The sequence below is a fragment of the Limanda limanda genome, chromosome 4 (assembly GCF_963576545.1).
Source record: "Limanda limanda chromosome 4, fLimLim1.1, whole genome shotgun sequence".
Lineage (NCBI taxonomy): Eukaryota > Metazoa > Chordata > Actinopteri > Pleuronectiformes > Pleuronectidae > Limanda > Limanda limanda.
In genome coordinates this window covers 15,197,210-15,332,888 of record NC_083639.1, presented here as the reverse complement: position 1 = coordinate 15,332,888, position 135,679 = coordinate 15,197,210, and the positions used below count along the sequence as shown (strand labels likewise).

The window sequence follows — 135,679 nt, the reverse complement described above, 5'->3', positions numbered from 1 at the left end:
GCCAAAAGGCACACGGGTGTAACTAACACCCCAATGTGGGACACAAGACCTGAAAGGTTGCTGCTGCAGGGATGCAGTGGCACCTGCAGGTAGCCCTGGTGAAGGTCGAGTTTGGAGAACCTGGAGGAACAATAGAACTTCATGGTCGTAGTCAGTTCCTCCACTGTTGCTAGTGGATACTTGTACGGGATCACAGCCTTGTTCACTGACCTGAGGTCAATGCAAGAGAGCAGGCCTCCTGACTTTGTTATCGCCTCCACCAAGTTGGAAATCCAGGGCGACGCGTCCACCCACTTGATTATACCCGCCTACAGCAGCTTTTGTAGTTCAGCAGTCACGTCGTTGCGCAGGGCAAAGGGCATGCGTCGCAGGGTCTGAATGACAGGACGCAACTCAGGGTTGAGAAAGGGCTTAGTCAAACAGACCCCTTATGTACCGAACAGCCTAGATCTATTTTATACTTAGTATCACTGCATGAATAAAGGTTGGTAAACGTGCAATGGGTTTGTCCACATGGTCACTGGTTGAACTTCTCTATATAGTAGAGGTTGGTACTGGTAGAGCGTTTCATTTGCACCTGCTACACTATAACATGCTGGAGTTCCAAGTTGATCATAGGTAAAGTATTTAGGGGCTCGTCTTTCTCTCCTCTGTAAGTAATGTTCTTGTTCCCTGTCATCCTCGCCTGAATCCGAATACTGAGGATTCTGGATCTCGTCCTGTGCTTCTCCAACTGGTAGGGAATTTTCACTCTGATTATCCTCTTCCAGTAGCTCATCCTCTTGCTGTGTCTCAGACTCATTTGTGTCCGTTGTAGACCTTTCTTCAACCACTTGCTCGTCAGAGTTTAACAATGGTGTCCCTCGATCCTCGTCCTCCTGTGCGTCAGCATACTCAATGTATCCACATTCGTCTTCGTCATCTTCCTCTTCTTGATTTGCATTTTCTGCAGCTGCTTCCGGCATCCTTTTCTTTTGCTTAGATGTTGTTTTTGGCTGCAATTCTAAAGGTAAGTGATCACACGGTAGCAACAGGTTGCGATGTAAGGTTCTTGATCTTCCTCTTCCCTGCTCAGGCTTGACTTCATAGACTGGAATGTCTTCTCCAACCTGGCGGATCACAACATGGATGTTCTCTTCCCAATGATTACGAAGCTTTCCAGTGCCTCCTCTAGGTGTCATATTTCTCACAAGGACACGATCACCAGCATGCAGAACTGAGCTTCTCACTTTTCCATCATAATGTCTCTTACTTCTCTCTGTTGACTTGTTTGCATTCTCTTGCACTATGCCATATGCCTCCTGCATTTCTCGTTTCCATTTCTCCATGTATGTTCGATGGTCTGCTTTTCCTGTCTCAGATGTGATGCCAAACAGGAGATCAATGGGTAACCTTGGTGACCTTCCGAATAAAAGGTAAAAAGGGGAGAAACCTGTTACTTCGCATCGTGTGCAGTTATATGCATAGAGCAGCTTGTTCAAAGATTCTTTCCAGTTTGTCTTCTGTTTAGTGGTCAGTGTCTTTAGCATTTGTAGCAATGTTCGGTTGAAGCGCTCAACCTGTCCATTTCCTTGTGGGTGATAAGGTGTTGTTCGTGATCCCAATACACCACAGTTCTTTTTCAGCTGGGCGAAGAGCTGGTTCTCAAATTCGCCGCCTTGATCGTGGTGTATCCGTGTCGGCAGTCCAAACTTCAGGGCGTAATCATTGAAAATGCGATCAGCAACTGTTTTGGCAGACTTTGAGGTGGTGGCGTAAGCCTGAGCAAAACGAGTGAAGTGGTCAACGATTACCAATATATACTCATATCCACCTTTACACTTGTCCAAGTGAAGAAAATCTATCGACACAAGTTCAAAGGGTTGTGTTGTGACAATACTGGTAAGAGGTGCCCGCGTTTCTTTACATGGTGTCTTTTGTTTCAGGCAAGTACAAGTCCTTGCCACATAATGCTCAATTTCTTTTTGCATGTAAGGCCAAAAGAATCTGTCTCTGATCAGCGATGTTGTTCGATCAATGCCTTGATGGCCCATCTCATCATGCAACTCTTTGAGTACAGTGGTCTTATACCTCTCAGGTAATACAAGCTGGGTTTTGTTTGTCGTCTTCCTGCGGAGAATGCCATCTTCATCAATATGAAGTCTTTCCCATCCACGCAGTAGACACTTGCTTTGTACACTGAAGCTGTTAAGTCCATGTCCGGTTGGTTTTTGGTTCCTCATCTTGCACTGCATTACTGGACCAATGTTCTTGTCGTCTTGCTGTGCTTGTCGAATCTCAGCCCCTGACAATGGTTTGTGCGTCTCTTCACTCACTGCTGTACATTGGAGAGAGGTAAATACTGGACAGACCCATGGTGAACTGGAGTCTTGAGTCTCAACAGCTTGGGTTGTTGCTGCCACACAATCTGATGCCAACTCTTCTGTACACTGTCCCATTATCATCTCGATATCTAAAGGCATTCTTGACAGACTGTCAGCATCCACATTTTCTTTCCCTGGCCGATATCGAATGGTAAAATGGAAATCTGCAAGCTCTGCTACCCATCTGCATCCAGTTGCGTTTAACTTGGCACTTGACAGGACATAAGTGAGCGGATTATTATCGCTAAACACAGTGAAAGTCGGTGCATAATATAGGTAATCTCTGAATTTTTCTGTGACTGCCCACTTTAAAGCGAGGAATTCAAGTTTTCCTGAGTGGAGATGGTAATTCCGTTCAGATGCTGTCAGTGTTCGGGAACCGTAGGCTATCACGCGAAGTTTATCATCCTGTTGTTGATATAAAACTGCCCCGAGCCCTTGGTTTGAGGCATCGGTATGGAGAATAAATGGCAATGAAAAGTCTGGAAACCCGAGGACTGGTGGTACGACCAGACAGTCTAAAAGTCGTTCCAATATGTGTTGATGCTCTTCAGTCCACACAATTGGTTTGTTTGATGGCACGCCTTTACTCTTCACTGTAACTCGTCTAGTGTTTATCCTATTCTGTGGCACATTGTTATCTTCTGTTGCCCCTTTCAGCAGGTTGTACAATGGCACCGCGATACGGGAGAAGTCCTGTATGTATTGTCTGTAATAGCTTAACAAGCCCATAATAGCTCTTAGTTCTCCTACGTTGCTAGGTCTCTTTTCTTTCAAAGCTCTCACAGCTATGGTGTCGGCTGGATCGATTTTGCTGCCTTCAGCTGACACAACTCTTCCCAGATAGCGGACCTCATGTTTGAATAATGAACACTTGCTGGGTTTTAGTTTAATTCCGTATTTCCTCAACAGCTGAAGCACTTTTCTGACATGGTTAACATGATTTTCAAATGACTGACTATACACTAGTGTGTCATCCAGGTAGGGGATACAGATGTTGTCTCGCACGTCTTCCAAACACTCCTCCATACAGCGTTGAAAGGCTGCAGGTGCGTTCATTAATCCAAATGGAATCCTTATCCATTCATACAAGCCCCATGGAGTCACAAATGCAGTCAAAGGTCGGCTGTCTTCATCCATAAAGCCCTGATGATAGGCCTTTCCTTGGTCTAGTAACGAAAACCACGAGTTGCCACCAAGACTGTCAAGGATGTCCTGCACTCGAGGAATCGGTTGTCTATCAGGATGAGTCTTTTTGTTTAGGAGTCTGTAATCTATGCAAAGGCGTAGGCTGCCATCTTTTTTCCTAACACACACAACCGGTGAAGCATAAGGTGAATACGATTTCGTCACCCATCCTTGCGCAATAAGATTGTGCAGATAATCTTTCATCTCCTTATATAACGGTTTCGGCACCGACAGGTAAGTGCGCGCTACAGGATCCATATCCTTCAACGATACGCTTAACTTCAGCTTTTTGATACATCCGATATCATCATCTGATTTAGAAAAAGAGGAGCATTCTTCACGAAGCATTTTCTGCACTACTACTCTCTCAAGTTCATTTAGATGGCTCAGGTCAATTGGTGGATTCCATGGAGTTTCAGTAACTTGCTCACTCTCTGCATTAACTTGACTCACTGACACGGGAGGGCTATGACTGGGTTTCTCAAACATGTTAGCTGGGTACACAGCCTGAACTTGCTGTAACGTACCCACAACAGTTCTTCCTGACAACTCAATATCATGATCAGTGGGATTTTGCACATCCAGCACAATGTAAGGTGAAACACCACTGCTGAGCTTCACCAACGTCTCACAAAACTCAAGGCCTTCAGCCCACTGTGGGTTTATGTCCGGCTCAAAGAGAAGGGTAATGTCTTTCTTCAGTGGCAGTGTCTGCGCTTTACAATCAATCTGAACAGAGGTGTGTTTAGGTACAATTACCTTCTCTTTTATCGTTTTCACAACATAGCCACATGACTGCTCGACAGTTACCAGATCAATGAAGCCGGTAACATCTTTTTTCTCAAGGCTAGGGAAAGCTACTCTTAATGTCTCATGCAACTGCTCTCTTCCTGTAGCACTGTTTTTTAATATTTGCTCAATAACATTAAAGCCTAGGATTGGCTGTGAGAGACTTCCACCTCTCATCACTAGCATGGGAACAACAAGTTCTTTAGGGTCGGCTCCCTCTGCAGCTAATCCAAAAGTGACCTCAATGAAACCCTTATAAGGCATGCTCTGTCCGTTAGCTGCTGTGATTTTCAAATCGTCGGTGGCATCAAGTAACTCAGAGACATCTCTTAATTTTTCACATGGCAAATGTCTCCTTTTCCACTTTTCATCCACAATACAGACTTGAGAGCCTGTGTCCCATAATGCTTGAGTCCTACGGCCTTGTATATAGCACTCAACCATACATCGTTTCCCTACCAGAGCAACAAGGCTGGAATGACTGTCCTTCTTGGTGTGGCTGGCATTTGTTCTTGGGTGGGAGAGCTGGTTTATTTGTGGGTGAGGGTGCTGGTTGCATCGTTTTCTATGTTTTGGCCAATGTTCAGCCTGACAGCTTTTAGAACAATAAGTGTCTTTTTTACAGGATGCACATGCTCTTAGTCTTTGGTCTTTTCCATGGACACCACAGTGGGAGCAATGCTGTTGGGACATTCCACTGTTGACGGTTACTCCATGTCCCGTGGGGGTAACCCTCTTCCGTTTAACGGAACATCATTTTCTTGTCTGGTTCCTCTCACTCTGCAACCTGCGAGAAAGTGTTCGCTGCTACCACATCTGTAGCAATGAGTGCAATATTCACTTCCACTTTGCTGACAGCCATTACATCTTCTCAGGCGTGCACGATACGGAGCAGGATACTGGTGCTGTGGTAAGAAGCTTTGTTGATATTGGGCTGCATCTCCTCTTCGTCCTGGTCCTGGGGGAGGCCAGTATCTTTGTGGTGCATTCTGGAACTGGGGAGGGGGAATGCATTCATCGATCACAGGTGAGGCAAGATACTGTGGCTGTGAGGGGTTCGGCTGTCGAATTGACTCTCTGATTTGTGCAACCTCAACGCTTAAATTTTTCAATAATGCCATATCAGAACGCATTTCTTTTAATTTATTTAGTACATCAGCCTGGATTTTGCTGGTGTGTTCTGAATTAGGGTTTTTTCCTTTTTTATCTTCAGGTTCTTCATTAGACTGAGCTGAGTGCACAGTGGTTGGCCGCTGTTGAATAAAAAGCTTCTTTTTATTTTGTCTCTCTGCTTCGTTTGCGAAAGCAATGTTGAGTTTCTCTAGGAGCAGCTCATCACTTGTTGTTGTCTGTTGCAGGTACGGTTGGAGGTCGCTTCTAATGCTATCATTTTGCAGGCCTGTTAGAACAGAATGGAGAAACATACTCTGTACGAGGACGGGATCATATCTTAGACCAGATTCTGTTTCCTGTGAAGCAAACAAGATTTTTTGTCTCAAATCTAACGCACGGATCAGAAAGTTTTGTGGGGTTTCCTTACTATTTTGGACCTCTGAGGTGAGCTGTTTATACAGATCTGTTGCACCCTTTTCTTGGTAATGGGATCTGAGAATCCTCCTCAAGATAGGTAAGGTAAGGTTGTTTTTTCCCTCCAGGTAGCTGCGTAACTGCAAGCCTGGTGCTATTGCCCGAATCACTGCATCAACTATTTCTATTTCAGGAAATCCCTTGTTGATGCCTTGCTCGATTTGGTGTGCTAAACTAGAGAAGGTAAGTTTGTCCTTTTGCCCTGGGTCACCAACCTGACCTGATATTTTGAATTCTCTACTCCACTGTAAGGAGACACGAGGTTGTGGGGTCTGTTGAGCTGAGTCATGTTCTTGTTTAGCATTATTACCTTCCCCACTCACTGACGTTTTGACTCCACCGGTTTGAGTTGGTCTCTCCTGTTGTGATAATGCTAATGCTAATTGTAATTTCTCGATCTCTTTTCGCAACCGCTCTCCTTCAGAAGGCTGAATGACTTGCTCTTGCGCCCTATCTATCTGCTTTGCCTCTGAGGCTGCCTTTTCTAGTGCAGCATTTTGTGCAGCCTGTTGCAACTCGATAATTTTATCTCTCAAAATCAGTAGCTGTGCCATACCCTCATCCTCAAGTTCATCCAACTCTTCTCTATCTAAGTGGCTTGTGACATGTAAAATGAGAGAGGAGCGATTTTTGCCTGATACCTCTTCAAATTCTGGACCAGCAATAGTTAGAAAATCACAAACTTCAATCAATGCATCTCTTGTCAATGTGTACAGAGCACCACCAACTTCTATCTTCAAGTTCTCTCGCTGTGATGAATCCATTTCAGTCTCTGATCTGTGGACAATGTCTATGTGATGTGGAACCTTCTCCTTGCAGAGTAGACAACGCAGTTCTCCTGGCACCAGTGGTTGACCTCAGATCGCATGCAAGTCTCTCTACGCAGTTGTTGAACCACCACACGTTACTGTCCACCCTGGCTGTAGATGTGATGGGTTGAATGATGATCGGGGACGTCTATCCGGGACAGCTGGTCCTCGTCATATTCTTCCCAGCGGTGCCTCCAAATGTTGTGCCCTGAAAAGAGGAGATGTTAATAACGTCACTCAGACACGGTGCTTCTGCTTCAGTAGCTGCATCAAGAATCGTTTATAATTCACAAAATCAATTTACAACATTACAACAAATGAACAGGTAACAATATATATATATATGGCCTATTAATCTTTGAACAGTAACTTAAATTATTGATAATTAACAAAATACCTTATCTCTTATTATTTACAAACATAACATACTGAACATTAATCATACACATAGACATCAGCAATATAATACTTTCTTTTAGCTGTCTTGCTAAATTAAACATGTGAACAATGCACACAACATGTGGTGCACTCATGCTCACCACGTGGTGCTACCTGCCTACACTACACAGAGCAGAGCTACATAAAAAGTGTGAACTAACTGCACAAACAGGACACAATCACAAATTCAACCATACAAACATTATAATCTTGTTGCTAAACAGGTCAATAATGTATTCACAGCACATAAACATTAATTTCCTACCTGAAAAGGGGAGATGTTAATAACGTCACTCAGACACGGTGCTTCTGCTTCAGTAGCTGCATCAAGAATGACACCCGTGCTCAGAGCTCCCCTAATCCGGCCTCTGCAGGTAAAACTAATCGATCAGCAGATCATTCAACCAGGCTATACTAATAGAGTGCAGATGGAAATCATTCATTCATTTTAACTTTATTCATACATTTTAACTATCTATCACACATACACACACACACACACACACACACACACACACACACACACACACACACACAATTTGTTAAATTGAAGGCAAATTCAAGGGACACCACGGCTCCTTTACGCACACGCTGCGCTGTGAGGTTTTGGGAGCTTCTTTACGCAGACAGATTATTCTAAACCGCAGCAGTTTATAACACGTCATTGAGCTAATATCTACATTTTACAGTCTGGGCTGTTTTACATTATTATTTACACCTGATATGTGTGGATGAATTTTAATGATTTAAATTCCCTCATCCTCTGGTGGTGACATTTACGCACCGAGCCACGGACTGTACATGACGATGTGCTAGTTATTTTGGTTCATCTTAGAAGTCTGCATTTGTTATTATTTTATGAAATTGTGATGCTGTTGTTAAGAAAGCTTTATATATAATTTATTCGATTATCTTGTTATTGCGTGGCCACAAATTAGTAATTCATCCACCGATGTCAACAGGGGCTCCGTAATTTTCTAGTGATTACATTATATTGTTATATTTTATTTTAATCATTTCTTAAAAAACTTTTTTTAATGTTCATATTTTTTTCGATACGAGAGGTACCGGATCTGCTCAAATAAGTCCCAGAACGCAGGCAAGCCAACACGCCGGCACAAAGTAAGCACAAACATGTATAGAAAAATGTGAGGCTACAGGAGGAATTTGATCATAGATTTGCAGACTTCAAGACGCACAGAGCGACTTTTACAAAAATTTTGCGGATCCCTTCTCCTTTGATGTGCAAGATGCCCCTCCTGTGCTTCAAATGGAGCTCATTGGCCTGCAGTGCAACTCTGACCTCAAAGCCAAGTTCAGGGAGGTGAGTGGAAAGGAAGACAAGCTGGGGCAATTTTTGTGAGAATTGAACCCCAGCTTCCTTGAGCTTTCCCGAATGTTCAAGCGGACCATGTGCCTTTTTTGGAGCACATATTTGTGTGAAAAGCTCTTCTCCACCTTGAACTTCAATAAGTCCAGGTACAGGTCCAGGCTTACTGATGATCATCTTCAAGCCATACTGAGGGTCTCAACTGCTTCCTCCCTCAAGCCAAATGTGGTTCAGCTATGTGAGAGGAAGCGCTGCCAGGTCTCTGGCAGCAAGAAGTAGGCAAGAGAAGCCATGTTTACAAGAACTGTTCGTGTTCTTCAATATTCTATTCATGTTCAGAAGAACCCATTGAAGTTAAATAACTGTTAGTAATGACATTAGAGAAGTTTGGATTTTTTTAGCAAAGTTTTTTTTTTTTGTGGAATACCTGATGCGGCCCAGCCTCACCCAGATACTGCCTCCAGCGGCCCCCAGGTAATTTGAGTGAATTGAGACCCCTGCTCTAAGAACACCAACAAAGCCTGTCCAGCAGCCTGTCGTTAATCTGTCCCACCCTGGCAAGGTGGTGACAGAACATGTTGTGAACATGCCCAGACAGGGCCGGCCCTAGCACATTTGGCGCTCTAGGCAAGCTTCACTCCTGGCGAACCCCCCCCCCCCCCCCCCCCAAAAAAAATAAAAAAAAGATTTTTCATGAAAACGGAATTGCAACTCTCAGATGGTATTTTGCTCTGTAAGACTGCATTTATTTCAAATAAACGCAACAACGATCGCAACAATGAACAATTTTTAATTAAAGAACAAAATTACCGAGATAATGTTGAACAATATAGAATCCAAACAAACAATAATAATAACAAACAATACAATAATATATGTAAATGTAAGAGTGTTAAATAATCAAAATATAATATTAGAAATAAACAAATAAATTGTATAATATAAAAAGTGCAAATGAACGTTGTCTAAAGAACTATATAAATTTCAGTCCCTTCACTTCAAGTGTTACAGTGCAGTCCTTCTGGCTTTCCTTGCTGCGAAGTCATCAATTACATCATTGTATTGAATCTGACCACCAACTTCATGGTTAATGCTGATGACAGCCAGACCACTGAGGCGTTCTTGACACGTTTCTCTTCTTCTTCCTTTTTAGTATGATCTTGGAGGTTGGAGATATAAAAGGGGGCGCCAAAACTGCGCCCAGCAAAAAAAAACAAAGAAAAAAACATTTTTCTTTTTTTTGCTGAGCTGAGTTTTTTGAGTTTTTTGAGTTTTTTTCTGAGGGGCGCCCTAGGCAACCGCCTATGTCGCCTGTAGGAAAGACCGGCCCTGTGCCCAGACAATGCAATGCCAGCGAAGATGGTGGCCATGATTTTCTGAAAGAAGCTTGGGATGGAGCTTAGGCCAAAAGGCACACGGGTGTAACTAACACCCCAATGTGGGACACAAGACCTGAAAGGTTGCTGCTGCAGGGATGCAGTGGCACCTGCAGGTAGCCCTGGTGAAGGTCGAGTTTGGAGAACCTGGAGGAACAATAGAACTTCATGGTCGTAGTCAGTTCCTCCACTGTTGCTAGTGGATACTTGTACGGGATCACAGCCTTGTTCACTGACCTGAGGTCAATGCAAGAGAGCAGGCCTCCTGACTTTGTTATCGCCTCCACCAAGTTGGAAATCCAGGGCGACGCGTCCACCCACTTGATTATACCCGCCTACAGCAGCTTTTGTAGTTCAGCAGTCACGTCGTTGCGCAGGGCAAAGGGCATGCGTCGCAGGGTCTGAATGACAGGACGCAACTCAGGGTTGAGAAAGGGCTGGTGGTCAAAAGCAGTGAGGCAGCCCAGACTGTTGAACAGTGAAGGCCAGCACTGCACCCATGGCAAGCTAACAGTCAGGATGGCTGACCCAGAAACTCAGGTCAGAAAACAGCTCTATGCTGATGAGGTTGGCCCCGTGGCGAGACACTTGGAAGGTGAATGACTGGAGAGCCTTGGGACCATAACGCACAGAGAAATTGATTGTGGCTACCATTCCAATTTGATCTGAGCAACCTGAGCAACAGCAGTGGTACCCATATCAAGCAGTAGTAGCAGGCACACCCCATCTAGTTCCACTGTGCACCACTAAAATGACCTGGAGGTGGAGCTCACTGAATCAATGGTCGTTGGTGATGGCGGGCCAGGTGGATGTGGCGTTGAGCTTGCAGCATCGGGGGCAGAGCAACAGACCCTGGCAAAATGGTTCTGTTTGCCGCAACGTTGATACCTCTGCCCCTTGGCAGGGCAGGTCGGGGCCCACCATCTGTGTCAGTAGCATGGGCTGAGAGAGAGAGAGGTTGGAGGGGGCCAGCTGTGACTCTGAACCAGCTGCAGTTTCAAGCTGGAATGCTATTTCCACAGCCTTTGTCAGGGTTATATCAGCAGTTTCTTCCTTAGTTCGGCTAACTGGTCCCTTATTAGTTTATCCTCCAGTGCCCCAAATTTACAGAGGCTGGCCAAGCCCCTCAGATCGGCTAAGTAATGGTGGACCGACTCACCTGCCAGACCATGTTCAGTGGAGCAGCGAAATGTACAGACAGCCGTATGACACATTCTGCGTATGGAGTCCGAGAGTCCGAAAAAACGACGGTCAATCGCTGCCGAGGTTATGGATCAGGATGGCTCTAGTCACTAGGATCCGTTAATTGATTCCACAAACATACATTCATCCTCCTCATCACTTCAGGCCCATGGTCAGCAGCAGCCATGACACATTTTTTTCTTTTTAAACTGGATCTATGGTTGAGTGTAGTAAAACGTCACTCAATACTTCGACCATTGTTAAAGTAGACAACTGGATCTTTACATAATTAATAGAGACTTTGATACTGCCACATAGACATCACACACACACACACACACACATGCTCCACACACACACACACACACACTCACACTCCACCACGTTTGCATCTCATTTGTGCCTCCCTGGTCAATGACGTGAAGATCCACGAAAAGTTGTGCTATTTGTTGGACATCTCTCCACACTCTCATGTGATGAATGGAAAAGTGAGTGAGAATTTATTGAAAATCCACGTTGTGATGTGATAGTTCAGAATGTTCCTCTTAAGCATGTGTCAGGGGTGCACAAGTGCATAGCTGTTAACATCTTCCAGTCGTGATTAAACCCTTCAAAATAAGAGCAAATCAGAAAAATCAAGAATAATGGTCTGTTTTTTTGTGTGCATAAAGAAGCGATCACACAAACTTGTAATCGCATGTAAACAACTTGTGTGTACAAAAAAAAAAAGATATCACTGTTTGGGACTTGCAAGGCTCCATATTAGGAGTGTTCGACCCTCATGAAGTTTTGTGAGCTTGGTTTCTTGATAACATTAGCAGCTCCTTTTTAGAATAGATCTTTGGGCTTAATTCACCAACCATTGCAAAGAAGAAACTTCTTCTTAAAACCCATTTATGCAGTTTTTACAAAGATTCTGACATTCACGAATGTTTTCCTATCTGGGATTTGTACTATTGTAAGAACAAAATCTAAGCACACTGAAGATCATACTTACGCCTATTTGACAAGTGAAATGCTTGTCTAAAATAGTCAGTTATTGTGTAATTCTACAGTTGTGTATTAAGAATTAAATTACCATAATATTATTATATATGCATCACATATATATTATCATGTCGATTTTTAAATCCACAATTTGTTTAATGCATGGAAATGTTGAAAAAAACTCCAAAAGTGTTTTGTAGACTCACCCACTCCTCCTGACTTACCTGAAGTTATTATATATCTCTCAGGGATAAAGATGTTTTTTAAGCAGCTTTTAAAAAATACAAAAAAGTCTGAAAGTTGCATATGAGAGGCATATTCTCATATTATCTCATAACAATTTAGATGAGAATATATAGAAATGCAGTGAGACATGCTTAACACAAGCTGCCCAAAGGCTTATATGCTCATTTCAAGATGTTTTTATATATTTATTGTGCACTGCGGGTATCATGTATCTGTTAAGTCATCCTGCAAGCTAGTGAGTGATACCATGATAAGGTTACATATCAAACTCCCAAGTAATTGAACAATAAAGATTGTCTGCTTCTATTGTTAGAGACAGAAACCAACACCCTGTAACTCACAGCGTATGGTGTTGTTCTGTTTGTTATCAGCGAAGAGCCTGGAGTTGAGAGCCTCCTCTCAGTTGGCCATGTCAAAGTTGTTGCCATGGAAATACAGAAGAACATTTTATTACCAGAAACTCAAAATATCAAGAAGCAGCACTTCATTCGCACATTAATATAATGGTGGAGTTTGATGGAGAAAATAAAGTGATCTTCAAGTACTGCCGCAGAATCAAAGTGATTACAGACGAATATACTGATAACTGTATAACTCTATACAGGTCAGAGCGCCCCCTCTGGTTGCAAACTATACTTCTGTGGGGTCTGGCTTGTATGGGCATGAGATCCCTAATGATCATCATGTGAATGTGATTTTAATAATGGCCTTGTTCAGACGCATGTGCACAGCCATGGCAAACACTCAGAGCCGATTCCACCAAATGACTCAGACTGAACCAACAGTGAGCAGTGTTGGCTCTGGATTATGTGAATCCTGAAAGTAAACCAGTACAATTATGTACATTCTCTGTGCCTATTGTCTGTTAACTGGGTATATGGGTCATATTTCATCCTGCCCTCTGTAGGGTTCAGCCAGCAGACTGTGCTGTGATCGGACTGCTGCGCTGTTACACTGTGCAACATGTCCAGTGCTGCTGGCAGGCCTGAGAAACCTCACGCAGGCTCAGTCATCACAGGGAGAAGCAGACACAAACTAATCAAAACCAGCACCTTCAAACACAAGCACAAAACAAGGTGGTGACAGAACATGTTGTGTAGTGTAGTGAGAAGGCAAACAAAACCATGGACCTGTCAGTTCTTACCACATCCACATAGGAAAACTGAAATTGTTCTCCGTGGCATGAGTGGCTTTGTTTGCTTGACCTTATTGTGTTGTTCCTTTTGTTTTCACAAGATTAAACATAATCTGAAAGCAATAACTCAATCAAGTGAAAATTGGAAGTGTTTAACCATTGGAAATCAATGAGGAAATGTGAATTTAATGATCCTCTGAATGTCTGCATAGCTCAGAACCAACATTACATGCATTCAAGCTTTATACGGTAGCTGTCTGAACTACATTTTGTCAATCTCACATTTACATTATTGTATGAGGTGATATATATATATATATATAAGCCAGTTTGTATGGGATAACACATCAGTTGGGACTGGTGTATGCTGCTTTAGAAAATGTATTTAGAAAATTCTATTTTAGAGTAACCAGGTGCCGCCACGATCAGCTCAGCCATTAGCCTCCCCGAAACGTGTATGTGGTATTTGGTACAGCAGCTGTGGTGATGAGTTGAGAACAAACTGTCTGTGAATAATTGCTCCTTGCAACTCTTCAATTGTGATTGTGATACAAAAACCATATTAGTCTTCTGTGAGCACTTTCAGTCCACATACAACTATATTCACAGTAAGTTGCACTTTAATTCCATGGGTCAAATGACATTAATAAAACTTGGATTGAACATTAATCTGAGCTATAAACTAGTTAATTATTTTTTTCCCATGAACAGATGGGATCATATCACTGCAAGTGATACCACTTTCTTTAGCATTTAAAACATTTCAATCTAGCCAAACAGATTTAAACCAGATTGTCAGTGTGTTTGGGAGACACATTTTAAATATGCCTTTCTTTTTCATTTCTGCTTTATTGAACAGCTGACAATAAAAGAGGACAGAGGAGATGTCGACACTGAAGTGACCATGTCTGAGTGAGCTCAATCCAGGGATAAATTACAATTACATAATGGCCAACTTTGAGTCAAGGGGAAATCCTGGAGGAGGTGCCCTTTAAGGATGCTTTTTCATTTCCTCCTCTTAGTCTTTGCAACACACTGGGACCCCTACTGGTCAAGACCCAGAGTTCAGTGTGTTCCTGAATACCACAAAGTCATTGATACTTCTCACTGGGCAATTAATGTGTTGTTTGTGTAAAATAAAATAAGTGCAAATCTGCATGAAACTGAAAAAGTGTAGTCATGAATTAATCACTTCCACTTTTGAAGCAGTCACATGAAGATATGAAAAAAAGAAAATAAGTAACACAAGCATAGTGGGCCCAAAGAAAAACATAGCAACAACACAGGACTGATCACACACCATTTCCATTGTACACATACATTGTTCTTTCTGTCCCAATTATTGCTCCCGAGCACAACAGGTACAGTTAGAAACCACAGAAACCAAAGACAAAGCAAAAAGCAAGAACACCCTCCCCCATTAAACCTTGAAAATTAAAAGTGATACGCAACTTCAGTGAGGACTAGTTACTTTTAGTTAATTTCAGGAATGTAACCAAAAGGTTTAATTTCCCCAATTTGGTGATACAAAAAACAACAACTCACTTTTGGTTCATCCGTTATGTCAGGATGTACTGAGCCCAACTACAGACGAGGATTTCACTTTAAACTGAGTGAAGGCTGTTACCTATGGAATGTTGAGCTTACAAATGATTTTCTCGGTCCCGAGCGCTCAAAGAGATGTCAAAGCACTCATGGTTACATTGTACACTTCATCACAGAGTAAGTGGTGATTAGTTGGATCAAAGATATCATCTTGGATAATTGTATTGGGAGCCTTTCCCATGCCTAACCATTTACAATTCAGATGTTTACAGACAGAATAGAACACCGTTCAGATAGTGAAAATACAGTTTGAAAAAAAGGAAAGAAAAAGATTGACTTCTACAGTAGTCCTTGTCTCTGGAGATGTGGATGTTTGTCTGCCTGCAGCTCAGTATGTTATAGTCCACTGCTTCATGCTGGCATCATGGGAGGAGGTCACCAGAGTGTGCTCATCGATCCAAGCCAGGGCGCTGACGTGGTGCAACCGATGAGTGTCTGCAGACATCACAGCAAATAACCCGTTACAAACATGTAATAAGATAAAGAAAACTCTTTGTGGACTTTACTGTGTAAAGGTCAAGGTCACTTCAGCAATACATAATATAATATCCCAAAATACACACTAACATATAGTCTGGTTATATCTAGAATCAAAATCCAGGCTTTTATGACTAAAAAACAATGCCATATCAGTTACTCAGTCATTATTTAATCATAGTAGTTGATCATTGTGGCGTTTACTTGAGAAAAAAATCTATGTAGCTCTCACAAAGCAACATCCAAGTATACCTGTGTATGTCTGCACAGATGATTACCAGGCACGAGTTACCTACCTGAGATTTTGATTCTCTTGTCTGCATCAGCAACTGTCCAGACATACACCAACATGTCCATCCCACTGGTTGCAAAGTGCTCATTATCAGGTGACCAGGCCAGGGTCACTGGTCTGGCATGGTGTCCGTGAAACTCGTTTTTGACCTGTAGGGGGAAAAAAGCTAAGAGGTGAGAAATAACAAAAGGAGGCGATGACACCATTTTAAACTACGCTTCTGGATTCTGGATCCTAAACGACGGATAGTGTACGTGTGTTTACCGTGTAGCCGTCTGCCACAGAAAAGACTGTGGAAACTTTCTTATCATCAATGACAGCCAGATAGGCTCCGTCATTAGAGTAGGCCATGTCTGTGACCGTCCCTAAAACCTTGAGGGTTTTGCCATCATCCTTCAGAGTGTTGCCCTGAATAGAGTACAGGTGGATTATTCCTTCCTATGGAGAGGAAGAAATGCAAGAATAAATCCCACATATAATGTCAACAGGAGGATGTTCTGATGGTATTAATCCCTGAGATAATCTAAATTGTGTTCCGCTTACTGTTCCTCCCACTGCAGCAGTGGTGCCACCAGGATGGATATCTCCCACCTCGGGTTCATAGTCGAGCTTGTCTAATGTGAAGACTTTCTTCTTGTCCTTCAGCAAGACAACCTAGGAAAAGAAAGAAGTCAGATCATTACATATCATTTGATGCTGTGAACCCTTTAAAAAGTTTAACACTGAACTCAACACCAGGCTGAGGGATGATGACATTACCTGCTCAATGCACACAGCCAGGGACAGCCCTCCTGAAGCCACTGACACACTTTTGGGCTGGAAATCCATCTTCACCACATCAGAGGAGCTGAAAACCACCAGTTCCAGTTAATTACATTATAATTAGCAAAGACAAGTGAAATCTGTTTTTATGAAGGCCAATATCTGGTATCAGGTAAGGGAAATTCAAAATATTCCAATGATACCATTAACTTGAAGTGACACTTAAGACTTCAGAGGCCACAATGTAATAATGAGGTCATATCAGTGCTTATTCTTACCACATCATTGGGACTTTTGTGAATTAATCTTAAAACTTTATTTTATCATTGCAATTCAACATCAATGCAACCACACTTGCAATCACTATGATGCAGGTCAAGGAGGAGATTTTTTTTCATCTGCATTTTCATTAAAAAAAACTTGACTCCATGAATTTAGAGGTGGGGTGGGGCATGACAAATGAGAAAAAATTCTGACATGTTTAGGGGACTGATATTTATGAATAAATACATAACTGCATCCAGACGAAACAAAGCTCTAACTCGTAAGTCCTCTCTACCGGACAACTGCTTTATCCAGATTGACGTCCGATCCATTGTTACCAGACAAGGCACACACCTGTACTCCTTCTTGTTGATGTTGGTGTAGCGCAGCGTGTCGTCCATGCTGCACGTCACCAGCTCGCCGGCATCGTTGGTCACCATCTTGCTCACCTGGTTGCTGTGGCCCTTCCCTGACATGCAGTCGTTCTCTCCAGTGTCTGCATCCCAGTAATGTGAGGTCGGTGTTAAGGACAACAGTCATTCTAGACGTGGATATTTGATGTTCCAGGGACATTTCTACTGAAAAGCATTGTTACTGACTGTACCACAGAGGGAACAACACATACTACTCATCTGAGTGATAAACATTTTTTTGGTTATACTCTGCAAAAAAAAGATAGCATTAATAGAAAATCACTTCAAACATCAGGAGTTGCTTAGTGCAAAAATATTGTTGGTTCATTATGATACAGTAGCTGGTTGTGTGCGGATGAAGCTGAAGGGGGAAGTGATACTAATGAAATACTTTGATTTGAGTCATTTGTGCAGCTTGTAAGAATCCTGTGATTTAGATGCAACAGTCAAAGAGGGTAATGAGCTGAAGTATGCTGCAGATTAATCAGTGCTCATGTGTCCTCTATGGCACATCTCTGCACCCAGACAATAATATATGAGGAATTATATAGATCTACACTTGTGGGCTCCTTTACTGAGAAAAACTTACCTTTACACATTGTTTGTGTCGGACGGGTATGACTGTTAAAAACACCTGACTATACACTTTTAGCTATAGCATTCTAACAAAAATGACTGGCAGCACTTAATCACTGGAAGGATATTAATGTGTCCATCATGACTCCCCGAGTAGATGTGCGATTTCCCGTCACTTTTGTGAACGGTCAGACACTGGATGGATTTGCTGTGTCCCTGTTGGATGAACAAGTTCATGTTAGGATTTTATGTATGAGGGTAAATAAGAACAGTGTCTATTTGAACATGCTGATTTACATTTCCCAAATCATTTCCACATTGTTTCAACAATTTAAAAGTTGAGCAGCTCTTTTTCTTCCCACAGCAACTCTTGGATTTAAAGATTTAGCTGAGTCTGAGCTCTTCTGATAATATCCATAACAAGCAACCTTGAGAATGTGAGAATCTGACCTTGACGGTGCGTATAGGCCGGTTTGGGCTGTTCTTGTCCAGATAGTTGATGTATCCTGCCAGAGAGATGCTGAGGAGGTGGTCATTCTGCCACAGGCAGCCCAGCTGCTGGTCTGTCACATCAGTGCCCATGTTGAAGGTGGTGACAGCCGTTTTTGCACCAACGTCCCAGAGCTTCACGGTCTTGTCCCCTGAGGCAGAGATCAGTTGGGAACTGTCAGGACTCCAGCTGACCTGAAGCAGGTCATTTAAAAAGGGATTCAAAAGTTAACATCATGATATTAATATGCAAGTGACAAAATATAAGTTGCTAATTTAATGTCAAAGTGCACTATAAGTGTTCACTTCACAACAGAAGCACCAATTGCCTTGAGGAATTTAATGGAAAAAAATAAGGAAGTTAAGGAGAAAAGGAGACGGATTTCAGAGAATTCATTTATCAGAGTGGTCATTGGGAAAACAGGGCGGAATCCTGCTGCATCAGTTGGCAAGCAAACTGCTAAAAGTATTTATGATCTATTATCGACAGAACTCAACATAACACCATCACTTTCTATGTACCTGTCGTTCAGGGTATAATTACATTTTGTGTGCATGTGACAGGACTGGGTCCAAATCAAAATAATAAATACTCACAGACCCAAGTCTGTCACCCCACCCCCCAAAATCCTGCCACCGCATAATAGAACATGCTATAATTTAATTCTGTAGGAAACACTACAGGTTGGATTTATTTAAGTTTAGATTAAACATATGAGACATAAGACAAAATACTGTATGCTGAATGTACATGTTGTCCATAAGAGACCCCACTTACAGCATAGATTCCTCCGTTGTGAGCCTTCTCTCCACCCAGTGAGCCAAGAGCCTCACCAGTCTTTCCATCAAACATGAAAATCTGAAATACAGAAAACAAACATTATTTTTTGAGAACTGTAGTTTTTATATTTTCTATAGCCTGATATTTGGGATGAGACTTCCTTATTTGTATTACTTTAGTAAATATCACAGTGATAGTTACTTTATTTAGTCAATCTTACTTCTGCCTTTTCATTGGCTCACACACTCAACAAACTAACACTCACCAGGCCGTCAGCACCAGCTGTGACAAAACGTTCTCCATCCGGAGAGAAGCGGACACAGTTGACAAACTGGCTGTGGTCCTTTAGCAATAACAAGGGGGAGGGGGAGGAAAATAATTAATAAGGAAACATTGTTGCTTCAGATATACTTTCAGTCGGTTATACAAAGACATGACATGTAGGTCCAACTGGCAAAGGGAATGAAATGCATCTTTTTCATCCTCATGAATATAATGTACTCTGCGGAACTGTGTAGGACCAGCAAGTTAATGTGCAACAACACACAGGTCATGTCTTTAAAAAGGAGCAAGTGTGCTGGTTTGCTTCTAAAGCTGCAAAACTAACTGATGACACGAAATAAAATGGAAGCTGTGATTTAATCAAAACATAAATCCAACGCACATAATTTAGCCTTTTCCGCTACAGCGGCATTCCTACTGTTTGACATGCAACCCACACAACCAACATCAGTGTTACAGAAAGCACTTTTCTCTCCTACACTTAAGATAATAATAACAGATTGAATTCTAAAACCTGACTTACTGGATCTCTAGATAAAGGGGAAAATGTAAAAGTTTGGTTCTCAAAAATGTAGAAAACGCTTCTTGAGATAAATAGCCCTGGTTTTAGGAAAATGACTCAAACATTCTCCAAGAATTTACGGGGGAAGTCGGTTATGTAATGTGGAGACGGCCAAACAAGGCAACAGTTGTCAAAAACCATCCCAGTGTGATGTTCAAATTTACAAGGAGAAAACTCTCAGTCTGATGCCATTGGCTACATTTAACTAAAGACAATATTTTGTTACTGACATTAAGACCACAAATAGAAGTTGACATTTAGCCTTTGGTTGGTGTTTTGAGTTTGACTTCACTGGTTAGAAGCAGATCCAACAAAAACAACTTGGCTTTAACTTTGATTAAGCTGGAAAAATACTTTCAAAAAGCTGCTCCAATGCCTTGAGGTAAAGAGGAAAAACTAAACTTACACGTAATGTGAACTTGAACTTGAATGGAGGCCCCTCAGAGAAGGACGCACAGGTGTCATCACTGCCAGCGACGAGGCGGTAAGGACGTTTCTGCCTGATGTCAACACTGTTGATTAATTTGCAGTGGCCGGAAATTTCCCCCACTGAGGAGCCAGAGTCCCAGAGGAACACCGACCCAAACCTGCAGGAAGAGATGAACTCATTCAGTCGCTCCAGGTTTGTGCGTCAGGTCTGAAAGACGCATCAAACCATTCAGAAGAGTTTCAAAGTAAAAACAAGTCTCCCTGGATGAAATACAAACAAATATGAACGCAACATTTTGCGTCGTACCTACAAAAACTCTCGAATTGAATTCTAGATTAATTCCCAATTAAATGATAATACAATTGCAATACAAAAAGCTACTTTGGGAGGGTACTATATTTAAAGCAAACACTGGCTTTGTGTCTAGTGCACATTATTCAGTGTGTGTGCGGAGGAACTTGAGACTGAGTCATTGTGGTCAGCGTATAATGAAGTGCTTTCATATCTTGATGATGAGTAGACATCTTTTCTTGGCCCTGATACTCACTTCTCTCGTCCATCCCCGACCACGGCCATCCTCTTGCTGTCCTCTGTCCATGCGATGTCCTTGACCATGCCTGAAAGGGGGGTGTACTCATACTTGAGCAGGTGCTCCTTCTGAGTGGTGTCCCAGATACGGACCTTTCCGGATGCATCTGAAGGATTTATATACAGTTATTTTGTGTCCACATTACTGTGGTCAGTGCAGATACATGTTTGTTGAAACAAGTTCACATCGGGGTTGCTTACCTCCAGAAGCAATGTAGTATCCACTGGGGGCATACTTGGCAACAGTCACTTGGTGGGCATGTTCAGTGTAAATGTCTGCAATAGCCGGGTTCTGTGAAACACAGGGGAAGAGACAGATCAGCACGTCTACCTGACAAATGGTTGAGACATGGGTCTGTGCTTTATTTTCAGAATTCTAACCTTGTTCCTATTATTTATGTACATGTTTTATTTGTTTGCTTAATAAAAAGGAAATTAAATGGACATGAGCATGAGCATCGAAGTTCAACACAAAACCCTTATGTGTAGTATCAGGTGGAGGCTTGGTTCCATTTTGCAAACCATTGTGCTGATTTTTTTGTTGAAGAAAAGTGTCAGTCTCCCCCACAAGCCCAACACAGCTCAGTTCAATCCAATTCAAACAACGAAAAACAGATGCAACGAAAAATAAGATGTTCCAGCACATCACCCTGAACCTCATTCACCTCCACTGGCTCCCGATAAAGCTCTGAATTAATTACAAACTCCTCCTTCTCACCTACAAATCCCTCCGTGCCCTATCCCCACTATATTTAACTGACCTCCTCCACCCCTACACTCCAGTCAGAAGGCTGCAGTCCTCGAATTCAGGTTTGCTCTCTATCCCAAACACCAAACTGTGAACCTTTGCAGACAAAGCGTTCTGTGTCGCAGCCTCCACCCTCTGGAACTCTCTCTCTCTGCCGAAACATGCAACGCTGGATCTGACGACGGCTTCAAAAAACTCCTCAAGCACCACCAGTTCAATTCGGCCTTTGACCTTAGCCAACACTCCACCCTGCTATAAGTGCTGTTGATTTCTATCCTGTTTTGAACCAATTGCTCAAGGGGGCTCTTGAAAGGCGCAAGATAAATGCAAGCTAATATTATTATTAGTAGTAACTGCAGATCTCCATAAACCAATACCTCAGGAAAGTAAACAGAAAGTGAAGCATCCGTGAAGCTCCAATAACAACAGCGTTCCTAGATACAATATGTTCAGGGCACTCACGGTACCGTCGATGGTCAAGTCGGTCAGCCAGTCGGGCATAAGATGGCCGGCAGCTCAAGGGAAGCTCCACAGGAAATAAACAATTACCCCAAATGATTTCCTCCTGATTCGGACTCTAGAGAGGAGGCGTCTTCTCCAGAGCTGCGACAACATGCAAACTCTAAAATGCACTTTTGTAAACGATCCTCTCTGACCTCAACTCATTGGTCTGAAAATACTAGTGACTTCTGTATTGGTTCAGATTAGGCAGGTTGTGGTCCCAGGGTTGTGTTAGGATTGGAGTGTGATTGGACACCCACGCAACAGGCTGTACCTGCAGGGAGACGCGTTGCGGTTCTGTCTTTTTGTATCGCGAACTGAAACCGTGGACGTCTGGACCGCGGTTTCGGTTTTGGTTTGAAAATCGTTACAGCCCTAGCAAATAAAATAAATTATAATATAAAAACCAACAGCAGCAGGAATAACTCTTCTCGCAGAAGATTATTTCTACACTTATAATAAAAGGTTAAATTTGGAGATGTGTTAAATTCTACCCACGCTTAATCATTCTTTGTCTGCAACCATTTCAGTTATCATTGAAGTCAGATTTGAACACAGTATAATCCTGAAACAGCTGATAAGAGACAGAGACAAAAGAATAAGTGCCATTTGCCATTTTCAAATTTAAACGTTGTTATTACCCCTCTTGCTTTGTTAAGATGTTGTCACACATATCCTGTTCAAGGCATTAGTTCAGGTCATCTTAAGTAGCATGTGCCATTGTGTGTGCCAAATTAAACCCAGTGCAATCTAGCAGTGTTAACCAGAGGTGACCCATAGTTTGGACGGCATCCAGAGCACACCTTACACAGCTGCTGGGTGTGGACCAGGAGCTCAGTGAAGTTTCACATTTTGGTTTAGGTCAGTGGGAACAACATTTATACAGTTCTGCTTTCAAAAAATGATGATTACCTCAATGTTCCTGATGACGACACACTTCCCGTTGGTATACAGGAAGTTCTTGCCTTTGGGATCGCCGCCAATCACTTTTGCCACTCCCCTCTCCATCTGTGGGAGACTGGCGAATACATGTTCTGAAAGAGGAGACATGACATTAGAGATGACAGATAATGTGCTCAAAAGGAGCAAACACTGAGGAACCCTAAAGTTTAAACCTGAACGGATTTTTTTGCAGACAGGAACGACCACACAGTATCTAATAAGACGATTTATCCTTGAAATCTGCCACTTGCTCTGCATAGAATAACATATTCTTTCAGATATAAGAGTATGCAGAGGTACACAGTGCTGCTTAATTCATCATTAGTCAATCTGATGACACTGACCTTTCCAAATATTTTGGGCAAGTCTGATCTTATTGGTTAAAGGTGTGAGGCATCATAGCAGTGCCCATGAGATGTTTATTTCTGTCTAAAAAGAAATGGTTCACAGATGGTTCTGCCTCTGCATCATAACAACCTGAATATCAATAAGATATTTGCAGATCGTTGAAACCATTGTTGAGGAGGCACTTCTTCCAGGCTTTCATTTTGAGCTTGTTTTCATCTGGTACAGTGAAATATTTGAATCCACATTATTTAGGGCCTGAGCACTGACAGGCACTGACAGGCACTGACAGGTGAGGCCCTATTGAAATTGCAAGGATTATTATTATTTTTTTTTTTTTCAGGCAAATGAATTGGCTTTTTGAGGGCTTTAAAATGCTCAAAATTTGAAAGTGGTGAAAATGTACATATTCTGGAGGAATTTTCAATGGGCGTGGCAAAATGGCTCAACGGTGCCCCCCGAGACCCCTGGAACGTGTTACATTGACCTATCTTCACAAAAATCGATACAAACGTGTATCATGACCAGACAAACAGTCAAAGTTTGATTACACGCCATTAAAACACAATGTTCTGTAACAAGCGGACATACATGGACCATGAATCCTTTGATGCTGAGCCGTAAACAAACAACTTCACTCCTTCACCACTATCAGTGGTCAAATATCAATGGAATCTTTATGTCTTGTTTTCTATACAAAATTTGAACTTTGGTTTTAAGCATATTTATACTCTTATTTTTTTTAAATTTGAACTTTGAATTTAAGCATATAATTATATTCTTATATTTTTTGTGTCAAGCCTGTTCGGGCCTTTGGTCAATAGAGTTTCATTTATTTTTTTAAACATGCTACATAAATAAACTTTTACTTTACAGCTTATTCTTATGTGCTTGTAATCCTGTAAAACAAATTAAATAACTGTATAAATGTATTGGTCTTTATTTCGGATTTGAAATTCCTTCTTGGGCAACATGGTTGTGCTTAGTGGTTGTGTTAAACTGTCGTTTTTATTACTGACCATTTGAGGGTTTATTAGTATCAGCTTATTCGATAAAAAAAAAATATTTAACGATCTTATTTATGTTTGAATACATTTTGCTTTATTTTTTTCTTGTATATTTTTTTCTTGAGCATTAGGAAAGATTGAATCATAAAGCCAAATGTAATATAAGGATTTTTGGTTTACAAATTGATATCAGTTTTATTCCTGAGAAATCAGCTCTTTGAAAGTGCTCCAGCTCTGTCAGCTCCTCGCCTCGCGGCGCTTCCTCTCTGTCTGGACATGTCACAACAATGTGATTCCAGAACAACTATTTCCTCAGTGACGTTAGCTCGGCGGGCTAATGCTAACTGACAGGAACAGTCGGTGGCAGCGCTGTAAAGACGAGTCGCTGTATCTTCACCACCGACCGTGTGAACATCGATAAATCGGCTTTACTCGCTGGTGTTGTGAGGTCGTGCGTCTTCCTTTCGGGAAATGAAGTGTCAAAAGTCGTGCAGCTCTGTCTGGGCGAGGCTAGCTAACCAGCTAACTGGCTAGCTGCGGAGCTACCTGGCGGAGTGGGTCGGTGAGCCGAGCGGCGTCGCCCCGAATGAGAGCTGCCTCTCGGCGTTAGAGAAGAAAAAGAGGGACTTACTCGCTTCAGACGGCATGTTTGATTTCTGCTGGGCTCTGGCGCTACGTGACACTTCCTAATGAATGAACGAGTGGAGACAGTGAGGCTCCCCCGGCTGTGCACTCCCCGATCACACAAACACGGAAGCGGCTGCAGCGCTCACTCAGCTTGGCTTTGCCCATATATAGTCAACTCAGATAGTACGCTGCCATGGGCCGAGGCTGCTGAGAGCTGTGCCTCCCTCGGTGCTGTCTGTCAGGCTCCCAGATTAACCGCTTCACAGGGACAGTTCACCTTAAAATGGAAATAATTACCCAATACCTACTCACCAGAAAAAACAAACATGGTCGAAATGACGACGTTTCGAGCATCCCATAAAAACTTTCCAAATCCAAATTCCTTTTCAATGATTTTCAGTGCACCTATTTTTGAAATTAACCTTGTTGTCTTGTATATATGTATATATTGTTTATGGTCCACCATGACAACACATTGAACACTCACACAACCCATGTTTCCATGTCAGTTTGTCTTCTAACATGATGGATGTTTAGCTGTGTGGCTTGAATGTATTTATAATGTATGAGAGAAACCACAAAGGAACAAAGCCAGGTTTATGTGCACTGGAGGGTTGCCTGAGAAGCCATACTGAGGGCAGAATTGTCACAATATATGAGATGCACTACTTTGGCCACCAGAGAAAACTATGCACGTATGCATGAATAACCAAATGAAATGGCCAACAAGGACTATTTCGCACATGTGAGAGTTTAACCCACAGACCCACAGTGTCATAATGGTGACTTTAAATCCTGATGTCATCCTGTGAGTCAGTTCAGAGCATACTTGCCTGGAATAGGATTGGGAATCCCCTGACCTATTTAGGATGGTCCCATTCCAGAGGGTTTCCATGGCAACAGCAAATATAATGTTACAGCAATACACTTAGTAAAGAAAATCTAATAGTATAAGCTACAAGCTGTTCTCTGATTGGCACAGGGGAACCGCTTGACATTTTGGTCCCCCCCCTAACCTCAACACAATATACAACCATAATCCTATGCATGTTCCAGTGGCCCCTTTCTCGCTCTGGCCAAAAATGATGTGACCATTCCCCACTTTAACTGTTATCAGGCCATTAAATAGGCAGGTGCAAATAAACAAACAAATCTGAATGTAGAGTTAACTTTGCTTCAGTGGATATCAAATGAACTGGACTCACTTTTATTGTATCAGTAGCCGTAAGACAATAAAGACCTACTAATTCAGACTTTGAGCTGACACAATGATCAAGTGTCATTATATTCGAATGACACAAAAGTAAAATAGTTACTCACAGATACAATGACTACCAAATATCACAATAAGTTAATATCAAAATAAACGTTTTATTGTTGGATATCATCAGTTTAACATTTGTGTGCCACGAGTAAAATCAATGTGAAGCTGGAAAACAGATTTACTGATAAATATACAAGATCAGAGGATCAACTTAAAGTTTCACGACAAGACGAATACACCGATGAAGAGGTCACCAGGTAGAAAAGCAGTGCATTGTGGGAAACTGTCACTTTCTCTTCTGGAGCTCTCTGGCCAAAGCATCCAACTGTGGAGAGAGATATTTAAGTTGAGACACACAACAGGTAAGGCAGACACATGCAGGTGTATTTTAAAAACGAGCCTTTTTTGATTGTGGCTCGTAAAGTGTGAGGAATCATGTCATGACTCAGCACTTTCAAGAAAATCGATTAACCTTAGCAAAGTTGAAGAAAAATAATGAACTAATGAATCTAAACTCCTTTTAACAGGCATAATGTTGAGAGAAACTCTTTCAAATTCATAGACAATGTTTCATGAGAACATTTCTCTGTTGCCTATAAAGTGAGATCAAAAAACCCTATGAGAGGTTACTGAGTATCAGAGGGATACGCCCTGTGCTTTGCATATGTGTAGGAAACGCAACATTATATCTTCAGTTTTTTCAGACTGACACACGCTGCCTGTGTGTTGTTTTTCTGGAGATAGACAGAAGAAACTAAAATCAGGGAACACATTTTCATTAAGTTCTACAGCTGAGCTCTTACACCTCACAACAATTCAAGGTAACAATGACAATGCAAAAAAAGTTACTTACTGCACAGAGATCAATAGAGAACAAGTCATGCATTCTTTCCGCTCATTTCATATCATATTCTTACAATTACTTTTTGAACATTTGAGTCTCAGAAGGATAATCTGAGTCTCAGTGTTCATAGTGGATTTTTATTTGCTGGATGAGACATTAAAGGTTCAGTGTATATCATTTAGTGACATCTAGTGGTGAGGTTGCATGTTGCAGCTGAAAACTCCTCACCCCACCCTTCCCTTCCAAACATGACAGAGAACCTGTGTCAGCCTTCAATTTTCATAACATCTCAAAGGGTGTTTAGTTTATCCAATTTGGACTTCTGAAAAAACATGTCGGCTTCTGTTGAGAGGACTTGCTCCTGATGTAAATAAGGTAATATTAAAGCATTAAAATATAAAGGGCCGATTCTAGGATAAAGAAAATAACAATTTGTATAATTCAGATAAACAACACATTTTTAAAACATTACTAGGATTATTTTATATTCAATTTCTGCAAATAGATCCTTTTTCCCTTAATCTGACACACTGTTGATCAGATGATCTTCTCTCTACTGGTTACCTTTATGAAGTTCCTGTAATTACAGCGGGACATTAGGCTTAGTGGTTACTTCACTTACAAGAATGTTCCTGAGAATGTTCCTCCTCTGGGGTCTCAAGTAGCTGCATTCCCCGGCCTCACACAGCTTTATCTCCTCTGAAATCTGGGGGGGGGGGGGAACAAACAAGGTGAAGAGTTATCCATCCTCACTAGAAAATACTCAACCAAAGAGAGAAGGCTGCACACACACACACACACACACACACACACACACACACACACACACACACACACACACACACACACACACACACACACACACACACACACACATACACACACACACACACACACAGAGAGAGAGAGAAACGGACGGTGCTCCTGACCTCTGATGTGCCAAAAGAGTCCAGCTCCCTCTTGCCTCCCGGGTACCAACCATGGGACCAGTGCTGGCCGCTGGACAGCTGAGCCCCCAAACAGAGAAGCAGCCCAAGCAACAGAACCAACCGAGATGCACACATGATAGTTCTACCTGTGGGTAAACACAAACGTTCAGAGGCCTGACCTTCTAGAGTCTGGTTTTAACATGGAAAGTTTAAGTCTTAATATAGCCCATAATGTTTAAATACCCACTACAGTGCGATAAATGCTCAACACAATCGACTTTAGTGGAGGTGGTTGTTACCAGGGAGCTGTTATGTATTTTATGATGATATCAAGACAAGTAATACGTTTAAACACTGTTTTGTAAAAGTTGTGATATTTCACTGCAGTTTTGCAAACTTTTCTAAACTTAATTTAATCGTGTAATCGTGTAATGATCAAACCTGAAGTCAGTTTGTTGTACTTCCTGGTAAAAATAATGACACAATTAATGGGTCTCCACTTATTTTCACTGTGACAATAATTCTAATATTTCTTTGACAGAACAGTAGAGTTACAGAGAGGTGAGAGTAAAGTGTCCTTACCTCAGTGCCAACTCTCTCAACTTTATCACCACAGTCGTCCCTTGACGTCCCTCCAGAGGCTCCCTCTGCTCGTCCTGCAGTCAGTCAACGGCCGGAGATGTCTCACAGGTTCACAGGTGTAATTCTGTAAGGGATCTCTTGGCTCCTCACTATATGTACCAGTCTAGAAGCCCCACCACCCAACACACATTTCTGCTGTCACTCCATACGTGTCCCGCCCATCACTGGCACCTGTGACCCCTCTGTTCACGGTGATGAAATGAGCCACACGCTGGGGACAGGACACACAGAAGACCTGGACCAATTCCAATTAGCCCCTGCAAACACCGCTGACGCCCCTGGGATGCTCACCTGCTCACGTGCATCACTGATGTGCACCTTCAAACACTGTCACTCTGGCTGAATAACAGATTTGGGTCAGTAGATGAACCAACAGGGAAGGTCGCAGAAAGTGACCCCGCTGACCCCTCAGTCAGGGCCAACAGCGTGGCTTCATGACGAGTCTCCCAATTAGAGGAGGCATGTTTGCAGAGTTTTAGATGCAGGAAGTGACTGACAGTGTGACACGTGGCTGTTGATTCAGTTTATCTGCCAGCTCAGGCGTTGGATTGGTCCGAAGGAAGACGAGTGAAGGATGTGTCTCCAAGGAGACGTGATCCCTGCTCTCAGACGTACCTGTCAGTGTTGTCAGGGCAGCTGGACACGTGTGGCTATATTGCTTTGTTCCAGTTGGAGCAGCTGATTTGGTTTGATTTACTTAAAGGGATTTTTAGAATCCCTTTATTTTAGCGTTATTATAGCTACAATATTATAGCTACAGCTCTGGTTTAAGATGACAGCAGGCGGTGAAGGAAGAAGTATATATTTTATATACAGTTAATTTTTGTGTGTAAAATCCTAATCTGCAAAATAACTTTTACCAAACCTGTCAGATCAATGTAGTACAGCAAAAACTACAATATTTCCCAAACAATGCATTAATGTTGGTGATTTAATGAAATTGGAAATACTTATTGCAAGTGTTTCTCTGTTGTTATCCTTATGCCACTGCACTTTACATAAGTTCATTCATCTACAAATATTTCCATCTGTTGTGAGATGTGTATAATTATGTACATAATCTGCTTTTCATTTAATTTTTTATTTATTCTATTTATACTTTCATGTCTTTTTTTATCTCATTCGGACTATATCTGCTGTAACGAGTGACTTTCCCCAGCGTGGGATCAGTAAGGTTGATCTAATCTTAAGGAGAATTTGAAGTTGACAAGGATGTTCTTGTACTCGCATGTTGTAGATACTCTAAAGCCTTGACATCATTTATTTAACTTGAGTGTTTGTAAGTTGTAAAATTACAAAAACATTTCTGTTGGAGACCTGGCCAATTCCAATTAGCACCTGCAAATCTCTTGCTGGTGATTGGCAGCATTAAACCCCTTCGTGATAAGCTCAACGCGGACCTGCACACATTGTGTTATAGTAAACGTACAGTACATAGTCCGAGTAGAATTCCTTGCATTTCTTATAATTGTACCAATATCTTAGAGCGACCATAGAAACTGTAACAACACTGAGAAGCACCAGATCCAGTCAGTAGTGACACAGTGAAATAAATATAAACATAATGTGCCCGGACATGTTTTCCGAGTATCGATGTTCACTGGTTCTTACACTTTATTCTCCAACAATTCACCAGATTAGTCATTGATTGGTGCAAAAAGCACATTAGTATTTGACTAGGGGTGAAGGGTTAATGCTGATTGAAGACCCTTCAGGAGCAACACTCAATAGGACAGGCTACTGATCTATAAGCTACATGAACGATCTGCAATTATTTTGCACCATTGCACCATTAGTCATCATTGAGACGTAATGAGCATCGACACAACCCATGATTACGTTAGAGTCGACTGACACATGACACAACTGCACCTTTTTGTTTAAAAGACGATTAATGCAGAGGAAAACTAAAATCTCAAGCACTTTATTAGGTTTGAACAGTATCTTGCTTAGAAAGGCCATTCGGCATTATATAATTATATATAATTTTATATAATTATATATACATATATTCAAATGTTGAATAACAAAACACTAGAAACAAACAGGCAAAAAAAAAAGAAAAAGGATTTGCTTAAGACAATTATACCAAATTAAAAGTGGCCAAAACGAAACATCTCTAATACATTTCAAAATGGTCCCAATACAGTTCACTATACATCTTAAAAAAGAAAAGAAGAAGGGGGAGAAGAAAAGAAAAGAAGCAAGGCAGCAGACAGGAATGAAATATAAATAACCTTACTTTATATACAAAAGGGAGTGGGCCGTGACCACTGGGGGAAAATGGTCCAGGGACAAAGTGAAAGAGGGAAATATAGCGATGAGACGAGAGCGGTGAGTAAAGACAAGGGGCATATAAAGGTGTAGAGAAGAAGAGAGACGCTGGAGCCTCTTCTTCTTCAGGACTCCCTGTCGAGGGAATTCAACAAGCTCCACTGGGCCAAAGCTCCAGGAATAAAGGGAAGTGAAATGCATCAAAACTCCTACTTTAATTAGTTTTTTGGGGGAAATCAGACGACTTTTTGTTCAACATTTGGTTATCCACAATTGATTACTTATCGTGGATCCCATGTTCGAGTGATATGGAATGAGATGAAGCCATTAAATCAAGAAGTTTGATATTCAAAAAAGTGACCTCAATTTTCGTTTCATCTGCACAATCAAGGAATCTAGGGAATGTCAAAGAAAAGGATGACTGACCCAGTTTTGGTTTTGACTCTTATCTATTAATCAAACATAAAGGTTTGTCATTGATCTACAGGTGAGAATAGTACAGCCCAATGGTTCCACTACATAACGTAGATGGCGTTGGAATATAATTACAGTGAGGCACTTTTTTAAAGTTCTCTATAATAGCAAAATAGTGGATCTCGAGGGTTGGCAAATTGTCTCGTTGTTGAACTACAGAAAGACGGTGACCACCTGATCCAAATACACACAATAAACCCATATAATTTAAGCACAGAGAGAGAGAGAGAGAACAGCCAAACAATCCCCTCCTCTTAAAGACGCAGTAAGTGACAAACAAAATACACGATGAACAATGGCACCTAATTAATAGTGCGGGCACTTGTGATGCTTTGGAATGAAACAAGACCTGAAATGATGGTGATGATGGACAAACAGTCAACAATTTCAGTGACTGGTCAATTAGAAAGATCTGCTACTAAATGTCCCTGCAGGGGCCCTCACAGGAGGCTCGACCCGGGGCGCGGGGACCTGAAAGAGCTTCAAGAGTTCAAACAGATTTCCCATGTTTCAATATCAAGGCTAAATGTTCTGTCTGACCTCATTTGGTTCTGTACATTTAAGGGCTTTGCTTTTGGTGCAAAATAGTGCATGAGTGTTCAGACAATCAATTCAGCATGTACATTTCATGACGTCCACTCTCAATAAATTAAATCTGATTGTGCTCCTTTTAGTATGAGTAACAGGGAGCGTTAGTGTAATTTAGACCGTGTGAGTGTGAGGTAAAGTTTCTCCAAGAATGGGGCTATTTTCAGTTAAAATCTAGGTTAGAAAGATTGAAATATCTTGAAAACTCCTAAAAAGAAATAGAATTGTTTAAAATCACAGCATTAAAATCTGAGAGAGCGTGATATCTGGAGACTTCTGCGGCGAGGGATCAAACCGTTTGAACGCCGGTTCGCCTCGGAGATAAGCTCGGGCTCAATTTGTTCAGTTTGTAGATTTAAAAAAACAATCCTGGTGTCAGTCATTTCCTGAGCTGACAGAGTGGAAATTAGGACTGACCTGAAGCCCTGCGTTGGACTGACATCATTCATCTTTCATTATACAATCATAAAGGGCATGGCCTCAATTTAGAAGAAAAAAAAAAAACGCCGTAGTTCGAGCCTAGGCATTTAAAAAAAGGAATCATTGCAAACGTCACATGTCACACCTCCACTATTAAAAGTAACAACGCATCCATCTTTGAGGAAAACCTTAGAAACAGCATTTTGAATAAAAGGAAACATTCGCCGGCATCAGTGTTCATGGTGGGAAATACAAGAAAATCGGTACAGCGTAGTGATGTGAAGCCGACATATAAAACAAAAAAAGAGAGTTAATTCAGGCAGACCTAAAGGAAGCCCATAAAGAAAAGAAATGCATCAATACGATCTACAAGAAATACTGACGTGTGTCTGTAAACAAGGAAAAGAAATATGCTGGGTATATAAGATTTGATGATTTCCGTGATGCAATAGTGGATTTAGCTGTGACTGCTGTTTGGCTTGTCAACATGAACAACATCGCTGCTGATACTGTAACAGACCTTAAAGTCAAATAAAACTTGTTTAAAAGGTTTGACCGATTCTTCTCACTCATATTTCTTAACTGAACGGGGCAAAATCAAACAGAACCATTATTTCCTACTTTCCTGTTACAGTCCAGGAATGTGTTGGTTGCACTTATAATGTTTGGTTAAGTCTCTCAAGACTCCAGAGCTGCAAAACCAAGGGAGTGAGAGACTTTGGCACTCAGTGGGGAGAAGACAGTGATGTGAAAACACACAGTGTCCTCGCTGCCAGCTTATGCTTCCGCTCCAACAAACGCACACATACACACACACACGCATGCTAATGCTCCAAAAATATGAATGCTCTTGGTATCAAGTGTGTGTGTGTGTGTGTCGACCTGAGACTTTGCACAATGCCACAAAGATTCTGATCTCATCTTGTAAGTCGACTGAAAAATGCTTTTGTTGAGAAGATGCATCGAATTGTGTGTGAAGAAAAATGGCTCCAACTGTGTGTGTGTGTGTGTGCGTGATTGTGTGGGAGTGATAACAATCCACAGTTTGTCTACCGCACACGTCGCTACAGCGCGGCTCAGGCAACGCCAAAAAACGTCTCAAGTCTCAGTCCCTATAAAGAAACAATCCAAACATCATTACCTTGACTCTGGATTTTTTTACATTAGCCTCAAAAGCATCCAATTTATATTCATATATATTTATATATATTTATATATATACCAATAAAATACATTACAGGTGCCACCCAAAAATGCAGCCAAACTCAAAACTGTGTCTGAAACCAAAGTAATAAGATGCAACACAGTAAGGATATATACATATGGGGTGGGATGTGGTGGAGAGTGGGCGGTAAGGAAATAGGGGTGAAGGGCTGTATTGACAAGACCAATATTACAAAATATTCAAGAAGGCATCTCAGTTAATTTCTCTGTCCGACTGCACCGCCCGGTCCTCCGGGCCGAGATGTCTGTTCCCTTTTCCTCCGGGCAGTTCATCCCATCATCAGATCAAGTTGTGATCAGTCTGCTTTTTTCCCGTTGTTTTGAATCCATCAGATGGGAATATGGAGTTCTCTGCTTGGTAATGTATCTGGTTGTCGGTTCTGGTGCCGGTTCTGATCCATTCCTCTATGCCTCCATGGAACGTCCCTACTTGAAGTTGGCGTAGTCAGAGAAGGCATCGATATACTCCTGGACCACTTTGTAGCAGAATTCGTACTGCTCCTGAGGAGCGAGGGATGAGAGAAACCTCAATGTCAGCTGGAGCAAATCACTACAAACCCACAGGTGTAGCTCGAGCACCGATGGGCAAGGACAGTGTCTAACACTTCAAGAGAAACACATTAGAATATACAGTAAAACGTAAACAGATCATTGTTTTTGGAAACATTAACAAACATTCTGACACCACAGGGAGGATCCAAACCTCTACTCTAAATCCAACCTGTACTCAGACTACATTTCGGTCCTAAATACAATTAAACTCTTAATTTATTCCTTTTAAATTCATTTTACACATTAAAAAAAGTAATGAGTAGAAATTCAGAGTCCGTACCAGTGTCTGCACCATGTGGGGTCTCTGCAGTCTGAGGCTCTTGACTGTCTGGAAGACGTCCAGGATGCCCTCTGCCTTCACCCTCTCCAGAACTGTACTCAATGCACAGAAAGTCCCTGTCCGGCCAGCACCAGCACTGTAAACACACAAGCCGCCAAAATGTAAACACAAAGGGCTTTGTTGTAAGCGTAAATGTTAGAGAAGCGTCATAGCAACAGGTCAACAGGGGGCAGTTAAAATGTCACAAGGAAAACGAGAACAATTCTTTTGACGTGTTTTTTCCTGTGATTTAAAAGCTGCGACAATTTCCCAGACACACACACACAACTGAACGTCAGAAGCATTTTCATGTGGAAAAACAAATACTTTTTTATTTTATTTTATTTATTTTCTTACATTGGTTCTCACAGTTTAAAACAGTGTCTTGCTCAGTGAAGATGTGTGTGTGTGTTACCTGCAGTGTACAGTGATGGGGTGGTTGCCAGACTGCTGCTGTTGCTTCTGCACCGCAGCAATTATATTGATCATGCCTTTTCCGTCAGTGGGGATGCCCACTTCTGGCCAGCCATGGAAATGGAACTGACGCACCGCTCGAGCCTTGTTCTCCTGGAAATATGGAGTTTTAAAGTTAGACCTTCCAAGTTTATTGTTGATATATTATCTGTATTGGCTCATTTACACTTTAAAAACAGAATTACTGATGGAACCTGTATTATGAGTCTGCTCGTTTCTTACCCTGTTGTTGGTGACCAGGAGGTCACGCACTGTGTAGCTCTCGCTCTCCTCCTCCCTTTTCAGCTCGATGGAAATGTCCCCATAGACCACTACTCCATCACTGGGCCAATACTGAGCGCACTTCTCCTGTGGGAAACAAGATGGAGATGGTCAAATAATGACAACTGAACATTTCAGGGAAATCTTGAGACGTATACTATGTGTATGCAAGATGTTTAGTTTGCCAGATTTCTAGAATTACTATTAAAAAGAGAAATTTATTAAATCATAAATGAAATGACCAAAGAAAATCAAATTGGTTGCAACTTATACACATTTCCTGCCAAGGTTAGTGGATTTACACAGATATCCCCACTTTATAGCGCTATTGACTCCTTTCCAATTGTTAGTAGTTTGTTTGATATTACAGTCCGGGACCAGTAGAGGGCTCCATCACATATTTGCATAGTGGGGATTAGATCGACTACATGGTACCAAGTATATGACCATAGCCATGAGAGGCTGTACCCTCATGTTGGTCCTGTTGACCATTTGCACGGTGGTTTCTGCAACAAAACCAGTTCCATAGAAGTTGAAGTCTCTACATCTGATAATTGATATCTGAAGAATTCACAACAAGTTTGTCTTTCTGTGTTTTCTCCTCAGTGACTCATGTTCGATGTCACAAACGCACTGAAGACAGAGAAGCTCCCTCTCCCTGTCTTGCCACTGTTGCGTTTTGTACGATATGAAGAAAAAGAGTTTGCTGTTGCCCGCGTAGAACAAGAACAAAAGCGTTCATGGATATTTAGCGAACGCCCAAAAGTTACTTTAGTGCGCAATATAATGTTGCACTGAGAAAGTTGCAGCGTCAACATTTAGAAAACAAAAATAATGAAGATCATTTTGTTGAGATTATTCTCATGTTGTAATGACTAGTGGTATGAATGAGCTACATTTTGGGGACTTGCTTTTGTCCCCATAAAGAAGACAAGTCCTCATTATTTGACTGTGTAAACTGATATACACAGATTTCCCCACAAAACGAGTAGAACCTGTACCCAGACACATACCTGCCCTCTCTCCTCCAGCTCAGTGAGCATGACTATGGAGCAACTTCTCCACTCCCAGATCATCCTCCAGAAGTCCTCCATGGTGTGCTGCAGGGGGCCCTGGCTTGCCATGTACGAGTCCTTCTGACGGTAGCCCTGTGCCAAGATGAGGGAGGTTGTATGTTACAAAATAAACAGTGAGCGGAAGACTAACAACATTGCATTAATGAATAGAACCACTCTAATCCAGGTGCTGTTACACTCACATCAATGAAAGAGGAATTGACGTAGTCTGTGCTCTCCTCGCCTCGTTTGACTGGAATGATCACTCTGTTGAACTCATCTGTCGGGAGCAAAGAGATACACTGTCCTTGACTGAAGGAAGCTTGAGGACACAGGGACTATAAGTCTTTAATTTCATTACGTGCATCACGGCATACGTGACTGTCTGCGGACACAGCACTGTATAAACCCATGACAAACATCCACATCTGCATCACTCACATGGAATGATCTGCAGGACTCTGTTCTTCTTCATGTTGGCGGGCAAGTTGCCGGTCCTCATCTTGTCGTTCTGGATCTTGATGGATGTCAGTTTCTAGAAATAGTGTGGTTAAAATATTTATCTAATTTTCAAAAACAGTGACACATCCTACCAGAGTGAAAAGGTTTGATGCAAGGGGATGATGACTGAGGAGCCGAAAAGAATAACAATACAAACAAAACACACCTTGAATTCAGCCTCCAGACCACTGCAGCCAGCTCCAGGTGAGGGGGTGTAAAGTTTGGCCAAGTGGGACTCCAGAGACGTAACCTCCAGCTCTGTGTCTCCATACAGGTAGTGCTCTAACATGGCCTGGAAGATGAACACATACTGCATCTGTGGGAGAGAGGGAGAAGTCAAAACATCATTGCAGTGAAAACCTTGTTTCATTGCAATATATTTTCAGCAGTGAGTCCCAGGTGGAGTGTGTGGACATTGGACTTACATCAGTCTGGACCATCTGACAGCGCTGGGCTCTGATCCTGGTGACGAAACCAAACACGTCCACCTTCTTCTCAGCGATCATCATGTCCAACATGGCATCGATCACAATAAAGGTACCTGTCCTCCCCACACCCGCACTGACAGGACAGGAAAATAGTTCTTGTAAGTAATGTGTGGCATTCGGCAAAACCGCAAGATTAACTGGTAAAAATATATGATCCACTCACCTACAATGGACCACAATGGGCCCGGAGTACTGGGGGTTGCAGTTCTTCACTTTCTTGAGGAACTTGAGCATGCCAATGGGGGTGAAGGGCACTCCAAAGTCAGGCCAGCTGGTGAAATGGAACTGGGTGACGAGCCTCTGGGGCTTCTTCCCAGACACATCTCCCACCTACAACACAAACAAGCCAGGTCATAGACCAGGCCACAAGGGTTGTCATTTATGTCACTAGCACTAAAATTTTGGAAATCCAGGTGCTAGATTAACACTACAAGCTACACAGGAATTTCGTCAGCGGTGTTGCATCATGGGAAGAATCCTATCACTACAACAAAAGGTAGAGTTGGAAATGATTACCCCTGTTAGACATTTGGTATTAATCTAATGCTTAAAAATACATCCATAACAATGTTAGCATGCTAGCTGTATCAACAAGAGGTGTATCCTACCTGTTGGATGCAGAACTTGCGGATAGTGTAGTCCACCAAAACCATAGAGTCTTCTACGGATACACGGATATTCCCATAGGTCCAACAGCCCTGGTCCGGCCAGTACTGGGCACACTTACACTGAAAAACAAAGATTAACAACAACAGTGAGTACAGTCAAAACAAGTTGTGCTTTCCCTCGGCCTCCCGGACTGATTTACATGGGTGTTGAAAAAAAGTGCACTCTTTAACTAACTCAGCTGTTTGTGTTTAATCTACACCTAAAGAACACATGTCCTTTAGTGGTGTAACGGACCCTGTTCAATCCATGAGCCACATGGATCAATCCCCACTCTTCAGCATGCATGTAAACTGCAGATTAAATGCAGGTTAACATATTGGTGTAAAATACAGACTTCTATTCCTGATATTTTTTAAAGTTATTGTTGCATAAATAACAATCCAGAGATGCAGTTAAATCAAAGTAGTGAGGTTTTTACATGAGACAAGCAGTAGTGTGTTTACGTGAAAAGCACATGTGGATGCTGGTGAGTAGCCACATGTGCTGTTGATGCAACCAATGTTTTAAGTGAAGCCCCGTTTCTCCATGAACATAGATGTTTGTTCAGCAAGTTATTGTGGAGATCCGTCCTGTGTGTGGCTGATTAGAGAGGAGCAGAATCACTTGTTAACCAGGACCTGGGGGGTGTTGTTCTATCTTTACCTGAATCAGAAATCTCCTAGTTTTCCTACATGCTACTTTTTCTGTTTTATAATGTTGATAGTCTTTTCTTTTTATTTATTACTTCAAATTGGGTATCGAGAATCGTGGAAATTTCATGGTATCGATATTGACGACAATATCTTTGGTATCGTGACATCCCTAATAGCCTCACATTTAACGCAACCTCCCCCTAACTTATCTGTGGGGAGACCAGCACATAGGTCTAGTGATTTTGCACAAATTCGATTCACTCTGGGGCAGTTCAGGGGAGCACCTTAAAATGCATTTAGTTCCTTCTCAAACACAACAGGGCATTGTGGACGGTAAAAACTTAATTGATGATAGTGGGAGCTTGTGAGAGAGACAGAGCAACTGAGCGAGCACGAGGCAAACAGCTCTGCAGAGGAATCAATAGAGCTCTCTTATGTTATAATGAAAAGTGTAAAACTGTGGTGGGATAAATTAGAGTATGGTGGGCTGCTACAGACAGATAATTAATGGGAAACACTGAGGACACAACAACAAAGACTGTTTTTAATTTACTATTGTTCAAATTCAACAACTAAATACATTTATTTTTACTTTATCAAAACATTTAAGCTTGTTGTTATACTTGTTGTTTAAGTTCACTAATAAATAAAAAGATCCGAACCAATCAATCAACCGAATCATGAGTTTTGTGCTCTGCTGCACCCCTGATGTCCTTAAAAGCTCTTGTATGATGTTGTTAACAACAGCATAGAAAGAAAAAGCAACATCAACATTAGCCCTCCTCTTACCTCCTTTCTCTCCTTCAGGTTGGTCACCATGACAATGGTCGCTGTGTTCTGCTCCCAGATCATTCGCCAGTAGTCATTTACCGTCTCCTCCTTTGGCCCTTTGGAGTTCCCAAGACAAATCAACAAATCAAGATGAAAAGTGTTTAGAAAATAACCAAGTGGTTTGTATATTAAATGATCCACGTAGCACCTTATTCTCTGCTCCACTGCTGACATACACACACACTTACCTTGAGCTGCAATAAACTTATTCTTCTCATGGTAACCCTGCAAACAACAAGAGGGCAAAGAGACATGAAGTCAGGATGATGTGAAATAAGAGTCCACCGTGTTAAGAGCAGTATTGTTTCTTTTGAAGGAAATGTGCTGCACTTGTACTAACATTTATAAAGGAGGCGTTGATGAAGTCAGAGTCGGGGACTCCCTCCAGAGATGAGAGATGCACCCTCGAGTGATCATCTGAGAGAGAGAGAGAGAGAGAGAGAGAGGGGCAGAGAGATAATGTAAATGTGGAGGTGGAGCAGCACTTTAAGAAAAGTAATTTTCATAACACATGGTATATTATAAACCTCACTACTGTCGTTGTCTGTCTACTATCTAATGTTTACTGTGTATTACTTTAAAAGCTTGAATTAGCAGCATATATATATATATATCAGAAATACATAATGTCTGTTAATGTCAATGTGTCACGATGGTGTTGTTGCTCACATGGCAGGATGTTGACGTATCTGTTCTTTTCTTTATTCTCTTCCTTGGAAGCAGCGTCACACGAGGCCTGAATGGGGCAGACTGGCAGCGCCTAAACACAGAAAGAAAGAATTTAAGATACCAGGGAGGAGAGCAGACATGTGCATATCAGCCTCATATCTCTCAGTGACCTTTCACAACCGTCTCTGTTGGCTTCATCTTTTGATCTGCTGTTTATTTGGATGGGTGGCTGTGGCTCAGAAAGTAGACTGGGTCCTCCACTATCCAAGAGTCTGTAGTTTGATCCCTGGCTTTTCCAATGTATGACTTGTGACTTTTACTGCAATCATTCACTGGGTCACTATCAATCACTGGCCTAATTCTCCATGATGTCAACTGGTTATTTCAACTATTCATTCATCTATTTATATATATTTCAACTTTATAATCGTGACTTTATAGGTATTTAAATTAGTTATCCTTTACATTTTGCTAATTATTTCAAAGTTTTACTTAAAACCTTCTAGACTATCTCAATTACTTATAAATTCAATTTAGCTTATTATTTAAACTTTTTACATATTACTTTTTAGCAAACTATATATTATTTATTTATTCGTTCACTTAAATACCTAATAATTTCAATGGTTTATTACTTTTAGCCAACTATTTTAACTTTTTGTGCATTACTTTTAACTATTATACCTGTTTATACATCTGTACATTAGCTCATTATCTAAAATCTTTTTATTATTTTACTCTGTTAACTAGCCATAAAAAAAGAACTTCTCTAGGGTGCAAGTGAATCTTGGGCTACAGTAGAGTATCATAGGGTGTGTGCTTGAGTGTGCCGTACATTAAACTCCTCCCTGAAGAGTTTGTTGTCATCAGCCATGCGACGGTTCATTTCTTCCTCCAGCTTGTCAACAATAAGCGGTGGGTACTTCCTGTTGGTGCTGGGCGAACGAGCCAATAGTGGAACAGTCTGGAGCTCTGAGCAGGCGAGCAGGAAGGAAGGAGGAGGAGTGAGGAGTGCGGAGAGGATGGAAGGAACGGGAGGAGATAAAGACACAGGAGATGGGGTAAGAACATGGGAACTGGAACCATCTCTCATTCGAGAACAGACTTCATCTTTCTCTGTCTTTCTTAAAGATGCCCACCAGAGGGCGATGTGGGTTAACGTTGTAACATGAGGAAGCACACTGCTGCCTTGTTGGTTAGGTAATCACAGTGAACAAAAGCTTCCTCCCAACAGTCAACCAGTGGTATGTTATCATTAGGAAAACAAGATCGATCAAGTCTTATCAGAAAATAAAAGAGAGAAACAAGTTAGCTCAGGCTGGAGGTTTATATCAGCTGATCCAACGTATTACAAATAAATGACTGTTCTGTGAGGATGCAGCACATCTGCTGACAAATACAAAGCATAGAACACACACACAAACAAAAAAAAAATGCACATTTAACTCGTTTACCTGTATCATCCGATCTACCATTGGTCAGTCTGAAGGAATTTGAATGGCTTCCTGCCTGCTTGTACTTCTTAAACCTGCCAATCAAGATCAAAGTGCATATTAATACAGATATTCACACACCGTCTCTTTCTTACATACATACATACATACATACACACACACACACACATACATACACACACACCCACACACCAACACACACACACACACACACAGAGCTTCAGCCCCACAGCAGAATGCCAATCAGTCTTTGCCATGGTAACGGCAGCACCTTAGGCCCCTCCCCACAGGTCTCTGGCAGATCTTGTATAATGACCATCGACAGTGCATCACACACCTGAGCATGTAGAGGATGATGATGATGAAGATGATGACCAGCAGGGAGGACAGGGCCACCATCACAGCGATGATCGGCATGTCATCTGACTGGTTGTTGTCTAGACCAGAGACGGAAAGATAAAATATTTAATATGATTTGTATAATTCACCAAAACAATAGCAAGAAAGTAAAGACAACAATTGAACATGTGGCTCCATACTTCTGGAGCTGAAGCCAAATTCCAGTGCCATTATCAAATTAGTCTCATGTTACAGTTCTCCACATAAACTGGGGGTGTTTTATGTAAAATGTGGATGTTTTGTCAAGACAATTTTAAGATTAGCCACAGTAGATTAGTTATAAGGCTACAAATAAACAGTTCATGTCATAACCGCATATTCATGCATTCATTATTTGTTCAAAGAAATGTCTGAAAATTGTGAGAAACGCAAATCATTACCTCCCAAAACCAAAGATGATTTGATACATTTGACCAGAATTCCCATAACCGCCTAGTTTCACAATTATAGAAGGCTAAGAAATCTACAAAGTATACAACTGTGGTGAGAACTTTTCAAAAATGTATTCCTAACCATTATGGAAAATACGTTCACTTTCTGGTAGAGGCTGAGGTAAGAAGACTGATACCAACTTTATCTGTGTCTGAACGAAAACTGAGTTGTCAAGCCAAGAAATGTTTAAACACATTTAATTAAAGACATTAGATTAAATGTTTGAATTTGTAACTATTGGAATTAATCAGATGATTCCTGTTACTCTTTTTGTCATTTTAGCGCCATCCAAATGTTTATTTATATCTATTGTAAGATACAAATTAATTATATGAAGACTGGAGACGTTTAGTGGTGGGTTTCATTAACACAAGACAGATTTGCATCTAGTTAAATGATCAAATGTTGGTAGGAAAATAAAAGGTGACCTCTGCCTCTTTCAACACCAGCCTGTATGTTTCTTTTCGATAATGGTTGTCCACGTTAATATTTCAGTGGCTTTCAGAGGGGAAAACGCACACAAACACAAATGGAGAGTGCAACAGGCTGTCCTTTGGAGCGAGCAGATAAATCACAGTTTAACCGAGAGGGTTGACCTTCGAGCTTCTGCATCTGTGTATGCCCGAGATGACAGCAGCCAGAGAAGGATCGAATAAAGCACTTAAACATTTCAGACGTTTTGCTGTAAATTCTCCACAACTTAATCAGAGAGTACTTGTGAAAACACTTTCCTGATCCTGAGAGATTGTGGCTCTTATGTGATGCTTGTAACGGATTGTGTTCACACAGGCTTAACTGTAGAAATTAGACATTAAACAGGCAGAGTTATCTATTCTTATGCTACATGCTGTAGATTACAATGGCTGACCCATTTGTATATGTTTCCACCACGTGCATGAGCCGCTGGTTTAAGGCAGTCCTATAGTCTTCCTGGTGACATTTCACCGCTGCCACTCGCACAAAAGACACGAGATTTGAGCAACAACGGGAGGTTGGTGTCGCACAAAAAAAAACCTGGATGCCGTTTGTGTGATGATGAGCGGACTGTAAGACACGTTAGGTCACAACAAAAGGAGAGGTGTTTCTAGAAACCTGCATGGTGCCAGGGACAAAGCAATGACCAAATCAGCTGTTCCATGGGTCGACTCAAAATTCAAGAGAGCCCTAAACACTGCAGACAAAAATATGCTGCAAAGAATGCATCATTTGACTTCATGCTCCATATGCGATTTCAGGAGTGTGTGTGTGTGTGTGTGTGTGGGGGGGGGGGGGGTTGGTTTGGAACGCTGCCCAGATGTGTTGCATTTTCATGCCCAGTTCCCAGGACTTTTCCGTGTTCTCCCTGGGACAAGGTGTACATTGAGCAGAGCGGAACAACAACGGGCTGTGGGCATCATGTGGAGGTGACACAGGCCTGACTGATGTGATGCCATCTCGTACTGCTCACAGCTCTCCACACACAAGGCCCACAGACATTCAGTGATTACGATGTATAATAGAAATACCATATAGTGCAGCTCAGCAACATCTGTTGCATTTATGTTGACCAGAAGTGTGTATGCTTATCAAAAACTCCCTGATTCTCTCTCTCTGTGGTTCTATACCAGAACCAGTGACCCTCTCCAAGATCATTCAGAACATACCTAACATAACATAATTAAAAAAACATCTTCAAAATCAATGAGTGACATTTGATAGTGATTTGTGTGTCTCTCTATAATCATGTCATGTGAATAATTAATGTAAAAGAAAATGGAGGGGGAGTCATGTTTCACCTACAGGAATATAACTAGGATCTTCTGCACAAAGAGTCAAAGCTGATAAAAGTTTAGGATTCAAATCAAATGAGTACTTCCTTGAATACATCAAAGGGTGCATTTCATGAAATGAATATACACAGGACTCTTTGCTTTTACATTAAAATCACAGACACTTCTGACAGTGCCTTGGTCCTCCAGTTTGGATGGTATTCTGGTTCATGTGGATGACTGGTTTGAGACAGGTAAGTCACGTAAGGATATTTCCCAAACAGCTGCATCGGAGTCTAAAAGCAGAAAAATGTTCAACTATCTAACGTTCAAATATTAAAGGTCGGCTCTTGAACAGAGAGCTCACTTGCTTTTTCCGAGCTGTTGCTACTGCGTTTCTGGCCTACATGAATAACACGAATACACGGAACCCAAAAATAAAAGCATATACCATGAATATGTTATGTGAGTTATTCTTATGCAGCTTAAAAATGTGTCATGTGATCTGATGACAAGTAGGAAGGCTGACTGCAGCCAACATCCATTTAGATCAGCAGGAGGAACACTTAAGAGGGACCTCTATTATGAGGCCAGAGCAGCAAAAGCCTCAGACAGTCATATAAGACATGTTGGATACGTTTTTAAGACGATGGAACTGAAGCAACTTACTAGACTGCCATGACACAAAAGTCACAAGGTTTCTGGGATTACTTGTGTAATGTATCAAATCAAAAGTGAATAACAAAGAAGAAGAATCTCATCATGTCACAATCCGCAAATATCTGGGTTCTGGGTCTGACCAGTGCATTAATGATTTCCCTCACTTCTCTGACCCTACTGCTGGAAGCTGCTGCATCATGATTATAGAATCTCTTGACCCGTAGGTTTGAGGATTGCCGATATAATATTTTACGGACTTAACAATACAGAAATTGTTTTGCATTTGTGTTTACATTTTACACCAAAAATAATGCTATTGTCTTAATTCAAACTTTATATATTTTGTTTTATTTGAGTTTTCTTGTTGATCAGAGCTATTTATGATAAAGTTTATGGTTAAACTGTAAAATATCTTGCCACAATAAATTTTCTTTGGCATGAGGATTTGATACCACTTCTCAGGAATAATTGCCATTTATTAAAATATATATCGGCTGATATATCTCCACCAAAATCAATAAATTATATCGATCGAACTTTAGTCTTCATCACTACCTTTACCACCTGGCTCTCATTTTGGTACTTAAAATACTTTTTGTACTTTTGGAAGTATATTCTCCATCTTGTCATATGTTCTCAAATTGGAGGGTGTTTAGTTTTGTAAGGCATAGAGGTAATGATGTCTTATCTTCAACATGGCTTTCATAGTACTGTCTTAGCCACTAAGATTTACCTTTAGCCTCAGCGTACTCTCAAGTTGGGCCTGTATCATTGATTAGAAGGTCAAAACATGCCGAGGTGCACCACTGAGGTTATGTCCCTAACATCTAACAACAACTTCAAACGTACAATGAATATTCAACATCTTGTCCTATATTCGAAAACATCTTGCCACCATTTCTTTTAGTTATAATAATAAAACACTAGGGAATAAGGCGACATAACTACTACAAACTAAGGTAAAAAAAAGACGAGTAGAAGGATGATCATATTGGTTGTAAACAAACCAACACTGTATTCAACTTGCAGGTAAAACCCAAACTGAGGGCTCCTGACATGTCAGTGTTAATAATCCCTCTTGCAGATTGTGAGCACCCACTAAACTCGTGGTTAAACTAGGAATTTGTTCTGTAAGGTTAAGATTTCTCTTTGGAGATGAGAACAATGTCATAACTACTGAGAGGAATTATGTGGAAGTATTTTCACACTTAAGAGAAAAGAAAATATTCATAAGCTTAGGATAAAAAAGTGTCCGGTACTCACCCTGTGGGCTTGGTTCTGTGGTAAAGTCATAATCAGGTTCTGTGGTGGTCTCTGTCTCCACAGTGATTATATCCTCATCTGTGTAAGTGTCAGTAGTTGGGGTGTCTGGGGTCTCGGTTGTGGTGTCGTTGTCTCCCCCCACATCGGGGGGAGGAGGGGGAGGCTCGGTGGTCGGTGGTGCCTGAGGGGCATCAGTTGGTGGTGGGGGCGGAGGAATCGGTAACACCCTTGCAGTGGCATTGGGACCCACTGGTTCTATGTCCTCTCCATCAGCTGGGCTTGCGGTTGTGATGGTCGTCGCTACTGTCGTCTCCGGGACGTCGGCAGGGGCGAGTGTTGTGGCTGGGCCTGGGGGGGCGGGAGTGGGTGCGGCTGTAAAGTCGAGGGAGCGTGCGGTGGGGGGCTCTGTGGGTTTGGCAGTGATATTAGGAGGACCTGGAAAAAAAAACATAAAAATATGTCAAGGAGTGTTTCCTGCACATGTTTTGTCTGTGAACTTAAGAAGGAGAGTGAATGAAACCATTTGTAATGATGGACATGGTTCTTACTTGTGACAGGGACATGATCCTGGGCCCAGGCCCCGAGGGCTACACCCAGCAGCAGGAGCAGGGGACACACACCCATTCTGCCCTACATGGACAACAACATAAGGAACCAAAACACAAGAGTTAAAAAAATGGAAAATCAGTAACAAAAGATCGTGAACCCAGAAATGTTTCATTAAGACCATGAGATTAAGGTTTTATGTGTTATATAACCAGCTATATTTCTTCTTCAAACATAATCCCACATGCTCATTTTTGGAAGGTAATACACATCAGTGAAAATGAAATACTTGTATTATGTTAGCCTGCGTGTTACATGTTGTTTACCTGAAGAAGCGGAGTTGCCATCAATCACTCATTCGCACAGCGTTGTCCTAGAAAGGAAAATGGAAGACATTTAGTATGGAGGAGTTTTTCCACATGATGCATCATTTATTTCGAAGTAAAACTAGCTGTAAGCGACATTTAAGTTTGTATCCAGACAAATTCTCTCACTGTGTCTTTGCTGTCGGCCCCCGAGTCAAGAGACAACTTGTCTGAGGACATCATGACTCAGTGTCGTCTTTTAAGTCCCTTCTTAAAACACATCTACAGGAAAGCATGTCCTGATCTGATCCGATTTTTTTATTTTATTGTTTATTATACAAAAAGAGATATTTAAATAAATGTCACTATTATTTTGTTATGCAAAATACCTGCATTTACCATATGATATCTGGACGATGGTATTAGTTAACGGTGTTTTATTACAAGTTGATATAAATGGTAAAACGACAGGAAACATTGATGGAACATTGTAATTCTTAAGGTTACATTTTTCCAGTATCAGAGTTGACCTCTTCTTTCTTCATGTCATTATTCTACAATGAACATCTTTGGGTTTTAGAGGGAAACCAGGCATATAAGGACACCACCTTGGGCTCCAGAAAACTGGAACATTTTGTATATGTTTTTTAACGCCTTGAAACCGTTTCATCAGAGAAATTAGTTACGCTCAACTCACTGTTATCTGAGACAAAGCAGTCATCGCCCGGAGCATGACCAAAACAGAATTAGTGTCACATTAAAATTCCGGCAGTGACAGTGAATCAGCACTTAGGAAATCTTCTGCAGCTGATATGGGGATGAGCAAGTGGAGGACAGAGGATAAACAGACTTGGAGAAAGCACGATGGTGGCCGGGGGGGGTCTGTCCGGCTGACTGTAAATCTTTTGTACAATTCCAGGGTCCGAGGAAGGCTGTTGTCTCCCTGACTGAGCTGTGATAATCTCTGGACCTAATCCCATGGTCCTGACCCTGGAATAATCCAGCCCGTCTGCCTCTGCCTACAGAGATGCTCCAGCGCTGCACCCGGCCAAACGCTGCAGCGCTCCCGCACAGAAACTGATGCTTTACATCACGGATTATTGCATCAGTGAGCAGAGGATAAATTGGGCGCTAAAAGCTCTAATAGTGCCAGTTGCCAATCGTCTGATGTTTTGAACTGAGCTCATTCATTGCAGTGCTTACGCTCTGGTTTGAGCACAGCTCTATCTGGCTCTGACTGAAGCCTGAAATAGGGCGTAATGAGCAAGTTATGTGGTCAATGAGGCTTTTAACCTACAAATCCAATTGTTGCTCTCCCTCTCGCGTACATTCACCCTGCATCCACTTAGACAGCAATTGTCTGTTTCCAAATAACGATTCGTTCACCCAGAAACAAATTCTAAATATTCTCATATTTGCCATCCAAGATGAATGCATGAAAAAACTGGTTACAAAAGTTATGGAATGATAAAAAGACCAAAACAGTTTGCATGATTATTAAAATGATTGTGAACTGGTTTGATTATTTTCTTAGTTAAGATACTGATCACTCAGCCTATAAAATGCTAAAACGTGATGTCTTAACAATGTTTGTTTTAACTGAACAACAGTTGAGAACTTCAACAAGATTTGATTTACTACCATATATCAAATCTATCACCACAACCAGCAGCAAATCTCCACATTTGAGAAAGTGGATCTAGTCAATGTTTTTTGTAATTTTCCTTAAAAAATGTGTGAACTGCTAAAATGACAAATCAAAAGAGCTTCATAACCGTGGTACTTGTTTTGCAGTTCTCTAATATGGGCAACCACACCCAATTATGGTATTTTCAAATGATACATACAATGCAATGAATTTTTTTAAATGCGTTTCCATAATCAAAAGCATTGACATCACCCTGGATGGCCCGTCACTGTACCTACAGATCCTCCACATATCAGATTAAGTCATAAATCGCGGTGTTCCCTTTATTCCCGGTCACATGAACACACATTACAACCTCAAGCACCTACCTCTGTCACCCTCTCCTCCAGTTCTCATTAAAAACAGTGACTCAGCCATAATGGCCCAGATCTGGAATTGGTTCTTTTTTGTGTGAGTTGGTGCTATATAGCATCTAGTAAGTGTTTTAGGCTAAATTTGATGCGATAGACAGAGGTTACTAATGGGTATGTCCACATCAACCAACTGTTTTATTTACCTTTTCTTAAGAAGCATGACTCATCGTTTTCTGCGTGCCATCCAGGGAGGATGTGTGACGTGTTACTGCGTTGGTGTAAGTAATATGAGGCGCTCCTGTTGCTAACCGTCACTTCACAGATGCTGCAGGAGCCAGAGAGGGACTGTGTACACCCAAGAGAACAACTCCCCTAAGGTGCATCTTAATGTGTTTCAGCACCGTGTGCTTTTTTTAATGCATGGGATTCTTATTCTTTTCTGAGACTTGTGTTTTGGTTGGTGAAGGACATCATTAATTTAAGAGTGACTGGCCAAGTGCTTCTATTTGTGCCACTTTCAGGTTTTGTGCTGTCAGTACTTTCTCTTAAAAAAGACACTTGGGCTGATGGCTTCATATAAATCACATTTAGGCTACAATGGCTCTCCGTAGAGTGCATACCTCCACCAAGGCACATCAGTCCCCTTAAATTCAATCAAACTGCACCAAATTACACACACTTAAGCCATTCTCAGACATGAACTATGGGATATGTCCAGACAATGGGATCTGGACTTTGGACAGACTTTGCCTTTCACATATGTAGAAAGCAGCATGAAACTCTGAGATCAGATGCGTTGGCAACAAAATAAAAAATGTGCTGGAGGCAGGACGTGACATTTAAATTGTGTCCGGCACAGAACATCAAATCCCCAAAACCTATTGAATCCCGTTGTCTTTCCAAGTTGACATCTCTGTTGGTGTCTTACACCTGTATGGCACCTCTTTTTCACCTGTCTATATTTGTATTCCTTGGGGTTTTTGATTTCCTGTTGTATTCTCATATAGGATCATTCGGGCATTATCTGGAGTTTAGGGGACTGGCAGAAGAAACTCCGGAGAATGTCTGCAACAACTGACTCGGACATTTGCATGGTCGGCCCCTCCTGATAATTAAAAGGGATCATCCGGGGTTCAGTGCATGTCTGAAAGCAGCTTTGGTGGAGGGATGAGGACAGGGGCAGAACCCATTCAATTTTAATCCAGATGTGAATCAAGGAACGTTATTCTCCCTTTATTTATGTTTAATGACAAATAAACAATTGAAGTTATCAGTCCAATTCCTATTTTTTTTAATATTTTTCTACACTAAGAACTAGACAAATCTATGTAGGATAGCTGAGCACATACCTCTACCAAGGCTGAAAAGAGTGTCATTCTCTTTACATTACTTAACAGGACAATAAAGCATTTAACATATATCCACGGATTAGTGTTGGGACCAGGTTTAAATAATGCTCCTCATATGGATAATAAACATTGTGTAGCTCAACATTTCCCTTGTGCAACACCTTTGTTGACCGCACAAGACGTCCTTCCTCTCAGAGACAAACAAAGACACAGCTGGCAACTTATTCCTGATGATTTGATCTCATGCGTAACAAACAGATTTAATTGATGAAGCACTTTTTGACAAACCAGCCTCCTTCTCTATGATGGGTCGCAGCCAAATATTAGAAGTTTCTGCTCTTTCCTCACGCGATTCCCTGAAGAAGAAGTATGTACATGCCCATCTATTAGTAACTGAATGGAGTCAAAAGGTAGTCATGCAGCATCCCATGCTGCTGTCCTGACTTTGGGCTTGTGTTGTGCAACCATGTGAATATTTTGAAGACAAGGCAGAGCACTTAGAGCAAGCCCTTTCACAGCAGCCACAACTGGGGATGAGCTGGCCTGTGGCAAAGTGCAAAACTGCCACCGTGACAAGCAACAAGCTACAAAAATCAGTGGTTTACCCGGAGGGAATAAGTAACAGCATAAAAATGTGACAGGATGTTTGTACACCTTCTGAGGAAAATCGAAAAAATGACTAACGCTCTTTAGCTCCCCTCAGTAATATTAAAGCTAGCAGTGTAATAACCTACTGGACTGGCTTCAATGACACAAGAACAACAATAGGGCTAGGTGTGGTTTGACAAATCCTAATACCTGTTGAGTAACAACACACATCTTTCCATAGCATAGGGCACCAAGAGATGTCAAATATTTATTATGGAAAAGTTTCAAGCTTGTTCCAGATTTTGACCTGCTCTTTTTTTGCCCCTGCTGTTTGTTGCTTTGTTTGTCAGAAGGATTATGCAAAAGCTACTGAATGGATTTCCACCTTGGGTAAGGATGCGACAAGGGCCAAGAAGGAACCCATACAATTTTGCCATGGATCCGGTTTGGGGGCCGATCGAGCTTCTTTTTCCCTTTAAATTTAAATTAAGTGCAAAACAGCTAAATACACTGCCAGCTGATGTGCTTAGCATGGCGTCACACAAGCAGTCAAACATGGTTTGCTTTCAAATGTGTCCTGTGTGTCACTAGTTCCTTCGTGTTCCTCCATTTACAAATAATTGTTTTCAAACATCCATGTCAGAATCACCACACTTTGGACTGAGTCAAGTTTGAGGTAGCTACCATTTAACTTTGGGCTAAAGTAACCAGTTACCAGAGCAACAGTGTTCCTGTCAGATTAAATGTAATGTTAACTTGGCACATGGATAACATTTTTCAGTAAATAGTTTTGGAATGAAATGAGGTATCAAAATCTGCATTGTGATTTGGTCCAGTAGGAACCAGCTGTGTTAGAACCGGTGCCTGGTTGAATTGAAGGAGACGGCTGGGCCATGGTGGAGGTATCCACTCGACTGAGGGCCTAGTTCCTTTAGTTTAAACATGTTGGATTTGGCTGCATCTGAACAAGCACGCTTGAAAGACCTGAAAAGAAAACCTGATCATCTTGCCAAGTGTTTCTTAGTAACACACAAAAAAGCAATACAAAGAAAAGGGAGAGATATGTTTCAGAAACAGGTTCATGACATACATTTGCAACAATGTACACAGCTATTTCACTACATCCATTAATTTAAGACAACAAAGTGATTGTTAACATCTGCTTCATGTTGTGTCCAAGTCTGCAGCACTGTGCAGAACTGGCTCCCAGCACATGCAGGCTGCAAGCCTGCCCAAGTAATGAGGACAGTTGTCTCTCTGCCTGTGGCCAACTGCAGACCTCATAGGGTTGAAATCGCACAGTTGTGAATGGGCCGAGCTGTTCCCATGCCATTTCATTCACACAGTGAAAGGAACACTTATAGGTGGAACATAAAGGAAGTCCAATTACATCTCCATGACAACCAAAGGCCAAGACCTGCGATCAATGCAAGGTAGTCATTTAATATGGAGAGTTGCCGCTCAAGTCTGTGGATTTCACTGATGCTTTTGCGACCTTAGATGAAGAAAGGAGTATCTTTTTTGACTTTAATGAAAAGCTCAAGATGGAGATGGATTTTTTAAGGTTATCTAAACGGAATCTCAATTTGGTTTGTGTTGTTTAAACTAGATTTGAATGAAACCCAAAGACAAGAATTACAGTAATCCTCTGTTGTGATATTGTTCTAAATATCAACAACTCTTCTTGATATTTACAGGAGACACAATAATGCGGAAGCTGGACACCCAACAGGCCTGGCTGACATGACATCCATAGTGGGGATCGAGCAGGCTTCATGCAGGCCCATATTTCCCGCTGGCCGTCTACAGAGTATCCCACTTCACTACACGCTGCAGCGCTAGATAATGCTTTTCTGTCTGTCTCCATTCATGGCATATTAATACTGTTCCTGTGTCTTGAGAGGGAGGGAGGGGTCCGGGGCAGCAGGAATACTGTGAATGCTTCTCTTCACAGGAGACTGAAGTAGGCCTGACTCAGGGCCGCTAGGACTCTTGCTCTAAAGCAGACCACAGATTATATGTCCCCAGTGCCACATACAACAGCCACAATCCTCTGGACTTCCCTTTCTGAGGGATACTACTCCCTACTGGTGTGGTTTATGTTCCTGTTGGCTTCATTCATGAGCTGGTGAGTTGATGAAAAGATGAAGGGATGCATGGGATTACTATTCTAGCTAATCATACAGGCAAGAGTGACCACCGTGTCTGTTATTAAGCCTGTAATGATGATTCGGTTCCATCAGGCTGGACGGATCAAGAGAGCTCAGTGTGCGAGTCAGTGAAGCGCTGCTCCGTGTCTGCCTCATTGTGGGGTTTCTCACAGGGCATGCCAGGGGCCTCTCAAGCTTTCCCACATTGGACAGAGAGGATGTGGAGGCGCAAAGCATGGCCTCCCCACAGAAGCCACTGCGACCTTGAAGCATGGTGTGGGGCCAAAGGGGAAGCTCAAGAGCCACAACAAAACCTGACTCACTATCAATGAGACTGAATTCTGCATCCAGATTGCAGCTGAGACCGGGCAACAAACTTCAATGCTTTTCTCTGTCCGACTGAACTGTTTTTAACACTGCTGTGGGTCACTTTTTTTATTGTGTTCTTTGTTTTACACTTTAAAAAGACGGTTCCCTGATTTGTCTAACAATTGATTATTTTGCAATAAAATAGATATCTTTTAATGCAATAAATAAGTGTAAGAATCAGATGCATCGAATTTGAATCGGTTTTATATCTGTTAGGCAATGATGAGTATTCTCCAGGTTCTTGTCTTGTATGAATTTCTAATTCATAAAGAACCAGTACCTGATGACAAATAATGTGGTAGAGGAGAAGGTGCATTTACTTTTGAAATGTGTATTAGAAGAATTAAGAGGCATCAAATGTAAATATTCATGGAATGCGCGTCAATTGTCGATGTGCAATACTTGAATATGTGTTCTCTGTTACATAAATCGACTAATGTTAGCATTGAAAGGCTATCTAGATTTACATTTGACAGGAAATCACAACGCCGGAGCAGCGTAATGTCCAAACTGCACTTATATTCTTTACTTTACAACAGGTTCCCATATCTAAAGTGACCATCCTTCTGCCCTGGAACCCTCCTCTTCCTCTGACAGATAAGAAGAAATCCTCTAAGGGTGAACTTCACAGCAGTGCCAGCACAGTGCTTCTCCAGTCTATTTTCATGTGGTGCGTTGAAACAATGCTCGGGCATGTTGACACGTTCTTTTGACATTTTTGAACAGCCAGGGCAAGAAAGGTTTCATCGTGTTGGAGGCCGATGCCAAGGGCAAATATAAATATTTACAACAAAGGCTCTCAACTGGTTTTGGATTCAAACTAAGTTTGACCTCAACTGTGGTGGCATTGTTTGAAGAAAATAGCACATCAAAGTGTTTCTGCAGGTTGGAGAAACGGACTAAAATACAACATAAGATGATTGAATGTGAGAAAATCTGCATTTCAAGTCCACACACAGTGAATTTGTGGCCACATTAATGTTTCTGAGACGATCTGTATAACAAGCACGGAATTTATGCACCTCTAGATGTGGTGCAGAGAGAGGTGAAGCCTAATCCTGTTAATAAACATACTTCTGCCAAACCCACCGGCCCTCCGTCTATCAGTCCAACATTTAGCACCCCCACCCCACCTTACAGCAGCAGGGGAAAAGGTGCCCTTATAAAATGAATGCTGAGGAAGGACTTTGAAAGATTTCAGTTTACCTGGAGCAAACATGAATATCACGAGATTAAAGAAAACTCTTATACATCTAAAATGCTTCTTAAATACTGAATCCGGTTGAGTCTCTTAAATCCACTGAAGGGACATAAACTTTGATCCATATCCAACAAAGTCATTATAAACCAGGAGCATCAATCGTGCCACATCAGGAGGATGAGAGACAAAGATTTACTCAGTAATTTGAAGAGATTGCATCACGACTCCTCCACATCCACACAAAGACAGAACATAACTGGATGATTCCTGGGGAAGTCTTCTCCGCCAGGCGAGGTTTTTCATTTATGAATTCTTAGTCATCACATAGGTTCATTTCCTGCGCTGCAAAATAAATGTCATTACAGTCCAATGACATATCACACGGAGCTGCAATCAAGCTCCATAATGCTTCATAATCCCCTAAACGTCACCGTGTTTATCCCGTCAGGAGGCTGAATTACAGTGCTCGTCCGCAGTGGAATGGTGGAACAGGTGGAAACAAAAACACACCTCCCACCCCACCCTACTCATAATATTGTGTCAGTTCCCTGAAAATGGGGAGATTTCACAGCACAAAGTTAATCTAAAAGACCCACCCGTCAAAAACATCACGCAAAAGTTCCAACAGAGGCGATTTCAAGCTGTACTTTATTCTTATTTTTGGAAACTAGGCCGAACATGAAAAGTGTGGTGTGAGCATCACTTGAGCACCTCTGCTAAAACCCCTTTCAGGATCCCAAGACAGAAATAACAGCTTTCTCTAAAAATAGGCAGGAGAAGATATGGACAGAGCGAGCATGATGATAACAGGTCTGCCTTTCTCTGCCATGTTGCCAAACCACTCCTCCCACGGTGTCATGAGATGGGGCGGCCTGACAACCAGTTTGTTGGACAGTGGTTTAGGACAGAGGGGGAACGTGTGCAGGCCTGACAGGCAGAGGTCAAGATAGGCCTGTCGAAAATGCCTTTGATAATGCAGAAAACACCAGGCTGGGTATCGACGAGTGAGCAAATCTTTGTGCCAATTCCCATACCACGTTTTTAATGAATTCTTTCGCACAGATAAAACTACAATTTGTTTCCCCACTCCAAACCAGCAGCAGCACTGTACTGCCACTGGCAAGTGCTGAGATTTCTGATAGCATTAGCCAGAGCTAGCTAAAATGTAAGCAGATTGGTAATATTTAATGCTGGAATGTCCCACAAGTAAAACAGGGACGTGTACCGTATTCAAGAGTTACACAGCTATTATAAAAGGAAGTAATTGGTGTGTATTCCAAGTTTTATTTATTTGAGTTGTTTTTCTGTCACAACTGTCAAAATAGATCGTTACCAAAGGTTTATGGCATTTATTCTCTGTATGCATTTGCTTTTGAAAGGGTTTAGTCTGAGCCAGGCCATACAACAGCATCACGCCCCTACAGGGTAAGTAGGATGCTAATAGTTTATTTGTATTTTTAAATGCACTGGTATCTGATCGGTAATCTGTATCGGCCGACATGCAAAGTCCAGGTATTGGACACAGGAATGAAAAAGTGGTATTGGAACATCTCTACCTCCTGGTACAAGGTGAGGCGACCACAACGGTTGGAGCCTTAGTTTTCTCGAATGAACCTAACATGACACAAGGGCACATGTGAGGAGGAAGGCCTGTGGTGCAAAGACACTGAAACAGAAGTATGGAGGATATGTTCTGCAGCTCAATGAATCCAGATGGGACGAGTCAAGCTCCATGCAGACAGCAGACAGCATGCAGGTTTTGGGGGGTTGAGATATGACAAGCCAGGCTCTGCCAGGCCTCCTCAGCGTGTGTGATGGATCGCTCTCCGGCCTTTAACATGACTTTTCCTAGAGCAGAAATATTTTTGTTGTTCCACCGAAGCAGCGGCAGCAGCATCCATTCATAAATATGTTAGTTTCCGAGTCCCCCTCCACTATCCCTCTTGGCACATGTCAAAAAAAGGAATAATCCATGTTCTTACGAGAGGGGAAATCAAGATGAAGGCAAAGTCATGAAAACAAAATCTCAACACCCACAAGATTGAAATGGTATGCTCGGTTACACCCAAGACACACACACACACACACACACACACACACACACACACACACACACACACAGGAAGAGGGGAGAATATTAATCATTAAGAAGAGAAAAAAAAACTTTGGGAGAGGTTGTGTGGAGGGGGGGAATACACACTGCTGAGACTCCGAGGAGCAACAACACAAAGCAGCTGCTGTGATTTGACAGACCATACGTGTTCAGAGTTAGGGGGGGGGCGACCTAATTCCTGTTGTGCCCCCCCCCCCCCCCCCCCCCCCCTCTACCCATCCAGCGAGCTCCCCACCCTCCTCTGCGTGAACGTGTAATAACAAAAGCGTTGATCAATAAAGTGTACTTTCCAGAGAGGCAGGGGCGACCTGGACCCCCCACCCCTCACAGCCTTTTGTCCCACTGCCAGGGACACACACACCCGAATCAAAGCCCCCGACTTCTCCAAATGACCCTTTTTCCTACAGAGCCCCCCCCCCCTAAAAAAAAAAGGGAGAATCCCTCCCTGCCTCCGAGCGACTTGTGAAATGTTCCAACTCCCGAGCTCCTTGCACAACAGTGACGGTGGAGATGTGAGGTGGGGGGGCGACCTGTGTGTGTGTGTGTGTGTGTCTGTGGGTGACACCGTGTTAAACATGCCGCCGCCACAGCGACGTGCTAACAAGTGGGATCCGGTGGCTCTGCGCAACACAAACAAGGGGAAAAACTCACCACAACTCCCGAAGCTTCCGAGAGGAGCTTCAGAGACAAAGTGACGCCCGGCTGGGGTCTGTCCTCCCGGGTCTGTCCTCCCGGGTCTGTCCTCTCGGTGTCTCCCAAGCCTTTTCAGCCCCGGCCCCCGTCTCCACACCCCAGGAACCGAGAGTGAGCCAGCGGGGTGGGTGGTGGGGGGGACCTGGGTGAGCCGAGGAGGGAAGAGCGAGAGCTGGGACACACAAGTCACACACACTCCGCGGTGTGCTCGTCCGCCACGTCCAGGCAGGGAAGGCTCCCCCCGGTCCGAAGAGTCCTCCGCTCGCCCTCACGCAGCGTCCCCTCAGCTGGGTTCCTTTCTCCGGCCTTCCTGGGTAATGAATCCCACGGTTCTCTCTCCGCTGTATCCGGGCGCGTCGGCCGACTGCTCTAGTCCGCCATGTTGTGTGTGTGTCTGCGGAGGAAGAATGGGAAGCAGCGGATTCCCAGGCCCCGTCTCTTCCCAGCGCACGTTTCTGCGCGGCCCACAGCGACACCCACCGGGCCAGATGAGTATTACAGCAGGCCCAGACTGTGCAGCTTCCCCTCACACTGGGTCATCTGAGGGGTCCATGATGATGGTGGGGCCCCCACATACCCCATCACTTTAACATTTTATAACTATTGAATGTTTAATATTGTATTGCATTAAAGTACACCACGTGTACCCCCCATACAAAGACACACACACACACACACACATATATATTTAAAGCATTAACCACCTCACTAGGCTGCCAGACTGTCACCACTGCTGCCTATGTTCATCCTCCTTAGGGCCCGAGCACTGACAGGCACTGACAGACAGTGACTATTGAAATTGTAAGGATTATTATATTGTTTGTCAGACAAATTAATTGGCTTTTTGAGGGCTTTAACATGCTCAAATTCTTACCAAAATTTGTAGAAAGTCAGAAAGTGGTGAAAATTTACGTATTCTGGAGTTCTGGAGATTCTTATTTTCAATGGGCGTCTAAAAATGGCTCAACGGTGCCCCCCGAGAACCCTGGAACGCATTCACATTGACCGTTCTTCACAAAAATCGATACATAGGTGTATCATGAGCAGAAAAACAAACAAGTCTTGAGGTGCAATTTGAAAAACGCAACTGCTATTTTGCATTTAGTGGCTATTTTGGCCATATTCCACATTTAACTTTAATTTTAAAAAAAAATGTATTTGCACATCCTGCGCAGAATTCATTTAATTTAATTTTATCAATTTTTTATTTTACATGGTGTAAGATATTGTGCAACGAAGAGGTGATTGAGGTTCTGCCGAATTTAGGGATCAGTGTCTTGCCAAGGAAACTTTGGCATTCAGATGGGGAAGAGTGGGGATTGGACCGCCAACCTTCTTGTTGGAGAACAACTGCTCTACCCCCTAGGCCACACCGCCTGCTCATTCCCTTGAAACTAAGCACAACAAGAAGATGAACACATTTTTGTGTGTGTCTGTGTCATTCTATGCTGCTTTTGATACACATTTCAGAGAAAACCACTGTATTTTCTACTTTACTACATATCATTGACAGCCTTACATAAAAGTTACTTATATATTTTGGGATTTTAGATACTGGATGTTCATCTTTGTTTGATTTTATATGTTCTATATCCCTACTTCTATATTGTGAATTGTCTTCTTGCACTGTTTTTCACTTAAAAAAGCACTTACTGTATACAATGAGTTGCCGAACCATCAATTTACAGGCTATGTTAGTCTAATGTACTTTGTATAGCTTTAGTTGTTTATCTTTAAATCTGTATTTATATTTGGCTTCAATACTTTATCTCCATTAGCACATACTTACATACTAGACATTCATATCACTGCAGTGAACTTATTTGTGACCTATTTTGACCTTATGCTCTTGGATTAGAATGTATTTTTATCTATGTTGTGTTGAATTTTATCTGGATCCTGAGTCTGAATAATAAATGTCATCATAGTGAGGAAATCTTTTATCTTCACCACAATGTGTTTTTTCAATGTAAAGCCAGAATAAGATTTTACACACAAAATATTCTGTGTAAATTTTTACACGTTACTATGATTAAAGCACTGAACAGTATTTAAATTCAGCTAAAATTAGATCCACATCAGCAAACTGCCACATTATTTCACCACTTAAAACACATTTAACCATTTATCCATATTGGCAATAATTAATGGGTTAACAGTGTCAGTGGGCATCCACCACTGCATAATGGATACATTTACTGTTCAGAGTGAATTTTACTGAAGTATATTATCTGTATATATTCTTTGGATGAAAAGTGTGAGAGACTGCATCTTTTTGAAGGAGGTTTAAAGTTCATAGTTTATTTGTTTTATCATGGTACATGTGTGGTGCCATGGTGCAAAAAGTATCAGTCCTACGTCAGCTGGACAGACTCATATTCACACTTTCCATCAAGCCTTCAGTCCACCTGACTGGTCTCATCGAGGGTCTTGGCTCGGATGTGAGCTCTTCACACTGCGAGGTGGTGATGCGTGCTGACTGAACCACCAGCAGCCCGGATAAACATTAATAACTCTAAATACTGCATCTGTCTTCTAGTAACATTCATGCAAGGATTTTACACACAAGATGTCATATCTCTCTCTCTTTATTATTCATATCTCATATCAAATGAAGCAATAAAGCTAAAACTGTAAAGTAATAAATAATTTGAAAGTATAAATACACAATGTGTATGAACCGCGATTAATGTCCAGACATAAAACCCTTAAGAATAAGTAACAGGCCCTTGTCAGAGAACAGTGTGACTGTTTGATGTTAAACCAGTTTAACATAATGGAAAACCTTGTGTGCTGATTCTAAGACTTTGGATCTTAAACCCACAATAGTTTCCTGCTTTAGATATTATATTTAAAGGAAATGCTCAACTGAAAAACAGTATTTGTGGATATAATATCTCTATCTAGTATTATTAAGAGGACAATGCCTGTGAGCTGTCGCTGAAATATATTGTACAATGCCTGTGTACAATCAGTCATGAGATCTGTTTAACAGGGAAATTAAAAAGGGTGTATGTGCGTCTCAGCAGCTGACAGATATTCAAACACAATGCTTAGACTACCATGTTAGCAATGACAGCCCGGGTGAACTCGTCGCTTGATGCGTAGCCCCCCAGGTCTCCAGTGCGCACCTGTTGCAAACATAAGGACAGTGTGTTACTATGTGCACAGCTGCAGCGACACAAGTCCACATACAGTATCACAGGCAGCGTGCTAGAGAGCCTTTAAAAACTGCACTCAAGAGGAATCAGTAAAGAACTCTTTGGTTCAGAGACGAGAAAACAATGCAGCTGTAAAACATTGCATCTAAAACCACAGTTGCTGACATAAAAACAAAAGACATGTCATTTATTTAGTACCACATCATACTTGTGACCAGCTTCAATGTGCAAGACTGAAATTTACAGTAAAGATCTGTGGTCGAAGAGGAAATAAAAAGGATAAACATAAAAAGACATGAAACTGTTTACACTGTGGGTGCTGAACAATCTCCGTAATTAACTACACAAGAGTATAATTACTAACATGTATCTTTATTTTTTAGTATTAGTGGTCAACAACGGATTACTTATGATTTGCAGCTCACTAATACGAAAGGCAGTTACAGACATCATGATGATAGAGCAATTTGCTAATGTCTTACAGCATCTGTGGGAATGAGCCGCACCGTATTAGGACAAAACCTGTTTATATTTGTTTTCAGACTATACCAGTTCATAACTTAGTCTGTGTAGTTTCATGGAGGCTTTGACCAAATGTGTCCCCTAATACAATTTACTGTGGCTATGCAACTGTAGAATTTTTATAACACTTCTTATTAACTGGAGCAAAACCTGAAAGCTCTGTATATGTTGAGTTTAAATACTTCTAGTTTTCTAAATTTTGGCTTGTTTTTTTTCATGTTAAAATGTTCACATACTTCCTGTTTTATTAGTGTCAGAGCAAGAAACAAACACTTAGCCAAATCTATAGGTCAATAATGGTATAGCGTTAGTAGGTCAAGACATATCAGGGTCAAACTATTTTATTACAGTAATATTCTGACTTTAGATCGTTCATCTCATAGTAAAGAGGTTAAAATGTTAAGTCAGTTGTCGGTGAATTGTGAGGAAGGACTAGATCATCGATATAATGTATAGACTGTTGACAAAGATGGTGTGTTTTTCAACAGTTCATGTTTAATGTGAGACAGCAGAGAGGTAGTCTATCTGGCCAATATGGCTCCAAAAGCACAAATGGGCCTCAGTTAAGAAAATATTTAAAAAGCAAAAAGTTGCAACATGATGGTCACTAACTATGTATGAGAAATGAGGGGTGTTCATGGCAAGGGACAGTGGATTAGGCTGTTTGACAAAAATCCTTGAGACGAAGTTTAATAAAGTACAACAAAAGGTCATGTGATTACACTGGATCTATCAGCAAACCCAATACAAACATACACATAAGGATCAAACTGATGGTGTCTGACAGGACAGTTATTGGGCAGTGAGAGGGAGGGTGAGTCTCAACATGATTTCAGTTCATGTTGAGACAATGTCCAGATTTAAGGACAAGTCAGCGTGGAACGAAACATCTTAGTAAACTGGTCGGTGACGCAGGTTTGCCACAACAGCACGCACTATGTCGCTACAGGTAGAATACCCGCCAAGGTCTCGTGTCCGTACCTGGGATGTGCACACGTAAAACACAAACACACAGACACACACGCAGACAGACAGAGGGAAATAGGGTACAAGGAGAGGAGGGGGTTAAAGGAGAGGAACAAGGGAGAGGATGGCACTTAACACAACATGCAGGCAAATTCTGCTTTCATTTAGCATGCATCCCTTAATAATAAAAAAAAAATGATCACATTCTCACAGTAGCGTCAAGTATAACACTATCCCCACTGAACCTCCTCTAAATGAGGAGCAGGGAAAAAATAATCTGTCCAAAGGCTGCCAGTGCTGAAAGGCAATTTCTAGAGGTAAATTCACAACGTCTTTAGGCAAAGGGACGAGGATTGACCTACTTCATGTTAGTGTCAGTGTGTGTTAGTGTCAACAGGGTTCAGGTGATAAAAGCAGCTAGAAGGGAAAAATGCCCTGGTAACAAATGGATTCGAGGTTCAATTGAGACATGAAGAGAAACACAAGAGAAGAGCTAAGACACATGAGTGTACAACTTTAAAGCATGATTAAAGGCTCTCTATCACACTAAAATGACGCGTGCAGGTTGTTAGTTGTAGTCATGTGTGGGTAAAGAACTGCTAGTATCACTCTTAAGCAATGGTCAGACATGAATTTAGAAAATGTCCGGCAATTTGGGCCCAGATATTTAACAGAAGATCCTTTCGCATGTGGAATGTGCGACTCAGACAGGTTCACAACTACAGGAACATGTCTGCAGCATTCAGGCCAGGGTACCGTCTCTGGGAAGATCAGCAAGAGGCAGGGTGCGACTTATAAATTCTGCTTCAAATGTTGCAGAAAGCATGTCTTTTTGTTTACAGCACATGAGCACCCGCTTCGGCCCTTATTGTTAAAAGCTGTCGATTCTCGTCGTCGTTCCAGAGATTATTTGTTTATTATTACTTTTGAGCGCTTGTCTGAAAGCAGCTTCAATGAACTACTGTCATCGGTGCTGGTTGGCCAATGTGCATGACAGAGCCTTTCGCACACTGAATGTCATTATTACTTAGTGTACGCTAAATTTTCGGAAACATAATGACAGTTGATACACGTGAGATGGCAGTTACTGACCCACAACACCGTTGAGCGACCGGTTAATTCAGAAACACAAGATGACAGCATTGGTGTAAACAAGTCCTGGTGGCTTCACATATCCTCATTCTGCAGGTTCACTAGTTGTTATGCTGTTAAACTGGTATTACCAAACCTAGAAATGTTCTGTTAAAGTGTTAGTGCTCTCTGATATGATTATGTTCACACTCGCTTACCTTGCCCTGTTTGATGACCTTCTTGACAGCATCTGACACCATATTGGAGTGATATTCCAGGCTGCAACACAATACAGTAACGATTAATAGGTGAGCAGAACTGTCTGCTGGGCATGTCTCCACACAAACAGCCACCTAAAGCTGTTTCTAAAGCTGGAGATGTGTGGTAGACTGGGACAGGGGAGAAAAAGGGTGTGGTGTAAAACATAGTGTACTTGTTACTACAAGGCCAAACAAGTTGACTCACTTGAGGTGCCTGAGCATGTTAGCAGAACTGAGCAGCATGGCTGTGGGGTTGGCGATATTCCTTCCAACAGCTTGTGCAAAGGGGTGGCGTGCACCCTGGAAGAGAAAAGGTAAAGGTCGTAAAGAATGACAGGATGATGGTTTAATGAGACGAGTAAAAGACACAAAACATGGCTCCAGATCCGCCTACCACAGGAGGACCTCAATCAAAAGGGGCAGGTAGTCGTCAAAATAAAATAGTTTGAAAAGGTAATTGATATATGCAAGGGTAAAACATTAAGAGACTAACATGACGCAATGCCAGCATTCCTAGCTTGCAGAATTGAACTGCACAACAGCTGTTAGCAAAGGCAACAGGGTAAGCAATGCTTATAATTGATTATCCATTTTGTGTTCTACACGGATAGCTGAGGTTAATGACGGTTGTTGTCCTCAGGAAGGTGGTCATGTGATACCCATCTGACGAGTCAGCGAACCCCTATCCTTAACCCCAAAACCGTTTAGCTCTGGGGAGATGGGAATCAGACTTCCACGACACTGCAATTTCTAAAAATGTATTTTCTTAAATGGGCACTGATGACCAGTGAGCAGATTTGCAGGGAAGGTAATTCCTGTAAGTTTTGTCATGATGTCACTGAAGTCGTGCCAGAGTGTTTTAAGCTTTGAACATGTAACAAGCCCTCCTTTATAACACATCTAAAACATATATTTTATATCTCTGGTTTATATTTATGTAATCTATGTGATGTAATATAGAGTTGGTGAAGAAATTATTAACAGTGGAAGAAAAACTGCGATTTAGCGACATAAATCTGACAACAACTCTGCAGCCATTGTAGATGAGTTTCTGCAGTATTTTTTTGTCTTATCAAATTTTAATAAAAAATCTCTCTACATGGTGAAAAAGGAGGAAAACTGGAGAATGATGGGCAGCCTAAACTCTGAAGTCGATCAAAGAAAAGTGAACACTCACAGTCTCAAACACAGCATACTCTGCACTGTAGCTCTCCCCAGGAACGACTCCTGCTCCTCCAACCAGCCCTGCCGCCAGGTTATCGATAATGTTACCGTACAGGTTTGGCATCACCAACACATCAAACTGGTATGGGTTCTGGACCAACTGCGCAATGTAACACAGATAGGGACAAATTTAAATATGAAATCTGCTTGAGTTTAGTCACACAGTAAACAAAACATTTGAAATTATTAGAATTATGCATTTCATGTTTTTTATCAAATACAATACATATTAATAATTATATTGTATTTAGCCATATCATAATTAAAAGTATATAACACCATATCGTTATGTCTTTATTTATCAAGTGAGGAGAGTAAACCGTACGAGTCTGTAAGTACCTGCATGCAAGCGTTATCAATGATTATGGTCTCATATTTGATTTTGGGGTACAGTTCTGCCACCTCCGCACAGCACTGCAGAAACAGGCCATCCGCTAATTTCCTGTAATAAGACAGGGGAGGAGAACAAGTATTGCCATGGCTGTAATGCAAATCAGGACCCAAATTACAAACAAATAATAAGAATAAAAATAAACAACAAGTCGGATTTCAAAAACCCAGAAAAGAAGGGCGGGTTCTTTTCCCTTACATGATGTTGGCTTTGTGAACAGCAGTGACCTTGCTCCGCCCCTTCTTGGTGGCGTAATCAAAGGCGAACTTGGCGATGCGGCGGGACTTCACTCTGGTGATGATCTTCAAGCATTCGATCACACCCGGCACACTCTGCAGGGCAAGAAAAAAGTCCATTCTTTTTAATACAAACACTTTTAATGGAGGATGAGAGAAGAGTGAAGAGAATGTAAACAAATAATTAACTCTAAAAACAGCAGATGCATTTTTCAGTTGTCCTATATCGTGTCTGAAAAAACATAGTATACTCTTTTAAATTTTAATGAATGTGTCACAAGTTCCAGTATTTCACCCATACTTAATGAGTTATATTATACAGTCTTATTTTAAGAATCACATTGCCATCCAGCATAAATTGAGTCTACAGGACAGCTAGATCATGAGAGTAGCAACAAATGCAAATATGTACAAATAAATAAAAACTTCAATAAAAGCTGCACACCAGAGATTCCCCTAAGACCAGAGCTCTGTTTACTGGGGGACAAGTCTCAATTACCCAACAACAGCTTGCCGAGTTATCTTAAGACATTGGAAGGCGCCAGAAATTCCACAGGTGAAAGAATGGGTATGTGCAATGACTGAAACTGCATCCTATGAATGTATGCTTAGTAGATTGAGTGATGACAGGGAGGAGGGGGTGACCCCTTGGGACAGGTTTTGGAATTACATAAAGGTAAATAATGATCCCCACTAGGTCTCTAGTTTTATTGTTTTGCTGTGTTTCTCCCAAGTGGGATCCTGTAATACTGTATGTCTCAGCAACATGTCTATATGATGTATGCTATTGTGTGCAGGTATGCAATGAAGGTATGAGTGGATATCATTATGTACTCACTTTGTTTTGTAATAGCTGCCTATTTTTGAGACAAATATGTGCAAAGTCTGTTATTAGAGTCAATTCTCAACCATATACTACTTGTTCCTGTATAAAGAAACATGTCTAATTTGCCATGAACCATGCCTAAGAAAAGTTTAATAAAAACTTAAGTTAAAAAAAAATAAAAGCTGCACACAAAAACTAATTTACCATATCAGTACATCTCTGATGGTTGGTCATCTTTGTTTTGTTACTTAATTTAATGTTGACTAAATGGCAGTCTTCATTGGAAATCTCTCTCTTCAAAAGAAGAATAATGTTTCGTTATCATACTAGCTTAAAACAACTATTGGTTGTGTGCCTGCAGTGAGGAGGAGGAGGAGGAGGACCAGGAGTGTTTTTTACCTCATGCTCCAGTGAGCTGTACTCCCCCTCGGTCTGTTCACGGATGATGACCAGGTCCAGATTGTTGTGGCGAGTGCTGTAGCCCGGCAGGCTGTTCACATGAACCACGTTAGCAAACAAGTCCAGTTTACGCCTGTGGAATGGACAGTCAGGAGTCATTTAAAAGAATAGAAGAAAAGAAAACACAAAAATATACAACAGACTTCATTGTTTTACCTCAGTCTCATCTCATATGAAGCCAGTTCCCCTTTGAACTCCATTGGTGTGTGAATCTTTCCTGAATAACCACAAACACATATCACAAGATTAATTTGCTTCTCTTAAAAATGTTGAGCTATGTGCTTTATTTCAGTTACTTTAAAGCATCATTTTAACTGCCTTACATTTTCTCTGGGTATGAAACCAAGATGAACAATGACAGGGAGACTAAAAAAGGAATAAGCAAAGCTACTGTACCTTTCATGGCCACTTTGTTGGTCTTCATAGAAGTCAACACTTGGTCCAGTTTGTCCTCACTGGCCATGTTCTGCACCTCGCTCAGGTGGAACTCCTCGAACTCTACAGGGATATCTCCTGCCTGGAGACAGCGCAGAAACAAGGGAAAAAACACTATAAGAGTGAGAATTTTATATAATGTGTATAATATTTTTGTTTTAATCAATGTTATGCTTAAATGCAGGAGTTTTCCATTTTTAGAAGATGTTGCCTATGTTGTTTCAGTGACAAATCAGACAGGACACATGGGAAGTGAGATCCAATGGGTATGACATGCAACAGAGGTCCACAGCTGGCTGACGTTAAACGACACAGACGCTGTAAACATTTCCCACCAGCTCAAATTGATATGTACATTTTTTTTATCTCTTGTTTGTTTGGGAAGGTTGCTACGATTTAATGTTCTTAAAAACATTTAAAAATCTGCAACATTAAGAGTGGAAGATGGTATAACATGCAGCTATCTGCTCTTGTTAAGTAGGCTACATAGTATTTCTAATTTCTTTACCTGTAATTATTCACTATTAAGGAAAAGCATATGCATTAAAGCATTTAATAAAACACACTCTCTGGTGCGTTTCTTGATATAGAATTTAAATAAAATTATTCAATAACCTAAAAAAAAAGAAGGGAAAATTCATATACCCTGAAGACATCCTTGACAGCAGTCATCAGCTCGGGTCCCACTCCGTCCCCTGGTACCATAGTAACCTTGAAGGTAGCATCTGCACGGGCAGGCGGGGCTTCTGGACCACAGAGACCAGCTGATAGACTCAGAGGTCGAGAGGCCAGCTGTTGCCACTGAGGGCCACTCAGGCTCTGGAGGAGGGGGGGGAAAAGAAAGTCACAACAAATAATGGGACGTGTAATGTAACACAAATATGTAAAACCATAGCAACATCTGCAACATGACTACAGCCACGACCTTACCTGTGACCCCTGTGAAACAAAGCGTGTGTGCTCATGACGCATTTTGGATATGAGGTGTGGGCAGTTTCAAAGTTTTACTCTTCTTTCTTTTATTCAGTTTTTAAGGATTGAAGAGGTAGAGGAAGAGGTAACCAACCTCCTCACAGATGTTGGCCTCTGCCAACAGCAAGTTACAATTTATAACCAAAAACGTCAGACTAATATACTTTATGCAGTGAATACTTTGATAATCTATTTTGATAAAAGCCATTAAGTGTATTTTCAGAACATTTTGAGGGACAGATGGAAACCCTGAAATTATGATGACTTTTGCCACAGAGCAAAGGTAAACAAAAGCCAGATGTCAACATGACTGAGCTGTTTCATATTATTTCATAGACAAAACTAATTTATTCAGTGCCGGCAGATTTCATGATAATGAAAATAACTTAAGCATGCAACCAAACTGTGTGGCAGGAATTCCTTTCCTCTGTTTTTACTTCTATAAATGCCTGCACTGTTATAAATTAATGACCAATATTATATGAGATGTTTTTAAAGCAATACTTAATTTAAATATTAATTTGCATCAATATAAATTATTGAAGTGACTGGGATAGCCTAAACAAAACTGGACAAAATTTGAATAATTGATTAAGATCTTATTCATCGATTGGCCAGAATATGTTTCAAATTAAATATGTGATAATTTGATGGGAGAGTTTATCTGTATTGTTCACATCTTGTCAAAAATTATAGATAATACTGACCTAGAGAGATCTGTGTGGTTCCTGAATGATCATGAATCCAAATCAAATTAACAATTCCACAGGCCATAATGACCTAAAGTTTTAAGGTGAACAAGTTAATATATGCAATATGTTTCACACGTGTTGGTTCCTACTGACATTTAAGGTGACGGAGACAATTGTAAACTTATTAATTATCAAATCAGATGCACATTATCTGCAGGAGCAGGTCCTTAGAAGGTCTGACGGTCCGCTGGTTTAGCTGTGGTGCTATAAGAAGTGTGCTGTTGTCAGGCAGCCACTTTAGCTACCATGAAGACACAGCTTCCATGGAGGACAATGACTCTGATCATTACAAACCACAGCCAGCCAGGCCTTGGTTCCTCCTAAAGCAGCTGACAATAGTAAAGGCAGCCACAGAGCACTTTGTCATTTTTAATCCGGAGACGAGAGAAGAAGATGTCTCAATGAAGGTGGCTCATGATTAGCAATGAGACATAAGCTAACTCTCTTCCCATGATAGTGTTTAAAAGCCAGGGGCCCCACCTTTACCTCCATACAACTTCAAGTACATCGGTTCATTCGCCACCTTCATGTTAACGAAATAAGCTTGAAAACATCCTGTGAGTGTGAAGACTCACCTTGACCAATGTTACCAGACTTCCCCTCAATGCAGCCGCCATGGTTTCACGTTGAGCAACGGAACTGCTTCTTCTGCGGCGCTGCGGGCGTTCAGCAGCGCTGAGTAGACGACAACACTGCCTCCAGCTGGACGGAGGAGATATGGACAAACATATCACATTACCAGTTTGAAACAGTCTATGGTTTATCCCCAGAAAACCTGAATCTACATGTTAGAGAATGATGTCACAGAACGTGAACTTTTTCTAATTGCATTATATAATCCAATATATTTGTTTGAATTAAAGAAAAGATTTGAAGCAACATGGTGCAAATGAAGGGCAATACTCTTCCTCAGGCTGTGTGATGTTTGTATGAGGAAGAGGATAAGCTTAAAACACAATATCATTGCTTGTCATCGTTCTAGTGATGGAAGATATTACTTGACAATAGCATAACTAAAAATAGTTGACTTTCTCATTCATTGTAACAGTAAGTTTACATTTCAGAGGGGAATACTTGTTATAAAGCATATACTGTGATGCAATACATAGCATCTTGATTTAAATAGGTTCTAAGAAGACATAATATTAGACATATTAGATTTTATATGTGAGCATATTAGAAATGCTTTGGTTTTAACGGGGGGAGACCCCAGTTCAACAGAAATGTATCTATACATCTATTAATTGATGGAATGTTTGTTAACCACTCTTCAAAGTAAACTATATCATGCCTTTACCTTTTCTTCACATCTGGAAAGATGAAACTTTTCCTGCAGGAATATTTGAATTAAAAAATATTTGGAATACACCAGGGCACAGGTTGATATGATGTCATCAAAGCAAACGAGACAACAACCTTCGTTTTTAAGATGAGGGAGAATCAAAAGTGTGTGTGTGTGGGGGGGGGGGGCGTGCACCAACATCCTGCACGTAAACATAAAAGCCACAGAACAAGAAGTGACGTCACTGCGCACGTCGTGAACTACCAGAGAAAAAGATGGACGACAGAAATGTCTGTCCTCTGCGGCTGGCGAATTCAGAAGCTCTAAATAACACTACTAGTTTCCCTAACCCGGCTTCTGTGATAGATCCTGACAAAGTAATAAACAATAAACTAGATAGTTCCAAGGTTGAAGGTGAGTTTTGTTGAATGCGAACATTCAATTCAACCGTGTGGCGTAACCGCCGAGCCAACATTAGCTTCTTTAGCTAATCGGCTAGCCAGCTCCGAGTTTGCTAGCCTTTTAGCTAAACCCGCTAGTGTTAGCTGCTAGACGCTAAGTGAAACGCTGGGAGTTTCTCATCGTGTTGTAGCCGGACCCTGTTGATCCTCAGTGCCACCACACAGAGTCAAGGGCTGCTCGTCTCCACAGGGCTCTAAGTGGCTGTCGGTCCCTCAACACAGAAAGCCTTTCAGACCATTTAAACCACTGCCTCTTACTGGTAGTTGAGCCTCTCTGGTTGGGGAACTAACAGGTTGTCAGAGCCGAGGCCATCAAATACATACTTGTCAGTGGGTGACATTGACCTATCATCCCTCTGCCAATACATGATAGCTTAGTGCTAGTTAAGTGCTATGACTAGTTCCTGTTTAAACATATTTGGTTCTGGTAGGCAGGTAGTTTGGAGGCTCTCACACCCTCATCAGTTGTCATTCATCAGAATCAGCCACACGAAGTGGCCTGACCCAGCAGTGGGACAACGTTACTTTCAAGATGAGGGTGTGATTTGGAAACATTTGCCCCTATGTAAAGGTTTGAGACATGATTTGAGATACAGCAGCTACACTCTCTGTTCTCTTGTTAACTTCTACAGTGATTATCATTTGGTAAGTACGATATTTGACACGTATCAGCAGACATGACTATTTCAGGCAGAATCCATCAGCCTGTACACACAGGTATAATTTTGGCTGTCTCAATGTTATGGAGCTTTGAATATAATTAAAGACACAGAGAAATGCCTTTTATAGGAACTCTTGAAAAGATTATAAAGAGTTCCTTAGTCCTTAACTCCAGTGTCAGTTTCACACCTGACAGAGCTGCGGTGGTCATTTTCAGCACTGAAAAATACAGCAGCTATTAATGATTTATTCACTTGCAGCTGATCATCTTAAACATAAATCTTAATTTGTAAGAATTGCACAAATAGAAGAAAAGCAATTGCATTTGAAGCACTGACAAACATTTAAATAATAAATCAATATGGTATACCAATAATAAAAGCATTGATCAGTTATATCCTATGATTACAGCATACCATATCATGCACCAAACCATGTAATGGGGAAATTAAGAAGAATTGTGAAGTTAAAGGTCAGGCTCTTTTTTTATCTATTTATTTTCAAAGCTCTCAAAATGAATCATCACATTTCACAGATTGCTTCTTCCAAACAATTGAGCTGTCATGAGTAGTTCTCTCACACAGTGTTGTTGCAGGAAGTCAGAAACTTTTTGAGTTTTGAGTGCAGCCCGGCCAAAGTGCTTGACCTCTTCATGCACTCAAAGGTTCAGTACAGTGAACAATAAACATGCATCTGGTATTGAACACGCAGAATGAGGCATTATATATGCTGCAAGTGTTTGAGAGGTTAATGTCAAACAAGAATATTTTTACTTTTAATTTTTACAGCAGTTTGGGTGTTTGGTGTAATTTAATGAGGACAGGAGCTTGTAGTTCACGTCTTTTCCGAAGAACTCTCATCGTAAATATAACATGCTCTTTACGGTGGATAACGTCTTTCTTTAAATGCGTCCTAAGGATGCATCTTGAATCAATGTGAAATCTTAATCTTAAATTCTAACAGCATTTTCCATTGAACAGGAAGTTGTTGTTAAAGCATGTTTTGCAGGAAATGCTTTTTTTTCTCGCCATTGTATTGTGTTGTTTCTTAATCATGAATGTCGTATGCAATCTTAAATCACTCTTACAACAAAAAATTAAGAAATTAGCATTTAATTTTTTATTCAGAAATACAATTGAATCCGTGATTGATCCAAATCATCGAACATGAAGCAAAAGTCAGATTGTTTTTAATCTACAACTATTTGCTAAATACAGGTTTGCATTATCTAGAAGTCTGTGAAATTGAAGTTTGAACCCTTTTTTGTTGAAATTATTTAATAGACCATTTTCTTTTTTATAATAATCTCCCTCTTTGTTGTCTGGGGTTTATTCGTAACAGTGACAGTTTTCTCTCCCCTCCAGGAGACGAGGAAGAAGAGGAGCTACTAAAGGGCCTCCTCAATGCCGACTACTGCCATGTGTGTGAGGCTGTGCTGCTATTTGAATCTCAGCGACTGTCCCACTACGAGGTGTGTGCAGCTTCCCATTCACCCTTTGTCCATTTTCACTTCATTTTCACCTCAGGAGCCCAGACCATTTTATATATATCCTCTCCTGTATCCCCCAACTGCAGGGCAAGAAACATGCTCAGAAACTCAAGGTGTACCTGCAGTCCAAGAGAGCTGCGAGGTTAAACAAAGAGCCGACAGTTCCCCAGGTCAGTGCTAACTTTAATTCATACACATTTTATATATAGGAAGGAATGCAGAGCCTGTAGAGAAGAATGGCAGAAAATCAAACCTTTTTAAAATCCAGGTTTGTCATACAAAACTGAAGAAGACTGACGTAGAACTCTGAATAATTTCAGTTTTACCTCTTTTTTTAGTAAAATAGTTTCTAATAAAATAATGTTATCATAAGGACACAACATAACAAAATCCCAAACCACAATGTCTTGTTTGCAAACTGTATAAATTGTTAAACTGATCCTAGATGTCTTGATATCTTGTTTATTACTTTAAACATGTTGTTCCAGGAAGCATATTCAGCCTGTTCTTGTGCCTGCTCTTTTGCAGCGGACCATGCCTACGGATAAGGACCGTTTTTGTAAGCTGTGTAACATGGTGTTTAGTTCCCACTTGTCGGCAACATCGCACTATGAAGGAAAAATCCATGCAAAAAATCTCCGAAAACAAGGTCTCCAGCCCCCAGGAAATTGTAGGTTGTGTGGTGGAAACTCATTGTAGACTATTTGAATTTTAATATTGACAGATAAACTGTAAATATTGTTTGTGGTATGATTCAACTGAAGTTTTGACAAATTTCAAAACACAACACACATTGATTTAAATGGGTAATTTCTCATTCTAGTCTTGCACAAGTACACAGACGTGTGTACTTTACCACGGCTGACTGACAATGCTGAAAATGCTGATCACAAGTCCCCCCCAGAGGGGGCTGTGGAGCATCATGAGGCCCCGGCAGCCACGACAACTACCCCCAGAACAGTGGTTGATCTGAAGGACCCGAACAGGTACTGCCCTCTGTGTGATGCTTCCCTCAACAACCCTCAAATGGCTCTGCAGCACTACAATGGACGCAAACACCAGAGAAATCAGGCCAAACAGGAGCTGATCAAAGAGCTGGGAGACGATGTCCAACAAGGTAAAGCAGGACAATTGAGTCTAGCCACACGTGATTTTACATGTATTTTAAGAGGCAATATTGAATTAAAAGAATGCATTTAATATTTTTAGACACACTATATGCACAGTGTCCTTGTATAGAATAAATAACATAAGTAGAAGCTGGCAACAGCTCAGCAGCCCAAACAAGCATATAAATTAAGATAAAAGGAAAAATAAACAATTAAAATGGCACTTAGTACAGTAAATATCTCCGCCAAGGCCCAACAGTCCCCTGAAATTCAATCAAGGTGTTCCACATTTCACACACTTATAGATATCAGTTCACCAAACAGGGCAGATTTTTTTATTAAGATCCAATAATTATTGCCCAGGGAAGTAGCGTAAATGTAAAAATAAAATACCTGTTTCACAATGTTAAAGAAAGTGGAAAAAATATTCCTGTGTCTTCCCCCGATCAAGATTCGTACCAAACATCCTTTCACCACATTTAATGGTAATCCATTAAGTTGTTTTTGTGTTATCTTGCTTACAAATTAACCAACAGACAGGGGTGAAAACATGACCTCATCAATAGGGGGGAGCTGCACAGACAGTGAAGAGAAACCCAATGAATTTTCCAAGCTTTCTAAAAATAACGCTGATATTTACAATGTCCCAGTCTGCCATGAAGGTGTGATTCCATCGGAGGAGACTGTTAGGTGTTAGTTCTATGACAATAAACCGGTGTTGACATGATTTACTTCGTCATATCGTGTCTCTCAATAACACAATGTTGTCTCTCTGTCCGCAGCCAACTCCCTGAGGTGTCAGACGTGTAATCTGCAGTTTAACTCTTTGGAGCTGTATCAGGCACACGTTCATGGAAACAAGCACCAGTTTAGGTAAGGGCATGAATGTTCAGACAAAAGACCATGGTCATTTTTTTAACTGTGTCTTCTTTTTATAATAAATTTAGCCTCTCCTACACCACACTTCAACTTGCCTTTGGAGAACTTTGTTGACATTAAAGTCTAGTTTTATTAGGCTAGACTTCTGCTCTAGCTTACATAGGCTCCAAACATCTGAGACCACTTTATATTGGGGCAATGGTCTCAGACTTTTCAACCCCACTGTATGTGCTGGTTTTTAACCAGCTTTGTGGCTGAGTCCCATGGCTGTTTTGATACATCAACAGAAAAATGTCCCAAATATTTGGTCCAGAATTTGTCCGTTTGCCTATTCACATATGAAGAAAGTAGAAGGAGATTCTACGGTCAGACGCGTTCAATTGAGGGCTGACGCAGGCGGCAGGACATAACATAACATAAATTATTGTGAATTATGAACAAATTATTTGTTAACAATAACACTTGTTACTACTCACAATTTGGTTGAGAAAAGCAGCCTGAGATGGGGCATAACATCGTCTTAACCCTGAATATAGCAAACTCTATGTGATAATTACCACCAGTCTGATGAAGAAGGTCTCCGGATTCAGTATGCACACTATCTCTGCTTTTATCATACATACAACCTCATAGGATGGCCTTAATGCACAGTCTGCTGGTTGTGTAGTAAGGAATTATTCGACATGTCAATTTAACCTGAAGAAGTTGATAAGTTGTTGTATAAGTTACATTTTCTGTAGGTTTGTTTTTCTGGTGTCTATGGGTTAACAACCACAATCTATCACCAGACTGACCAGCATCTTAAATACTGTTCACATTCTCTTCAACAGGGGGAAGAAGGTCACCGACCTGTGCAAATCCCAACAGAAAGTCCACGGCACGTTTGCAGATGAGCTGGCGGATTACATTCAGGCTCAGAGAGCTCGTGGAATTACTCCCAAGTCAGGTCAAGTCCAACCTCAGGGTGACACACAAATGGAGGATGAGGAAGAAGAAGAGGGAGTAAAAGTTGTGATTGATAAGAGACATATCATAGAACTAAATAAACCTACGCCCAGCCTTACTACCACCTCTGACCCTCGTCATTACCGCCCTTGTAGTTACTACCCAGCTGAAGGGTGGCATCCTCCAAATCAGGGCCCTCCCTGGCCTCCTCACAGCTGGGACTACAACTTCCCTCCTCCAGTCCTCCCAGGCTCTCCACAGTTAAACAGGCCCATGAAAAGAAGGAGACGAGGAAAGCAGTCCAGCTCCTCCTCGTCATCTTCCTCTTCCTCCTATTCCTCTTCTGATAGCAGCAGCATGAGTGACAGTGATGACAGCAAATACAAGCGGAGAGAAAAACGGAGGATTAGAAGATCCAAGAAGGAGAGAGGGCGGAGAGCAAGAGATGAGGAGTTTGACAAAGAGGAGAGGCACGGAAAATCGCAGAGGAAGGAACGAGAGGATGATAAATTTATAAGAAAACAGGAGGAATCTGGAGAGTTGGAGCAAGAGAGGAGGGGAAAAAAGCTAAAGAAACATGGCAAGAGGAGACGAAAAGACAAAAAAAACCTGGATGTGAACTGCGAGGGGGAGGGAGGAGATGGGGCGGTGGACAATGTAAAGCCAGAAGAGATGGACAATACAAAATACACAAGAATGCATATTCAGGGTGAAATTAATGTTGAAGAGGAGGAGGGGGAGCAGGATGAATCCGCCACACCCAAATACAGGAAAGAGAAGAAGAAAACAAAAGAGAGAGCAGACACTAGGACGGAAGAGGAGAAGCTGTGGGATGTCTCCATCTTGGGCTGACAGAGCAGGATTTTTAACATGTATAAATGCATTTATTAAACTCATGTTGACAAAGCAAATGTCACCATCGGCAGGGAAAGTGTTCTCCATAGCTTTGTTAACTCATACACAAAACATAATTGTTATGTCATTGTGTTTGGAGGGTTTCCATAACACATAGCTCAGCTGTGATAACTTTATTTTTTCACTATGACACTTATTAATATATTTCAGTAAATTAATGTGCACAGTCAACCTCAGATAATGGCTGTCATGTTTATGAACTCTTATTTTCTTGCCAATTTTTTAGAATCATCAATCAGTCATCTTGACCTATTGATTAGCATTTCATTAGTTTATGCTATGTACTGTATGTGTATCCGCTCCTTGCAAGGCTGCGTTTGCTTGTGTTCCCTCTAACAGTCTGCGGTTGGCGCTGTTGAGCTTCAACGCAGCAGTAAAGCAAATAGAAGCCCACAGATGTTGGAAGTTCAAGTCATTTCATTTCTTGTGCGGTAATGTCTGCTTGCACTTCAGAAAGACACAAACAAGGCTAACTGAATATAATGTTAACGATTTGATACAACAGGCCTTGAGCACTTTGTACGTTCACTGCAACACCACAACACTGTAAACAAACAGGAGGGTGTGGAGGCATTGCCCCAGTCTACAGTGCATTCTGTGTGCATGTGTGACACCCCCATTGCACATGTAAATAGCACATAAAGTGTTTGGGGTCAGACAGGTGCAATAGTTCAAATGAGGACAGCTCTTTACAAACTTCAGAATTCATGTTCAGGTGCAATATCTGATGAACTGAAACAGTTTACAATAGTTAAAGGTGCCTGAAAAGAGACACGATTATTTACGTTTATCCACATTTTTTGCTAAAGACTTTTCAAGGAACAATTCTGAAGGCATTATGGACTTTAACAAGACTTCACACTGAACTGGTGTCACACTACTCTAAATGCAGGTGCCATGAGAAGCTGTCGGTACATGCTCTTAACAGGCCATGAGATTAACAGGTCAGTTTCAGTATAAGGGCTATTTTGCATTGTGTCAGGAGCGTTGGAACAGATAGGTGCACAGTATTTACTTTTTGGAAAAACTGATTAGTGTTTCACAGGATTCAAAGTGAAAAATCTGCTTTAAAGTATATTTAAAAGTGAAATAATTGTTATAAAAACTTGATTTAAAGTTTGATCATTGCTCAATACACGAGTTGAAAGCAAATGAAAATGACGAAATTTGATAAAGATGATGAAACGCTGCTGTGCAAAGACTTGATGATTACTGCTGAACTAAACTTTTTCAGAATTGGCTGATGACAGCAGGAGAGAAGTGAAATGAGAACAAGATTTGCCTTTGAATTGAAGCGTCGGCGCACAGAGTGCAACAAAGGCTTTGTAGCGGAGCGATGTGTAAAGAGCAGCTCCGTCTGAGGCCCCCTGAGATCTCCTGTTTTCAAAGAATCCTGTGGTCTTGTTCCCTGTGTCGCTCGAGGCCTCGACCCCCGTAGAGCGATACGGTGCCCACATCCTCTCATTTTAAGACCCCCGCCAGACCGTTATACGCCCTTACCTTGACACATACACACGTTTAGCTTCATCAGTCTGAGTTCTGTGGATGATAGGACTTGTGAACAGGCAAAAGCATTTTAAGTGTGTCTTTTAAGTCAGATATTAATTACAATGAAATATCCTGTGGTTCCTTGGGTCTTCATAATGTCGAAACCGCTCATGAACGCAGAATCTCTCTGAGTCTGTCATGTAATTTGGGGTTGTTACATCACTAGACGAGCAAAAGTCCTCTGTCGTTCATTGTTTCCAATGTTTGAAACGTATAGATTTTCTGTTTTCTGTCACAAGTGAGGTTACCTTCGGCTGATATTTGGCAAAGTAAAGTCTATTTAAAGAAAATCCCTGAGGCTTTTGAGGATTGCGATGGGAAATCTTACACTTTTTTGACATTTTAAAGACTGAGCCATTAAACAATTGATACACAAATCAATCGATGCTGTAAATAATTGGAAGCTGAGACCCTTACTGACTCATTAGTTACATAACCAACTGAACCTGTCATACTGTATGTGTGAGTGCTAGATGACATCTAACTTGAACACCAACCAGCCCCTGCGTTTTCACTTTTTCATAGTTTTCGTCTGGTCGTCAACGGATCTACTTTATAAATACAAAAAGTGGGTATTTGCATTTAACTATTTTGAACTATGTCAGATTGATCCAAACTGATAATGATTGAACATTCACGTGACAAAGAAAGAAAAGGATCAAGAAGAAATTCAGAGGGCCGCTTCTTTAGAATATATACTAAGTTAAAAAATTCCCACTTAAAATCAACTTCTGCTCATTAAAATAATGGGAAAAACATATTCAATCTGTTGAAATAATTAAGAATGAATGATTCCACTGTTAAACTTTATTTATCCACTGATACCGACACCATTACAGTTTATCCCGATGCAGCTGAATAAAAATGAACCTTTTCACAGAGGATGAAGCATTTCAGCGGTTTATTTTTGCCAGATACCGTGCACATGTAAGAAATGTGTCTTCATTCCGGCAGTTTAAGAGAAATAACTGAAGTTGCTATACACACCCACCAACATACCACACATCATTTATACTATTGACCCCTTGTTTCCAGCTCCTACCTAAAGTTTTAGCTCCGTACATTGGTATTCCCTATCCGTGCTCTGCAGCGCGGCGTGAAGCTGCAATATGTGGGACTCCGCTGAGCTCTAGGTCATGCACCTGGGCAGAGACCACAGTGCTGCAAACTGCTGCAAGTGAACACACTACTTTTATATTGCTTGATATGTGGTCTCATGTCAGCTGTGATGAAACAACTCAATGTTTTCATCTCGTTGTCATCATCCATGAGACACTACATAATTATTATGTAGAGCTGAAAGTTTCTCCATTAACAACCTGCCTCTCTGAGGTGAAAACAACCGTTCAGTCGGATCAGACCATCAGCATCTGGTTAATGCTGGAATCATGTTCCCCTGCTGTCTGTTGTGTTTTTACACACGCTTCAGTGTAAGTGGTCTTTTCAGCAGTGCCACTGTGCGACCCACTCTGATAGGCCCTGAGTGCGTCACACTGAGGTTTCACCTTGACGACTCACAGGGCCCTGTCTGCTCAGGTCCTCCCATCTTCTCTGACAGATAGATAAGCAGGAACAGAAAGTATCAGCAGTTTCCCTCGGCTACCACTCAACACATAAACACGCTTACACACACACACCCTTACGACAAGCCAAGATGACCACGCTTCTGCTGGCATGGACACTGTTGACTGTTTCTCTGTGGACAGCAGGTAGGACCATGGTATTTCTAAATATGTGCGTTTACTTGTAAGGCTCCATCGTTGTCAACATCATCACTCGGTCAGGGGCCTGTAGTGAGGGAGGTTCTGATGTCTCCTTCCTTGGGAAAGTATCTTGCGTGTAACCTAAATTATGTCTAGAACATTTCTAGTCCTAATAGTTTGGGTTGAGAGATGAAATATGTTTTGAAGAATCCATCTCTTGCATGGTTCAGTTTGAATCGGCCGACCCAGCAGCCTTTGATTTAATTGTTAAAACTGTAATCGCCAAACTGCCGTGCAGGTTACCTCATATTTTTCTATCTTGGGATTTATACTATTTGTCCTACTATTTATACGATACATGACTGATGCATTTAATACGTAAATTAATTGATTAGTGTAAAGATGCAAAATGCACAGTGAGGATTAAAGTTACAGTCATGACCCTGCCGGTGCTCTGCGGCAGGTTCATTTTATATCATTCATTTATACTCTTATATATTGTCGCTCTATCAAAACATTTAAACGAGGTGTTTTGTGAAGTCAGACTCATTATATAAATATAACATCTGTTTGGTGAATTCATGAACGCCACGCAGTCCGTAAATTTCATATATGTTGACAAGAACAAGAGGATCAGTTCAGTGAGTCTTAACCTTTCCCCACACACAGGCAGCCTCTCTTACCTTTAGACATTTCATAAGACGAGTCATTGCAACAGGCGTAAACCTACACACCTGACTTGAAACAGCTCTTCCAATGAAGCCATCCCTTAAACATTGCATAAATGCTAAAGCAGTCTTCTCATGAAGCTATTTTTAAAATGTCACTTACACAAGTTTAAAATATAGACAAGAGATTTCTTCGCTCTCCGGCTTCATTGTCTTGTGACACACGCGATAGCTGTAGTGTTCCTATGTTGCGTTTTTTTTCTGCATTGCTTGAAGTACAATCACTTGTTTGTGCTTTTACTTTACGATTACTCGTAACTTTGTTTAGAGAGACTGCACATGCACGTTGTTGACAAAAGTCTCTGAACCCCAAAGATGACTGAGTAAACATTTTAAGACAAAACATGATTTTAGAGTTTGGCCTCGACTACGCTACAGCGTTCGAAAGCCTAAACTGTTGATAATAAAAGGGCATAAACTCTCATTTCAGGCTGTAGGAGTTGACTAAAGGTGTCTCAAACTGTCTTCTTTTTCTGTTGCTTAGGTTTGAGCCAGATCCTCCTTCAAGAACCCCTCAAAGTTCTGTATCCTAAGATTTCCAGGCAGGAGAATATCGAGTGCAACTGCATCAACTCCTGTGAATCAGTCTACTGGTTCCGCAGGACTCCCCTTCACAGCGACCTACAGTTCCTGGGCACAAGCAACAAAGCTCAGCGTGTTAAATACGGGGCTGGCGTAGAAGAGGCACGGTTTACACTCAGTAAGAGAGGGAATACCGCCTTTGTGCTGCGCATCGACGGCGTGACGGAGGACGACGAAGGGACTTATTCCTGCGTCTTAAGGGACAACGGCGGTCAAGATACATGGAGGTCTGGGACTGTTCTTCGGCCGGGAGGTTTGTACAATGACATTTCAAGAGCGTCATTTACAGCAGCCAATATCAAGATTTTGAATGAAAATCATAAACAAATATCTGCCTTTTGTATCCAAAGGACATCAAACACAATATTTGAACACTTATTGTCAATTAAAAGTTTGACTTTATGTAGCACCAGGTACGATGCGGCGTTCACAGATGCAGTTTGCCACGTCCCTCTCTTAGTATCTTTCCTAACTCTCCACTTTCCACTGTCCTTTAAAAAAGTTAAACTTACAAATCAAAAAAATGATATTATTGGAAACTGGTTATTAATCCTTTTCCTTTAATTATTAGTTCTGACCCAATGTTTTCAAGGTAACCTCACTGATCTGAGTGCGGCGGCAAAACTCTTTGAGTAATTGGACGCTCCAAATGTATGTACATCAAACGTTTTGAAGAGATAAAACTGACATCTTTCTAAAATGTACACGTACAGTTCATTTTGAATGTCTTTGAGTGAAGAAAAACTGCCCACTGGCCCAACAGGTACATGCAAGTCATACGCAAGCAATATACATGATGTGTTTGTAGAAAGAACATGTGTCTCAGACTGTGGTCGAAAGAATGTATGATTGAAAATAGGGACAGGTTGAATATGTCTAGATCTCTTTAGGTCCATAAAAGATTCCTTACCGTCTTGCTTCAGTTTGTTTACTTGTCATCTGTCTATATGGTTCTTATCTGACAGGGACCACTCCGACGGCCCCCCCTAAGCCAAAACCCAAACCTCCAGTCAAGTCCGTCTGCCGCTGCCCTAAGAAGAAACCTACACATGGTGAGTTATCTAGAATTTGCTTTGAAGGAAAATGAGAGCTTGCGTAGATGGCAGTTCAGAATCTGTATGTTGTGTGTCATCGCTCGGGTTCATAGGCCTTATGATGTGAAAGCACATTGTGAGGTTACATGTTTAAATCGTCTGTGCTGCTCCAAAAGAAGTCATGTCTTATATCTCTGATGGCTACAGTGCAATAAGCTACTTCGTTTAAAGGAAACCTTGCTGTGTATATTGTGTGTGTCTGCTCTAGATGGCTGTGACTACCTGGTTCTGTGGCCGTTGGTTGGAGCCACTGGGGTCCTGGCTCTGGCTCTCGTCTGCACACTGTACTACTTCAGCCGTGAGTATAGGGCTAAATGGTTTATAGAGTTACAATATATCGACATATATTTGTATATCTATGGGTTTCATTTTATTTTAACACTTTCTTGTTTACAGGGCTTCCAAAGAAATGCCGCCACCACTTTGAGAGGTAAGATTATTTTTCCTGTATGATGAAAAATAAATATCGATTAGAAACTGCAAATCTAGATTATATTATATCATAATCTAGATTTACCTCATTGACTATACTTAAGCATTTCTTTGTTTTGTTTTGCTCCATTAAGGATGAGACATAAGCCCTGAAGCAATGCATCGACGGCTGAGGATCACGGTATGTTCATTATGCTAGTCTCTTTCTCTTTATATAAATGACATACTGTATGTGTAATCAAATGTTTTCAGGTAAATCCTAGGGTCGTTAATTTCGTCTGATTATTTGAGATCTTTCACATAAACCAACACTTTCTTCTGTTTCTACAGAGGCTGAAGAGCTTCCTTTTAGCTGATGTCCAGTGGAGATTGACGGCCGGGATTCAGATCTGCTCTGCAGCCGACAACCCGTCGTGTGCAGTCAGATTTAATATTCGCCCGGACTTTAACTTCAGCAGCAGATATATGTGATATATGTAAATTGGGATTTTTCAACGAATTTCTGCTGCGTGTTTTACAAGACAGAGCTCCAGCAAGTTTGAATTTAACCCAAGTGTTGTAATTTTCATCTGTAAAAATCAATATGCAGATTCCAGGTTTGTGATTTTATAATTTTATGAATAAAAGTTGGGACACTTCAAAGCTGTACTTTTCTGTAATACAAATGTGTTATGTAGATTACCCAGAATATTTTAATTGAAACATAGAAAACAGGTAGATCATAAGACAGCTACAATAGGAATTGCTTGTTGCTTTCTTTGCTATTTATTTTTGTTGTTTTGTTTTTTTACATTGTTTTAAGTGTAAGTGTTCAAACAACAATCTTGAAGGAAACAACTCGCTCAAGTTTTCGTTTCTGTGAAGATTCATCTATAAAATCAATAAAATTGTATATTTCCAATCATTTAAATGTGTCTCTCTTTATACTTATTAAATAGATATTGGGCTATTTTGTTTGTCTATTTAACATTTGGTTTTATAACAATCCACTGTCTCCTATATACAGATAGTCAACCACACTTTTTGTGAGCTTTGGTGCTTTGCTCAAGGGCACTTCAGCAACAGCAGTAACAATAACACAGGTACAGCTCAGAGATCAAATGCTGTTTGTGTCTCCATGACAACAATGACTTGGGCATTATTGTCAAATGTAACTAAGAAGTCCGACACTTTAATTGTTTGTTGTGTTGTGTCGTACAAGTGAAAGAGTTCTGTGCCTGAAAAGGAGAGAAAGAGAAGTTTGGGAGTGGGTGTCGTACTTTTGTTCTTCCATCGTCGATATTGTGTTTGGCGGAAGTTGAGTAGGTGAGTGACAGGGTTCAGTTTCTTCCTCTACTTTTGATGTGTAAACTTGCATCACATTCAGTTTCTGTTGATCTGCCTCCAATGGAAACAATTAACTGCAATGTTACAGTCTTAAATCCCAAAGTAATTTCACTGCAAACTGTGTGTCTCTCTCTCTCTCTCTCTCTCTCTCTCTCTCTCTCTCTCTCTCTCTCTCTCTCTCTCTCTCTCTCTCTCTCTCTCTCTCTCTCTCTCTCTCTCTCTCTCTCTCTCTAACACACACACACCTGTGCGATGGAGGAGTGTAAAGAAACGACCTCGCTGATGGTTTTTCAGGTCTCGGGGAGCATGTGCACGACCCTTTCCTGTGTGCTGGAGTGAGACAGAGCCGTCTTCACTGAGATGCCATCGCTTCGCTCAGCTTTGAGCTCCTCATCCCCCCTAAAACAAAAAGACCACAAAAATACCACAGACCCAACCACAGGCACTGACAGAGAACGGCACAGAGCCTGACACGTTTGACATGAGAAAACTGTATAAAAAAAAAAAACTTGAAGACAACTTCTTTTTGTAGTGTGCTTTATTGGATGTAATACATGATCATCATCTTCATCATAACTTCAAATGGGTGTCTGCTTCTTTATTAATGGATGTGAGTTTCTTATATTAAATTAAAGGAGAGTGAAGGAACATGCCTGATGGATTACTGTATCTACCGTTGTTATTTTAAAATTAAATCAAACATCTTAATTAAGTCTTTAATAGTGCTGTGTGTGTCCTGCCCTACATGTACATTTAAAGGAAAGCAGACCAAGATTAGATCCAGTTACTAATTTTACAGTTTGACTCATTGAGTGATTAAAGTAATTCAAACACCTCTCAGTGTAACGCAAAAGTTCATCAGCACCACGGGAACCAGCCGTCAAAGTCTTTGAAGAAAACTAATGTCAAGGCTTTATGGCCGGATGGTTTAATTTAACCTGATAAACTGGTTACTGCATTATCATCATTCTTAGTAGATGTTTCAGGAGAAAAATGTTTTCACATTTCTCAGTTCTAAGGGTCATGAATGAATCCAGGAGGCATCATCGAGTGCAGAGAACTCATTTTTGATTACATAGGTGTGTAAATAATTGTGAAAATAAAAACACAACACAAATGAAATACAGACCATGGATATTTGATAAAAACCATATGTCTGAGTTGAATACTGCACTTTCTTTGAGTAATTACATATAAAAAACTGCTCCTCGACTGTGTGTTGATTATAATCGTAGTAAAATTGTATTACCTTTATAAAGATTTAGAGAGATACATTAATGTGTAGTAATCTTAGTGTTGAAATGTTTGAAAATGTAATCAACATACACTAACCTGACTATAGTTTAAATAAGATAGAAATAGTTCAGTTTTTAAAAAAAATATCATTAATTTCTTTCTCAAGTTTAACTTAAGACAGTAAAAAGAAAGAACAGCCTGTAAATCAGATGCTGAACTAAGGTACAATTTAATGCAGACCCACTGTTTTACCCTTTCTATTCTAATGTTGAAAATACTTTCTCAGCATTCGATGATATATATAGAAAGTATAATACGTATGAGAGACTTATGTCATACATCACAGATCAGGAAAATTCAGTTGTGTTTAAATCAAGAATACGCACAAAATACGAGGACACAACTAAAAGATAGAATTTCTGATTTCAAAGATGAAAATCTAAAGTGCCGAAGTCTGCAACACAACAAATACGCAGGCTCATGCTTTAAAGGATTGTTTAACTTCATGTTTATTCACAGGATAGTCTTAACAATCAAAGTCAAAAGAGACCGAATGAATATACAATTTAGCACAGTCTGCTTATGATATAAATTCTATATAATCACTTTTTTATATACCCTTTATATGTATACATTTACATTTACATTTGGTTAACTGAATAGAAATATACAAGATTTGATTGCGCCCTTTTTCACAAGAGACAAAAATTTAATTATAATTTAAACATGAAAATTACTTTGCAAACCTACATATGTAGTGTCAACAGGAAGTCCTGGTGACAAATGATGAACGAACACTTGCAGGCGCTCAGGCACCTGCAAGTGTTCAATTCCTCCATTTCAGAGCTCTCCATCTCAACTCACCCTGGTTGTTACTTCCCCCTTGCAACTCCATTTCCCACAATGCCTGAAACTGCTGGTCCAGCGACAGAACAGTGACAAGTGGAGAAGAAGCCTTAATGTTATAGAGGCTGTTGTCCGAATGTAAGGACGTCCTTTCTCCCCGCTTTTGAATTTCAAGCTGTGCGACACAAGGGTTCTCTCGCACCGACGTTCCCTGATCACCACTACATGCCACACACACACACACAGGTTTGAGTTTCAGGTTGGATACCCTCTGTGTGACTAAGACAGGGAAGCCCATGCAGGTGTTGGAGTGACTCAGACCTGAAGCAGAGGATGGAAAGGTGAGGTGGGCTCACTGAGGACGTTCTGACTGGGTCTCCCTTCTGACACACAGCATCAACAGAATCCCCTGCTCACCGAAAATCAGGCAGAAACCTGAAACCACCATGGTTTCCATCATGGTTTCATTTGTAATAGCTGTCGAAGTAACTTTTGAAAAACACAAATCAAACTTAAGTTGAGAAGATAACGAAGATTGAAGAAATTGTGTGAGAGGGGGAAGAGGAAGTTTGTACAGCCGGTTAATGTTGTTTCCTCCTCTCTGTTATTCAACTCTCTTTCTCTGTTTCTCCACCCACCAGTGGAACAGATAAATCGCCCACTGGAGCCAAAATGTCAGCTATTGTTGCCCATCATCAAATTGTTGCATTTTACTTTCCATAACTGTAAAGGAAATAGGACAGGCCCGGGGTTGCGCCACAGTTGCTGTAGCTCGCAATCTCTCCTCATCTGATCGCATTAGTTTCACTTCCCCACAACTGTTAGAGCAGGTTTCACACGGAGCGAGTGAGTTTAAATCAAGTCACACCGGCTTATTTTAGAATTTTCCTTTGAATTCCTTGAGCAAAGCTTGTGACAGCAGCATTGACATCTGTGTGAATATGAACATAACAAACTGATATTCAGCAATGTCACTGGACTGATTGGTGGTGAGTTTTGTTTCTGGTGTCATCATCTTTCCTTAAAAGTTTTTGTGAAAAATGACTTTAATACAAACTGAACCCATGACAATCACTCAGACATGTTGCACTTTTCACCACAACCCAACCACTGATGTAGGAGTCATTTTCCATTCGCTCTGTTTTGCTTTTAAAATGTCAAAACGTCAGCGTTTGATGGTCCTGCAGTGACATATTTTTTCACATTAAAGGTTCAGAGTATAGAATTTAGTGCCATCTAGTGCAGAGTTGTTGCAGCTGAACACCCCTCAACTCACCCTCCCCTTCCGAACATGAAAGAAAACCTGTGGAAGCCTTCAGTTGTCATAAAAACTCAAAAGGTGCTTAGTTTGTCCAGTCTGGGCCAATGTAAAAAACATGGCAGGCTCTGTAGAGAGGACCCGCACCCTATGCAAATATAAAGTATTCAAATATAAAGGGCCCATTCTAGGGTAAAGAGAAGGTTCATGGCTCCTTAAAGGGACTCTTACCTTTGTTGTTGTTGTATTTTCTTGATTCTTGTTGTTCTGGGTTTGTACCCTCATGGTGAATGCTCTTATTGTAATTCGCTTTGGATAAAAGCGTCAGCTAAATGAATTGTAATGTAGTGTAATGTAAAGAAAACAACCATTTGTACAATTTAGATGAAAAACACTGTTTAGGATTATTTTATATTCAATTTCTGCCAAAAGATCCCTTTCCCCTAAATCTTACACAATGAACCTTTAACACAGTTTTACGCTGGAATAGTCGTTTTTTATTTCGATAAACAGCCGGTCAGAATAATGTTATTATCACCTCCTCAGTCTGAACACATTCTCAACATGCTATCTGGGAAGGAAACGACAATTGAGCACGATCACGAACTGAATGAAACAAAAAGGTTCTTACGAAAATGCCTCATTACATTTAAGATCAAAATATACTGAGGTTGGGAATATGAAAGAATACGGTAATGTGTTCAAGTATTATAAAAGACAAATGTCAAATCTCAGACAGGAGGGAGAAAGGTCAAAGTTTCTTACTTAAATACCCTTCACACGCTCCTGCTTCCATTTGCGTACAAAGACGAGTCTGTTGAAATATGTTCTTCTTGAAATTCAAATGAGATTTTTTCACACCCACAACAGGGGTGTATTTGTTTTAAGTGAGCTGCCACACACATGTGCTCTCTGTGTTGTACACGTCGTGCCCCTCATCCTCTCTCAGCCTACACACAGTGGCCCGTGGATGAAGTCTGTTCGATGCTTTGTGCCGGATGAGTGAAGGAGCTGCACCTCGGTGGGCTCCATCTTCAAAACGTGTCGCAGACCACGACCGTGCTGCAGGAGGCCTCTGCAAATGCTGAGCTGCAATGATCCCATTTGACACGGCGGAGAAGAAGGTTACAGGTGGGGCGTGGTTTGATATCTCGCTGAATTATCTCTAGGCAGGCGCCAGCAAGCACCACAAAGCCTGGTTCTCAACCTATTGTCGTCTGCGAGATCAAAATGGACCAAAAGTGGATTCAGATGCTGGTGATTCTGGTGTTTTATCAAAGTAAGTTTGATATAAAGTTTATTCATACAAAGCTTTGAAGGGCCCTATGATCTTTTTCTCGTCTTTGAATCGAGGGCCCCTGAAACCTAGAGGTGATATATATTTTTGAATGCTTCCATTTTATTATGTTGTTTTTTTAGCGAGTGTCTCAGGAGCTGGTGACATAGTCGTAAAAGAGAGGGCGACGATTGAAATCAAGTGCGAGCCTCCTGTGGCTTACTCCATGGTCATCTGGTTCCGAGTTCTGGACGAATCAGGGATGGAATTCATCGCTTCTTTTGACATGAATGGCAAGAAAAAGTCAACCGCGACTCCTCTCTCCTCAAACGTTGATGACTCGAAGATGGACAAACGAATCCTGTCGCTGAAGTCCTTCAGCAAAGCTCGGGACAGCGGCGCCTACGGCTGTGCCTGCATTAAAAACAACGAGCTGATATTTGGCAAAGTAACTCGACTGATCGGAGGTGAGATTAGTTTCCTGTACGTCTGGTCTGATCAACACATGGTGGATTTATCTTCACCTCGCATTCTTCCTGTGTCTTAGAGAAAAAAGCTGAGGTCACGACCAGAGCACCACTCGTCACCACTGGGACTCCAAACCCCCCCGCGACCACCAAGCCCTGTGTTTGTAAGAGCGGCACTTAAACAAGTAATGTGCAATTCTGTTTAACAATCCTCTGTAGAAAGACTGGGTTTGACAGAGGACATGTTTCGTAGGTGAAACCAGTCCTTCCATCTATTGCTCAACCATCATTCTGGGACCACTGGCCGGCGGCTGTGGCCTTCTTCTCCTCCTCCTCATCATCACCAGCCTGTACTGTAACCGTAAGTGTGTGTGGTATCTCAGACCTGGCAGCCCTCCAGGCTTCATGGGCCTGCCTGCCTCTTACCAAGCTGAATAGTGTTTAACACAAGCTGATTTAACCGGAAGCTTGTTATTTTCACCTGAACATTTTCAGTATTCATTTCTGCTTTTGATTTAAACGTTGGTGAGTTTGCTGTAATCGGTGTGTAATGATTAACACTCTTGATTTGCTGTAGAAATAAGGACGCGGAGATGCCCGCACCACCACAGAAGAAAGTAAGTTGTTCTTTTATCACTCCGAATCTTCGCTAGGATTTTAAAGTAATTAGTCCCGAACCCACCCCAGATATTTTTCTTAAATAATTATTTTCATATCTTCTTGAAGAATATTGTAAATATTTAATTCATCCTCATAAAATAAACAATAAGCTTTGTCTCTATTTACCCTATAATCAGTGTAATTTATGATATTGCTATTTGTGCAAATCTTCAAAGAAATTTTTATGAAATTTGAATAGCCCGTAGTTTTATATCCACAAAGGCCTCAATGCTGTTCAAAGCCTCTTCAATAGAGGGATTTAGTGTCGCTGAAAGTGAATTCTTTGTGTGTTTCATGTTTCGTAAAAGTTTTGACTTAAACCAGACCTCAGTGAATTCACAGACCTGTTTCCTATTTAATTCCATTGTGGTGACACAAGTCACTGAAATAACTTTTCATTTTATTATTATTCCTAAATACTTTGTTTATCTTGAATAGGCAGCGTATGATGGCTCCTGGAAAACAGATGAAGAACAACACACATGTTTAATCTCAATGCGGCTGTTTTATTTCTTTAACTGTAATTATTAGTTATGTTCCTAAAATAATCTTATTTACAGTTTAATTACACTGTGAATAATTTACTGGCAAGTTAAAAACTTTTCACTGTGTGTGACAGAAAATACAAAACAAGAATCGTTCAAGTCAAATACTCATCCGACTTTGGAAGCTTTTCTTTGTCAACATTATCTGCGTGGGTTTTACAGTCGATCGAGCCGCTCTGTCACTATCACTGTGATCTCTATTACTCAAATAAAATCTTTTGAAGTGTTTATTTATCCGAACACTATCAATCCAGATAATAATAAAAAAAAACAAGATTAGAATTTGAATCAACATTTATTGTGGAAAAAAAGTATGTATTTAATTTCACTTTTGTATAGATCTCATTTATAAGTTCTTGTTTTGTAAGCCACATTTTCACTGTTGTTTTTTTTAGCCTTTCTCTGTTTCCCTGCATTGATTTTTTATTTCAATTACAGCCTTTTTGTTGTTTAGTGATGTCTGTTACTTTTGCGATTTAACTTCTCTTCAGCCTGAAAAAAAAAAAAATAGACTATAGTGACTATAATAACGAAAATAATCTTCTCTGCTGAAATTATTTCTGGCAGGATGCTAACTTGAAATGTGAAAAACTTTAGATAGTATTTTTTAAAGTTTTATATGTTTAAGCTTTTTTTCCCGTGTGAATATCATCTCACTGGTTTCAAAGTAATGAGGAGCAAGTATTGAATTGTTGTCTTCTTGGAAATGGATGTACAGTGTTTTTTATAATTGGTCAATTTGTATTTTAAATATTGTAAAAATAAAAATAAAGACATAAAATAAAATGAATCTTAATACCACTCAAAACAATCTTCCACGACTACAATGAATTGCATTTGTCTTTATTTAAGTTTCGTATTTTTCTTTATTTTACACAACAAACCCACTCATTTGCATCCACCATCAGTCATTCAGGTTCTTGGCACACAAATATAAAGTTTGAGCAAAAGACATGTCTTTTAGTCGTTGAGCCCCCTGAGTGAGAAGGAAGTGGGCTACAACTGCGCAGAGTGAAACCAAAAAAAAACTAATTCGAGAGGAGAGAATAAAAATATTTTTTTTTAGAAGAGATTCTGTTCCCATTCGGTTGAATACATACACACACTTCCCTTGCACCTGTAAGAAAATATAATTGTTTACTGATTTGATAGGATATATTTGTCCTGCTATATTTAGCTTTTTAAGGCACTTCATAATTGCTTTTGTGCAAATTGTAAAAACCAAACTCTCATATAACAACTACACATTCGAAATCTAAAACTTTACATTCATTTTATTTAATTAGTATTCCCACATCTAAAACACCTTTTATATCTTTTGACACATACCCACACAACAAAACCTGTGTCAGGAAGAAACAAATTACCTTGGGGAAATTATAGTGATTAGACTTTGCAGCTGAAAGCCTTTTGTAAATTATACAGTGTTGTCTTATACAGAACAAAAATCTTTTTTTACAGTATACAGAATGGCAGTTCACACTTGTAACCACCTCGGTTCACTAAGTGCTCTTTTGTACACCAGTAATGTTTTTTTAATGCAAGGCCAAACACACACAAAAAAAGACCCTTCTTCTCTTGACAGATATTTCTCTACAGAAAGTAAAAGGCATTTGCAAAGAAGCTCTGAGATACAGAATTAAGCAGAACACCTCCTGTGAATCCTCCACACATTTAATCATGTAAACTACGTGCTGTCCAAAATATACGCAGACAAAGCTGTACACTAGTGTCTTATTGGCATCTGACCACTTGGTGATAGAAAACTTGACTTTTCTGTGTACAAGATTGCACAAACATCCCGATACTATTAACCCCCCTACATACTTCTCCCACTCGAGCCCACAGTCGCCACCACTCCAACCAGCGTCACAATACACCACCAGGTTTAGATTACAGGTGTGTTTTGATGTCTCTGTGCATCTTTGGGAAAATGGAAACTGTCAGCTGAGATGCAAACGCAAAACTTTCCTTCCATCAGCACATTCAGCACAGCAACCAGCAAAACAAACTTTTTTTTTAACGTGCCTTAACCTCCTCTCTTTCCCCAGTTTCCCCTCTTTCTGTTTCTTTTCTTCACTCGTTCTTTACATCCATCCATGTTTCAAAAAAGTCACTTTCTGCAGAGACAGACACCAAGAGCTCCTCATCCAACAACACACGTGACACCGAACAAGAAAGGCACTACACGCAGAGGTGTGTGTGTGCGTGTGTGTGTGTGTGTGTGTGTGTGTGTGTGTGTGTGTGTGTGTGTGTGTGTGTATGTGTGTATGTGTGTGCATGTGTGTGCATTTGTGTGTGTGTGGGTTTGTCTTTCATCCAATGTACATTCTTGATGATTTAGAAAAATAGAACAATTATCCACAGAGCAGATCCCACACTGATGCGCCCCTGCGTCCCTCGAGGACAAAAGGCACCGACCACCTGTAACAAACATGTGACACATTCAGCAGTCAGTGGAGCGCTGTGGAGACATTAATCCTCACATCTCATCTTTTATAAGGTACAATTGTGAAAAAAGATGAGAACTGACCTCACAAGGTGGTCTAGCTCTTGCCTCCCTTCTTTGTAGTTGTTGACACAACGTCTGAACTTAGCTGAGCTGATAACAGGTCAGTGGCAGATGGCTCCTCTGCGTGATGTTTCTGCAACGCAAGGTTAAAGTTGTTTTTAATATCTATAAAAAGGAATAGAGGGAGCAGCACCGTTGCATGCAATCATTATAGAGATAGTTTGATCGGTAGGCAGGCAGGCGGGCGGGCATTAACGTGGATGGATAAGTAGGTAGGTCTGTAGGTTTGTAGGTAGATAGTCTGGTTTGTAAGTAGGTCGTTTGGTTTGTAGGTAGGTAGGTTTGTAGGTCGGTAGTTTGCAGGGTAGGTGGGTCGGTTTATTGATGTTGCACAGATTAACAGGAAATTAGTGACAATCCACACGTGCAATCACGCAACAGACGATAATTAGGTGCAAGTACACAAATATGACATAAAAGACAGAGACGATACACATAAACAGATTGGATGCAATTATTAAAGAAATTATGATCACGTAAAGCAGTAGCGCAGAGTGCATCACATGCAGCTGTGTGCAGGGAGCACAGGCTCCAACATTCGAGTTTGAACTTCAGCTTGATTAAAAGCGATCACAGATTAATTTTGTCCATAATGATGCATCAGATCAAATGATCCAGTTTATTTCCGGTCTCCATGCAGCAGGCACTTTGCTTACTTTGGACTTTGACTTTGACTTGCTCTTGCCCTGTAACAAAGTCAACACCTTGGTTAGGCTCAACAGCCCCATGGGAGGCGGTGACCCCTGACTCAGTAAATGCTAGTAAACAACCTGTAGAGGGCGCCATGTAACTGATAAAGTGTCTTCACATCAGTAACATGTTTGTACTTACAAGCAGTAGTGAGTAATGTGTTTAGGTGGAAGTGAACATGAAAGTTCACTCTTGCTCCAACTTGCAAAAACAAGATAGCTACTTAAAGGTTTTTCAACAACTTGAAAATGCTTTAAAATGTAACACAGTAGAGATACAGAGATATATGTATTTTCCTAGAAGACTGCAGTACAGAAATAACGGTGACTGGAAAACTTCTGAGCCATTTTTGGATGTGACTGCAGAAAAAATGTCCTTGATTGTGGTTACTACTTGAGCTGAATTAAAATTTAATGCATGAAGTCACAAGATATATGTTATTATTAGAGGTTTCTTCAGTGTGACAGATTAACAAGTAAAAGGTGAACAAAAAGAGCTGATGTCACATCCTGATCTGTTCTCTGTACCTTTGGTTTTCCTTGGTCTGCTTTGGATTTGAACTCTTTGGCGTCTGGGAGCAAGGTGTCCGCCAGGGAGTCCAGAACAGGGCCGGCCATTGGCTGAGAAAGAAAAAAAAGGGAATAAACAAACATATTAAATCACAGTAGTTTAAGTTACAATTTAAAGCAGTTGTCCAACTTATATGTACATGGCAGAACAATCACATTTTGCACGGCGATGAAATACTAATATGCACAATACGAGGACCCTGGAACTGCCTTGTTTGAATGAAATGCGGGCACGTCAGCATATTCAGGGGTATTTGTCATATAAAGCCAAACCACCCTCACTAAACTGGAGGTGGTTTTGCAGTCTGTGCTACCTTCAGGGGCTCTGAGGCCTGCGCAGGAGCTTCCAGCTTTGTCGTGGCTGCAGATGATTTGACCGGAGCAGCTGGTTTAGGAGCAGCAGAGAAATCAAGGGACAGCAGGTCCATGGCTGAAGCATCATCCAGACCCTTCTACAGGGCAGAGAAGGGCAGGAAGTTACACACTATCTGCACATACTATATATATCTTATTATCATTCATCTACTCTGTGACACACTTACCTCCTTGGGTGCTGCAGCTGCTTTTGCCTTTGCCTCTGCCATATTCTTTAGAATGAAAGACATGTAAATTAGAAACATACTAAAGCAACAATTATAAATTAAATTTTTCGGTAATAAAAAGAAGATGGCAAAAAATAAAATACTTTTTTGTTAAAAGACCAGATAGACCACAACAGGAACATAAGTAGCATAACAAGTAAAGCTTAAGTAGCCTTTTTTGTTTGTGGCCCACTTTCTGAGTTTGATATGACAGAGGAATCGCTGTCTTTACAAGTCGTGCGTGACACACAAAAAAAGTGGGTGAGGATTTGTTTGAGCAAGTTGTTTAGGTCTAAACTGGCTGTGAGTAGCATCATTACCATCACTACCATATGGCATCAGACGCCTTGCCTCAGAGAAGCAGTTCCAGCCAGCCCACATGAGAAGTTATTGTGATAAATGTGATCAATAACTCAATATGGCCTGTGAAGGATGTTATGAAAATGGAAATGACCCTTGATGGGACATATGTTCTCCATCCCTGATGTAAATGTCCCATTAAACATTCAGGTAGATATTCTGAGGCATTCATTTTTGTGTTACTGTTGTTGCAGAACAAATAAATAAACACTGGCCATCACAGTATTCATAGCAACCCGCTGTTTATTAGGGCCCGAGCACCGAATGGTGAGAGGCCCTATTGAATCTGTAAGGATTATTATATTTATTTTTCATTAGAATGTTATTTGACAAGAAACTAATGGATGTAGTTAGTCTACTGTTCAGAATAAAATAACCATAGAAGTCGTATAGGGTCAGTTCACACCTTTAACACTCAATATCACATAATGTATCCTAGCGTATAAATGTAGACGTCAGTTCACCTTAAGATCTTCCTCAGTGAGTCGATATTCTGGTGGCAGAGAGTCATCTCGCTCTCCCATCATTATCAACCTCTCCTCCACAACCTTTTTCTCCTGCAACAACCAAACAGATGAGTTGAAGTGACAGTTTTTTTGAAAATATTCTCTCTCCCTCCAACTATGCACTTGAAGCATCGTAGCTACCTTCACAATGTCTTTGGTAGGAACCGGGGCGGGCTGAGGGATGGGTTTGATATCCTCCAAGGTGTTGGACAGAGCATCCAGGGCACTGTCTGCTCCTGCTGCCAGCTGAGTGCAGACAGAAAAAAAAGATTGTTGTGTGACTTCAGGTTTTTGGAATGTTTAAATAGTTAATAGTGTGTATTCGTATATTTACCTGCGGATCAGCCTCCGTGGGAGCACAAGCAGACTTGGCTACCGGAGCAGCAGAGGCGCAAACAAAGTCTGCTGCCAAGGCATTAAGAGCAAAGTCTGCAGAGGGCTGAAGGAGGGAAAGAACGGCAAGGATGAATCGTCTATTTACGTAGTGTTGGAATATAGCGTTCATTCATTTATTACTGTATCCACTGATGAGGAAAAAATATCACTGCTGAATGAGAACTTAAAAAACTGACCTGAAGCTTGAGCACTACCGTCACCAAGCTCCAATATTATAAAGTTAAAATTGTCTTGTCTTATTTGCCATTGCTGGTAATAAATATATAAATATATAGCCTAGCACAAAGAGAAGGAAACAGCCTCGTTCTCTCCAGTGTCACAAAACACTCTATACAAGCAGAGCCTGTTGTTGTAATACTTAAAATAAAAAAAGTTTAGTAAAATAAATTTGTCATTCCACCATCACTACTGTTTCTGGACAAACAAAATGATTTTACTCTACATCACCCTGCTTTTGGCTGCAGGTGCTAACAACAGATCCACAGTGTACCTTTGCAGGAGGAGCTGAGCGGGAGGGAACAGGAGCCTGGACTGAGGGAGCTGCTGAGGACGTCATGAAGTCTCCAGACAAAATGTCCAGAGCGTCCCCTGTGCCCATGGTGGGCTGCAGGAGGAGACACAGCGAAGGATCCATCAGTGATAAACTTATTGATGCAAATTAATCTGACATTGATTCATCATGTCTCAGAGCTTCATTGCCTAAAGTATGATTTAAAGATCTAAGAACTTGTCCAGGTCTCACCTCAGGTTTAGGAGCAGGCAGTTTTTCCAACTCCGCCTTATTAAACCTGTACTCTGGAGGAATGGATTCCTCCGTATCTCCTACACGCATACCCTTCTCCTCCTTCAGTTTGTCCACCTATGAAAAGGAAAAGAAAAGTAAACAAAACCTGGTGAGATCAATATTTTCACATTTTCTTACACAGAAATAGAGAGAAAAGGACAATGTGTCAGCATGGCTCTGTAGATAATTTGATAGGGTGTGTGTATGTTGATGACATATTGTGTGCTTCATACAGAGACGATGTCCTCAGGTCTGAGTTCGGGGGCTTCAGGTTTTGGTGCGTCTTCTGGCAACGTGTCACAAAGAGCACTGAGAGCGTCCAGGGACATGGAGTCGCCCTGAGGAGAGAACAGGAGATTGTGATATTTGTCCTATTCTTAGGTTAATCAACAAAAGCAAGGCATGAGGGACTAAAGCAAGACATCTGAAAATATACATTTACTTTTTATTAAATATTCAGTTTGAAGTGTGATTGCAAGTGAACAAAGATCTACAGTGAAATTAAAAGCATTTCAGACAGAGATGGATTTGAATCCTCACAGTTACTGTCCTGACGGGCTGCTCCATCGGACAAACTGTAGTCTGCAGACACACAGGGAAATACAGTGTGACACATAGTCAGAAAATGACAAAGGACATTAAAAACCGCAAGGACAGACGTAAACTGTTGAGAGTAGAAATTGAATTCCTTCCATTTAATTTAAGTTAGTAAGGAAACATATACAATGGAACAGACCTGGGCATTGTATGGCCCACAGGCTGGACCGGGCCTAATACAAATGAGCACTTAACAGCGTATGGTCGATGCTGAATGTAGAGTGTTAATAAGTCATCGACTGCTTCGTATCTTTCACTGAGATTCACGGCAAAGCTGTGTTCTTCGTTTGCAACGAACGTGTGGCCTTATAGAAAGACGTAAACTTGAGCTGTCACTTTGAGGCAAAAAATGCATGGAAATACAGAAATCTGTTGTTCATAATCCACAGCGAATAATACAATAAAAAACGAATTGTTCTCAATCATTAAAAAAAGTAACCTGGACAGGACAGGAGATGTTATACTCGTTTGGATTTTTGTTCTCAGGTTAATTTGGCTGTTAAGTTCATGGAAGTTAATCCATGAAAGAGTCCCTGATATTATGCTGCTTTGGATAAACTCTACATTACGTTTAAAGACTCCTGCATATTAAATTGTTTAAATAGGATGCTTTTTCTAATCGTTTTCAATATAATAAATGCTGAGGAATAAGAGTAAGTGCACAATACTTATAATTCTGTAACAAAATTTGTTTGGCCCCTGGCAACAATCTGGGTTTCTTATGTGGCCCCAAAGGAAAAATGATAGCCCATCCCTGCTGTAGGAGGACAGTGGATCCCAGATATGGAAACTCACAAACATACATTCACTCCAACAGCTTTACCTTTAGTGGCCCCCTGTCACAAAGATAGACGTTCGCCTCAACTCCGGTAGCTTTAGCTGGAGTCACAAAGTCTCCAGCGAGCAAATCCAGAGCTGACAAATCCTCCACCTTGGTCTGAAGAAAAGAGATGAAGGTGTTTTGTTTTAACAAAGAGGGAACGAAATTAAATAAACAATTCTTAAAGTATTATCTTGACAACAGATCCACAGTGTACCTGTGCAGAAGGAGCTGAGGGGACGACAGGAGCCTTGAGAGCAGGAGCTGCTGAGGATGTCATGAAGTCTCCAGACAAAATGTCCAGAGCGTCACCTGTGGCCATGGTGGGCTGCAGGAGGAGACACAGTGAAAGATCCATCAGTGATAAATTAGAGCTCCATACCCTAAAGTATGATTTAAAGATCTAAGAACTTGTGCCGGTCTCACCTCAGGTTTAGGAGCAGGCAGTTTTTCCAGCTCCGCCCTATTAAACCTGTACTCTGGAGGAATGGATTCCTCCGTATCTCCTACACGCATACCCTTCTCCTCCTTCAGTTTGTCCACCTATGAAAAGGGACGGGAAATAATGACACTGTGAGAAAGCAGTTTGATGACACACAAATGGAACTGGTATGCAGACAACAGGAAGCTATCTGTCCCTTACCGAGACCATGTCCTCAGGTCTGAGTTCGGGGGCCTCAGGTTTTGGTGCGTCTTCTGGCAACGTGTCGCAGAGAGCACTGAGGGCGTCCAGGGACATGGAGTCGCCCTGAGGAGAGAACAGGAGATCGGATTCGTAACCATGGAAATAAAACTGTCTCTCCCGATGCGAAAGGTGACAAGACAACAAGGCGAAACAGGGCAGAGGAAAATAAAAACGTCAGGGGGAAAAAAAGAGGGAAAGAAATCTGTGGTTCTGTGTCTCACCGGATTAGCCTGGAGCTTGCCATCAGCGGTGTCCTTTTTAGCAGGGGGAAGTGCAGAGGATTCAACTTTCTACAACACAAAAAACAGATTGGATTAAAAATCTGCAATAACCTAATCAAGTTAAGAGTGAATAAAACAATATCTGATCTGAAGTAGTGTAGTAATTACTCACTTTCATTTGTGTTATATTCATAGACAGTATATACAAATTTGGATTCAAATGGATAATGCAGTGGTGGTGAAGCACAAAGCTTTTATAGTATTATTTTAGTATTAGTATTATTATAGCATTATTAATCTATTACATTTGCAGCTGTTTACAGTCTTGTAGTCAAATAAGGAAGCCTGATTTGTCTTTAACTGTCAATGGTCTCGGTGGAAATGAACAGTGGAAGTTGTGTGAGAGGTTTTAACAGTGAAACAATGATGGAAGAGGAGGGTAAGTGTCTATGATAATAGAAAAGTGAAGCAGCTTGAAAGTTAGGGGACTGATCTACTGCCCGGTTGATAAGGTGCTGTGCAGGCGTGAATACGGGATCGTGATGTAAAAATAACACCTAGCAATCATCAGCAAAGCTTTTTACGGTAAAAAACAAGAATTCTGCCAGTGTAGGAGTTGTGTGAGCGTGCTGTACCTTAGCTGTTGAAGCTGATAGTACAGGAGCAGGAGCCTGGACTGATGGAGCTGCTGAGGACGTCATGAAGTCTCCAGACAAAATGTCCAGAGCGTCACCTGTGGCCATGGTGGGCTGCAGGAGGAGACACAGTGAAGGATCCATCAGTGATAAATAAGAGCTTCACACTCAAAAGTATGATTTAAAGATCTAAGAACTTGTACCGGTCTCACCTCAGGTTTAGGAGCAGGCAGTTTTTCCAGCTCCGCCCTATTAAACCTGTACTCTGGAGGAATGGATTCCTCTGTATCTCCTACACGCATACCCTTCTCCTTCTTCAGTTTGTCCACCTATGAAAAGGAAAAGGAAAAGGAAAAGGAGGAAGAGATGAGATATTGTCTGGCAGGAAATGTAGTTGTTAGTAGGACAATGAGACATGTCTTTCACTGCTCTCAGGAGAGGCCTTGAAATGCTTTGAGGCCAAGTTATTGTTTGTGCCCCTACCGAGACGATATCCTCAGGCCTGAGTTTGGGGGATTCAGGTTTCGGTGCGGCTGCTGGCAACGAGTCGCTGAGAGCACTGAGAGCGTCCAGAGACATGGACGCACCCTGCAAAGAGGACGGGAGGGGAAATTAATGATCGACTACTCCATCATGTAGTGTTTGAATACAGAAATAAGACAGTGGAGGGCTAGAGGCGGTGGATATTAGTATATAGTATAATCTTCATATCCTGCAAATCTCACCTCATCAGCCTTGGGCTTGGTGACCACAGGTTTCTCCATCTTGGCTTTTTTATCAGCGGGGGGAGCAGTACACACAGCCACAGGAGCAGCTGCTTTCTACAACAGGCAACAGAAAAAACACTGCAAGTTTTAGTTTTAAATATGGTAGCAGTATGTACGTACTTTTTAAATTCAGACCTGGTAATAACGTCCACTCTGAGAGATGTGATCACAAGTGGACAGTGCTAAGTTTGTTTGTTCACACCTGACATTAAACTGCGTCCTGAATGTGTCTCGTGTGACCACTTGTGATCGGATCACTTGCCTGCTCGATATGAAAATACATACAAATGTCCTTTCTGTCCAAAAGACCAACTTATGTTGTTTTATTAGCCAGTCTGAGTTTAACGATGTGTTTGACGTCACTGTGTTTGTGTGTTTGTCTGTGAGAGAGACAGAGTAAGAGAAAGATACTGATGCTGATACTTTTGAAAAAAAATATCCTGTGGTGATCAATCTTGATATTGTGGCCACAAACAAATAAATTAATTGACACTGAGACACAATCTGTAGCAGGTCACAGACGACAGCTGAGTAGCTGGTCCTTCGTTTGTGGTCCAGGATTCATTTGCACTTACACAGCGAAAAGAATGTTGACACATGCATCCCCACATAATGAGCTCTGAGTGATCATATCTCAGGACCCATTGAGCATGAATTTGGGTGCGTTCAGACCCGAACTTAGCACTGACCACTTGACCACTTGAGGGGGTCTTTTCCACTGAGCGGAATTATATCATCATCTAATACTAACTCCTTCAAGCACACAATATTTCAAATTCAATTTTAAGACCGATATCTGACCAGCCAAGACACCAAACGTACCGTGGTAGGTTCAGAGGAAAGTACAGACTCCAGAGAGAAATCGTCTGAGACTTTCTCCATCTTGGCTTTCTTATCAGCAGGAGGACGTTCACCTTTCTGCAACAGGGATGACATTAGGTACTTAAAGTCTCTGCTTCTTCAATCAGATGCTACTATACTATATTAACAGCAAGTCATTTTTTACTTTACCTTTACAGGAGGCGGTGCAAAGTTTGTCGAACCAGCAGATGCTGCACAGACCGTGTCAACATGGGCTGCACTCTAAATATTTCATGTAGGAAAAGCAAACAGTGTGTTAGACAGTTGTTAGCTATGCCTTCTACATATACCTTTAAATTCATATAAGAACTTAAGGCACATTTTGTGCTCATACCAGCTACAACACACTGACAATTCTAAATATGCACAAGGAAGTACATGAGGTGTCAAGTTAGAACGTGGACAAGCAACTGGGTGCTGCATGCATGTCATATTTGTCTTTACGACTCTGACCTCTTGCTTCTTGGACGCAGGTAAAACAGGAGAAGTCATGAATCCAGTGGAGAGGAGATCCAGGGCCTCATCATTGTTCATTGGTTTCTGAGAGAAGGAAACAGGGTGTGCATCAGCAGCAGATAACAACACAAAACACATTCTTGTCCGATTTGTTTTTTCAACAAAAACCTTAATATTAAATAAAACTAAAACTGATTTTAATGCTCCACATCAGTCACATGATCCTCCACTAGAGGGCATGAACGACTAAACAAACGGGCAAAGTAATGCGAAGCAGACTGCATGTACTGATAGTGGAGGAAAAGTACAGACACACCCTTAAAATTCCATGAAGACAAAATAAACTACTAAAATAGAAACATGTACCACGTAGAATTGTGCAGATTTGGCAAAAATAGGATACACACAACTAAACTCACACTGGAGAAGATAAAATCACATCATGAGAAAAAAGTTAAGTTAGATAAGACGACAAAGTGGGAGTTGGCTCTGAGATAAATGTGGGTGTGTTGAGTAGATAATAACTGACATATGGGTGGACATCAAAGTGTTACAGAATCTGCTTATTCTTGTTGGAGTGTGTGTGTGTGTCTGTGTGTGTATTTGTGTGTGTGTGTGCACGGGCACGTATTTACACAAGTCTTGGGATATGGCAGGACATGAGCCAACAAGTTTGAATGGAGAAGGTGGTTCTTGTGTGTTTGTTTGCTCAGACAACACCCACCAATGTAATGCAACATTCCCCACTCTAGAGGAACCAGCAGATCGTGCAGTGGAAACAGAGCTTCCTGTATCTGTGTGTCTGTGATGTCAGTGTGTTCTGATTGGCTGAAACACTCTGGAAAGAGTTTCACAGTGTCTGAACTTATTGTCTCATCCTTCCATGTGAGTTGTGAAAGATTCACTTACAGGCACGTCCATGGGTTTCACGTCAGCAGGACCTGGAGCCTGGAAAATACAGATTCATTTTAGACTGAAGGACGAAAGAAAAAGCTAGTGCTGAAATATTTCAGGAAATCATCAGAAGCTGCCTTAAAGGCTCAGTTCAAAACATTCTCTCATTTCCTGTGCTGGGACCCGGCCATTAAGGTAGCTTTAGTCCAGCTTTTGAGATATTTGACTCTACAGTACACTTATAAATGATCTGTATTTTCAATATCTTATTGAGAAGTTAAACATATCGGACTTCTAAAATGTTCTAAACACAAGCAAAGGCTCAACATTTTGAATAAAGTGAATAGACCTACGTTTTAATTTGAAGATACAATGTAAAAACATTTTCATTACAATGTCTATAAATAACTAGACCTCTGTTAAATGTTTTTTATACCGAAAAAAATTAAAATTCCCTCCGCTGGCGTTGTGACAAAATGGCTATAATTGGTGAATCAGAGGAGGAGATGAAGAGAGGTACACGGGGAAAGAACTGACCATATCTTCAAATCTGTAGCCTGGAGGCAGCGTGTCGTCTCTTTCTCCCAACTTGTGACCCTTCTCCGAGGTGACGCCGTGCTGTGATACACATGCAGCACACAGTTACACACACCAGATCCATACAATCACATACCTGGTCAGTTTATTAACACATATGCATTCACACTGTGGCTCTGTTGTACCTCTTTGACCTCTGGCCCGGTGTACACCGGCTGTTGGGGCACGATAGAATCAGCGGATGGTAGTATGCTGGCCAGGGCATCGAATGGATCCACTGCAGGTGCCTGAGTATGCAATACAAGTTAGCACACTGGAAGCAAGTAACATGCATTTCAGAGCAAATCCAACCCAGAAATGTTTACCTCTTTGGCTTTAGCTGCTGTGGTAGGAACCTCCACCTGTACCTGCAAAATAGATCCAGAATCAGTTGAATTGAACATGCAACAACAAATGTGTTTGCATGGTGGAAATAGAAAGGCCATGATTAAAAAGAGACAAAAAAATTGTGAAAAACTGCTTCATAATAATGTCACCCGAGGGAAATTATAACACATGAGATTTGATCATTTCATAAGACCCAAGACATTTCCAAAAAGTGGGTGAAAGAGTGAGAAGGAAAACTCCCTTCAGGCCCCACAAAGAGAGAACAGCCAGCACCATGACAATTATACAACCATGTCCATTAATATTCTGCAGAATCACAGAGTACAAAACTATCAGACAGCCTCCACCTCGGTTGCTTTCAGGATCATCTACCTTCGGTTGTGGGGGTTTAGCTTCTTCTTTCTTCCCCTGCACAGCCGAGGCTGCTGCGGCTTTAGACACATCAGCTTTGACTGTTGTGGTGGCACTCTAAAATACAATTAATTCAAATCTATTATCAGCCAAGTGTATATCAAGTAATATAACAGGACCACTTTATGCGTAGAAAGACATAAATATATCCAAATATACGGATGAAAGACAGGACAGTGAGGAGCGGCAGAAAAGCCTCCAGCAGTTTGATGACCTATGATTCAGTTAACAAAACGTAGGCTTGTCCTCTCCATTTGTTTCCTCTGGCTGACTCAGATTTCTTATGTATGTGTGATGTTGCAAGTGGACAGACTCACCATGAGCAAACACAACAACAAGCAAAGACATGCTGAGCTAAGATCTGTCCTATCATATCGAATTGTCATCTCCAAAGAAGAAGAAAGGAAGCCATTCTCAAAGAAACTGAGAGTTCTTAGGAAACGGATTTTGACAAAGCAATGACCGAAGCAAGCCTGGAAGGTAACACCCCGAGAGAGTCATGAAGGGTCAGAGATGCCTGCAGCAGTCCAGTCTACCTTGGCTGTGACTTTGGGCGACACTTTAGGTTTGGTCACAGCAGCGGTCGCCGCCGTGCCAGCGGCTGCAGCTGTTCCAGCGGCACGAGAAGGAACTGAAGCTTTGACTTGGGAGACAGGTGCCGTCTACAAACATGTGACCAAATGATTACTCAAACACATGGATGACAGATACACTGCTGTACTGAAACTGTAAACATACTGACAAAGACGTGCGAAGCATTTTAACTGTGTTGGTGAACAGAGAACAGAGAACGTGCCCTGATAACTGGTCAGATCTGTCACTGTGGCCTGAAAAATATAAACATAATTTCAGATATGCTGAGTTTATTTAAGTCAGATCTAATGGCATTCAGGACTGAGACTGATCTGACCACTGATCAGTTTATGTTTGAAGATTTCTTTCTGTGTTAGCCCACTTAGAACAAACTTTACACTTTACACTACTGCTGAACTTGTTCTAAAATTTCTATTTTATTTTTATCTGCATTTATTAGAATGATTTTCATCCATTGAATATTTAAAAGGAAGCCCTGGAGTGAATTTGGGATGTCTATTCACAAATAACAGTATGCTACAAAGAATTTAGCCCACAATACAATAAGCAATACAATAACCAAACTTTGGTTCGGTGAAAATCATGTGGGTCATGTCAGTTTAGTTGTCGGGTTTAAAAGGTTACTGTTGAGCTGCTGACACTCATGTATGTTGTGGTTTCCCACAATCACATGGGAAGCATTTAAACTGCAGTTTCTGTTCAAACCCCAACAGAAAATAAAACTGATATTACATCCAGTGTGAGGAAATGCCTATCAACAGAAAGTACCAGCGAATCAGCAGTAATGTAAAAACCACAGTTTAATAGTTAAAATGATAATCAGGGTAAAACCATGGAAAAGCACAGACAGGCGCTTTGGACATTATGACATCATTACCTTTGGCATCGCTTGAGGACCGCCCCTCGCCCCTACTGACGTCATGTCAACAACAGCAGCCCCAGCTGACGACATGTCAATAACAGTAGCAGCCCTCGGCGTAGTGTTAGTCTACAAACCAAGGAGCATGTGTTTAAAGAGAAGCCATGATAAGGTTATTGATGAAGTCATCGCCACAGTCTGTGAAGCACAAACGTCCCAAGCGTGACAATATGAGAACTCAGCGAGTGTTCGGAATCAGATGTGTGGACGGCTCGACGCATACAGAGGTAAAAATGGAGGTAGAGATATATTTTGCAAGATGTAAAGAAAGATGAAGCCAGTGGAGAAGAAATGTGAGCCGCCTCATGATGACGACACGCTGAGAGTCGTGACCAGGAAAAGGAAGCGGTGATCCATGTTACATCACACCAAACAGCCAGAAGCCCCCCCCTGCACGCGTAGCTACACATCCAGAGTCTCTCTACCTCTGGCTTGGCCTTAAACGAAGCACTTCCTGCTGCCGGAACACCACTTCCTGTGGCTCCGCCCGTTGCTGCGGTAACCCCCCCAGGCTTTGTAGCCATGGCAGATCCTGATGATGCCTTCTGTAACGCAGTTTACTCATCATTAGGAGTTCAACTCAGCCTGTGTAAACAGTTTGACATAATGTCCTCTAGGCGGAGCTGAGAAAAGGACCCTGATGACATCATGGTGACATCACAAGTTATCTCAACTTGGGCTCATGTGCAAATGTACAAGTAAATGATACAAACAGGGGACGTTGTGTTAGAAATAGGTGTGTGTGGATGACAGGGAAGGTCCGATGAAATTATGGGTAGGGTTGCATGATGGGAAATGTAGGAAAGAGTGTTCTCATAGCTTGTCCAATACCAGAGACTCAAACTGTACAATGTGTGCATGTATACTGCTTGTAACTTGAGTAGCTGTACCCCACTAAGCCCATTAAGAGTTATGAGAGGGGTCACCAAGGTCAAATACTAACAAGAGTCCCTTATAGCTGAAGGTTAATGCCTGAGTAATACAAGCGGAGTCTATAAACAGCTCTGTAACTTCAAAAAGAATTTGTTTCACACTGTGATTAAATACTATTTTCAATATTGCTGTTTCGTGACCACATATCTTACTGAAGCCTCTCTCTACAGGCCAGACACCAGAATAGACAATGTCTAAGCACAGGTGTTTAGAGCCAAGTGAAGACAATTCAGTTTGGTACTGTTCTGGCAAAACAAGGTATCAGGTTTAAGTCACTTTGTCAACATAATAACTAAAACATCAGGAGACTTTCAGTTCTTTTATTAATCGAGGAGCCGGGCGTGGAGAGAAATAGACTTTTAATTTAGACCAAGAAGACCAGTTTGTCCTGATGTTGTCTCCTATAAACTGCACTGGTGAGACATTTAATTAAAATACAGTTTTATCCACATAACAAAAAGTATTTGTTATTTTCTGCTGACTGTTTGCTAGCTACCGACATAATGCCGGTATGTTAGCAAGAACCATGATCCTTAGAATCAACCTGTAGAACCAACGTGATAAACAAACTGAATCACTTTGATCCATTGTTTCAGTGCATTACACATTTTTAACTGCTTCCTACTGACTGAGAAACTGGGTGTAACCTCTCTGGTCCTTGAATGGAAGGAAGAGAAAAGTGTTCATGTCTGTGTTACGGTCGCACACATAGTCCTGATAGTATGGGGTGGGGTCAGGGTGGGTCGGGCAGAGGGTGAGGAGAGGTTAATTGGTATTACAGAGGAATGTTTAATACCTCAAACTGGGCCGGCTTCACAGTGGAGACCGGAGCCGCTGGTTTGGGTGCGGCCTGGTTAGGCAGCGACTGCAGAGAGAAAAAAGAGCCACAGAGAGAAAAGTTACACATGTGCAGTGACGAAAAATAACACTGAACAAGAAACCATTGTAATCATTTCACGATTCACACACAGAAACATCCCGGATTCACCAGAGGCAAGATCGGTGCAAAACATTCGGTGCAGCTCGTCTCTACACAGGCAAATGTCTCTCCAGCTGTAAACCATGAAGAAGACAAAGGTAAAGGAAGAAACCACACATCAGATGAACTACAGTGAGGTCATATACTGCTTAAACAGCCATCCATCATACTGCCACCAGAGGTGGTAGAGTACAAGTACTACATTCCACACCACAGGGTGTGACTGCTGTTTGTCAGCAGAGAGCAAAGAGGCCGAGTATTATTGTTTTCTGTGGTCGCCACGGCAACATAGGTTATTCTCTTGATGACATCACGGTATGTTAAATGAACACTGAGATCATTGACATCTGTCGTCATATAGACAAAAGAGACATAAGACTTTGTTTTAGACAGGAAGGCTGCAATCAAATCCCCTCCGTTTGACTCAACTGTTAAACTACTAGTAGCTCTCATTTCTGTATTTTTTCCCCAGCTAACCAAAATGTTCAATTCTTGCGTATTAAATCTGTATTTACCCCTGAACGTGATAAATTGATTTCAGCACCTCCTCAGCATGAACCACTACATTCGTTCAAGCACCAGGGACTATTTGACCTGGATAAATCACTTCATCACTTATCCCATGTGTATTGACTGAAAGGCAGGGGACCATATGAACAGGTCACCAGTGTACCACACCACTGTCTAACGCAGTTGAATAACTAAAGGGTATGCACTTTTAGTTTGACAGAGCTACGCATACAGTATAGTCTACTGAACAGGTTTTAGGAGCTGCTGAGTCCAGGTGGAGTCCTGTGTGCTGCAGAGCCCAGCCCTGTTCCTTCAGGTGGTGTAAATAATGAGGACAAAGCCTCCACCCCATTGACACCAGGCCTCTGCTGTTAGTTTCACATCCAGCCCATTGCATTGTATGATGCTGTATCATAATGACTCTGTTTTTTCCATTTGTTCAGATTTATCGAAGGAGGATGGGACATCATTCGAAATAATTATATCAGAGGATTTGTACTTATCCAATAAAAAAAGCTGTTAATAACAAAAGCACTGGAACTATGAGATATAAATAATGTTTTTAATGTTAATATTGACATAATTAAACAAATGATGAACTCAAATAGAAATTTAGATAATTCTAATCAAGAATAAACAATTTAGCTCCGGAAATTAACCCCCAGGCAAGATACCAGTATCCAATGACAAAAATCTAGATCGCCTATTTATTGGCTAAACTGATCAGCCAGTTGTGCACCATGAAGTTTGAGTTCGTGCTGAGCGGGCAGCATGAAGGGGAACGACAGTTTGGATGTCTTTAAATTACTCTAGTGATTGAAGCAGATGAACATAACAGATACATATGAGACACAGAGGACACAGTGAATTGCAGCACTCTGCCATCTGGGATGTCAGATTTAGAAATGTCAGTGATTGCCCAACACACTAGTGTTACATTTCACACACACACGGCCAGCTCAAGGTTCGCAACCTTTGCTTACACTAACTTTTTGTCATCTATTGGGCCTTTTTTTCCCCACAAACCCTCAATATTTATTCAAAAGATATTACTCTCAGGATGTCTTTACATTTAGATCTTATGCAACTAGTGAAATTAGTGGTAGAAATAATATTCGTAAATATCGATTTTAGTCCTGCAAAGAACACTCCTTCTACCTGACCTATACTGGTTATTTTCTTGTCCTTTGACTTCCATTATTGCATATAGTTGTATTATTAATTTACTGACAGTCTGAACAATCCTCATTACTGAGCTAGAGTGAATAAGGAGGAAATGGCACAGAGGAGGAAGTGACGTCACAAGCAGCCAGGGCAACCCCTGCCACAGGGGAAGTCACGTTGCTTCAGTTACTGTTATAAATATTGATTGTCACCAAGTTACCACAAAAACCTTAAGCCTTTAATTAAGGTAAAATGCAAACAGGGTCATGCAGCAAGTACATTCAAGATGTTCAGGTTCGTTATTTTGGTTAAAACTGTAAGTGAAATTTAAAATTTGAATTTTGCTTAAATTTATAAGGTGCAGAAACTAAATAAATATATTTCCCGATGTAGTGACTAATTTGCCTTTTATTCATATGAGAGCTGAGCAGTCCACAAACAAAGAGCTGGAACAAAACCATTAAAGTAGAAAGGCTCTAGGAGTCAAAACAACTGTACAAGCTGTGTTATTAGCTTCCATACACATTGCACTGAGGGGACATATTTTGAAACCATGCTTCAAAACCAAACTCAAAGTATTCTCCCCTCGAGGCTCAGTCTGACATCAAAACCATTGCGCCATCGAGCCACCAGCCCAACCTCTGCTGTGTGACAGATGACTGGTTAGGCGGCACACACAGTGAACCCCCCACATCCGTCCTTACATGCCAGCAAACAGGCCGGTTATTTCATTACAAATCATTGAAGGAAAACAATGCTTGGTATAACAGAAACGAAGGAGAGGACACAGCTCGACGCGTCAGCATGTTTACGAGACGACTCTTGCTGTTATGATACTAAAAACTAAACTAAAAAAGGCCTTGAGAAAGTCAGGCTGCTCCCTGAAAACATGACTAATCCACACCAATCTATCATCAACCTTAAACATGGCTCATCCTTTGAAACACATTGGCCAATTAGCATGGCTGTTCATCCAACATTAGACAGTACTAATAAATATGCACTTTCACTCTTATCCAGGTATTGGATTGTATTGGTGTTACAAGGTCATAGGTTGTGTAATGTTTTGAAATAGATCAACAACATGGTCTTGTTCTCTGTTCTGAAACGTTCAGAATCATTCCAGCTGTGGTTGGTGTCACTGACAGATAACTAGCATCATGTGTGTTTGTAAAAATATATATTTTAAAGGTTCATTATGACAATTTTGAATTTGTCTGTAATATAGCACCGGGCCAACAATGCTCCTTTTGAGTTTTGTTTCTCTGACCTGGGACTCAAACTTTTTTCTAATGTCCCCCAAAACTACAAAGATAAATAAATAAGGGAATTAAACTAAAGCCAGGGTTGGTAATTCTAGAGAGACTAGCAAGAGCAGGCTATACTTAAACAAATAAAAAAAAATCATCTGATTCATCTAATCCCTCCCATTATCAAAACAAATATGCCCTGCCTAACAACTGCTAGAAGCTACTGTCTCTTCTTCTGCGTTGTCGGGACACCAGCCAATCGTTTCATTCAGTTCCAATTGGTAACGTTTATCAAAGTTCTGCGATGGCCACAGACAGACACCATCTTATTGATGGCTTTCGAGATGTTAAGAGAATTTCAACGAATATGTAAAGAAGTCAATCAGAAAACTAAACCTACCTTTAATATCAAATATACTAACAACTACTACCATTTGGCAGCCCAGAGTACACTTTTATATAGATGGTAAAATTAAGGGGGTTCAAACATTTAGGGGAAGTTCGGTACTACTCAACCTATTTATGATTAACAGCTAAAGTTGAACCAGGGAGTAATTATGTAACCAGGTCTGTGCTCATCTGAGAACTGAAACATCAGCTGAGACTGAGTTTTACGATGAAACTGCAGCCAGTACTCCATTCCATTGCTCCATCCGCAAACCTCCTGTACAGACTAAGTAACGTCCATCACAGGCGCCACACACAGTACACACACTACATGCGATTGATGCTTTCTAAGAACACAGTCTTAAGTTCGGCCCTTCCTCCAGGTTAGCAGAGTTTGTTTTTCTGGAAAAGCAGGAACATGACACTTACTTAACATATTCAAAGGTAAGAGGTGTTACTTCACCCTCCGAGGTTATGGGCCAAAATCAATCCAGTTTTATTTTGGGCATATTTAAATTAAATAAAATACTTTTCTTCAAAACTCCATCTACTAGAGCAGCTGAACAAAAAAACTAAAATGTCTGAAAAAGGTTACAAATCTTTTGAAATCATAAACCATCTGATCATGTATTAAAGAATATATGTATTTGTGCCAACTGTCTGTACTTAGTTGTCAATGTTTTGACAGTAACCAGGCGTATGAGCCGGTGCAGCATAGTAGGTGTGGTAGCTTGTTAGCTGTAGCATTAGCAGGTGAATGGATTTAGAAAGTAAATCTATATATATTTTCTGACCTTTGAGTTAAGAAGGAAAACACCTAACAGTCATGTTAGCTTTGCCGAAAAAACAAAAGAGAAACCATTAAGCTGGCAAAATCAAGCCAGTCCTAAGTGGTTCATTCCATCTGAAGTTTATTCTCGCACAACCGACAATGGCCATTAATGGAGAAGACAAAATAACAGTATCCGATGTGCAAATTCTACCTTCATGAGGAAATTATATTTGTATTGAGACTATAATTAAACCAGCGGTAGTGTTGTTTTATAGATTAGGAAATGAATGTGTTACATGACATACTCATGTTCCTGTTATTTTGTCCAGCCCTTGTACACAAACAAAATCAGAGTGTGCAGTCGGTAGAAATGTCATCCAGCTGTACCTGATAGAAATTTTGTCGGGGTAAGGGAAGGGGTCGATAGTTGCCGTGAATCTGTTTTATAAGGGAAATACTGAGGTCATTAAACAATAGTTCAACTCACAGACACGTGCACGGGCGGTGGATCGATGTAAACTTGTGGTCTGACACAAATGAAATCACACGTGAATAATTTACATTGATGCACATAGAGGTTGGTTAGGCTAAATAGCATCAGTTTGGGGCTCATGCAGACCTGCAGTGAAGCAGGACAACGATGGACACAAACTTTTAGTTTTATTAAATCAGCTGCAAAAGTGACTTCTTTAGTCAAATCAGTGGCCACCTATTGCTCATCAGAAGCCGAGCGGCCTCAAGTCAACACAATCTGCAAGTCAGACCAAAAAACCCCACAAACCAAAATCCCTCGTGATGGTACTTGACCAGTTCCTTCTGTGGCCTCTGTGGGTTCTCCCCGAGGACTAGACTGACTGACGTAGCTGGTGACAACTGATATATCAGCATGGTTTCTCATTCTGGGAGAGCTGGGCAAGCGGCCATCTGAACCCGAGTGAGTGGGGCCAAGATTAGACACAGGGTTTTAAAGCTGAAGAGCTTCTGTCATATGACTTGGAGCACCAATGACTGTGCAGTAAGGTCATGTGGATTCTGGCAGTAAGGTGCCAGTTGAAAGCTTTTTAGAATTCCAGTCCCTCAGCTGGACACATCGTCCTCTGACAGAACCGGTTGATGCCCTCTTTTATTTTTAAGGGCATGATGCCTGCACGTACATCAGATCATCCAGAACGAATCATGACAAACATAAAAAACAATTCAGTTCATCTAGGACTTATCCAACAAGAGCGATGAAAGCAGTAGCAGGGCCCTGCTATGAAAACTGATGACTAATGCCTGGCCCCACCCGACCAAACCACAAACATGCGTATGTGAATATATGAAATGGCTTTGTTGCTGTAGATGCTGTCACAGCTTTTAAATAGCCCTCGCAAAAGGGTCGGGGGTGATGATGTGGATCAGCGAGGCTCAGTGGTGGAAATGGAGAAAAGCTGCGGCCCGTGTTAGGAGGAGAGACTTTAGAGCAGAAGTGTAAGATTAGCACGGAAGCTAACTGTTGTTGTGTAACTGCAGTTTGTCGAGCTGCACGAGGATGGAGGTTACTGCAGTAGGGAAGGAAGCCTGGTAAACTCACGACTGATATCATTGGTCGAACGGAATACAACCGTCTATCTGTGCCGACATTGTGCCGTGAATACACTTTACTACAGCAGAGCCTAGGATGAGGAAAACCACATCACTTTTTGGTGATGTTAGTTCATCACACTGCCTGATTCTGAAAAGTATGTTTTATTCTCACACACTCTTGCAAACTAATATTGTAACGTCACAAAGGTGCAGCTAAAGATCCAGAGGAATTTCACGCCAGATTAAAAAGACACAAAGCAGAGATGCTGATCTTACATTTGGTGCCTTTATATGTGTATCAGGTGCATAGTGTCTCACTTCTTCAGTACATAACACACCCTGACAACACAATCTAGTCTAAATTGACTCTCAAACAAATGGACTTTGCGTGCAGCACCCCTCGATATAAATACACCGTTTACTGTTTATTTATTTTGTTGTTACCTCGGCAACAACTCCTCTCGGTCAACAACAATTCAAAATAACAGTCAACAGTGATCATTAGTCCCTTTTCCAGCTTTCCTTAACTTGATATGCAAAAAAGACACAAGCTTACTCTCCCAGAACCCGCACTGAACGTGGTGAAATGCTGCGAACACGACAACAATGAGCCATAAACTGTCAGATCACAACTGCTCTGACACACAACAGCCGTCTTGCTGACAGGTATCAAACAGGAAGCCCCTCCACGCACAGGAATTCAGAAAAGAGCGAGCTCACTGCCCAGATACATACCATAGGTGTGATTGTGAGTGTGTATCCTCTGTATATGCTGCTCTGTACACTACCGATACACTCGCTTGAGGCCGCTTCACCTTAGATTTCCCTCTGTGGAAACGATGGAGTCGACACTGTATGTCAAACACACACGCACACAGACACACAGATGTAAACACACACACACACCCTGTCAGCAGTGCAAAAAACTTGCTGCCCCGCCCTCCTGGAAGAGGCACAACAAGTCTGTGCTGCTCAGGCTCCACCTCCTCGGTGACCAGGCACAGAGCAGCCTGCGTCCGATTGGACGGCTGGACACTTCTTTTTCCTGGCCCGCCCACTGCTCCCTGACTGCCAGGAAAAAGAAGTGAGACAGCTTGAGGGAAACTTTGGGCTGGGCCAGGCCAGAGATTTCTTTTTATAAAAGGAGGGATGTTGCACTTTGATAACAAGGCACGATGACCCACAGCAAGATGATCTCAGGAAGAGGCATAGTGGAGGCCGCGTTAGAGTGTGAAACTGTAATGAGGCAGAAGTGGATTTGCCGTAGCAGTGTTGTTTGGCAGAGACTGGGTGTGTCGGAGAGAGACTCACTGCTCAGGAATCTGGACGTCAGAGCCAGTCTAACAACAGAGAGAGTGTGTGTGTGTGTGTGTGTGTGTGTGTGTGTGTGTGTGTGTGTGTGTGTATGTGTTTGTGTGTTTAGAAAGAATAGAAGCTAGGGAGGAGAGATCACATCACATGAATCTAATCCACACCCAAAGACAACCAGAGCAGAGAGAAAGAAAAACTGCCAATTAAAGAGAGACAAAGATGGAGGGAGGAGACCATTAAACAAGTTGGTCGACAACAGAACTTTCAGACATGGTTTCCCTGGCCTTCGCGGTGCTTTAAAGTCGACCCTGGACAAAGGAACAGACCGGAAACGCAGCTTCTGGACAGCAGCCAAAGGCCACGTTAGAATAAAAACACAAAACTAAAAACACGAAGCAGTGCTACATTTCCCTTCTTTCACACTGCCACAGATTAAACCTACCAGACCTCCTAGATTCAATCCGCAGATTCTTTATTTGTTCAGACTGAACATTTCACACCACAAAACAAGTAAAACGTGTTGATAGGAGGAGTTTAGAAAAGAGCACCCCCCTGTGTCTAAAAATACTCATAGCACATAAGTGTGAATGAATGGACGATTGTGCAGTGTGATGTCTGAAACTGTTGTGTGGGCCGAATGTGTCAGCTGATATATCCGTCTGTGTTCATGCTTCATGGACACAAGACTAACATCTATAGAAGAATATACGTATCGACTACTGTTTGTGTCATGTTTGCATTGTCTGCGCTATAAAGGCACAATATCTTACTTATGAACAACATGTCGATTTTAGCCATATATCTATAAAACTGTTATTGTTATTTCTTTTCTCTAGATTAAGCATATAGCATCCCATGCCAAATGAATTTGGCATGGGATACTTATTACAAATTGAAAATATGATGACATGCACACTACTCTTTTTATATTACCTAATTTTAAACCCTAGCTATAATTTTCTGTGAGGCATTTCTTTACTGAACATGAGCAGTCTTGCTTAAACATCAACCAAACCAAGCTGATGGTACAACACAGGATTACCATCCTGGAAAAATCCAATGCATCAGATTCATCTGTCTAAAAATATCTTCAAAAGGAAAAAGAATGCAGACTTAATGTCTCTGTTCACTGCACAATCCACTACCCTGGCACCTCCATGGCAAAAATACTTGTGTCTGTTCCTGGACCTTTCAAAATAAATCTTCTTTAACAGCATTGTCTCTCTATGACAGAAACACAAGTAAACCTTCCCTCTTTAGCTTTGTGTGACTGGTTATTGTGTGTGTGGTTACATTCTTACCCTAGATGCAATGCCTTCCTGGGAAACTCATGGTAAGACTTATCTTTGCTGACAACTAATGAGCTGAAGCAGACCCCCCATCATGAGGGGTCTGACCAATCCCATCTCTGAAGCTGTAAATGGGGGGTGAAAGTTTCTAAAAAGTATCCGTCTTATCTGACCTTTTATACTCATTATGTAATTGCCCAGCACCATGACAAGCAGACAAACATAGCAACTAGGAGATAAAGGAACTAGATAGAACATAGTGAGCTAACCATTAAAATATTCGTAAACTGAAATATAAGTTAGCAGAGAGATCACACCAGAGACATGGGGATTCACTGTAAATCTCAAAAATAAAAACAGGGGCTCAGTTTCTCCACTCACATGAACCATAGCTCTGGCATTTGACTAAAAATAGTAACTACCTATCACAGAACAGGCAACAATAAGAGAAAGGGAGGGAGAGAACAACAGATCTGAAAGGAATTTCCTTCATCAGGCGCCGAGAAACAGAAATATGAATCAGTTTGTTCATTGAGGAGAGTCTCTTTAACTTCATGGAAGTAACAGTGATTTAATGAATAAACTTTTATATTCAGTTATCTAAATCCTATATGTGAAACAAGAGCAGGTAGTGCACCTTGAGCCCGTACAGCTGATAACACCCAAGCGAACATAATTGTTTGACGGTTAAAAAATGGGAGGTAACTATGTCATCTTTTTTAATTGTGCCATATATTCTCATTCATATTTTGATTAATTCAAGGCTGAGCTCCACAATATCCACTGCTGAACTTTCTCAGCCTTTGCGGCTCATACAGGGAGGAATGCAGGGCCTGTGCCATCAAACATACATCAAAACGTCTAAGCAGACTGTTTTCATGCATTGTTTTCTTGCATGTGAGGGAAACACATTGCCTGAAAACAAATTGCTTTATTGTTGTTATGACATTTTAAGTAATTTATAATGTCATAGCCTAAGCATGATAGGTTCAGGTGCCGATCAGAAATATGGGGAATGAGAGCTGGGTTGTAAAAAGCACTCCACAAATCCTAACATAAAATCCAAATCAGACAAAGAGAATATACATGACCATGACTATAACTAATGCTATTCAGAAACCTCAGTTGATCATAGATCATAGTTAAGCAGCAAAGTTTAATCATTTAAAGAGTCCAGTGTGTAAGATTTAGGTGAAAGGGATCTATTGGCAGAAATTGAACATAAAATGATCCTAGTGATGTTTTCACTACATTCTACACACTGAACCATTAATAATGACTATAAAAAAGAGGTGGAGCAATTCAGGGATTCAATATAATACCCACTGATGAAAAACATCTAAAGGTTGATGTGCAAATAGACAAATAGGGACCACGTTGAAACTCTTGTTCCGTTGTGTCCCCCATACCCTTCAGTAAAATAGACGTCCTTTGCTGAACATCAGAAGACCTTCTCTAAATTTAGCGACACACTTTACCCCCTGGTTTGTTGACCCACACTTGAACCCACTCAAGAAACACACAAAAGACAATCTGGACTTTGTCTTCATACAGACAATATCCATTGTCACATACTGAAGCCTGTGTCTTAAAGTTACAGTGCAGAGAAAACGCTCCTCTAACTGTTTGCTCTCTCAATAAATCTTTGGAAAACATGAACAGCGCCAAGATCAAGTTAGTAATATAAGTAACATAATAATCACACCGTTGTGAACACGTCATCACCAGCTTCCACTTACATGTGTCTATGTGAAGTTACCAAGAACGTTAGTCACCATATAACATTACATTTTCCTGTAACCATCAGGCTGCTTGGTCTCCATTACTGATATTACTGAGACAAACATCATGTGGCTAACAGCAACAGCTTTTCTTCGGTGAGGCCGGAAACCAGTGCTACATTTCCATCACATGATTTTAATGACATAGCAAAAACCTGAGAGCAACGTTTGGTTCAGCCGTCGAGCTCAAGCCAAACTGGCAGTGAAGTGAGGAATCTTGCAGCACAAGTCCAGATGAGTGCTGCTGGGAAATAATAACGCTCGGGACAAACCCCAATCTTTAAGGGCATATAGCACAGGCTGTGGGAGGAGGATATTGAGCTGTACAGGATGTGTCAACAAAAAACGTCTGTGTGTTTATGATCGCACAACTTGCTCTCCCTCTCGTCTGGCACACACACACACACACAGCCCGAGGGTTGATTACTGTGTAACACGTGATGAAGCACCTCATCGATACAGCTGATATCCTCATGCCTTCAGTCTCTGATCAGTACGTGTAAACAAATCCTGGGAAGATCTGACAATGACGTAGCTAAAACAGCTGAAACAAGGAAATGCTGGTTAAATGTTAATGCATTAATCAGAATAAACTAATAATGTGATTTAACAACAACTATGAAGCTCTCTAAAGCTGATGTTTATCCTATAATAAACATATTGATTATAGAGGTTTTCCACAGATTTTACTCGTAACATAGACATTTTATTTTACGTAAAAGACTGAATGACAAAGTCCTACTGTTAACTCACAATTGTGCATAGGTCAGAGACATAAATGATGTGCACAGGGTTATTGAAAAAACACAGGAGCACTGAAATTTGTTTTTTGTCTATCTGTTCATTAAATGTGAAAACACAAGTGTCAGCTGTCAAGACGGATGTGTACAAGCTCCATTACAGTTCATAATGGATGGGTGTGTATGGCAGTGAGGAAATGTACTGGACGTGTATGCTAGTGCTCAGCCATTGTCCTCTGATGGACATGATTGTGCAGTCAAGACACATTTCCCTGAGGCCATTTCCTGATGAGTGACTGTAAGTTGGGGGGCAGACTGCTACAGACCAGAACTCAGACCACTGAGACCACTGAGACCACTGAGACCACTGAGACCACTGAGACCACTGAGACCACTGAGACACTGAACTCCACCCTGGACACATTTGCTATTTAACCTTTCACACATAAAGGTGAGTCACAGCAAATGAACACAGCCCTGATAACACAGTAATGGCATCAGGACAGACCTTGTTGACCTGTTACATGTCAACACGCAATCAGTTTCTCTGCCAGATGGAACATTTAGAAAAAAAGAGAGTGACGTTGAGGCTACAGCACGAGACCTGCACAACACGCCAATTTTAATCGTGCAATAAAAACAAAGAAGTCATGAAAATATGATCAATTATTAGAGCTACGCACCCTTTAAGGTTGCTAGTCACTGAAGAATGCTATTTGGGCAAAACTGAAAAAGATCAAGACCCTTTCCCATGAAGGTTCCCAAACAGAACTTGCTGCACACACACCCACAACCTTCAGAACAGCCACAGTGACTTGTCTGTCAGAACTTCCCTGTGGTTTGGTGCATGTAGCAACTGGTTACCAACACTGCCAGCATTGCCCCTGCCTTGGTTTAATATCTCAGTACTAGAAAACATCCACACACTGAACTCTCAGAAGTTGACCAGGAACCTCTCACATTCCAGAGGGAGAGAGAGAGAGAGAGAGAGAGAGAGAGAGAGAGAGGGAGAGAGAGAGGTAGAGGGAGAGGGAGAGGGAGAGGGAGAGAGAGAGAGAGAGAGAGAGAGAGAGAGAGAGAGAGAGAGAGAGAGGGGGGGAGGGAAGAGGGTCTGACTTGGTTTAGAGCCAAGAAAGCTTTTCGACTTGCGTCTTTTCCCCATGGGCCTTTCTCAGACATGCAGTACAAACTGTGCTAACAGCCCTAACAGCAAACTTCTACTTTTATATCTACAGGCCGCCTTACTTTAACAAAACAAAACACACGTGGAAGCCCATCAGATTAGTTGTTCAGCACACACCATGGCACAAGCACTCGCACACACATAAACAAACACACGTTTGCACAGACCTGCTCCTCCACCGCCACATCGTGCAGGGCCGGGCTGTCCCGTGGGCCTCGGATCCAGCTCAGTATCTGGCCCATGTTGGCTGAAAGTGCCTCCGACTGCGTATGTGTGTGTGCGTGTGTGTGTGTGTCTATCAGCTCCTGCCTTGTCAGTCGGATTGCAGCATGTTTCCAGCACGCAGGGCAGGGAGCGAGGAGAGAGAGAAGGGGAGGGCAGAGGGACCAAGGGGTGGGCGTGGTTGTGGAGCAGAGCAGAGCAGAGCAGGGGCAAGGGCCAGGCTAGGAAGTTAGAGGAGGCTCTCCGGGCTATAAAGGGAAGTGAGCTGATCCTCGACTGCCACCCTCTTGATGAGGGGGCCACATCTGAGCTGTGCTTCTCAGGGAAACAGATACATCATTAACACACACACACACACATACACACAAGGGCATGCATGCATAAGACTAAGAACACGTCTGCCTATGTGAAAAATGTATTTTCTTACAGTGCACCTCCTGTACAACTCCCTCCCTTTAATCTGACATACTGTCAACAAGCACACACCCAGATTCATGATGAAATACAGGCCTTGTGCACACACAGGCACAGAGACATGAACATAGTTACACACTTCTTATCGGCCCGCAGCCGTAAAACACAGGTTGTGCAACTCTCCTGGCTGATTAATTGCCTGTGAGAATAAAAGGAGCGGCTCAGACATTAGGTTTACATTACATCTGCATCATCGAAAGGCCAAGAGAGACCAGGCTGAGCTGAAAGTGTTCGGTCTTAAACCTCTGGGCCAGTCACATGATCTCTGAATGATTAAAGCCAAGTTATTTCAACATCTGGTCACACGGTCAATAGGGTGCATCAAAACAGACTGAGAGCAAAAACTGAATGTACAGAGCAGGAATGAAGGGAGTGTTTCAAGATTTCCCCAAGCTTACGGCATGGGTGTTGGCTTTCTGAACCCTCACCTACAGTCAGCTGTTTTATCTTAGACTTTATTTCACCCAGATGCAAATTGTGATTAAATAGAACTTTCTGATATAAAAAGACAGACAGTGTAAGATAATGCAGCCGAGGCTTTTGAATATCGTTCCCATTGTTTTCATGTCTGCTAAAGTCCATGTGCAAAGTACAACTCCAGTTCCATCACGGCTGTACTCCAGCCGTGACCTGGGTGTATTGTGCATCCCTTTGGGCAGGGCTTGGGTGGAGTAAGTAGACAATACTGTCTTAGAGTGAGTCACTGTGGTGCAATAATTCTGACAGCCAAGCCTTTCGCCTTGTAATAGCACACCTCAGCAAAATATGAAAATAATGTTCGAACCAGCCTGACATGAAACTCCCGTTTGAGGAGCACAAAGGTGGTTGAGTGGTCTCTGAAGCCGTATGGAGACGAGAGCCTTTAAACATGCCAAATATAATTCACTTGATGACACGTTCATGTGTGTTCTGCTGAAGTTGCACGTGACGTGTGTAATTGTCACACTGCATGTTTTTTTTAACTATGAGGCCGCGGAGGGGGAGACAAGAAGCAAAAATAAGACCTGAGGTGGAACAGACAGGTGCAAGCTGTTTTTAAAACAACAAATCACCCATTTGGCCGATTATTTGTGTCACTTATCATCCATGGGGGTTTAAAGTAACACTGTGCAACTTTTGACGGTACAGTGACTTTGAATAGTTTGTGATCTATGTAGTATCTATATGATCTAGTGATCTATTATCTCGCTGTAGAATAAACCCCTAAATCATGCCTTTATCTCAACCTTCTGGTAGCAATACACAGTACTATACTTCCTGCAGTGTAGTATTGTCCTGACAATGCATCATAGGGTCTGAAATGTTAAAACTAAAATACAGACAATCAAATAAAAATTTGAAATGGGGGCCTTTCAATTTTTTTACTTCATGAGTATTTCACAGGTAAATTCATAACTGGGCTCAGAAGTCATGGGAAAATGATACATTTCTTATTTCTCTATAACTTGCCTAAAAGTCATGGGTATGCCAGCCCCATAGCATTATGGGAAAAGTAGTTTCTCAATGTAGTTGCATAGTTCTTATGTCCCTGGAATATTGTTATGGATTTGCCTTGCTTTAAAAACTTGGCATATAAAGGTGAAAGACAGGTTTATAGTTTTGTGTGAGGGAGGTCACAGAGTCACACTGTGGGAAAACAATGCACACTGATGAGCCACTGTGCACACACTCATGGAATGAAGTCACACGAGTCGTCATTTGAATCTTTTCTCTCCCCTTATGTGTCAGCTGGAAAACGTGAAGCCCAGCATGTGCAGCACAGGAGCAGACACGGCTCTATGTGTGTGTGTGGGTGTATTTAACATGTTTAGAGTGCACATGCAAGCAAATGGTCGTGCTTCCACGTGTTCACACAGAGGTTTCCACCAAACCCAGGGCCTGGCACATTCCCAAAGTGAGAGACACACCTTTGGCAATGTGAAGTGCCAACAGAGCCAGCCTGCAGAACGAGCTGGTGCACCCACAAGTCAAGTCTTGTTGTATAACTCACCGAACCCCAACAGGAACCTGTATCACCTGTGTGACGTGTGGCGGACCTGTGTGATGGGGACAAGTGATCGCGATGAGCTATATTGGTGAAATGAAAGTGAATGAGGAAATACTAGATGTTGTCATCAACATGTTCGTGTGCCGGTGTATGAACAGGAGGACGTATATGTAACTGGACACCTGTGCTAAACTGCAGCTCATCTCTATATTTAGCTGTCCCACTACAGTCTCTGCTCTCTCCACCATGGTGGTGTAGACGTCCCCACACTGTCACCACCTCACGCGTTGCTTCACCTGCAGCGAGCTGGGACACCAGCTAGTCAGGGAATCTATGAATCATAAACAACCATCAGGGTTGGGTCAATTTACAGTGAAAGTTTGTCAGGTAATGGTTTGCATATGAATGTAATCTAATCTGGATACTTATGGATTACTTCAAACAAAGGGGAGCATGCTTTTGACATGCGGGCTTTAGAGCGAGCAGCCTGAGGAGATGAGGCGAGCAGATTCACTGACTTCTTTGAAATCGCCTCTTTAAAGCCCATTTTACAGACTTGCTTTAATGTAATGTTGTCTTTTCATCTTGTCATGTCTTGTGATTTATCGCTATTATTTTTACTCGTATTGGTTTGCCCTTATCTAATGTCGTCCTTTTGTTTTTATTCTTCGCATTGATTGTATTTGTAATTGCTGCTTTAGCTGCTGTCATCAATAGGTTTTGTATTTATTAATTGTCTTTATCAGTGTTATTATTATTATTATTAGTAGTAGTAGTAGTATTATTAACTAAGAAGGAGTCATAGCTTCAGATTTACTTCAGATTTCAAGTTATTCATTAGATAACAGTGTTAGTTAGTTATATGAAGAAAGGATAAGTGGTATAAAGGATGGATGGACTTTTTTTTCAGATTTCAGAAATCATCAAATCCTCAACAATATAACTATAATCTAATAAACTTATTTTCTAAATTTTGTCTGGACTGATTTTAGTTACTTACTTTGAAATCTGATTACATACAATTACAATTTTTTAAATGTTAAAATCATTACAGGTCAGGAAAGCGTTTATTGTAGTGGTGAAATGTTGAATGTTATCTCAATAGAATGATTTACATTTACTATAAAGATTAGGACAAATTCCTTGATGAGATAAACATGACACAAAGTAAAAATCTGTTCACTAAAAAAAGTAAGTAAGTAAACAAGTAGCTACTAAGATTCAGAAAAGAATGACTGAGAGACAAAGTAAATGTTAGTTTTCCAGGCGCTCAGTGAACGTGAAGGCAGGTTAAAAACAAACAGCAGATGAGATCATGGAAGATGATCAGTGCCTCAAATTACCAAGGTACAGACGTTTGATCTTTAAATTGGCTCTGGAGAACAAACACAAACAACTTTCCCAGGCTGCAGCTTCACAGACCAGCGGCTCTTATCTGAGGAAACAGCGTTACTGCACGGCCGCACTCAGCAGATGGAGACAAACACTCACTCTCGTTTTCCTTCCGGTCTGTACAGTAAAACCAGCTCAGAAATACAACCTGAGAACAATATGCACTAATCTACTCTGACACACGTACAACATGTTACACATTCCTCCGCTGTGGCTGCATTGTACGGCCCCACGATTATACCACACAATACAATCTGGGAAGAGTTTTCATTCACACGTAGAAAGTAGATTTTACACAGTTTCTCAGGAAAACTATATGAAACTAATAAGTTAATCTTTGGCATGTACAGTATACCACAGCCTTATCTGCTTTAAGGTTGTGGTCCCTTTAAGGTACAGAATCGGGAGTGTTTCTCAGTATTACATAATGTTAGTTATCGGTGTTGACATAGAGATACAAAGCAGTGAACACAGTGAACTGGAGAACATTTTTCAGTCCCACAAAGATTTTTCTGAAGACATCTCAGAGTTCGTCTGTGAGAGAAAGGAAGAAGGTGGAGGCTGTACCTTGCCATAGCAGTGACCCACCGGGGGACAGTAGGCTGAAGACCTGTTACTAGGTCGGACGTCAAGTGGGGAGGAAGCTGCTCCTTTTTGCTACATGCACAAACACACACACACACACACATACCAGCATGTTATTGTAAAAGCAAAGGCTTCCAACAAGTTTTTTAAGCCATTAAATTCAATGGAAGGGATGAAACGGACGCTGTTATTACAACCTATTGTGTTGGTGGATTACTCATTTAACATCTGGCAAAATATTTCGTGTACAAGTCGGAAAATCCTAATACTGTTCTTGCTTTTAAACTGTCGTAAAAAGTAAAATTATACAAAATTAAGCAAATAAAAATGCAGGCTACTATTTGAGGCATTATTCTCAGTAGTCTAATGAATAATAACTATCGGTTTTGGACAGATACAACTTATAAGTACAAGTTACTGTTGTATGACTAACAATGCTGCTGTGTCCATGCCATGCAATATATTTGAATGTTTCAACATGTTTAATATAGTCTGAAATAAATTAAAAACAAGTTGAAACAGTCACAAAACCCTGCAGTGTGTTTCACATCAGCTTGAGTCTAATTCCAAGCTGAGTGTGTGTAAAGCTTATCTCAATTCAAACATTGACACACCCTTATGCTCACTGCAAATACTGTGTGCGACAGAATGTGGGCAAAGCCCAACTTGCATGTACTTACTATCAAATCAAAGGTTATCATAGCGCAGCCTATGCCAAGTTTAGAGAGCATTCATCGGAGCTGATACTCTTTCAGACTAGTTGTGCAGGTTTTTAATGCAGCGATGGCACACATGCAGCGTCTCTACAGGTTCCAAAACTGAATTGAGTTATTCAAAGTTTATCGCCAGAGGGTCAAAGAAGAGATAAGAGGAGGAGGAGGCGGAGGAGGAGGCAGAGGGAGAAAAGATCAAGGCTACTTACAAGGCTCATCCAGTACGCTGCATACGCCATGAGGGACCAAGAGCAGAGTGAACATGGGAGAAGGGAAGTTTCCAGCCAGCCGTGCCTATCTCTCCAGACCAAACCACAAGATGTGCGCTGACAAACCTCCCAAAACCTCTGACACAGCGATGCCACTCCCCACTGCACTCTGCAGGTGATTATCACACAGACATGATGGTGTCTGAGCTGCAATCTTCCTCTGACTCAGTGAGATTCCAGTCAAAAGAGAAATTCACTCCTATCCAGCAAACATCACTGGAGCTGAGCCAGACATTTCTCAAGAAGTGCCCTACTATGTGAGTGCCGCCACCCCCACTCCCATTACCACACACACACTGAAAGAGAGAGAGAGAGATTTCCTGAGGAGGAACTAGTAGAGACTACTAATGATATTGGCCCCAGCTCAACTGTTGAGGGGGGTTGGCCAAAATACTTTGAGTCTGATGCTGCTGCTGTGGTTTACAGCACTGGGCATAACAACTGCAAACACACACACAACCACACACACTCACTCACACTCACACTCACACTCTCACACACACACACACACACACACACCATTATATATCTTCAACCACCCGACTATTGATCCTGAATTATCCTTCAGACCATGTTGATCGGTGCATTGAGCCCCTGCAGCTTCCTGTGCAGCCTCCCTGCACACAAACACACACACACACACACACACACACACACACACACACACACACACACACACACACACACACACACACACACACAAAAACTCAGCCCACACACCAGATCAAACACAGCTCTCTGACTGGATTCAAGCTGGGAGTTGTTTTTTGACGTCAGGAATGTGATTTCAAAACTTTATATTGCAGTTTGAATAAGTTTGACGCTGTTACAAAAACAATGCAACCAGCCTCGTTTATCTGGGTCTTGAGCCTGAAAACAATAACACAGGTTCCCTCTCCTTTGTACACGTGGAATCACAGAGGTTTACAAAGTGTCACCCCACTTGGGTCCATGCGAGTGTTTCTGGAGCTTTTTTGCAACATCAAAAACATATTTCCCTGAACGTGAAGCCTGTGATGCAAAGACAAGGTGTGCACTCACCTCCTGGGCCTCCTTCGGGTGCTTGTGGTGACCATGGCTTCTCTTCTTGTGGGGCATCTTGACACTTCTCACCGTGTGCGTGTGCGTCCTCGCTCCTCTGAAGCAGAAACAGGCTGATCTGCGCCTCTGGAGGCAAAACGCTTGGCCCCTCCCGCTGGGGAAACTGTGATGGAGGCTCCAGATGTCTGATGGAGGTGCAGGTTGGCTGTTTAGTACCAGCTACGTGCGTTTATGAATGTGCGTGTGAGATCTTGCATCATCAGATCCATGTTCCCACTGTGATGGTCCACACTGGTGTCATCAGAAACAACATGACCCACTGTAGTTCAACACGTGTGTGTGTGTGGTCTGTATGGATGTATAGACATGCACAGACCCAGTGGAAGTTATGTTTCTGCTTGAATCCAACATGCAACACGAGGAACTCATTTTTTATTTTGGTATGAGAAGGACACACCCTCACAGCTCAGGGAAGAGTTGACTCACCGCTCTTGTTGCTTATCCTTCTTCTCCTCTTTCAGCTGCTTCATCTGTGAGAAGTACAACGCTGCCACCCGGCGGACAAAAGATGTCACTGTCCCAGTCAACACAAAGCCACGGCAGATGAACAGAAGAGCTGATGCAACTTTCTTTTTTAAACATAAAATCAAATCAATATTTGTCATCTATCTATCTATCTATCTATTTATCTTTCTATCTATCTATCTATCTATCTATCTATCTATCTATCTATCTATCTATCTATCTATCTATCTATCTATCTATCTATCTATCTATCTATCTATCTATCTATCTATCTATCTATCTATCTATCTATCTATCTATCTATCTATCTATCTATCTCTATCTATCTATCTATCTATCTATCTATCTATCTATCTATCTATCTATCTATCTATCTATCTATCTATCTATCTATCTATCTATCTATCTATCTATCTATCTATCTATCTATCTATCCATCCATCCATCCATCTATCTATCTATCTATCTATCTATCTATCTATCTATCTATCTATCTATCTATCTATCTATCTATCTATCTATCTATCTATCTATCTATCTATCTATCTATCTATCTATCTATCTATCTATCTATCTATCTATCTATCTATCTATCTATCTATCTATCTATATATCTATCTATCTATATATCTATCTATCTATCTGTCCATCATACGTCAGCCATCCGTATCTATTTTGTTAATCAATGAATAATGTTAGTAATATAAGGAAGAACCTTTTCTGGTTCCAGAGTCTAGAATGCGAGAGGCTATCAAATTTATCTTTGTCTTTTGTCATTAGAAATTTAAATGCAGTATGAAGCCGTCACATTGGGCTGTGATGAGCATTTCCACTTTCTGTCTTTGATCAGAACAAAACAAATACTCAGTACTGAAGAAAATAATGATCTTATCAGTTAGCTGCAGCTCAGTTTGGTCTTTAAAAGCACTCAGCTAGATGTTGGTCATGTCTCCTGTGGCGGCCTAATATTAAATCGGTACTACAAATATATGTCTGTCTGCTTTAAGTTGATCATTTAATAATAATGATGATTAAAGAATGACAATAAAGTATAGTATAGTATGGTATATGGATACCGGGGCTTTATTCCTCCTGCAGCCGCCACAGGTTTGGCTCTGACCAGGCCTTTTGTTGTGTTCTCCCCACTCTCTCTTCTCTCACGCCCGAACCGCTCTGTCAATGAAAGCAAAATGCCCCAAAAATATCTGAATAAATATAATAGATTCTTGTAGATGTATCAGGTAATGGGATGGGAGGATAAGGATATGATGTGCATCTCTGCTAAGTCTACAATCTACTTCATCCTGCAGTGGTCTGTGGTCTAGTATATTCTGAAACTTACTTGGAGTCATGAGCCTGTAAACCTTAAATAGTTTGTTTGTCAATTCAGTGAACTATTGCTGTTTTACTTTCTTTCTGTTTCTTTCTGTCCTCCATCTCCTTTTCTCTTCCCTCTCCCCCTCACCTCCCTTTTTCTTGTCTTTTCTAATTATTATAAGAATAGTGTTCTCTGCCAGTCGGTTAGTGTGTGTTCCTGTCTGTTTGTTAACGTAACCTGACCTTCTAACCTCTCATGCTCGGGGTCACCTGCTTGCTTACTGCTAGGCAGCCTACCCAGCTGCCCACCTGATCAGCACACTCATGCTCCCTCTGCCTCCTCCTACCTTGAGTAACTTTTATTTTTTTGAGGTGTGGACCCTCTTGACCCTATATTTCGAGTGTGCCATCACTTATTGTTGAAGTTAGCCCAGTCAGCACTATACCATCTTATCAGCACCTCATCTTTTGTATAAAGAAGTTTGCTTTGTTTTTATCTAAAATGACCTACATCCTGCTTGTGTTGTGCACTTTGAGTCCAAAAACCCATCAACTTTTAAATAACATATGTTTTAATAAACCATTGACCTGTGGATATCATTTTGATAGTGATGTGATACAATAGATGATCACATTTGTGGTTTATTTTTCATACACAATCAGTTCATTGTTAAAATGAACTTCTTTAAACATCAGTGCTGTATTGAGTATCAGAATAACAAAACTGATTGAAATGATGTGAAAAGATCATTGTGGTTCAGCAAAAAAGTTTTCAGAACAAAACCAAATTAAAGGCATCACTGAGATTAATTTCCTGTCTGATGTCTGAGGCTTTGTCATCCTCCCTTATCTCTGTCTTTGTGCGCTGGCGACCTCGATGTCAGTGATACACGGCGGAGGAACCGGCGACTCGCCTGTATGAATGAGAGCCTACAGTGTCCGTCACTGCGATGCCCTTCAGAGTCCACGTGACCTTCCCACCTCCTGATAACACTGTGAACGTCCCCACATCCATTAACTGTCACCTCGGTCTATCACCTGCAAAGTGATGCCAATCTGACTGACACGACAGAGACATTTTTACAGCACCCTCTGATAACAGCTGACATTTGTCCTGAGTTAACTGAGCTCTGGTGACACGAATGAATTCAATTCTTAACCTTTGCTGCCCCCCCCCCCCCCCCCCCATTCAGCTGCCAGAAATATGGTTTCATTGAAAGTGACCACATCACATATATCTGAGCATCAATGCATTATTACTTTTATATTTAATATTTGATTTAAAAATGTTAAAGAAAAATGTCATCACTGAGCAGTCTGATCCGAGAATATATTATAGAAATAAACCCTTATTCCCAGTTTCAGAAGGTTTCTATCTCTCTCTCTCTCTCTCTCTCTAGAGTTTCCTTTTTCTACCTTTACAGATAGAAAAAACGTTAATGTCTGATAAACGTCTGTAAACTGTAATATTGGTGAGGATTACTGCATGTTTTAAATATAACCTCTTATCAGATATTTTATAATTTATTCATCATTTTACAGACATGGCCAAATAATTAATAATGATAGTTAATATTTACTATCATTGAAACCATGAGTGGGTTTGATTTAACTTTAAAACTCAATGCATCCATGAAATATATAAAAAAACTAGTTTTTATTGAAAATACTGTGATTAGTGACTAGTGATCTATGTGATATGTGATTCATCCACAGTGACAGTGAGAATGGGGGGTGGGGGTTGGCATGGTGATCGTGTCCTTGTCGTGTCACAGGCAACGGATCTTAACCGCTGGGCGGGTGAGTGATACGGGAATGTATGAATCATGTTCACCACTATAATACTATCCATCTCTTTTACCTCACAATGGGTTTAATGATTATTATAGACTACAGGGTAAAGCTATGACAGCCCGTTTTATGATCATACGTTTCATATGATTTTAAAACCAACACATTTTAACATTATCTCTCTTTTTTATATTGAATCACATTTTATTATTTTAAAATGTAATGTCTTAAAAACTATATAACATATAGTAATCAATCTAATACTGTCCAATGTTGGTGAACCATAAAGGTACTCTGATATCAAGAGGAAGTGCGGCTGAAGTCTTCCATCCTTTTACTCCACCTTATTGATTCTGGTTGGATGAGTGTCTGTCGAGGTGGCTCCGTGTCACTCTGGCTTCATGTGCGTCATCCTCCGGCTAAAAGCAAGTACTTTCCTTCAGCCTCCTTCTCCGGAGCTGGAAAATAATTAGCTGAAAAAAACACGGAAAGACCTCTGACCTCATTTGACGAGAACTCATGGTGTGTATTGGTTTTGTGTGTTTGTGTGTGTGTGTCTGTCTGTGTGTGGGTTCTCAGTGGAATAAGGAAGGCCGGATGTGTGATCTCAGGCCACCACAGTGAGCTCCACCTCACAACACAGAGATAAGTACAGAAGATGATGAGAATCAGCAAAACATAAAGTCAAAGATTCAGTGCTTTGAAATAAAACTATATCCTGAGACTCGTGTCCATCTGGCTGATATTCCTGCAGCTCCCCAGCTGTGTGTGTGCGTGTGTGTGTGTGTGTTCCTGAGTGTGTGCTTTGGTCAAAGCAAACAGCGGTTGCTAGGTAAAGGTGGATTATATTGCAGATCTGGCGCAGACCTGTTTGCACATGGCCAGATGAACAAAGGTATTAGACATCATCAGTTCACACAAGTTTAACTTACAATGACTAACAAGCCCATTCTGCATTCTGGACAAACACTGTGCATCTGAATTACACTGTATGATGCTCCTCTTATTGTCGTGTTTATTTGCACCTATACACTTTGTCTCTGATGAACCTCAGACGTACACAACCTCCTTTGTGTCCAAGGGGGAAAAAAGATCCTTCTCTCTTACAACACCTTTATCTGTGGATTCAATCCGAGCACACCGCCCACTGCTCCCATCAAGAAACAACTTGAACAGAGCCGGAGGTTGTCAAAATTAACAGCCTGCAAACACTGATGACAGAACCCATTCCTTTTTTACATTTCAGTTGGAAAAAAACCGAATGTAGATTTCTAAATGAATGACAAAATTGCCAGGCCATTTTAATACATTTTGATGTTATATACCAGCAGTTGTTACACACCAATAAGTTTTATATCAGTTTGATGCCAACATTCATGATACGAAACCCTCCAGTGTTCCCTCATTAAAAGCTGCATGTTTTTCATCATCCCTGACTTACAATATCATGCCCATTTCCCACAAAGTTGAGAAAAACATTTTTAAAGCGGCGACTTAGATAATAGTTAATACAAGAGTTTGTGATATGTGTATATTTTATCTGCAGTTCCTTATATATTTAGATTGTTAATGTCATATTCCTTTCAGACAGAGTTGACTGTGAAGCAAAGTACAAAACAATAAAGTTGATTCAGTTGTACTTTACTTCTGTATTTTCATTTTGTGTTACTGTACAGTATGTTACTAGAATCCTTATTTCTGTGTAAGCACTACTCCAAAACTCAGCCATATTGATAGTTCATTAACGGACAAGTTCACTTTCTAAAAGTCCATATCAACACCTTGGTCAAGTGCTCATTAACACTCAAAGGGGTTTGCTCAACTGTAATGCTTCCCATGTTGTTTCCTCTAAAAATATATTTTCCTCAATTAATTTACTGTAAATGATGTTGGAAAAAATCCTTTTTCCCTGTTCTGTGTAGAAATGTGAACAATAATATGAAGCTGACTATGACCAATCAAATAAATAGCTTGCAAGCGTGCAGTCTTTTCATTACAAAATTTCCTTTTGTGACCATCCTTTCACTGCAGCTCAGCACAGAATACGATCCAAACTCTATTTATCTTATTCAGTCTCCTGGAACCTCACAAGCTTAAATAAACTGGAAAAAATGTTTTGTTCCACCTTGTCTTGAAGTGACAGCACATTAGAGTGATGTTTACATGGATGAGATGAACAGAAGAAATGTTTAATCACAACCTGCATGGACAACTCATTATTAGACAGACTTTGAACATATCCATTGAAATTGCTCATACATCTCCAGCTCCACACTGCTGCCACACATGGAGCGTTTACTGTGAATGTGCACGTTTCTTCTTGGCACAGTATTTTGAACCAAATATAAGCAAACCAAAAAAAGATAAACCCTCCCTGAAACACTGAAAGCAGCCTGTAAAAGCTCAAACAGCTGCGACCAGCCGAGGACACTGAAGAACTAAAAGACCTGTGAACTGAATACACACTCCTCCTCCAGCTCAATATGCACTTCCATATTAACAGGGAACATTCTGCTGCAGAGCAAGCTGCATTATTTCTGACAAACAGAAGAATATAAATGATGCATTTCCACCGATAAGAGGATGCATTCTGAATCTTTGCATTGCTGTACTGCACAGCACCGACTGTATATCATAACAAATCGTTATTCATCATTAGTTAATAAGCATTTCTTGTCTTGGTCTAAATGTGTTTTTATAATAGTGTTTGCTTTCACTTTCATCTCTCCATCCCCTGATGCGAACGTGCGACGTGGAAGAGGAGGAGGAGGAGGAGCTGTCCGCGGTGCTGAATCCCTCTCTCTCTCTCTCTCTCTCTCTCTCTCTCTCTCTCTCTCTCTCTCTCTCTCTCTCTCTCTCTCTCTCCCCCTCTGTGTGTGTGACGTCAGTAGAGAGCAAACAGAGATGGATCTTACAGATCGATTACTTTAAGGATAATAACCTTTGGTAGAAAGAAAAGCTCTGCACTCACACACTTGCAGAGGATGGTCTCACACAGGATGATGTGCAGGAGAAAGAGGCTTCACGACATCTGCCTCACACTAAATATGTATTCTCACAAACACAAATAAAATGTATTTTATTGCAGATTAAATACTGTATGATTCTTCCTCGTGTTGTCTCCTCCTTCTCCTCCTCTTCCTCCTGGGACAAACAGTGGGATATTTTTAGTCGGATCTCCCTCCTCCTCCCTCCCTCAGGGGACTCAAACCAACACATTACCAAAGGTAGACGCCAATCTGACGTCAGAGCACCCGTAAGTTGACGTGTGATCCCCCTCCACCCACCCTCGCCTCCCCGTCACACCAGCACGGAGCCGCCCTCCCCATCAGCAGCATCTGCTCTCCTTGACGGACCAAACCACACCGCGCAGTCCGCTCCATCTCAGCCCAGCTGCTCTCTCCCGAGGAGTCAACACAGATACAAGAGAGGACATCTTCCTTATTATCAGCACACAACCTCTCTCTTGCCTTTTCTTCCCGGCAGAAGATACATTTCCTCTTCTGGCTGAATTCCCTCTGAGATGGAAGTGAGATGTCGTCCGGCGGTGCTGTGCTGTGTTGTTTCGCTCCTGTGCTCCGCGCTGCCCCGGTCGCTGGGCTCGCTCCTCACGGACAGACAGTACCTGAACGAGTGGGCAGTGGAGATCCCGGGCGGAATGTCTGCTGCCGAGGCCATCGCCAGGGAGCTGGACTACAAGCTGGTCCGACAGGTAACCAGGCGCCAGTTTGACACAGATTTACGCACAGATAGGAAAACAGGAAAAAAAAAAAAACTTTATAAGGAGGTTTGTGCCAGTTGTTATTTATTAGTTAGTCATGTATCAAATAATCATTTCCTTTCGTATCATAAAACAATAAAAAGCCAAATTAATCATTGGATGTTAATGAAGCCTGCTTCCTACAGTGTGAGCTGTGGACTGTGTTGGAACAGCAGCACCAGGCAATAGCCGTATCAATGCTTGATAAGGCCATTAGACTGGAGACTCATTTCCTTTATTGTAGCCCACAAGCACACATCCGCAAGATTTTAATCAGTGTGTGACTCATTTCTGATAAACAATAACCACAGACTGGGTTTCAAAGTAAATGTCAGTCGAATGCTGTCTTCTCCTTTGCAAATACATCAGGTCCAGTCTGAAGCATTGATCTGGACCATTCCTTCTAACCTGTGTAACTGTGTAAATCTAACTGAGACACAGTATTTCTTCTTCTTTATATTACTTAACATTCATTTGGAAGACTTTCATGTCGATAGAAGTTTACAATACATGTATTCAGTCTCCATAGAAACAAAGAATATGTCATCAACCGTGGAATGGACAAATATTTAGAACTTTTACTGTTACACATCAATCATTTACACTCATGTGGATATTAGATGCTTGGGTTGCCATGCAGATCCACATAGTGCATCCTTAGTAACGGCACACTCACCTGTCTGCTCTGTACATTGTGTTTTGTTTGCTTTCAGCTGAAATCAATGGGGAAAAAACCATACACAAAGTCTGTCTGTTCATCTGACTTTAATTTTTTTAGTTTGATAGGAAATACCACTCAGACAAAATAAAGGGCAGAATGATTTATTTAATCATTCACAGTCTCAATGAGAAAACACACAACCTGCACAGTGGCTTCGGCGAGCAGATTGCTGGTATCATGTCATTTCCTATCAAATATTCAGCCGGTCTCATTTCATGTCTTCTCTTCTGCAGATTGGGGCCCTGAAGGACCATTTCTTGTTCAAACACCGCAATCATCCTAGCAGAATGAAACGAAGCGCCAACCACATCACCAGGCGGCTGTCGGAGGATGATCGGGTGAGTGGTCTCTCTTTTCAGATATCATCTTGTGCTGGTCTGTGCGAGATCCGCCCAGACTGATTGTCTCCCCCTGTGTGTGTCTGTGTGTGTGTGTGTGTGTAGGTGCTGTGGGCAGAGCAGCAGTATGAGAAAACTCGCAGCAAGCGAGCGTCCCTTGGGGGGTGCAGGGACTGCCCCGTGGATAAGCTGTTTGATGATCCCATGTGGAACCAGCAGTGGTACCTGGTGAGTCTCCAGTTTCGATTGAACATCACACAAAAACACGCAGCAGGGAATTAAGCTCGTCATGCTGATAAACCACAAATTCAACAAGTGATTTAACAATTAATCTAGCTGATGGTGACAATATCTGAACATTGTGTACTTCCCAATGCTCTATAAACCACAGATTTAAGCGGATGTCCACACTGCTGGTCACATGTTGTGTACTGGTTAGGCCTTCTGTTACCTTGCAGCTGGTCCGATGTCCCCTGGGATGTACTGAATCCCTGTGAATGCTGTGTCTACTCCACACAGCTCACTGCTCTCATGTATGTGTGCATTATGTATGCGCACGGTCATGTCAGCAAGGACATGCATGCATGACCGTGCATCCAGTAAATGTAACTTGCAAGAATGCAACAATTTTAAAAAACAGCCAACAGAGAAAAACCATGAAAACAGCAAAACAACAGCACATTATCAAGCAGTTCCAACCAAGAGAGCTATTTGCTTAATTGGTAACAAAGTCTATGTGGAGCTGAGAGGGGTTGAGAGACTATAATCCAGCAGGATGGAGTAGAGTAGAGCAGAGTAGAGCACTGTGCATTAAGTCCCAATTTACCCTGAATGGGATGTTTTAGCCCTTTGAGGCCAAGTAAGTAGCAGCGAACAGTAGATTGTCAGCTGTGTGTCCCCTTCAACATCCATTACTCACACGTTTACTTTATCCTGACCGCAGGACGACCCCGACATTACCACGCTGAATGACATCGCTGCTGAGTTTAGTCCATAAGATTAGAAGGGACTCAGTCCCATTGACCACAGCACATATATGCTGGTGTAACCGTGGCTGCATGTGTTTGGTGGATAATGTAGTGAGGCTGCTTTTATATACATCAAACTATAAAACACATTGTCCTCTGTTACACAGGTAGGGCTGCAGCTAACAAGTATTTTCCTAACAATTATTGTCTCTATTATTGATCAGTCATTTGGGGAAATGACTGAACAGTAA

The 135,679-nt window shown here is 41.3% G+C and overlaps 9 protein-coding genes across 12 annotated transcripts in view; 4 read left to right on the top strand and 5 right to left on the bottom strand.

The window, feature by feature from the left end:
- Positions 1-14,032: 14,032 nt before the first annotated feature.
- On the bottom strand, positions 14,033-23,250 carry wdr1 (WD repeat domain 1). Its single transcript, XM_061069511.1, has 14 exons — positions 23,113-23,250; positions 21,153-21,243; positions 20,911-21,058; positions 20,340-20,520; positions 19,355-19,432; positions 19,087-19,167; positions 18,270-18,503; positions 17,948-18,035; positions 17,185-17,341; positions 16,564-16,651; positions 16,348-16,458; positions 16,069-16,242; positions 15,809-15,953; positions 14,033-15,470 (listed from the first exon to the last, which is right to left on the bottom strand). The coding sequence occupies exons 1-14, from the start codon at positions 23,248-23,250 to the stop codon at positions 15,364-15,366; spliced, it is 1,821 nt and encodes a 606-aa protein (XP_060925494.1). The 3' UTR covers positions 14,033-15,363.
- A 3,421-nt stretch (positions 23,251-26,671) lies between these two features.
- On the bottom strand, positions 26,672-28,293 carry gnrh2 (gonadotropin-releasing hormone 2). Its single transcript, XM_061070180.1, has 3 exons — positions 28,159-28,293; positions 27,852-27,935; positions 26,672-26,710 (listed from the first exon to the last, which is right to left on the bottom strand). Exons 1-3 carry the CDS (start codon positions 28,291-28,293, stop codon positions 26,672-26,674), a joined length of 258 nt encoding a protein of 85 aa, XP_060926163.1.
- Positions 28,294-30,788: 2,495 nt separating this feature from the next.
- Positions 30,789-57,887, bottom strand: ptpra (protein tyrosine phosphatase receptor type A). Its single transcript, XM_061069267.1, has 22 exons — positions 57,461-57,887; positions 47,060-47,106; positions 46,736-46,817; positions 46,188-46,622; positions 42,023-42,122; positions 41,686-41,759; positions 41,067-41,203; positions 40,232-40,322; positions 39,903-39,979; positions 39,751-39,787; positions 39,521-39,618; positions 38,039-38,158; positions 37,594-37,760; positions 37,368-37,503; positions 37,109-37,258; positions 36,883-36,976; positions 36,645-36,721; positions 36,400-36,534; positions 35,348-35,473; positions 35,067-35,218; positions 34,613-34,748; positions 30,789-34,281 (listed from the first exon to the last, which is right to left on the bottom strand). Exons 2-22 carry the CDS (start codon positions 47,078-47,080, stop codon positions 34,207-34,209), a joined length of 2,520 nt encoding a protein of 839 aa, XP_060925250.1. The 5' UTR covers positions 47,081-47,106; positions 57,461-57,887; the 3' UTR covers positions 30,789-34,206.
- Positions 57,888-60,072: 2,185 nt separating this feature from the next.
- On the bottom strand, positions 60,073-69,402 carry idh3b (isocitrate dehydrogenase (NAD(+)) 3 non-catalytic subunit beta). Of its 2 annotated transcripts, none has more exons than XM_061069830.1 (11): positions 69,353-69,402; positions 67,699-67,872; positions 67,015-67,135; positions 66,775-66,835; positions 66,559-66,691; positions 65,296-65,429; positions 65,046-65,148; positions 64,660-64,806; positions 63,688-63,782; positions 63,441-63,501; positions 60,073-60,633 (listed from the first exon to the last, which is right to left on the bottom strand). In XM_061069830.1, exons 1-11 carry the CDS (start codon positions 69,392-69,394, stop codon positions 60,556-60,558), a joined length of 1,149 nt encoding a protein of 382 aa, XP_060925813.1. In that variant the 5' UTR covers positions 69,395-69,402; the 3' UTR covers positions 60,073-60,555. The 2 variants fall into 2 exon arrangements, with proteins under 2 accessions (XP_060925813.1, XP_060925812.1); XM_061069829.1 differs by lacking the exon at positions 60,073-60,633 and adding an exon at positions 60,651-62,166.
- A 931-nt stretch (positions 69,403-70,333) lies between these two features.
- zmat1 (zinc finger matrin-type 1) lies at positions 70,334-77,529 on the top strand. The gene is made up of 7 exons (XM_061069828.1): positions 70,334-70,473; positions 72,545-72,651; positions 72,756-72,839; positions 73,198-73,339; positions 73,493-73,786; positions 74,561-74,651; positions 75,488-77,529. Exons 1-7 carry the CDS (start codon positions 70,335-70,337, stop codon positions 76,452-76,454), a joined length of 1,824 nt encoding a protein of 607 aa, XP_060925811.1. The 5' UTR covers position 70,334; the 3' UTR covers positions 76,455-77,529.
- Positions 77,530-79,686: 2,157 nt separating this feature from the next.
- cd8b (cd8 beta) lies at positions 79,687-83,195 on the top strand. Its single transcript, XM_061070477.1, has 7 exons — positions 79,687-79,774; positions 80,981-81,331; positions 82,044-82,130; positions 82,381-82,470; positions 82,569-82,602; positions 82,739-82,785; positions 82,935-83,195. Exons 1-6 carry the CDS (start codon positions 79,720-79,722, stop codon positions 82,755-82,757), a joined length of 636 nt encoding a protein of 211 aa, XP_060926460.1. The 5' UTR covers positions 79,687-79,719; the 3' UTR covers positions 82,758-82,785; positions 82,935-83,195.
- Positions 83,196-88,432: 5,237 nt separating this feature from the next.
- Positions 88,433-90,516, top strand: cd8a (CD8a molecule). Its single transcript, XM_061070334.1, has 6 exons — positions 88,433-88,549; positions 88,690-89,013; positions 89,094-89,177; positions 89,267-89,374; positions 89,591-89,630; positions 90,112-90,516. The coding sequence occupies exons 1-6, from the start codon at positions 88,501-88,503 to the stop codon at positions 90,161-90,163; spliced, it is 657 nt and encodes a 218-aa protein (XP_060926317.1). The 5' UTR covers positions 88,433-88,500; the 3' UTR covers positions 90,164-90,516.
- Positions 90,517-91,045: 529 nt separating this feature from the next.
- Positions 91,046-119,647, bottom strand: cast (calpastatin). 3 transcript variants are annotated; one of them, XM_061069316.1, is made up of 34 exons: positions 119,493-119,647; positions 107,190-107,258; positions 105,886-106,005; positions 104,484-104,609; positions 103,909-104,004; positions 103,515-103,556; positions 103,335-103,436; positions 103,150-103,230; positions 102,628-102,666; positions 101,716-101,802; positions 101,413-101,484; positions 101,224-101,319; positions 100,360-100,455; positions 100,118-100,222; positions 99,847-99,963; positions 99,635-99,748; positions 99,000-99,068; positions 98,737-98,841; positions 98,520-98,636; positions 98,311-98,421; positions 98,097-98,210; positions 97,217-97,258; positions 96,910-97,014; positions 96,635-96,751; positions 96,383-96,496; positions 95,831-95,935; positions 95,638-95,742; positions 95,455-95,547; positions 94,592-94,636; positions 94,364-94,501; positions 94,008-94,100; positions 93,447-93,476; positions 92,752-92,863; positions 91,046-92,642 (listed from the first exon to the last, which is right to left on the bottom strand). In XM_061069316.1, the coding sequence occupies exons 1-33, from the start codon at positions 119,565-119,567 to the stop codon at positions 92,765-92,767; spliced, it is 3,039 nt and encodes a 1,012-aa protein (XP_060925299.1). In that variant the 5' UTR covers positions 119,568-119,647; the 3' UTR covers positions 91,046-92,642; positions 92,752-92,764. The 3 variants fall into 3 exon arrangements, with proteins under 3 accessions (XP_060925299.1, XP_060925298.1, XP_060925300.1); XM_061069315.1 differs by having other exon boundaries at positions 95,455-95,557; positions 95,639-95,742; XM_061069317.1 differs by lacking the exon at positions 105,886-106,005 and adding an exon at positions 105,419-105,529 and having other exon boundaries at positions 95,455-95,557; positions 95,639-95,742.
- Positions 119,648-133,164: 13,517 nt separating this feature from the next.
- pcsk1 (proprotein convertase subtilisin/kexin type 1) overlaps positions 133,165-135,679 on the top strand; it is a 12,344-nt gene continuing 9,829 nt past the window's right edge. The window contains exons 1-3 of the mRNA XM_061070317.1: positions 133,165-133,353; positions 134,356-134,460; positions 134,566-134,688. Coding sequence (XP_060926300.1) covers positions 133,165-133,353; positions 134,356-134,460; positions 134,566-134,688 — 417 coding nt within the window. The remainder of the gene's footprint in view (positions 133,354-134,355; positions 134,461-134,565; positions 134,689-135,679) is intronic.

What these genes read in the sequence shown, in the direction of transcription:
- wdr1 (XM_061069511.1), bottom strand. Translation starts at nt 23,250, where the DNA reads ATGTCTCCTCTTTCAGAACATGTATTCGCCAGTCTCCCACAGATGGAG. An exon ending in GTCGGGGATGGACGAGAGAA is followed by an intron (nt 20,521 to 20,910) that starts GTGAGTATCAGG and finishes CTCTTCCTGCAG; the next exon opens with GTTTGGGTCGGTGTTCCTCT. An exon ending in CTGCTGCAGTGGGAGGAACA is followed by an intron (nt 16,243 to 16,347) that starts GTAAGCGGAACA and finishes TCCTCTCCATAG; the next exon opens with GAAGGAATAATCCACCTGTA.
- gnrh2 (XM_061070180.1), bottom strand. Translation starts at nt 28,293, where the DNA reads ATGTGTGCATCTCGGTTGGTTCTGTTGCTTGGGCTGCTTCTCTGTTTG. An exon ending in ACTCTTTTGGCACATCAGAG is followed by an intron (nt 27,936 to 28,158) that starts GTCAGGAGCACC and finishes CCCCCCCCCCAG; the next exon opens with ATTTCAGAGGAGATAAAGCT. An exon ending in ACATTCTCAGGAACATTCTT is followed by an intron (nt 26,711 to 27,851) that starts GTAAGTGAAGTA and finishes CTCTCTCCACAG; the next exon opens with TTGGATGCTTTGGCCAGAGA.
- ptpra (XM_061069267.1), bottom strand. Translation starts at nt 47,080, where the DNA reads ATGGCAACTCCGCTTCTTCAG. An exon ending in TCAACGCCTCCTTTATAAAT is followed by an intron (nt 39,788 to 39,902) that starts GTTAGTACAAGT and finishes TGTTGTTTGCAG; the next exon opens with GGTTACCATGAGAAGAATAA. An exon ending in GTCAGATGGTCCAGACTGAT is followed by an intron (nt 37,259 to 37,367) that starts GTAAGTCCAATG and finishes TCTCTCCCACAG; the next exon opens with ATGCAGTATGTGTTCATCTT.
- idh3b (XM_061069829.1), bottom strand. Translation starts at nt 69,394, where the DNA reads ATGGCGGCTGCATTGAGGGGAAGTCTGGTAACATTGGTCAAG. An exon ending in TCATATGAGATGAGACTGAG is followed by an intron (nt 66,692 to 66,774) that starts GTAAAACAATGA and finishes TCCATTCCACAG; the next exon opens with GCGTAAACTGGACTTGTTTG. An exon ending in AGGTCATCAAACAGGGCAAG is followed by an intron (nt 62,167 to 63,440) that starts GTAAGCGAGTGT and finishes TGCACATCCCAG; the next exon opens with GTACGGACACGAGACCTTGG.
- zmat1 (XM_061069828.1), top strand. Translation starts at nt 70,335, where the DNA reads ATGGACGACAGAAATGTCTGTCCTCTGCGGCTGGCGAATTCAGAAGCT. An exon ending in TCTCCAGCCCCCAGGAAATT is followed by an intron (nt 73,340 to 73,492) that starts GTAGGTTGTGTG and finishes TTCTCATTCTAG; the next exon opens with TCTTGCACAAGTACACAGAC. An exon ending in GGAAACAAGCACCAGTTTAG is followed by an intron (nt 74,652 to 75,487) that starts GTAAGGGCATGA and finishes TCTCTTCAACAG; the next exon opens with GGGGAAGAAGGTCACCGACC.
- cd8b (XM_061070477.1), top strand. Translation starts at nt 79,720, where the DNA reads ATGACCACGCTTCTGCTGGCATGGACACTGTTGACTGTTTCTCTGTGG. An exon ending in TGTTTCTCTGTGGACAGCAG is followed by an intron (nt 79,775 to 80,980) that starts GTAGGACCATGG and finishes TCTGTTGCTTAG; the next exon opens with GTTTGAGCCAGATCCTCCTT. An exon ending in CACACTGTACTACTTCAGCC is followed by an intron (nt 82,471 to 82,568) that starts GTGAGTATAGGG and finishes TCTTGTTTACAG; the next exon opens with GGCTTCCAAAGAAATGCCGC.
- cd8a (XM_061070334.1), top strand. Translation starts at nt 88,501, where the DNA reads ATGGACCAAAAGTGGATTCAGATGCTGGTGATTCTGGTGTTTTATCAA. An exon ending in GATTCTGGTGTTTTATCAAA is followed by an intron (nt 88,550 to 88,689) that starts GTAAGTTTGATA and finishes TTGTTTTTTTAG; the next exon opens with CGAGTGTCTCAGGAGCTGGT. An exon ending in CACCAGCCTGTACTGTAACC is followed by an intron (nt 89,375 to 89,590) that starts GTAAGTGTGTGT and finishes GATTTGCTGTAG; the next exon opens with AAATAAGGACGCGGAGATGC.
- cast (XM_061069315.1), bottom strand. Translation starts at nt 119,567, where the DNA reads ATGGGCCAGATACTGAGCTGGATCCGAGGCCCACGGGACAGCCCGGCC. An exon ending in CCTACCAAAGACATTGTGAA is followed by an intron (nt 95,558 to 95,638) that starts GGTAGCTACGAT and finishes CTCATCTGTTTG; the next exon opens with GTTGTTGCAGGAGAAAAAGG. An exon ending in TCACTGAGGAAGATCTTAAG is followed by an intron (nt 94,637 to 95,454) that starts GTGAACTGACGT and finishes TTCATTCTAAAG; the next exon opens with AATATGGCAGAGGCAAAGGC.